Source organism: Hyperolius riggenbachi, chromosome 3 (assembly GCF_040937935.1).
Source record: "Hyperolius riggenbachi isolate aHypRig1 chromosome 3, aHypRig1.pri, whole genome shotgun sequence".
NCBI lineage: Eukaryota > Metazoa > Chordata > Amphibia > Anura > Hyperoliidae > Hyperolius > Hyperolius riggenbachi.
This window is the reverse complement of record NC_090648.1, coordinates 432,288,054-432,418,559: the sequence shown is the minus strand read 5'-3', so window position 1 is coordinate 432,418,559 and position 130,506 is coordinate 432,288,054. Positions and strand designations below refer to the sequence as shown.

At 44.7% G+C, this 130,506-nt stretch overlaps 3 protein-coding genes across 5 annotated transcripts; all 3 read left to right on the top strand.

Annotated features, from left to right (window-relative positions):
- Positions 1–1,675: 1,675 nt before the first annotated feature.
- LOC137561641 (mediator of RNA polymerase II transcription subunit 21-like) lies at positions 1,676–7,866 on the top strand. The gene is made up of 4 exons (XM_068272952.1): positions 1,676–1,781; positions 5,085–5,199; positions 6,666–6,766; positions 7,452–7,866. Exons 1-4 carry the CDS (start codon positions 1,740–1,742, stop codon positions 7,626–7,628), a joined length of 435 nt encoding a protein of 144 aa, XP_068129053.1. The 5' UTR covers positions 1,676–1,739; the 3' UTR covers positions 7,629–7,866.
- A 9,440-nt stretch (positions 7,867–17,306) lies between these two features.
- LOC137564170 (importin-8-like) lies at positions 17,307–85,742 on the top strand. 2 transcript variants are annotated; one of them, XM_068277648.1, is made up of 25 exons: positions 17,307–17,508; positions 23,623–23,704; positions 26,376–26,532; positions 27,611–27,769; positions 28,144–28,300; positions 29,869–29,958; positions 30,511–30,605; positions 31,860–31,944; positions 33,712–33,846; positions 34,311–34,410; positions 36,199–36,275; positions 45,844–45,960; positions 46,048–46,137; positions 47,358–47,523; positions 54,956–55,116; positions 55,889–56,014; positions 56,098–56,155; positions 60,018–60,143; positions 60,882–60,979; positions 63,607–63,702; positions 63,849–64,069; positions 65,912–66,117; positions 69,522–69,719; positions 77,578–77,694; positions 83,997–85,742. In XM_068277648.1, exons 1-25 carry the CDS (start codon positions 17,425–17,427, stop codon positions 84,059–84,061), a joined length of 3,066 nt encoding a protein of 1,021 aa, XP_068133749.1. In that variant the 5' UTR covers positions 17,307–17,424; the 3' UTR covers positions 84,062–85,742. The 2 variants fall into 2 exon arrangements, with proteins under 2 accessions (XP_068133749.1, XP_068133748.1); XM_068277647.1 differs by having other exon boundaries at positions 56,089–56,155.
- Positions 85,743–99,401: 13,659 nt separating this feature from the next.
- Positions 99,402–107,938, top strand: LOC137561639 (RAD9, HUS1, RAD1-interacting nuclear orphan protein 1-like). Of its 2 annotated transcripts, none has more exons than XM_068272950.1 (3): positions 99,402–99,483; positions 103,952–104,254; positions 107,276–107,938. In XM_068272950.1, the coding sequence occupies exons 2-3, from the start codon at positions 104,087–104,089 to the stop codon at positions 107,846–107,848; spliced, it is 741 nt and encodes a 246-aa protein (XP_068129051.1). In that variant the 5' UTR covers positions 99,402–99,483; positions 103,952–104,086; the 3' UTR covers positions 107,849–107,938. The 2 variants fall into 2 exon arrangements, with proteins under 2 accessions (XP_068129051.1, XP_068129052.1); XM_068272951.1 differs by lacking the exon at positions 99,402–99,483 and adding an exon at positions 99,501–99,542.
- The last annotated feature ends 22,568 nt before the right edge of the window (positions 107,939–130,506 follow it).

Sequence of the window (130,506 nt, the reverse complement as noted above, 5' to 3'; positions counted from 1 at the left end):
TATTAGTGACAGGACTATAAAGCAAAAGGGTAATCCAGAAGTCAATTCACACGGGGAGAGTCACGCCAAGGCTAGAGATCCATTAAGCCTCATCTACAAGATAACATTTTCCATCAGATAGACAGATCTATTAGATAGATCTAATAAGAAATTGCATAGTGTGTAGACATTCAAAATTGTTTCAGATCAATTTTTCAATAGATTGTGCTTTGGTAAGTACCCAGAATCAATTGCAAAATCTACCGCAATCCGATTGGACAGGTTGGAAATTATCTAATAGATCCGATCTGACCGTGTAGATGAGGCTTAAAACCTCTAGAACAATGTGCAGCTTGCAACAAATCCAATCCTAACTAAACCTTTCAAGTGGGAAAATTATTCAATTATGTTATATTTATTTTGTGGCAATACGCCATACTGGTCAACACGGTGCTGACTAGTATGCTATATGCAAGCTATGATTAAGGAGCCGTGAGCTCCGATACGCGTGAGCTTTTTTAATGCTGTGCATTCACTGATGTTCTAATAAATGGAGACTTTTTTCACCGAACCATAGGTGTAGCGGAATCCTTTTCTTTCCTAGTATGCTATATCACTGCAAAATAAATAAAAGATAAAGATTGAAGAAGAATTTTTCCCACTTCACTGGATTTGTTGCAACATGTTGTAACATGACTATACACACTATGTATAGCACAGCTGAAGATGTCAAAGCTACATAAATACATCATACAGATAACATACAGCTCAGTAAAGTGAATGATGTAGTATTATAGTAATAATTGGAGGTCTCATGCTGAGCCCAGGACCCCAATGCAGGCAGCGACAGAGAAAATAAAAGGGAATGTGCAGCTTAAATAAAATACAATTACTGATATAGTATTATAGGAATGGGAGAATTCAAAACTCCAGTGCAGACACAGCGTTAGAGAAGGAATAGGGTGCCTGAAGATTACATACAGTATAAGGAATGGTGGGGTATTATTGGAAAGAAAAGTGATCTCACTCACCTTGTGCCCATGACTCCAGTGCATGCCCCAGCAGCAATATAAACAGAGCAAACCCGTGGACCACCTTCATCCTCTTCCCTCTCCAGTAAGCTCACACTACCAACATATCTACCCAGCACAAAAGCAACCCTAGCCCAGCCCAGCCCAGCAACACGCCACTTCCTGTACTGCCCTAGGCAAGTCTAGCTCTTGGAACGCATTGGCCTGACACGCACAATCCTCAACCGCTGTAATTGCCCAATAGTAATCTCAAAGATTATCGGCATTTGGAATTCATCTTGTACTGTATTATATTTTATTCTGTATTGATAAAGCTGAAGTGATTCAAAGGAAAGGAGAAAAAAAACAGTCACACCCTCCTTTGAACAGAGGCAAATCACATGGCAGGTCGGCGGGGCTGAAGGGAAAGAGGCGTGGTCTGAGGCCTCTGCTACATAGAAAGAAAAACAAAAGTTTGCTTTCCTAAAACAGAAAGAATTTGCGATAATTCAGGTTGGAGTGAGCTCGAGATGTCTCCCAGGCACCACTGCTGAATATATGCAAATTAACCATTGTACCCTTAGAAGGCAGTGACTGCGGCAGCCTATAGGTTAACAGCGGCTTGTGGGGGAAGGGGGTGTGTCGCGATGGTTGCGGCCAGCCTATAGGTTGTGAGGAAGGGGGTGTGTCCCGATGCTTGCTGCCAGCTTGAGCCTATAGGACGCTGCTCTGCTTGTGCCAGAGTGAAAGATGGCGGACCGGCTTACTCAGCTGCAGGACGCTCTGAATTCTGTGAGTTTTTCTTCCCGGTAACCGGCGGAAGAGAGCAGGAGGAGGGAGAGAACGCTGTTTATACTGGGGGTTATGTGATCTGACCTGTCTGGAGTGTTAGTTTAGCTCCTCTAAAGGCAAGGCGGGTATTTGCCCCAGGCGAGGCCTATGAAGAGACCTGCTAGTGATGGCTGATTCTGTACAAGGGCTCCTGCTCGCCATCTTCTGCCCCAGGAAGACTGGAGACCCTTCTTATGTCAACCTGCCATTCTGCCAAATATGACCGGATCCAGGGATGTAAGGTTGACAGGCGTCCTCTTGGCCTCATCTTCTATAGGTTATTTCAGCTTTCTGAACAGTTGTGGTACCAGCCAACTAAGAGGGGGTGTCGTGGGGTAACAGATGCATAACCTTTCACACAAACCTAGGCATCACCATTACATGGGAACAACTTGCACACAAACTAATCAGTGTAGCTGTGGTTCTAGCCTTTTATCTTTGTGAGCAGTATCTGTGTCTTCCACTACAGTATTTTGTTCCTGACACGGGCCCTTATTCTATATACTTTCCCCTCTGAGCTAATAATCTGAGCTAATCCGAGGAGATAATTCTTGCTGTGATTATTCTGTTTTCAATTTTTATTAGAAATGCATAAACAAAAATAAAATAGTGAGTAATTAGACAAAGGATGCATGGTGCTGAAGATAGCTCAACAAAAGCATTAGAAAAGACCACCTTGCCTAAAGTCAGCTCTGTAAAGGTTATCAGGGAAAAAACAAAATAAAAAAAAAGCTTTACTCATCTGGGGCTTTCTCCAGCCCTTTGCAGCCAACTGTCCCACGCTGTCACCTCTGCTCCCTGCCGCTGTCCCGCTCTCGCCTCGGTATTCAGGTCGCCCACCGGGTTGGCCTTGCTGCAGCTGCGCAAAGCGCCACTGTCAATCATGGACATGTGGGCCTCTGCGCAGGCGCAGAAAAAACATTTGTTACAGCTGATACAAATCCTACATTTGCAGTGTGTCTTTCTGATTCATGGAAGCAGGCATATTGTTAAAGAGGAACTATTAGCAATAACATGCCCCTCAAAGAAAACACATATATAAGTAGATAAATACTTCCTCTACTTACATAACAGATGTATTGCACTGTCCTCGGTTTCCTTCCATATCATTTTATATTATAAATAAAGGGTCATTCTCTTCATGGCAGGGGCCATCTTGCTTCCTCCGGTATATTCTTCCTCTCCTCCCCGCACTTATTCTCAGCACAACGGGGAGGAAAAATGCAGCTGGCAAAGACTCACCTAATAATAGATCCAAGCGCTGCAGTTCCCCCCCTATACTCTCTGCACTACCACCGGCGGCAGTGCAGAGAGTATAGGGGGGAACTGCAGCGCCTGGAAACATTATTCCTGGAGTCTGTGCGCCGCCTTTATCCTTCCCCCAAAGTTCTGTGCGTGGAAGAAGGAGAATACGGCAGAAGGGCAGGAGGGGGGGGCGCGGACATGACACTGGAGGAGGGGGTCAGAGGACAGTGACAGGAGATAGCCTCTGGCCCTCCTCCGTGCACTCTTACAGCGGCTACAACCACCGCAGACAAGGGGAGAGCAGGCGACCAATCGTAGCGCAGAGAGGTGAGTGACAGAGGCGTTAGCCAATCAGCCTGCCTGTCATTTCTGTTCTGCGTCCTGCAAGCATGGGGAGAGAAAAACCTCTTAGGAAAAAAAGTAAGGCCTGGTGCACACCAGAGGAGTTTTTCTGAGCGTTTTGAGTTTTTAAATCTGCTGCTAATGTTATCCTATGTGTCTGCACACTGGAGCAATGAGGTTTTGTAAAAAAAAACCATAGCATTACATTGGGAAGAGCTTTTAGAGGTTTCAAAAGCTCTTCCCAATGTAATGCTATGTTTTTGTTTTGTTTTTTTTTACAAAACCTCATTGCTCCAGTGTCCACAGACACATAGGATAACATTAGCAGCAGATTTAAAAACTCAAAACGCTCAGAAAAACTCCTCTGGTGTGCACCAGGCCTAAGAATGATTTTAACTATTTGCATTGCCTTATTAGCATCCTCTTTGTCTATGTAATAGCCTAAAATAGAAAATTGATTTCACATATAATGCCTAACAGTTACTCTTTAACAGCCTGTGCTTTCAAATGAGCTTATCTGCCATCTCTGCTGTGGTAGTCATGTGACACAGGAGAGAGACTAGATTACAATTTGTGATTAGACACAAATGAGGGGGAATTAAACTGGCTAAACTCTCTAAATACATACAGGGTGCATTTCTCTGTTTTCCTTCTGTCCTGTGAAAGAGTTCAGTTCCACTTTAAGTTAACAGTTGAATAAGCTGCCAACTTGTGTGTGATTCAGGGCTCGTTTCCACTATAGCGAATCTGCATGCGGGCACCGCTTGCGGATTCACATAGGCAATACAAGTGGATGGGATTGTTTCCACTTGTGCAGGGGAAATCTGCACGGCAGAGCCGTCAGATTTCGCGGGCGAATCCCCCGCAATGCTTTTAATAGGGAAATCGCATGCGGCTTTGTCATGCGGTTTTCCCTGCGATTTTGCGTGCGATTTCGCATGTAATGTTATGGAAATTTACACAGGCAGTGACATGGTTAAATTCGCCTGCTTCTTAGCCATGCGAAAACGCATGCGAAATCGTGGGGAAAACCGCATGCAGAAACGCATCCGCATGCGATTTCGTCCGTGGTGGAATCCAGGCTTTTCCGCACCGCAACAGTGGAAACGAGCCCTCAGAGTGACAAGAGACTTGTGTGCTGCAAATCTTTCATCTCCTGTAACTGAATTGAGCCTAACGTGTTTTCTCATATTACCTCCTCCTGACTTTTTTTTTTTTAATCCGAAGATTTTCATTACATGTCCATGGCTGGATTTATACTTTTTCCACCCTTCGGCCAACAATCTTTTGGCTCCCATTCCCATGTCTAGCAGCCCCCCTCCCCATTCATTGTGCAGCCCTCTTTTCCATGTGTAACATGGAAAGCAGCCCTTCTTTCATGTAGAGCTCCCTTGCTCCTCTTCGTGTAGCTTCCTTTTTCCATCTGCAGCATCCGCCCTTCCAGCCGCTCCCTTGGGCAGCAACCAACCTTGGCCTGGACCTGTGTGGCCTTTCTAGAAATGTGGCCCTGTATGTGTTTGGAATGAGCCATCCCAGTAGCCATGCTGATAAAACCTAGCGTCCAGAACTGCCGCCTCCTGTCCATCTATTAATTGTTCCTCCATCTAAAGAACCCTCTGAATAACAATGGAACAAATACTCATCGATGCTCTGTTTTCTTCTTTTCTGCGTGTGAAGTTGGCGGATCAGTTCTGTAATGCCATTGGAGTGCTGCAGCAATGTGCCCCTCCAGCCTCTTTCAACAACATCCAGACCACCGGGAACAAGGATCATCCCCCCAACCCCACAGAAGGTAAACTGCTGCCTTTTAGCTGTCACGTCAGTAAGCCAGTAAATATGGAATTGTACACAAACTGAGCAGCCTATTAGGAACACCTGTACTACTGGTTATTCATGCGTTTGTCTGACTTGACAATCATGCGCCAGCAGTACAGTGCATAAAATCATGCAGATGATACTCTGGAGCTTCAGTTATTGTTCACATTTAATAGCAGAAGGGTGAAACTCCTCACCCTATACAAATCTAAACCCTGTTAGGATGTTTAGAGAGGATACAAGTGTTTTTCTGTGGGCACGGCTCTGATCCTTCTCACCTCCTTTATTCTACTGCTGAGAGGTTAAAGTACCTCTGAAGCATTTTAACAATAAAAAGTTTCTTACCTGGTAGAGGGAAGCCTCTAGATCAGAGGTGCCCACACTTTTTCAGCTTGTGAGCTACTTTTAAGATTAGCAAGTCAAAATGATCTACCCATGTACAATTTTAGGAGCACATTTGTATATACAGAATGGAAACTGAAGTTGGGTCAGGATCTACCTTGAAGTCATTTGCGATCTACCGGTAGATCGCGATCTACCTAATGGGCACCCCTGCTCTAGATAGTCCAGAGGCTTCCTGTATCTTTTTACATCCAACTGTTCCAGCGAAAGTTCTCTCTAAACTAGCCATGGGCAAACTACGGCCTTGCGGCCACTTTAAAGACAATCCATCGATGGAGGCCCGGCTTCAGCCTCTCTCCCCTTCTCTCTCCCACTGTCTTTAGGCGGACGGGGAGCTGCAGTAGCAATGAATGCGGCCCGACCCTAAAAGTTTTCCCACCCCTGCTCTAAACTCATTTAACTGGAGTCAAATACGTTTCTTCTGGCCTCACTTCCAGCCTTACACGAGTACATCCTAACTGGGCATGTGCAAGTAAGGTCTCCACATGCTCAGTAGAACAGAGCACTTGTGCATGGAGGGAAAAAGCCATGCATGAAGGGCTTTGTCCTGTGGAGCATGCGTGCACCTTGAGCATGCCCAGCTTGGATGCACTTGTCCAAAGCTGGCAGCATGTCCAGAAGATAAGACCGAGCCCTGGAATGGTGGTGTATAAAAAGATATGGCAAGCCTCAGGACTATCTACATTTAAAGCTTCCCACTATGGTCTTCTGCCCAACCCCTCCTCCTTCCCCCCCCCCCCCCCCCACACGCGCCGGTGCATTCCCTCCATTACTGTACATGTCTCTTCTTTAATTAAAAGAAGAGAGAGACTGTATGTCACAGTTTGATTCAATCCAATAAAAAAAAAAACACGACGTACATGTTTTGACTTTTATATAATTGTTTACAATTGAGGTCCATGGAATGCTCCCTTTTCTCAGGGGCATGGCTGCACTTTTGTCCTGACTTTGTTGCTGATCTATCTAAGATAGAAAGAAACATCTGATCAAGTGAGTGCTGTAGGTGTATTTTTGTAGACTGAGTATCTCTCTACATTGCAGAGTATGCCCAGCTGTTTGCCACTCTCATTGCTCGGACGGCGAAGGATATTGATGTTCTCATAGAGTCATTACCCAGTGAGGAATCAACAGCTGCATTACAGGTGAGATGGGCAGCTGACATTTTGAAAGAGGCTCTTTCCAAATGTGTTCTTTAAGGTGTTTGCAATAGTGACAGTTGAGAATGCCATTCAGCAGTGAGAAAGGCGCTATTGGGTTGTTCCACACTTTATACATATGGAGATTGCTAAACAAACTGGCGGATTTTCCAATGGAATTAGCAATCCTGCTGGAAAGATCATCCCTTTTATGAATTTGGACATGAGAAGTTATTGTTGTTTCTGTACAAAATACCATTCTGGCACTTTTTTCTGATTGTTCTTTCAGAATTAAACTTTCTCGTACATACTAACAATCTGGACCTTAATCGGTAATATGCTTGGCATAATTTAACTCCACCCCCTATTGTAGGGTTCAGTCAGGTCATCCCAGTCTGTACAGTTTGAGCTTTTACATCATATACTAGCTGCAGTGTTTGCTGATTCAAGCTTGAATAATTCACTTTGAAACTGCTCAACAGTATCCTTATTATTGACATGCTGATCATTTCTACAGGTAGAGTGGGGCTGGTGGTTGCTCAATTTTGTAATGTTACAAGTGGCACTGATAAGCTTACACTTTAGAATAGAAGCATAGAAGAACATTTTTACATATTCAAAAGTATAAGAACATTAGCACTTTACCATAGTTATGCATAAGATGTAATGCTCACTGTTTGGCTCTTTGCAGGCTGCCAGCCTGTACAAGCTGGAAGAGGAGAACCATGCTGCAGCGGCCTGCCTGGAAGAGGTGGTGTGTAAGGGAGACCTGCTGCTAGAGAAGATCCAGACTGCCCTCGCTGACATTGCCCAGTCCCAGCTGAAGACCAGAAGCCACATCTTCACTCAGCCACTTCCAGAGAGCTAGCTCTAGGGGGCAGCATTCCTCCTTCCACTACTTTTTGTACATACAGAATTTGTCAAATTGTTATGTTGCTTGTAAGCGGCCCTGGACTGCAGCCCCGGACTCTGTATAGGAACTTGCTATTCTCCAGCCAAACACTTTGGAGAGGATTAACTCTTCTAGTAAAAGACTCGCCACACTTGTGTATCTTATGTGAGTGTTGCACTCAGTAAAACATTAATATATTTGATTTTGCAACAAAGTTTCCTCAAAACTTTATTCCTTTGAACAATGGCACCACCTTTTTCTGCTCTTTGCCTGCCTGGTATTTCTATGCAGATTCAGTAAAACACTGTTAAAAACAGGCAATGATACAAATATGTGTGCGGATGGGAGATTTGTGATGATTTGCTTATCCCTAATATTCTTGAAGTATAATGCTGCAAATACCTTAGAAGCACTAAGTGCAACCCACTAGCAGCCTTTCTTAAGCGCTAGTGATTTTAAAATCTCTTGCTCTAATGCAATGCTATTGAGGTTTTTATAAAATCAAATCCTTCGAGTGTGATTACACCAATAGCATTACATTAGCAAGAGCTTTTCAAATCACAAGCGCTTAGAAATGGTGTAGTAAACGTAGTGCTAATGGGTTCCAGACATTGGTAAGAATGAGTACGATCCCCTGATACTGCGCTTCCAGGAAAAACTACAGATGGCCTATACGGTTCAGTACTCAGGCCAATTTCCACTGACTTGAAACTGATTCAATCAAACCCAGTAGTTGATCGGGAATTGAACAGCAGCTACTGGGTTCGACTGACTCATTTCTAAGGCAATGGAAATTTGTTTGTTCATGAATTTAAAGCATACCTGAAATGATATGAGATAAACCAACATGGGTACATATAGTACTAGTCCTATTAAGTTATTGTCTGATGTCCCTTTCTGTCTCCTGCACGTGTTAGAAAATAGTTTTATATGCGGATTGGCTTGTTCAATACATCTTATGCCCTGAAAAGTACCATATATTCCGGTGTATAAGACTGGGCGTGTAAGACGACCCCCCCCAACTTTTCCAGTTAAAATATAGAGTTTGGGATATACTAGCCGTATCAGACTACCCCTCTTCCAATGCACACCAAATAAATATTAAAAACATCATATACTGGTGCTATGCATGAACAGATACTGGTACTGTACCAGTATATAACAGTATATACAGTAAGTGATTGATTGGTTGGATCGGTCAACTCTTCCTAAGTGGATTGGTCAGCTCTCCTTGTCTGTGTTTATCAGAGCAATATGGAAGAGTAGATTGCGCTGTGCCCATAAAAAAACACCTCAGTTTCACCTGTCTGGCCCACCCTTGTATCCTATTTACCTCCTTTTCTGCCTCTCAGATCTCACACATGTGCGCCTGCGCTGCTTCGCTACAGTTCTCAGCAGCGAGATCTGAGAGTCGGTAACAAGATAGGGCGTATCACCCGGCATCAATGACAGCTGGCGTAATAAGACGACCCCCTGACTTATCAGATAATTTTCATGGGTTAAAAAGTAGTCTTATATGCCAGAATATACTGTAAGTAAAAGCCAAAGCACTTTTATCTGCATTCCAGTCTGTGCTGGTAGTCGCAGTGCGTTCCCAGTCTGTGCTAATAATTACAGTGTGTTCCCAGGAGCAAAGCATGATATTAATGTTCTGTGTCTTTTCTGTTTCGAATAATTGTGCATTCTCAGATTTTGCATACCCTGAACAGAATGTGTAGGTTAGCTGTCGTATGAGAGCTTACCTACAGAATCTATTCATAGTATTCAGTCTTGGTCCACATACTACATGAAGGTAGTAAAATTGGTCAGTGATTGGCCAATAAAAATTGGATGTGTATGTACCTTTAAAAGCTTGGTGACTTAGAGGGGCTCCGTAACTTTGAAGTCATTGAATTGACTTTTAAACAGGAATAATATTCATCATTTGGGGCTTGGCGCCAGTTAGAGATGTGTAGAGCCATGTGACACACAAAGCACAATAAGACAAGGGGAACATAGATACAACCAAAAAATGTACAGCAGAGTCTCAAGCTGCACAAATATTGCGACAAAAACAGTAAACATTAGGAGGAGGAGGACCCTGCCCTTGCGAGCTTACAATCTAAAGGGTGGTGGGGGACACACTAGGTGAGGGGGTGGAGGATGGATGAGGCAGTGACCCTTTGCCTCTGATCACATTGTGAACAGATAAGTAAATAGGGGCTATAAAATGTTATAAGCTTGTCTGAAAAGGTGTGTTTTAAGAGTGCGTTTGAAGATGCCCAGGTTTGGAGCATGATGTACAGGCTGTGGAAGAGAGTTCCAAATGAGGGATGATGCTCGTGTAAAGTCCTGGATGCGAGCATGAGAGGAGGTGATCAGCTTAGAGGCCAGGAGAATTTCTTGGGAGGTTGCGGGAGGGACAATATCTAGAGATTAGCGAGGAGATGTATGGAGGGGACAACTCGTAAAGGGCTTTGTATGTTAAGAGTCAGGAGTTTAAACTGGATCCTCTGGGTAATGGGTAGCCAGTGGAGAAAACGGCACAGTGGGGCGGCATCGTAAGAGCGTGTGGAAAGGTGAATGAGGTTTTAGAAGGGCTTGGAGAGGTGCTAGCCTGTTTTTTGGTAGACCACAGAGCAGCGTGTTGCAGTAGTCTAGGCGGGAGATGATTAAGGCATGAACATGCATTTTGGTGGCCCCTTGTGTGAGGATACGGAATATATTTTTGAGCTGGAAATGACAGGTGGTGGTTAATGAGGCAATGTGAGGTTTAAAGGAGAGCTCTGAGTCAAGTATAACCCCCAAGCAGCGGACCTTAGAGGTCGAGGTTATTGGGGTGTTGTCTACAGTTATGGTTGCAATTGGTGGGGGTGTAGATAGTGATGGTGGAAAAATCACAATTTCCGTTTTACTCATGTTGAGTTTGAGGAAGCGGGAGGACATGAATGCAGAAAAGGCACGTAGACAGTCAGGGACTCTGGATAGTGGTAGTGAGGACAGGTCAGGAGCTGAGATAAATTTGGGTATCATCTGCATAGAGGTGATACTGGAAACCAAAAGTGTTGATTAATTGTCCCAGGCCACGAGTGTAGATTGAGAAAAGAAGTACCCCAGGAACCGAGCCTTGAGGTACACCAGCAGATAGTCGGTGTGGGGAGGAATTGGTGTTAGAGAAGGAGACAGTGTAAGAGTGTCTAGAGAGATGAGGAGATACAGGAATGTGCCTGGCCCTTGATTCCTAAAGATGACAGCATCTGGAGAAGCAGAGCATGATCAACCGTGTCAAAGGCAGTGGAAAGGTCAAGGAGTATTAGAATGGAGAACTGGCCTTTGGATCTAGCTACCAGTAGGTCATTAGCAACTTTCGTAAGGACAGTTTCAGTGGAATGGTGTGCACGGAATCCAGATTGAAAGGGTTCAAGTAAGGAGTTGGTAGAGAAAAAGGCATCCAATTCTGAATGGATGTGACGTTCCAGCAGTTTAGAAGCAAAGGCGAGGAGCGAGACAGGACTGTAAGGAAATAAGCAAGGAGAAATAACTGCTTAGCAGAGGTGAGGGCATCCCTGAGCTCCTGCATAGTTTCTTTATAGTGATGAAAGTCCTCTACAGCAGTGCTCTTTCTCCAGCACCTTTCTGCCACCCTGGAAAGCCTTTTTAGCTGTTTGATTGGTTCAGTGAGCCAGGGCTGCCGGTTAGTTTGGTGCGGGCGGTGGTGAGTGGAGCAGCTGAATTCATGGCAGAGGAAACTACACTAAATGCTGAAAACAACTGACTTTACTGAGCACTTAGCAAAATGTCAATTCATAAAAGATGTTACCGCATGAAAAGCTGAAATTCCTGAGCAGTGTGGTAAATTACTAACGTGTGCTGTAAACACCTCCAACACATGTCAGTAAATGTCAATTCATAAAGATTAGAGCAGGTGGTAATGGCACAAAGAATACCGCCTGCTTTGAAGAGGTGATAAGAAAGCGATAAGAGAAAAGTTAACGGAGACAGATCTCTCAGGCAGCAGTGGCGAGAGCGGAACAAACAAGGCTTCCCCTGAATACCCTAGGCTGTGTTTTTAACCTCTTGGGTACCTGTTTTCAGATGTGTATTTCACATCAGAAAACCTGCATGTGTAAAATTTCTTAAAGTTCTAAGCTGTGGCAATAAAATAGATTGTTTTAGAAAGACTAAAGAAAGATTCAGGGCAAGCAGAGGCAGTATAACAAAAAATGCACATCTAAAGGGAAGTTGGGGATGCCTCTTTTATTGTAATGCTGTTTCTGCACTGAGAAAAGCAAATGTATCAACTCAGCCAGCTACTCTTCTCATGTTACCGACACTTTAGTTAGGTAAATCCCTGCTTTTCTATCGCACCTGTGAAGATTTTTATGAATTAGCACACAGAAGTCTAAAATACCGAATGTGGTATTTTCCTGACAAGATTTTTTTTTTTACTGCAAAGCCTTTTATAATTTGTCCCCAATGTTGGTCTAGGTTTTAAGAATATTGTTAACACCCTGAAACATAGCTGGAGCAGGGCGAGCAAGACCATACAGCGGTCAGGACAGGTTCCACTCAGAACGGCCTCGTCATGGTCAGCGAAAGAAGTTTAGTCAATGTGCTCAGCATAGTATCCAGAGGTTGTCTTTTTCCAGTAAGCATATATGAGTGCTGGCAGTATTGCTGCAGAGGTTGAAGGGGCGAAGGATAGGCCTGTTAGTGCTCAGACCATATGCCACACAACTGGGCCACAGGCAGTATTCCAACATGATAATGAACCCAAATACACCTCCAACATGACACCACCACCTTGGTAAAGGAACTGAGGAGGCTGGTGCATGTCTGCAGATCTAAACCATATTGAGCATCTGGGGGCATCCTCAAACAAGGTGGAGGAGTGCAAGTCTCCACCAACTTTTATTATTTATTATCATGCACAACAGTCTTTAGTTTACTCTAAATTGTGTTAAAGGTAACCCAGCATCACTTTTTGCCCTGGTTTCTAATAGCATTAGGAGCTGCCATATCCCCCTCCCCTTCTAGCTGTCCATTATATATCGAGGAGAAGGTGTGAAGATATCATCTGTGACTTCTGTAAACCTTTCTTAGCATAGTGTTTTATCTGGAAGAAACAAAAAAGCTTGGTCTATCCAGATCCCTAAACAATATCCCATCAATCACCTGCACAGCTGAGCTGATCTCCACAGGAGTTCCTTTATCCTTATGCCTGCCAGGAATGCCCATGCATTGCTTTCCCAAGTTTCTGATCCTTCCTACCATCCCCAGAGCTCCAAATCCCTTCCCTCAGCCTTGGACCCCTTATTACATCACTACTGGCCTTTCTGACATGTGGCAGTTGTCCTACCAGTCCACCAACAGTCTTGTGGGACAATGCAATTTTCAACCATTAACATGCGCTCACCATAGTCAGCGTGAGTCATCATACAGCTTTATACATATTCAGTCCAATAAGGGTATGGGCATTATACAGTAAGTCCAATATGGGTATGGGCTTGTCTTGAAATAGGAAACTATCTTTCAATCAGGGCCGGATTTCTGGGAAGGCCACAAAGGCCATGGCCTAGGGTGATAAATTCAGATAAGATAAGAAGGGTGTCAGGACTTGGAGAGGGAAGAAGAGGTCATATGTCAAAGTAAATCATCCCTTCTGGTCCACAGCACAGCGCCCTGTTCTGCATAGATGTCTAAATTCCAGCGTTCCCCAATCCCTGTATATCTGATGATGATCCTGTCCTCAGTATGATAGACATACATGCTGCTGTGTGAGAAGTGCCTGTTTACAGTAAAGCAGAGAGAACTGCATTCAGTTTTAATGCACACATTCACAGAGGAATTTCAAGAAGTTCTAAATCTGGATAATACACCGTACAATACTCTGCTGCTACAGAGGAATTTCAGCTCTGCTAGATACTTCTCCCTCTCTCCGAAGCTGTCAGAATGACTTTCTTATCTAACCGTAAATGTATGACTTTTTTTTCTTGCTAGCCAGGAATGTTTATGGCAGCAGTGATCTAGGCTTCAGTTAACTCTTTCCTGACTCATTTTAGGATCTGTTTTTCTGTTTTAAAGAGACTCCGTAACAAAAATTGCATCCTGTTTTTTATCATCCTACAAGTTCCAAAAGCTATTCTAATGTGTTCTGGCTTACTGCAGCACTTTCCACTATCACAGTCTCTGTAATGAATCAATGTATCTTTCCCCTGTCAGACTTGTCGGCCTGTGTCTGGAAGGCTGCCAAGTTCTTCAGTGTTGTGGTTCTTCTGCTATGAACTCCCCCTTCCTGGCCCCTATATGCACACTGCCTGTGTGATATTTAGATTAGTGCAGCTTCTCTCTGCTCTCTTATCTTTTACAAGCTGGATAAATCGTCCTCTGAGCTGGCTGGGCTTTCACATACTGAAGAATTACAGACAAGGGCAAAGCTGTTTGCAGGAAGAAAAGAGCAGCCTGAAACCTCAGTGCATGAGAGATGCAGGGGGAAAGAAACACACAAATGATCTCTTGAGATTCAAAAGGAAGGGTGTATACAGCCTGCTTGTTTATGGATGTATTTTCTATGTGTGGACATACTGTACATCAACCTACTTCCTGTTTTGGTGGCCATTTTGTTTGTTTACAAACAAACTTTTTAAAACTGTTTTTAACCACTTTTAATGCGGCGAGGAGCGGCGAAATTGTGACAGAGGGTAATAGGAGATGTCCCCTAACGCACTGGTATGTTTACTTTTGTGCGATTTTAACAATACAGATTCTCTTTAAATACTAAATTGTCAGTTTAAAGAATACCTACATCTATGCCATTGTATGTAGTTTAGGATTATTCTAATTACCTGTAGAGATGGCCCGAATGGTTCGCATGCGAACGGTTCCAGGCGAACTTTCAGTGGCTCGATTCGCCCCCATAGTGCGCCATTAGGGTCAACTTTGACCCTCTACATCACAGTCAGCAGGCACATTGTAGCCAATTAGGCTACACTCTCTCCTGGAGCCACTCCCCCCTCCCCTTATAAAAGGCAGGCAGCCCCGGGCTTTACACTCACTCGTGTGCCTGCATTACTTAGTGAAGGGACAGCTGTTGGCAGACTCTTATAGGGAAAGATTAGTTAGGCTCTTGTAGGCTTGTTAGCTTGCTCCTGGCTGATTGTTATTGCTAAAATAGCACCCCTCAACCGCTCTTTTGAGAGCTAATGTTCTCCTGATGTGTTTTTTTTGTGTGTTGCCCACTGACACTGACATTATACAGCCCTATCTGTTGCAGCTGGACCTTGGTAATTGTTATTACTGTGCCAGCCAGGCCCTGCCTAACTATCTATACTGGGACACCTACCTATGCCTACCTAACTACTGGGGCACTTACTTACCTATACGGGGACACCTACCTATGCCTACCTACCTATACTAGGGCACCTACCTATGCCTACCTACCTATACTGTGTCTCCTACCTATGCTTAGCTAACTACTGGGGCACCTACCTACCTATACTAGGGCGCCTACCTACCTATACTGGGACTCCTAACTATGCCTAGCTAACTACTGGGACACCTACCTATGCCTGCCTACCTATACTTGGACTCCTACCTATGCCTAGCTAACTACTGGGGCACCTACCTATGCCTATCTACCTATACTGGGACTCCTACCTATGCCTACCTACCTATACTGGGACTTCTACCTATGCCTATCTACCTATACTGGGACACCTACCTATGCCTACCTACCTATACTGGGGCACCTACCTATGCCTACCTACATACAAGAAGATAATAAGGTCGTTGCTTCATTGTGGACAGACCAAATTTGATCAGCTGGACAGTCACTGTTGTTCTATCATTGAGCTACCACAGCCCATCGACCATATGGGCTTGAAAACCGCTATCGCCACGGTGCGCACCAGTCCAGCACGGCCGTCACTACGCAAACAGCTGTTTGCGGTGCGTTACACAGTAGGTTTGGTGTGTCAGTGTGAAGCAGTACTCTATTTACACTCCCTGATTGATGTATACACATGCAAGATGTTTTAAAGCACTTTAGTCCTGCAATTTAGCATTCAATGTTATTTCTGCCCTTAAAACGCTGCTTTGCGCCAAATCCAGATTTTTCCCCAGGACTTTTGGCGTGTATCCCACTCATCCATGCCCCCCTCCAGGTCTTAGACCCCTTGAAACATCTTTTCCATCACTTTTGTGGCCAGTATAAATGTTTCTAGTTTTCAAAGTTTGCATCCCCATTGAAGTCTTTTGCGGTTCGCGAAAGTTTGTGCGAACCGAACCTTTTGCGGAAGTTTGCGAACCTAAAATCGGAGGTTCGGGCCATCTCTAATTACCTGTAGCAATAGAGTATTGTAATTTGTAACGTGTTAGTCATCAGTGAAGGCCGAACGTTTTTTTTATTTATATTTATTGGCTAACTTAAAAGAAAAAGCTTTCTGCTACTAAGCCTTCTTCCTATATATTGACAAGACGTTCCTGTTTGCTACTTACCTGTTCTCTGTTTTGGATGGGCTTCTCGCCATTGCGCTGCCCTGTCACCTTTTTGTGGCTCTGACTGCAGCTGGTGGCACAGAGGACAAAGAAGCAGCGCATACTCTGTCCATTCGTGCTCCTTATATTTTGCTGCTCCTGTCTGGAAGTGTTATGAGTATGTGTACTTGACAAGTACTGCTCATACACAAGCGTCATTTCTGAAATTTACATACCCAGAACAGTATTGGCTGCTGTGCACATTTGGGCAAAAGCACTATACATTGCATCCACAACCAAGACACAATATTCAGAGTGCCCACTAATGGTACAATTTTCAGCAAAGAATTGCCCAAGTGATCAGATAAACATGATTAGATTAGCAGAAAATAAACCTTGTTGATGTCCCATATCGACTGTGAAAGATTCTAATGGTGATTATTCAACATGAATTAAGTCGATCGGAACAATTTTCACAAAGTTGTGATGAATAGGAAGTGCAGGTTTATTGATGTATTGTGACATTTTATTTCCAGTCGCATTTAACTCATAGCTTGAGAGATTCTTCACTGAAAATTGTACCATTAGTGGTCAGGGCACCTACATTTTTAATTTTAAACAGCTTATCCTTTTGAAAACATGAAGCCTAGAGCCTTGTGTGTTGAACGCATGTTCTCCCATCTTTTATACCATACAGAGATTTGCTTTTGTCTATTATTCCATACAAGGACTCCTCCCATCTATTATTTCATAAAGAGGCTTCTCCCATGTGCGTTATCATCATACTGAGGATGCTATCATGCTCCTATTATTCCATATAGAAGCTCCCCCCATCAACCCTATTTATTCCAAACAAAGACTCCTCCCTTCATTGATTTCACACAGACGATATATACAAATTATTTCCGTATCTCTCCAATTACTCCATACCAAGACTCTTTCCATTCGTCCATTATTTAATCTCCTTTTATTCATTACTTCCTCCCACATCTATTATCTGAGGCATCTCCATCTCTTGTATTATTCTATATAGGCTCCTCCCATTATTCCATTCACAGATTCCTTCCACCTCCCCTCTATTCAGGCAGCGGCTCCTTTTGCTACTACCCTGTCATTCCCTCAAGTCATGTGGATAAAACCATGCAAGCTGTCCCGCACTGCTCCCCGTACTGACTCCTGCGCCGCACTGCGCATGCTCCATCATACAATATGGTCGCCTGCTATATCTGACGGCTTGTGCAGAAAGCGCAGGTGTTGCGGCAGCCTTGTGAGCCGCCCGGCCGCGCAGTGACAGCTGTCTACAGTGACCGCACCAAACATGGATCCCAACCGGATCATTCAGGCCCTGCGGGGGACCATAGACCCCAAGATGAGGCTGGCGGCCGAGAATGAGCTCAATCAGGTAGGGGAGGGGCAGATACTGCACAGATTGCTCCATGCCCCCTCCCGGTAGGGGCAGTGTCAGTGAGGGGGTGCGCTAGTCTGTAATAGTGTCAGTGGTGTGCATTAGTGTGCCTCAAGGGGTAATAGTGTCAGTGAGAGAGTGCATAAGTCATCGTCTTCTGTAGGTAAATAGTGTCAGTGAGGGGGTGTATTAGTCTGGGTACAATAGTATGCACCCATGGGTGATAGTGTTAGTGATAAGCTGTATTAGTCTGTGCCCATGGGTAATAGTGTCAGTGAGGAGATGCATTAGTCTGCTCCCATGGGTAATGGTGTCAGTGAGCAGATGCATTAGTCTGCTCCCATGGGTAATACTGTCAGTGAGGAGATGCATTAGTCTGCTCCCATGGGTAATAGTGTCAGTGAGGAGGTGCATTAGTCTGTGCCCATGAGTAATAGTGTCAGTGAGCGGATGCATTAGTCTGCGCCCATGGGTAATAGTGTCAGTGAGCGGATGCATTAGTCTGTGCCCATGGGTAATAGTGTCAGTGAATAGGTGCATTAGTCTGCGTCCATGGGTAATGGTGTCAGTGAGCGGATGCATTAGTCTGTGCCCATGGGTAATAGTGTCAGTAAGCGGATGCATTAGTCTGTGCCCATGGGTAATAGTGTCAGTGAGCGGATGCATTAGTCTGTGCCCATGGGTAATAGTGTCAGTGAGCGGATGCATTAGTCTGTGCCCATTGGTAATAGTGTCAGTAAGGGGGTGCATTAGTCTTTGCCCATGGGTAATAGTGTCAGTGAGCGGATGCATTAGTCTGTGCCCATGGGTAATAGTGTCAGTAAGGGGGTGCATTAGTCTGTGCCCATTGGTAATAGTGTCAGTAAGGGGGTGCATTAGTCTGTGCCCATGGGTAATAGTGTCAGTAAGGGGGTGCATTAGTCTGCGCCCAGGGTAATAGTGTCAGTGAGGAGGTGCATTAGTCTGCGCCCAGGGTAATAGTGTCAGTGAGTGGATGAATTAGCCTGCGCCCATGGGTAATAGTGTCAGTGAGCGGATGTATTAGTCTGTGCCCATGGGTAATAGTGTCAGTGAAGAGGTGCATTAGTCTGTGCCCATGGGTAATAGTGTCAGTGAGGAGGTGCATTAGTCTGTGCCCATGGGTAATAGTGTCAGTGAGTGGATGAATTAGCCTGCGCCCATGGGTAATAGTGTCAGTGAGCGGATGCATTAGTCTGTGCCCATGGGTAATAGTGTCAGTGAAGAGGTGCATTAGTCGGCGTCCATGGGTAATAGTGTCAGTGAGGAGGTGCATTAGTCTGTGCCCATGGGTAATAGTGTCAGTGAGCGGATGCATTAGTCTGTGCCCATGGGTAATAGTGTCAGTGAAGAGGTGCATTAGTCGGTGTCCATGGGTAATAGTGTCAGTGAGGAGGTGCATTAGTCGGCGTCCATGGGTAATAGTGTCAGTGAGTGGATGAATTAGCCTGCGCCCATGGGTAATAGTGTCAGTGAGCGGATGCATTAGTCTGTGCCCATGGGTAATAGTGTCAGTGAAGAGGTGCATTAGTCGGCGTCCATGGGTAATAGTGTCAGTGAGGAGGTGCATTAGTCTGTGCCCATGGGTAATAGTGTCAGTGAGCGGATGCATTAGTCTGTGCCCATGGGTAATAGTGTCAGTGAAGAGGTGCATTAGTCGGTGTCCATGGGTAATAGTGTCAGTGAGGAGGTGCATTAGTCGGCGTCCATGGGTAATAGTGTCAGTGAGGAGGTGCATTAGTCTGTGCCCATGGGTAATAGTGTCAGTGAGCGGATGCATTAGTCTGTGCCCATGGGTAATAGTGTCAGTGAAGAGGTGCATTAGTCGGTGTCCATGGGTAATAGTGTCAGTGAGGAGGTGCATTAGTCGGCGTCCATGGGTAATAGTGTCAGTGAAGAGGTGCATTAGTCCGCGTCCATGGGTAATAGTGTCAGTGAAGAGGTGCATTAGTCTGTGCCCATGGGTAATAGTGTCAGTGAGGAGGTGCATTAATCTGCGCACATGGGTAATAGTGTCAGTGAGCGGATGCATTAGTCTGCGCCCATAAGTAATAGTGTCAGTGAGGAGGTGCATTAGTCTGCGCCCATGGGTAATAGTGTCAGTGAGCGGATGCATTAGTCTGCGCCCATGGATAATAGTGTCATTGAGGGGGTGCATTAGTCTGCTTCATAAGTATTTGAGGGAGTGCAGTAGCCTGTGCCCATGGGTAATAGTGTCAGTGAGGGAGTGCAGTAGCCTGTGCCCATGGGTAATAGTGTCAGTGAGGAGGTGCATTAGTCTGCGCCCATGGGTAATAGTGTCAGTGAGCGGATGGATTAGTCTGTGCCCATGAGTAATAGTGTCAGTAAGGGGTGCATCAGTCTGCACCCATGGGTAATAGTTTTAGTAAGGGGGTACATTAGTCTGTGCCCATGGGTAATGTTTCTAGTGAGGGGTTGCATTAGTCTGTACCCATGGGTAATGTCATTCAGAGGGTGCATTAGTCTGCCCCCATAGGTATTAGTGTCAGTAAGGGGTGCATTAGTCTGCGCCCATGGGTAATAGTTTTAGTAAAGGGGTACATTAGACTGTGCCCATGGGTAATAGTGTCAGTAAGGGGGTGCATTAACATGTGCCTATGGATAATAGTGTCATTGAGGGGATGCATTAGTCTGCACCAATAAGTAATAGTGTCATTGAGGGGGTGCAGTAGCCTGTGCCCATGGGTAATAGTGTCAGTGAGGAGATGCATTAATCCGCCTTGTGGGTGATCGTGTCCGTGAGGAGGTGCAGTAGTCTGCTCTCATGGATAATGGTGTCCGTGAGGAGGTGCAGTAGTCTGCTCCCATGGGTAATGGTGTCAGTGAGGAGGTGTATTAGTCTGCCTCTGTGGGTAATAGTGTCAGTGAGAAGGTGCATTACTCTGCACCTGTGGATAAAAGTGTCAGTGAGGAGGTGCATTAGTTTTCCCTGTGGGTAATGGTATAAGAAGTGAGGAGGAACATACTATGCCACCAGGGGTATTGGTATCATTGAGGGGTTTATTAGTCTTTCTCCAGAGAGGTATTATTAGTATGAATTCCAGTGTGGTAAAGGAATAGGATGCCACCTGTGCAATAAGTCTATTTGTGAACTTTCCTCGCTGCTTAATATTTTACAGGCAACTGCCAGTAGTGTTAAAGCAAATAGGAATAACTGCCACAAAGGAATCACAAAGCGGAGTCAGCGCATGCTTAGATGCAAAATGTGCAAAGGTCACCCACTTTGTGCAGAGTCAATAGCTACAGATGGAAACGGGAAATTTGGGCACCCGTATTCGGTGGAAGTTTGGCTGCCTATAACAGCTATGGGGGAGAAATGTGGGCGCCCGTATTATATAGCTATACAAATTTTGCATTGTGGGCTGTCTCAACACCCAAATTTTGTCCCACAGCCGTTATTTTAATGGGTACCTATGGCGGTGCCAGAAAACTTGTGAGGGGGGATGTGGGTAAGGTTATCCTTGGGGGGGGGGGGGGGGTTTAAAGGTTAGCTGTAGGGGGGAATGATTGAGGTTATCCTTGGTGGTGGGGGGGTTAAAGGTTGGCTGTGGGGGGAAATGATTGTTAGCCATGGGGGGGGGGGGGGGGGGGGGGGAAGGTTAAGGTCAAAGGACAGCTGAAGTGAGTGGGATATGGAGGCTGCCATATTTATTTTTGTTTAAACAATGCCAGTGGCCTGGCAGCTCTGCTGATCCATTTGGCTGCAGTAGTGTCTGAATCATGCCAGAAACAAGCATGCAGCTAATCTTGGCAGATCTGACAATAATGTCAAACACCTGATCTGCTGCATGCTTGTTCAGGGTCTGTGGCTAAAAGTATTAGGGGCAGAGGATAAACAGTACAACCAGGCAACTGGTATAGCTTAAAAATAAATAAGTATGGCAGCCTCCATATCCCTCTCATTACAGTTGTCCTTTAAAGCGGATCCGAGATGAAAAACTAACTATAACAAGTAACTTGTCTATATATCTTATCTAAAGTTTAGATAGTTTACACAGCAAATCTAGCTGCAAACAGCTTTAATAGAAAATGATTATTTCTTCCTGTGATACAATGACAGCAGCCATGTTGTTTGTAAACATTACACAGAGGCAGGCTTATCTGCATCTTGAGCACTAATTCCCCCTCCTCCATCCTCCCCTCTGCCTCTGAAATCAATGGCTAGTAACACCTCCTCCTGCCCAGAATGAGCTCCCATGAGCCCTTGCTACTGCCAAGGCTCTCTGAAAACCTGCGGGCATGGTTTATTTAGTTTATAGGGAATTAGAGTATTAAAACAAAAACAAAAAAGTATTTGGCTTGAGGAATGCCCTATAAACAATAGGAAAGGAACACAATTATGCAATGAGTAAAAGTTCACCTCATATCCACTTTAGGTATCGGTGGGGGGAGGCTTCAGTGTTAGGTTAGGGTTATGTTTAGCTGTGGTAAGACATCGGTATCCCCAATATTTTACTCTTCATTTGCACTGTAACAGTAGAATATCAGTAAACTTACTGATATTCTACTATTGGTCTTTCTTTTTACATATATGCCTACAGATCTTCAAACGTTGTATGGCCTTCAGGTTAGCTCAAGAACAGTGCACAGAGAGAGCATCATGGAATGGGTTTCCATCACTAAGTGCAATGAAAAGTGTTGAATACAGTAGTGTAAAGCATGCTGCCAGAGATGATGTTCTTTCTGCAGTGACGAATCGCGCTTCTCTGTCTGGTAGTCTGATGGATGCCAGGAGAGAGGTACTTGTCTGACTGCATTGTGCCAAGTGAAAAATTTGGTGGAGGTTGGATTATCATGTGGGGTTCTTATTCAGGGATTGGGGAAAGGAACTCTCAATGCATCAGGATACCAAGACATTTTGGACAAGTTTATGCTCACAACTTTGTAGGAACAAATGGGATTACCCCTTCCTACTCCCAACATAACTGCACATCAGTGTAAGGTCCATGCACTGTGAAAACATGCATAAGCAAGTTTGGTGTGGGGAACTTGACTAGCCTGCAGAGAGCCTTGACCTCAACACCGGAGCTATGGTTTAGGTGACCCAGCAACATCTACAACTTGAAGCATTCCAATTGGTCAAATAGCGTGTTATTATTATTATTATTATTACAACCTATCTAAATGAAACCTAGAATTTCGAGATAGTGCTGTACAAACAATCACGTTAGTGGTACTTCCCTATGGACGTTCTTGCTGAGTCACCTAAACCATACTAGCTCCAGAACACCTGTGGGAAGAATTTGACCTGATACTGTTGGGCAGTCCTTCTTGTCCAAGATCAGTGCCTGACCTCATGGTCAAAAAGTCTCATGAATGCACTCCTAACCCTTGTGGAAACCCTTCCCAGAGGAGTTAAAGCTGTCAAGGAGTTCACTTCCTGAGTGTCATCAGGAAGAAACAACAAAAGAGCTTACCAAAACGTAAATCGCTTTGAAATCGAAGGGAAAATCGATTTCAAAAGCGATTGCGCTAGCGATTTATAATGTGAACTAGGCCTGAAGGTCTTATTCAAGGACAACCGATGCGAAAATAAGCTAATGAAATAAACATTTGTATCCATCTTCCTTCTCCTAAAAATGACTTTTTAAGACATTCCACAGTTTTATTTTGTTTAAATCTACTTTTTAAGTTTTAACTGTTTTATTGTTTTTGCTCAATGACACATTAGTATGCCAGAGCTAAAATATATGAACTACTGACCCTTTTTATCTCTTTCCTGCTCTCAGAAGCCATTTTCTGCTAGGACAGTGTTTTTATAGTTGGAATTTCTTATCAGTGAGGGTCACCCTGAGGTCAGTTCCTGTCTGAGTCAGGACTGAGTCAGCCACTTTACATACCTGATATTTAACTCGTTTAGGCAGAGAAAGGAAAAAAAAAGGAACACAGCATAGTTATTTGTGTGCTATGCTTTGTACATACCCATGTCTATCTCATCATGTCACATGTCACCTTGGCATCTACCCCTTAGCGTAATATAGTCAGTGAAGGGAACAGCATTCTGCTATTTGGGGTAATAATAGCATTAGCCAAGTAATATTATTTCACACATATATTTGGTTCTTTCTGCAGTCATACAAGATTATCAGCTTTGCTCCAACATTGCTGCAGATCATTGTCTCTGATCAGGTGGAGTTCCCCGTGCGACAGGCAGGTGAGTTGGTCATTGTCATTTACCATTTTGGCTCCTCTCTCACAGTTTAATGAATCCCAAGGATCGTTGAATATAAATGTATTATACATTTGCATGAATAGCAAAGATACTTAGGGAAGTTGCTGAATGGTTTGGTCACAACTGCATTTGTTTACTTCAGCCTTTAAAAAAATCTGCAAGAAAGGAAATGTACCAATATACCCCTGGAGGTGGGTACTAGACAAAGGTGTCCCCTCAGCCCCACTTATTTAGGGAAGGTGCTTCCATTAAAGCAAGGGGGACAGCCCCCTAGCACTACCTAGCCTCCGATTTGCCCCGATTTGTTACGCATAACATGCGCCGGTCACAAGAGGCAGACAGCAGGAAGAAGACAAGAGCAGCGCACCGGCCGCTGGGACAGTTAAGTTACTATGCTGGTATTGTAGCACATAAGATGGGAGATTGGGGGGAGAAGGTGTTGGGTTAGCCAGTTTTGGGTGCCCTGGGAGCTGAGTTTACTTGGGGGGCCCAAGGTTACCTTTGCCCCGGGGCCGCATTGAACCGTGAACTGGCCCTGCCCCGATAATTATGGAATATGGAGGCTATGTTTATTAAATACTATTTGCCTGGCTGTCCTACTGATCCTCTGCCTCTAATACTTCCAGCTATAGACACTGAACAAGCATATGCAGATCAGATGTTTCTGACAAAAATTCAACAAAATTAGCTGGATCCAATACAATTTGACCGCGCTCAGTTATCAATGAAAAATACAGTCCAAAAATGTCACCGTCCAATAACCACTTCAACATCTCATCCACTATGGTAGGGGACAGGGGGCTGCTAACACTCCTAGGATCAGGAACGGATTCTTCACTTTAGACCAACAAGTCGAACATGAAAAGAGGGGGTACATAGCGTAACCAATTTCACTCAGTAACACTTCATCTCTCCAGTGCAAACAAACCACCTCCACCGCAATATCGTCCGTGCAGAGACACGCCCCCTGCACTCACCCTAGAGGCCTCCACTAAGTCCAGAGGTAGGATTAAAGCATATAAGTGGCAGACAAAGAGTTACTGGAACCCACTGGCACTAACACTAAAAGAACCACAAATACTGTAAAACCATTTATTAAAAAAAAAAAATCTAAAATTCCAGTTGCACTCACAAGGAACAGAGAGAGCGCTTTGTACAAGTGTCTGGACGGATCCCAGGTAGCCACTCTCACACATGCTGCGTCCTGTGCTTCACATCCAGTTGCCGGTCACATGGCTCCGCCCTACGCGTTTCATCAGATTCGTAATCTTCACACTGCAGTCCTTTGGAAAAGCATCTAAATGACATACAAACCCATTAGTCACTATTAACAAAACAAAAAAATAAAGCGGAGTTGCTTATGTCTCTGAAAGCTATTCTTCTATTCTGCAGTACTCTCCTTCTGCAGTATACACTGATTCATCAAAACATTAAAGTAATCTTGAAGTGAAAGAAAAATATAACAAAAGTTTAATACTTCAGAAGAGGGAAGCCTCTAGGCTATCCCTGGTCATCTTACAGCCCACCATAACAGCACTGGGACCCTCTATACCTGTTCAACCGAGTGAGTTAAATAGGTTTCTTTTGGCCTCAGGTGTGGCCATGCATGAGTGCATCTGCATTGGGCATGCAGAAGTGCGGATCCACACATGCTCAGTAGAGGGAAGCACTGAGCAAACATGAACATGCCCATTTCAAATTCACTCCTCTACAACCATGGTCCATCTACAACAGGGGTCTCAAACTCGCGGCCCTCGATACAATATTTTGTGGCCCTCGCCTGCAAAAGCTTCCTTATAGTTCGCTTCAGTGCTCCCAAGTAATCCGCCACATCCCCGCCGCTAATCGAGGGCTGCAGAGCCCCCAAATAGCCCGGCAGGCAATCCGCTGCCATTTCCTGGAAGGGGCAGAGCTTTCAGCTTCTGCTCTGCCTCTCCTGACGTCTCCGCCTCTCCCCGCCCCTCTCTGTGAAGGAAGAGTGAGAGGGGGGCGGGCAGAGGCGGCGATGCGCCGCCATTGACGTCAGGAGAGGCAGAGCTGAAGCTGAAAGCTCTGCCCCCTCCAGGAAATGCCGGCGGATTGCCCCTTGGGCGATTTTGGGGCTCTGCAACCCTTATTTTGCGGTAGGGACACGGCGGATTACTTGTAATGGGAGCACTGAAGCGAACTATAAGGTAAAATAGGCAAAATAGTTTGCTTCAGTGTGAATTTGATTTTGAAATAAAAATCAATGCAAGGGACGGGGGGGGGGGGGGGGGGGGGGGGATGGTGCTGGGCCGGTGGTGTTGCTGCTGATTGTGAAATCCCTTATGCGGCCCAGCCTCATCCTGACTTTGCCTCCTGCGGCCCCTAAGTAAATTGAGTTTGAGACCCCTGATCTACAACCATGGTCGCGGACAGAAGATGAAGAGTGACCCAGTGCTGGAACTTTGTGCTGTAGAGGAATTTTAGAAGCTTCTGGAGTATCCAGAAGCTTCTAAAAATATTAGTGATGGTCAATGAGATGCATATAATTCAGAGTTGATGCAAGATTATGCCAATGTATGCAGCTTGAAAATGAACCAATTTAATTCCATCTTGACATCTCTCCAGTGTATATTGAGGCTTGTTATGCTGAAACGTCTCTACTGATTTTTTTTATTTTTTTTTATAGCTGCCATTTATCTGAAGAACATGGTGACTCAGTACTGGCCAGACAGAGAGCCCATGGCAGGGGAAGCAGTCTTCCCATTCAACATACATGAGAATGACCGGCAGCAGATTCGGGAGAACATTGTGGAGGGGATCATCCGATCACCTGATCTTGTGAGGTACGGAGTGACTTGTCCTCGAGGCTTTATATACCAGAGCTGAGGAAGTGTCCATGGACCTTTGTTGCTCCTTGATGGTCTCTAGTTTTCTTATGTGTAAGCAAGGAAATTATGGTCACCAGATTCAGAAGGAACTTCTTACGCTCTCAGCTTGACATTTGAAATTGTTCCCTCACTCTCCTGCACTGTCAGCTTTGCCTAGCCATGCTACATACACCAACTAAGCACTTTGTTAGGAACAATAAACATGGTAGGGTCTCTTTTTGTCCTCAATATGGCCTCGGCTGTTTGTTGCAGGGATTCACCAACATGTTGGAAACATTCTTTTGAGATTCTGACTTGAGTGTTATGCAATTTTTGCACGTTTGTGAGCTGCATATTATGCTATGAATCGCCTACTTTACCACATCCCAAATCTCCACCAGCCTGGACTAGGGATGGCCACTAGGATGCCAGTAGTTCCAAGCTGATACATAGCTATGATTTCTTATGCAAATGATCTATCTATCTCTTCTTGTGATAAGCAGGTCCTTCATAACCCCTTCTCTGTGCTGCTTCTCAGGATCTAATGAGCAGATCCATCATAACCCCTGCTCCGTGCTGCTTCTCAGGATCTAGTGAGCAGATCCATCATAACCCCTTCTCCATGCTTCTTAGGATCTAATGAGCAGATCCATCATCCATCCCTATTCTGTGCTTCTTGAATCTGCTCATTAGATCCTCTCATAACCTCTGCTCCGTGCTGCTTTTCAGTATCTAATCAACAGATCCCTCATAACCCCTGCTCCATATTTTATCTCAGGATCTAAAGAGCAGATCAATAATGTGTCATTCTCTGTATTATATGCTCTCTGTATTTGTCTGCAGTGACAAGGACTGTTGTACCATTATTTTCCGATTGGTATTGCATGCTGGCATGTAGGCTCCTTCCTACCTCCTATAAACCTGGTAGACTGTAAACTATAAGTGCTGTCTCTTATTCACTTCACTATACTTTCTTGAAAATCATGTTTGTATGGGGTATGTTGAGTAACAAAAGTATGCATGTCAGCGGACCTAATGTCTGATCTTTTTCCAGGGCACAGCTGACGCTTTGCTTACGTGTCATCATTAAGCACGATTTCCCAGGGAGATGGACCGGCGTGGTGGACAAGATTGGCTTCTACCTGCAGTCCCCGAACACCGGTGGCTGGCTGGGTAGCTTGCTCTGCCTTTACCAGCTGGTGAAAACCTATGAGTGAGTGTCAACCGGGGACTCAGCCCACATGGATGGGGTATTCCTTTGCAGAGGAGAGTGATTATAGTGGCAGGGTATAGAGAACATAAAAGTGGGTGATTATTGATACAGGGTACAGAGCACATAAAAGAGGTGTTATATTGTTGCAGGGTACAGAGCAATCAGGACTCAATCCCTTGGGCAATAGTTCAGGGCTGAATGCTGTACAGACGCATCAAATTATCATACACGACATAACTCTTTCATGGCTGCTAATGGGTTAGATACTAAAATCTAGTATTTATTTTGTCTCCCTGCATCTCTTAAGAATAGCTGTATTTTATGTCTACCATTACTTAGGTTTGCTAAAAGCATGCTGTTTTTTTTCCCCCCAGGTACAAGAAAGCAGATGAACGAGGGCCTCTGATTGCTGCCATGCAGATCTTTCTGCCCCGCCTCCAGCAGCAGACCATTCAGCTGCTTCCAGACCCCACCCACTACTCGGTGCTGATGCAGAAGCAAATTCTCAAGATCTTCTACGCCCTCATCCAGGTTAGGCGGGTGATGTCTAGGAAGACAGGACATGTGCTTGTCCAGTGGTACAGAGACACAGCAAGGCAGGACCATTAAGATGGGATTTTGATTTTGGTCACATTACAAATATTTTCAGTAGGATTTGGAATTATTTACATAAATAGGCTACCTGTAATCTGGTCCACTGAACAAGTTTGGGAATGTAAATAGTTAATTGGCTTCCATCAATTTTACAGAACAGCTGTTATTAGCAGAGCCAATTTTGTCAGCAGAGGCCAGTTAGCATCTCTCTGGAAAGCAGTGTGAAGTGTACATAGAATACTACCTTTATTACCAAGAGGTAACCGTTTTGAATCTCCAGGAAAAGAATAGATTATTTTAGGTACTTCAGCCTTGATTGATCTTGGCTTTGTGTGTTCATCTTGTTTTGACAAATATCATCTTCATAGCTGCTAGAGTAAATGTTTCTCCCAGTATCACTCAAGAAGTATTTTCTTTTTACAGTAAGGGTGCCCAGATATTGCTAGATTTTGCAGGCTGTTCGACTTTTTGATCCAATAATTTTATTGTGTCAGAAGAGAATTGGTACCGAAACATGGACACCCAATTTCTTTCAATCGACTTCCTGACAAACCCCCGGCCGGTGTCTCCCCCCAAGTGTATGTGTCCCTGCCTGTGTGCAGTGTTCAAGGCTCACCCCAATCGCCTTTACTAGGTGACCCCAACACATGTAGCGATGCCACTACCTGCGCTGGTGTCGTGGTACAAGCGCTTGCGGTGGTGCCGGAGTAGATCAGCATTCGCACTGGCATGTGACAAGTGGACCTGCACTGAAGGGGGCAACATCAAGACAATTTCCAATAGATTCATGCTAAAATCTATTGGATCAGATTCGATTAGAGAGGGGTCTATCTGTTGGTCGATCTGGTGCCTTCTCGATAAAAACACTAACGGAAAAATAGACACCTTTATTTCCAAATAAAATCTTATTGCCATGCATTGTACTAGGGACACAATTTAAATGTCGTAATAACCAGGACAAATGGGCAAATAAAATGTGTCTGTTTGATAATCAATAGCACATTTTATTTAAACTCCAATGGCTGAAAGCTGAGAAATGGTGAATTTTTTTCATTGTTTTCCTACTTCTTCCCTGCAAAATGCATATAAATAAAATAATTCTTAGCAAAAAGTACTGCCCAAAGAAAGCCTAGTTTGTCCTTCAAAAAATAATAAATAGATCATTTCAGTGTGATAAGTAGCAATAAAGTTATTGGCGAATGAATGGGAGAAGCGTGATGTGAAAATTGCTCTGGTCCTGAAAGGGGAAAAAAAACCTGTGGTCCTGAAGTGGTTAAGCCACCAGAAAGCAAGGAAATACTCCAAAATATTTTTGATAGTACTTTTTCACCTATTTTTGGTACTTTTTCAGTTGAAAAGAGCTGGAAAGTTATGCAAAATAGTAGATGAAAAATGATCTCCTAGGAGAAGACTCGGGAGAAAAAGTTAATTGCAAATGTGCCCCTGTGTGAAAACTCATGTGAAAATATTTCCATAGTGGTTTATCTTGATTTTTCTCTCTGCAGTACACACTGCCACTTCAGCTCCTGAACAACCAGACCATGACACAGTGGATGGGGATATTCAGCAGTATTGCTGATCGGGATGTGCCACCTGTAAGTATGAAGAGCATAAAAACAATTTTTAAATCATAGTCCCGTTTCAGTATTTTTTTGTTTTGTACATCATCAATAAAATACCCTCCTTTTCTTAAGGGGATGGGGTAGTGTTCTCTTACATCAGGCTGTCTTGGCTGCTGCTTAGAATGTAGTCTTAAAAATGATGCTCTATAACTGAGAATAAAAGTATGAGACTGTTCTGTGTTACTAGTGTTCTGTTTGCCAATAGTGCTAAACATGCGATTATCCCAAAAATGTATTTTCAGCTCGAGTTTTCTGTAAAGTGTAAATTAGGAGAAATAGAAAATGGTGTGATTGGTGCACCTATTTATTTTTTCTAGTATTTGTTGATCTGGTGAGGAGGTTCTCTTTTATAAATTTGATATTCGTATTTCCAGTCATACTGTAAAAGCCTATTGCATTCTTTACAGATTTAGGAAAATATTTTGTAATGAAAAAGCAGTAGCTTTTTTGCACACTTAGGTGGCATACAGCGCCTTAGAGGATAGTGGGAACCATTATTAATCTCATGTGCTGTTCCTATGACAGGAGACTCTTCAGGTGGATGAAGATGACCGTCCAGAGCTGGTCTGGTGGAAGTGTAAGAAGTGGGCCCTGCACATCATCACTCGGCTATTTGAACGGTAAACCTATGTAATTTTTCATATAACTATGGACTTATATTGCACTATGTAGTAGCTGACCTGATTGTAAACAGTCTCCATGTAGTGTGCCTATGAATGGGGACATTAGCGGAAGCTCTCACCAGTAAGTCTTCCAGTCTGATTAATAAGCTTCATTGGAGAATGTAGCGCGAAAGAGCAGCCTGATTCTGCTCTATCCCTAATGGAATGTTTTCATCTTTCTCTACATAACTTTCTCCATCACTATGTGTGTATATATATATATATATATATATATATATATATATATATATAATATCTCCATCTCTCTCCATCTCCATCTCTCTCCATCTCCATCTCTCTCCATCTCCATCTCTCTCCATCTCCATCTCTCTCCATCTCCATCTCTCTCCATCTCCATCTCTCTCCATCTCCATCTCTCTCCATCTCCATATCTCCATCTCTCCCAATCTCCATCTCCATCTCTCCCAATCTCTCCCAATCTCCATCTCTCTCCATCTCCATCTCTCTCCATCTCCATATCTCCATCTCTCCCAATCTCCATCTCCATCTCTCCCAATCTCTCCCAATCTCCATCTCTCTCCATCTCCATCTCTCTCCATCTCCATATCTCCATCTCTCCCAATCTCCATCTCCATCTCTCCCAATCTCCATCTCTCCCAATCTCCATCTCTCCCAATCTCCATCTCTCCCAATCTCCATCTCTCCCAATCTCCCTTTTTTTATACACTTTTCTTTATATATTATGAGAACCTGGGCTGAAACACGAAACAATTCATGCATACCTGGAGCTTCCTCCTGTGGCCTGATTGCTCCCCCGCTGCCATCCTCTTCAGCCTCCTGGATCCTCCGTTATGGCTTTCGGTAACTTCGGGAGTCAGGGCTTACTCTGCGGACCGGCTGCGCGTGCGCCCTGCTACGGTCCCGTCGCCGGGAAGCGGAAGAGGAGGGCACAGGAGTGATCGGGCTGGAGGAAGCCCCAGGCATGTATGATTTTTAATTTTTTTTTTTGTTACATCTCAGGCACAGTTTAAATGAACAGTACAGTGTGGCTTTTGTTGTTGGAAATTTTTTTGAGATGTATTTTTATTCAAGGTCATAAATGCCATTTCAGACACGTTTTTGTGCCAGAATGACCAAATAGGAGTCATCATTTTGTTGCTTTTTGCATTACTATTCTAAAATCACTATAATTGTGTTATCATCCTATTTATCATTGATGCTATTACTACTAATAATATTAATTATATAAAGGTATGGAAGTCCCGGCAGTGTCACCAAGGAGTACATTGAGTTCTCGGAGTTCTTCCTGAAGACATACGCTGTGGGAGTTCTGCAGGTCAGACATTTTTCCATATTTATAACTGGAGGCTGATAATTGCTACCCTGTTTATTTAAACTGAAGCTTCCTCAAACTGGAGGTTTAACACTCCATTCCTCCAATGGCTTAAAGGAAAACTTAAGTGAACTATAAAAAATGAGATTTACTCACCTGGGGCTTCCCTCAGCCCCTAGCAGCCGATCGGTGCCCTCGCAGCCCCGCTCTGACGCTCCAGGACCCGCCGGCGAACACTTCCGGTTTGGCCGTCACCGGCCGACAGACATGGGAACGCGAATGATTCTTCGCGTTCCCACCCTGTATATCGCCCCCTATGCTGCAACCAGCTGGTTGCAATAGCAGCATAGGGGGCGATATACAGGCTGGGTACGCGAAGAATCACTCGCGTTCCCATGCGTGTCGGCCGGTGACGGCCAAACCGGAAGTGTTTGCCGGCGGGTCCTGGAGCGTCAGAGCGGGGCTGCGGGGGCACCGATCAGCTGCTGGGGGCTGAGGGAAGCCCCAGGTGAGTAAATCTCATTTTTTTATAGTTCACTTAAGTTTTCCTTTAAGGAAAGGGTCCCTTCTGGACTTTACTTGAGATCCTTGGCGATCACCACCTGGCTGAACAACAATGCCTCTGCTATAGACCACTTCCACAAGCATATTTGTTGTGTTTTATTACGTTTGTATCATTATTAAAAATGTCTTGTAGAGGGCTGCAGGACTGCTACCCTGTTTCCCTGAAAATAAGCCCTAGCTGAAAATTTGAACATGCTTGAAATCTAAGCCCTACCCCGAAAATAAGCCCTAGCGGTAGTTAAAGAGGAGGAAGAGGCGGACAGTAAGCGGGGACACAGCGGTGCAGTGCCAATCGGGCAGCAGTACTTTCATTCCAGCACACAGCAAAGTTATCGGCTGTGTGCAGGGATGGCAGTGCAGGGGCCTGATCAGTACAGTAGCATACTTTAAAATCCAGGAACAGCGCATTACAAAGGAACAGGAAATGTTCTGCTGAGGGACACTTCCTGATATAATTATGACATCCCTTGAATATAAGAACATATGCCCTAGCCTAGCACATCTTTTGGAGCAAAAATTAATATGACACTCCTCTTTTTAGGGGAAACACGGTAAGTGGTGTCAGTGTTGATTGTTGCCCAAATTCTCAGCTACTCTCCTCCAGCTTCGGACGTTTCTTGTTTGGCATAAACCTGAATGATCTATGTTTAATTGTAGATATCACATTTGTGCTCTGGCTTATTGTGTGTTTGAGCTGAGGTCCTTTTACATTTTGCTTTGTAAATAAAAGCACACTATACAGGTAGATGTATGGAGAGAGGAGGGGCAGTGTGTTTTCTCACACACCTATTTGAGTAGCATTTCAAATATGTAAATTGGTATCAGAAAGCATAGCATAGGTGATGTCTGTGGCATTTTTCAGACAATTGCAGGACATACGGTAATAAAAACACCTGGTCACCTGGTATTAGGCTATTGGATTTAAGCTTCTCTATAGTGAGAGCTGGATAGTCGCATTTCTGTCATTTGGATATGCTTTATTGAATCCACACAATTATGCTTTATTGCAACAAAAGTACTTAGTTCTTATGTCACACAACTGCAGATTATGACCTCTCAGGAGCCCTCACTATATTGTGCAGTATGAATCAAGTGAGGCTAGCAAACGTGGTGCATGTTAGAAGAGTTTTCATCGATTCCAGCCCAGGTTTTCTGTATCCCTCATGTTTAGTGTTCTTTTCAGGTCTCACTGTGTTTTGTGTTCAGGTGCTGATGAAGGTCTTGGAGCTGCATAAACAGAAGCAGTATGTGGCCCCCAGGGTCCTGCAGCAAACCCTCAACTACCTGACCCTTGGTGTGTCCCACGCACCCACCTGGAGGACCATGAAGCCAAGCATGCAGGTAAGAACAGGCTCACCAGGAGTTATCAGCAGCTGTGATACTGTCACTGTGATCACTATCTGTGTTGAAAAGGCTGGAGTGCTCAAATATATATTCAGAGCTGAACACTTTCCCAAGAGGTAAAGTGAAAAACAAGTTTTTTGTTGTTTGCACTCTCACCTGGGTAGATTTCTGTTCTCTTCTCTCTCTGAATTGGAGCTCCAAGTCTTTCTGCATGTTAGAAGTTGGGATTAAACTCCCCATGGGACAGCTGTTCCAGTGGCAACTGTGAAAGGGGGTGATTACTCTAGCTTCCTTTTGTCTTTTATGACATGTGAAGGCACATATTCCTATCAGGAACACAAATGGCAATAAAAGCAGGACAGAAGTTCAAAACATTACCACACTTTATCCAAAACGTAGGCTTCAAAAAAATAACCCTTAAAATGACAGGCTTTGGAGTAACTGCTTCCCTCGTCTTTTAGGGTATTTCTGAAGAGATCATTTTCCCCTTAATGTGCTATAAAGATGAAGATGAGGATCTGTGGCAGGATGACCCATACGAATACATCCGCATGAAGTTCGGTCAGTGCGAGTTTCTTTTTTTCTTTCATATAAAAACTGTTTTTGTGTACAGGCCAGATTTTGTCTTTGACTGGCCTTGTTGTCTTCTGACCAAGTTCCTCCATACCAGCTATAATTTTATCTTTGGCACAGGGCGGCCATTTTGTTGTCAGACTGTATTGAGAGGCCTAGATATGTGACATCACAGAAGCCTTGTCAGACAAAATGGCAGCCATGGTGGAAAGCTGCCGTATTTTGACATAGGCAGGTCACTTGATAGCAGCTAATATTGTCTCTGGCATAGAACTGTCGCATATCTGGTCCTTACCACACTGACTATCATTTGGTCATTGATACAGGACTGCCATGTTGTGATTGTATTTAGCGCCTGGGGTGGCACTGCCTAGGAAAAATTGCAGAGAAGCATGTAATCATATTGATCAGCTGATAGATTTCAAGGCTCTGATTTGCTGGTCATGATCATGTGTTAAACTAGGAAGTTGTCACAATAAATCAGAACCTTACAAATCTGTCAGCTGATCAAACTAATCACATGCTTCTCCGTGAGCTCTCCTAGGCAGGCCCATCCCTACTTAGCGCTCTCCAAGTGCTGCATAATATACTGGGCTTTAACCCATGTTCCAGATCTTTTTTTTTTTTATTAAGCTTTTCCTCCTTACCCTTTTCTAAAGTACAAGTATGCCCTCGCCCCCAAAAGTTTATACTTTTATGGGACTCCTCAACTTGGGGATGGTGGTGGTGGGGGTAGTGTCACTTGTCGACATCCTTTGAGCAGACTGCCTCCATACTCAGCTTTGTCCCTGGCCATAACTACCACTTTCACGAGGAAGGATGGAGAGTGAGTTAAGTGGTAGACCAGCTACACCCTCTCACATGCCCCTGAACAATCCCATAATGCTCTCTTCATTGTGCCACTGCTATTCACATGTACAGTCTCTTGTCCTCAAGATTGCTGGTAAAAGTGGTAGGGGAAGGTAAGTGGCTGCAGCCACACCCCCAAGTAGGTGGAGAAGGAAAGAGTGAGTGGTGTATGTATTTTGGCTCCTAACAGAAGTGACTGGTTGAGTCGCTGCAACTGCAATGGCACAATTGCTCTTCTGATGCAAGTCCGAATGTGTTGTCATTGCTGGATCTTTTGAAAGGATTTTGTGTCAATGGGGTTAGGTCATTCCTTAGTGTTAAGCTAGCCATACAAGCCTCGATTGTTAGCCGATGTGCCTACTCAATAAATGACTATGATCAGAATCCACATGAATTGTAATTGATTCCTTTTGCACACAGTACGTCAATTGTCCATGGAATCCAGCAATAAATCTATTGAAAACTAATTGAAGTGCAGTGTTCCACTGTCCGATGCAGTGCAACAACGCTATGGCCTATCAAGCAGCTGCTGCTCCTGCTCCGCCCCCAATCATTGAAACGCAAGTTTTCCATCATGTGCAAGCAATGCTTTTAGATTTGTTCCAGCACCAATGTAGTACTGCTTGTTGCTCCAAAGTGGATCCCTGCACGTCTATTTACTACATTGGTGCTGGAACAAATCTGACAGCAAGCAATGCTTTTAATCAATTTTAAATCAAAATGGATTGAAATGCAATTGATTGGACACAGTGCAGATGATTTACAGCAGATACGATTAGAGTGATCAAATTTGCCCTGAATTGAACAGGAAAATCATTGTGTGTATGGGTAGCTTTGGAGTGATAGGAGAGAGAGTTTATGCAAGTAGCTTTTTAAAAGAAACAATGCAGACTGGGACTCTCTCATGTGGTATTTATGTTTTTGTAGACGTGTTTGAAGATTATGTATCTCCCGCTACTGCTGCTCAGAATCTCCTCTATACAGCCTCAAAGAAGAGGAAAGAGGTGAGTTGGGACCAGTGGCCAAGCTTTTGGTGACACTGAGGGGCTTGTTCACAAAATACGGGATTAAAGTAAAGACCATGTTCCGTGTTGTTCCCACAACTTTGCCTACTTTTTATAAAGCTACGTACACTTAGTAAATGTACCTGTTTAAATTGATTCTAAATGAATTGTGAATGAAATTAAATTTGTAATAGCTGTTAATTTATGTCCTTTGAGGTTGACTATCATGCAAGTCAAATTGTTATCAGTTCTTCAGATGTAATTTGTCATCTGTTGACTGGTGAACTGCCAAAAAAATGAATGTGAATGTCTTAAAGGACACATCCCAGAATTAAAACAAATGAGATCTACTTACCTGGGGCTTCCTCCAGCCCCTTTCTGCTGATCTGTCCCTCGCTGCAGCTCCAGTGTCCCGGGATCCCCTCCGGTCAAGATTCTGACCTTGCCAGGTCTGCTTCTACTGCGCGCGGCTGCGCTACTTGAGATTGCTGTGCAGGTACAGTACTTCTGCACCTGCACATAACGGTCCAGGCCACATGGGCGCGATTGTGAGCAGCGCGCAGGCGCAGAGGATGCCAACCTGGCGAGGTCAGCATCTGCAACGGAGGGGACCCCAGGCCACCAGAGCTGAGGCAAGGGACAGATTGGCTAGTCCCAAGTAAGTAGATCCTGTTTTTTTTTTTTTTTAGTTTTTTTTTTATTTATTTATAATTTTTTTTTTGTATTCCTCGACTTGTCCTTTTAAACAGTGCTATCGATTCCTGTGCTCAGCAAAATCTGTTCTGCAGTTTTAACACATTTAGTTGAAGTTCAGGTTGTACTTCAAATGGACTTCCACTATAAATTCCAAAGTGAAAAAAAGCCAGAATTACTTTTTTCTACTCCCACACCACTGTAGTGAGAGGTATGTGCAGGCTGACATATATATTTCCTTTTAAACAATACCAGTTGCCTTGCTATCCTGCTAATCTTCTGCCTCTAATACATTTAGCCATAGACTCTGAACAAGCATGCAGAAGAGAAGGTTTCTGACATTGTTAGATCTGATTAGATTAGCCACATGCTTGATTCTGGTGTTGTTCAAACACTACTGCAGCCAAATAGATCAGCAGGGCTACCAGGCAACTGGTATTGTTTAAAAGGAAATAAATATGGCAGCCTCCATATTCTTGTGACTAACCAACAAAATCTGGATTTTATGGCACAAGTGGTCAGTTTTTAGACCTTTTTTTCCAGCTACTCTGGAACTTCTGCCTGTGCCGTGTGGGGTTTTTATTTACCAAGCAAAAAATGAGGGTACGGGATATCACCTCAAATTGGCTCGTCTCACCCATGTATTAAGTATCAACAAAAAGAAGGATATAGGGAGCACAGAGCTGGTGTAGTAATAAAGTATGAAAATTTATTGCAACTTCTTATGGCCTATAGACAAACAAAAACAGACAAACATGTACCCTCCCTTAAAAACAATCCCTGGAGCAACTGTGGGGCTATAGCGACTGCGTGAGACCGGAGTGCACTCCTATATAGTCCTTTAGCATGCATATATATACTTTATTTCTTTCTTCAGGCCCAACATTGACTTTAAATCCAGGTACAAACCAGGTACCGTCACCGGCAATAACACTTCCAATCAGCCCGTATTACCATTCATATTATTGTACACCTCTGCAACAGGGTTGCATACGTATCTCATTACTGACACTGCAAACGTGTCAAACCTCCGCACCCCGCAGATGGACCGCAACTTATTGCCCGATCAGTTCCCAAGATTAACAGCAGCCATTCATTAAAACCTGCCGTGGATATATCTCACCACTCCGGTATGTCGGTCGTCTTCGGGGCAGCCTACGGCGCTGTGAGGGTTCTTAGTGGTGTCAAACGTAGTGCGGGGGGAGGAAGAGATGCGGAGGTACGGGTGATCCAAGCCGGGACGCACTTCCGGATAGCGCTGTGTGTCACGTGACGCGTTTCGTCACGACCCACGTGACTTCTTCAGACGTGACGTAGGTAGGGGTGTGCTTCCTTTTATGGCTTCAAAGTCCTGTTCTTTGGCTTGAGCCAATCATATGTGAGTTAAAACAGTCCGTTTACTGCCATCTACTGGCCATATCAGCTACATGCACCTAAGGAATGATGACAGGGCTGTTTTTCCGCGTTTATAAGGCATTTATGTCCGCCTACTTGCGTTTTTTTACAAAAAAGATTTTATGTTCAAGTCCCTATTGAGGCCTTTTGGATATAGACTCTCACACTTATAGATCCACATCGATTCTTTTCTCAGGAGTTGAGTGTCATAGTCCCCGCGACGTGGGCTAATATTTAGTTTGTATATGCCCATAAAACGTAGACCAGATACATCAGCATTATGAGTGGTTTTAAAGTGTAGAGCCAGGGGATTCAGTTTCTTTTTATCCACATTGGTACTTTTAATATTAGAGATATGTTCACCAATCCTAGTATTTAGATTCCTGTGCTCAGCAAAATCTGTTCTGCAGTTTTAACACATTTAGTTGAAGTTCAGGTTGTACTTCAAATGGACTTCCACTATAAATTCCAAAGTGAAAAAAAGCCAGAATTACTTTTTTCTACTCCCACACCACTGTAGTGAGAGGTATGTGCAGGCTGACATATATATTTCCTTTTAAACAATACCGGTTGCCTTGCTATCCTGCTAATCTTCTGCCTCTAATACATTTAGCCATAGACTCTGAACAAGCATGCAGAAGAGAAGGTTTCTGACATTGTTAGATCTGATTAGATTAGCCACATGCTTGATTCTGGTGTTGTTCAAACACTACTGCAGCCAAATAGATCAGCAGGGCTACCAGGCAACTGGTATTGTTTAAAAGGAAATAAATATGGCAGCCTCCATATTCTTGTGACTAACCAACAAAATCTGGATTTTATGGCACAAGTGGTCAGTTTTTAGACCTTTTTTTCCAGCTACTCTGGAACTTCTGCCTGTGCCGTGTGGGGTTTTTATTTACCAAGCAAAAAATGAGGGTACGGGATATCACCTCAAATTGGCTCGTCTCACCCATGTATTAAGTATCAACAAAAAGAAGGATATAGGGAGCACAGAGCTGGTGTAGTAATAAAGTATGAAAATTTATTGCAACTTCTTATGGCCTATAGACAAACAAAAACAGACAAACATGTACCCTCCCTTAAAAACAATCCCTGGAGCAACTGTGGGGCTATAGCGACTGCGTGAGACCGGAGTGCACTCCTATATAGTCCTTTAGCATGCATATATATACTTTATTTCTTTCTTCAGGCCCAACATTGACTTTAAATCCAGGTACAAACCAGGTACCGTCACCGGCAATAACACTTCCAATCAGCCCGTATTACCATTCATATTATTGTACACCTCTGCAACAGGGTTGCATACGTATCTCATTACTGACACTGCAAACGTGTCAAACCTCCGCACCCCGCAGATGGACCGCAACTTATTGCCCGATCAGTTCCCAAGATTAACAGCAGCCATTCATTAAAACCTGCCGTGGATATATCTCACCACTCCGGTATGTCGGTCGTCTTCGGGGCAGCCTACGGCGCTGTGAGGGTTCTTAGTGGTGTCAAACGTAGTGCGGGGGGAGGAAGAGATGCGGAGGTACGGGTGATCCAAGCCGGGACGCACTTCCGGATAGCGCTGTGTGTCACGTGACGCGTTTCGTCACGACCCACGTGACTTCTTCAGACGTGATGTAGGTAGGGGTGTGCTTCCTTTTATGGCTTCAAAGTCCTGTTCTTTGGCTTGAGCCAATCATATGTGAGTTAAAACAGTCCGTTTACTGCCATCTACTGGCCATATCAGCTACATGCACCTAAGGAATGATGACAGGGCTGTTTTTCCGCGTTTATAAGGCATTTATGTCCGCCTACTTGCGTTTTTTTACAAAAAAGATTTTATGTTCAAGTCCCTATTGAGGCCTTTTGGATATAGACTCTCACACTTATAGATCCACATCGATTCTTTTCTCAGGAGTTGAGTGTCATAGTCCCCGCGACGTGGGCTAATATTTAGTTTGTATATGCCCATAAAACGTAGACCAGATACATCAGCATTATGAGTGGTTTTAAAGTGTAGAGCCAGGGGATTCAGTTTCTTTTTATCCACATTGGTACTTTTAATATTAGAGATATGTTCACCAATCCTAGTATTTAGAGGTCTATATGTTTTCCCAATATAAATTAAGTTACATGGACACTTAATCTGATAAATAACCCGAGGGGTATTGCATGAAATATAGTCATTAACGTAGAAGGATTTTGATCCATCAAAATTGGGGAACTGACTACTCTTATGGACATATCGGCACATATCGCAGTCCAGACATTTATGCATACCTTTTTTAGACGTTTTACATTTAGGGGGTCCACCCCATCCAAATTCACTTCTAACTAGAAGGTCATTTAGATTATTGCTCCTCTTAGCGGCCATATGTGGATAGTCACCAACTATTTTTGCCGTGATTGGATCCCTTTTTAGGAGATGCCAGTGTCTCTGTAAAATATCTTTTATCTCCATGTAATGAGCACTGTATGGGGTCACGACTCGTGACACACATTTAGTTGAACTTCCGATTCTGGGATGAGATGGGGGTATCCCCGACTGTTCCTCTGTTCTTTTTAAGAGATCCCCCCTATTTCTGGCGAGGGCTCTTTTGTATGCAGTAATAATAATCCTGTTTGGATATCCCCTTGACAGCAGCCTAGCCCTCAATTCACCCACCTCTCTTTCAAAATTACTTATGTTACTACAGTTTCTGCGCAGTCGCAGAAACTGCCCAGTGGGCACAGCCCATTTTTGGGCGGGTAAATGGGAGCTACACGCCGACAAGAGGGTATTACCCGCAGTGGGTTTTCTATGCGTGCAGGTCTCTAGGGAGGTCCCTACTTTTTTAATCATCAGGTCAAGGAAGGAGATTTCTCCAGCATCATATGTATAGGTAAGGAAGATGTTTCTATCGTTCAAGTTGAGTTCTGCCACAAATTCTTTTAGTTCAAGATCGTTTCCTTTCCAGAGGAGGAGGATGTCGTCCACATAGCGTATCCAGAGGGCGACGTGCTCCGCGTACCGACGCGTGCACCTCACCACCTCCTGCTCCCAATATCCTAGGTGAAGGCACGCGTAGGCCGGGGAGCACGCCGCCCCCATTGTAACACCCCTCTTTTGTCTGTATATTGATCCCCCAAACTCAAAATAGTTGTTTTCCAGAATTAGCTTCATAGAGTCCAAGACGAACTCGGCATGGGACTCGTAACCAAGATAATAATTCGTTAGGTAAAATTCAAGAGCCTCCAAACCCCTAGAATTGGGGATGGAGGTAAATAGGGACTCTACATCTAGTCCCACGAGTAGCCAGCTCTCTTCGACGCACACACCCTCGATGCCTGCCAGCACATCCCTGGTATCCATTACAAAAGAGGGTAGGGCTGTCACAATATCTTTAATTTTTAAGTCAACGTAACTAGCTAATTTTTCTAGGGGACCATTGTTGCCCGAGACAATCGGGCGGCCCGGAGGGTTAAGTAGATTTTTATGGGTTTTTGGTAAAAAATAAAAAGTAGGGATAGTATATTCAGTTAGAGTTAAGAATTTCAATTCTTTCTCAGTTAATACACCCTCAAGAAAACCCCATTGTACTTTAAGGTTGATTTTTTCCATCAATCCCTTAAAGGGGCTGGCATTAATCCTCTCATAAGTTGATCTATCATTAAGTAATCTTCTAGATTCCAGTTCATAATTACTGGCTGTCATTAAAACAACGTTTCCTCCCTTATCACTTCTTTTTATAATGATCCCAGGGTTGGTTTGGAGCATTTTTAAGGCCTCTCTTTCTGTCCGTGATAGGTTGTCCCGACCTTTTTTGTCCCAATCAATGCTTTTTAGATCTTCGGCCACAAGGTCCATAAACATGGACACATGCCTGTTTGAGCTCAGAGGGGGCATATATTTTGATTTTGGGAAGACATTAACATGCAAGGTTCTGGGGCGACTGGCCGTTTCGGCTTCCTCAAATAGATCGTCCAGATCAAAATCATCTATATCTATAGGGGCAGGGGGATTGCCATTATCCAGGGATGTACTGGGGGCATCGGAGAGGTGCATGCGTCTCAGAGGAACCCTACGTAAAAATAATTGGATATCTTTGAAGGTCTCGAATTCACAGCCATTCTGTCTTGGACAGAAGCTAAGTCCTTTACGTAAAAGGGAAATTTGTGTTTCAGATAATTCCTCTTGTGTTAGATTAATTACATCCAGTGATTCCTCGGGGCGTCCCTCACTTAAGTCTAGCGGGACGACCCCCCTTTGTTCTGCCTCTGTCTCAACTGCATCCCTGTCTCTTCTTCTTCTTCCTCGTCTCCCCCTTCTCCTCTTCCCTTTCCTAAAAAACGGGGATCATCACCCTTGGTCTGCTTTTTGTCCTTATTTTTATTACTGTTTCTTTTACGTCTATTATATTTTCCCTTCTTACCCCTGTTTCTGGGTTTGCCGGAGCCAGCACTGTCCTCATGACCTGAGGTATCAGTCCCTGACTCTTCCGTGTTGCTACCCCAGCCGACACGTCTACCTGGTCCACGCCTGCTTCCATATTTTCGACCAGTTAAATTAAATATGTCTCCATTTTTATAATCCTCAATATCACGATTAAATTTCTTTTCTTTAATTTCTTTGATTCTTTCCTGTTCTTTTTCCATATCCTTTTTTAATCTCTCGTTTAGTTCTTGAAAAGAATCTTTATCTTTATATTCATTTAGTTTCTGTGTGCTTATCTCGAGTTCTTTTTCAACATCCTTAAATTGGATTTTATCCTCTTTTACAAATATTTTCATGATTCTAAGACCATGTGCTTTGCACTCCTTTTCCCACTCAGGGAGCATGCGTAGAGTTTGCAGATGTTCGGCCGGGGCTACTCTTTCTCTAATACCTCTTGGGATGATGTTTTTGTCTATGTATCTATCCATGCTTATAATTTCTAGCTTTTTCTTAATGAATTTAATAACAATGCATTTATGTTGGTGAAATAGTCGTACCAATAGCAGTTTATCTTCGCTAGCAACCTCATCCTCTATCCCCTCATAGGGATCTTCAGAGTCCTGTGAGGTGTCAAATTTAGGTACATAAGCCATTATATGAAGTTGAACCAAGTTAAGTTAATTCGTAATTAAGGTATATTTGTTATCCTTATTAGTACACCAGGGATATCTACCGTAGCAAAAAATACCAAGCAAAAAATAAGGGTATGGGATATCACCTCAAATTGGCTCGTCTCACCCATGTATTAAGTATCAACAAAAAGAAGGATATAGGGAGCACAGAGCTGGTGTAGTAATAAAGTATGAAAATTTATTGCAACTTCTTATGGCCTATAGACAAACAAAAACAGACAAACATGTACCCTCCCTTAAAAACAATCCCTGGAGCAACTGTGGGGCTATAGCGACTGCGTGAGACCGGAGTGCACTCCTATATAGTCCTTTAGCATGCATATATATACTTTATTTCTTTCTTCAGGCCCAACATTGACTTTAAATCCAGGTACAAACCAGGTACCGTCACCGGCAATAACACTTCCAATCAGCCCGTATTACCATTCATATTATTGTACACCTCTGCAACAGGGTTGCATACGTATCTCATTACTGACACTGCAAACGTGTCAAACCTCCGCACCCCGCAGATGGACCGCAACTTATTGCCCGATCAGTTCCCAAGATTAACAGCAGCCATTCATTAAAACCTGCCGTGGATATATCTCACCACTCCGGTATGTCGGTCGTCTTCGGGGCAGCCTACGGCGCTGTGAGGGTTCTTAGTGGTGTCAAACGTAGTGCGGGGGGAGGAAGAGATGCGGAGGTACGGGTGATCCAAGCCGGGACGCACTTCCGGATAGCGCTGTGTGTCACGTGACGCGTTTCGTCACGACCCACGTGACTTCTTCAGACGTGACGTAGGTAGGGGTGTGCTTCCTTTTATGGCTTCAAAGTCCTGTTCTTTGGCTTGAGCCAATCATATGTGAGTTAAAACAGTCCGTTTACTGCCATCTACTGGCCATATCAGCTACATGCACCTAAGGAATGATGACAGGGCTGTTTTTCCGCGTTTATAAGGCATTTATGTCCGCCTACTTGCGTTTTTTTACAAAAAAGATTTTATGTTCAAGTCCCTATTGAGGCCTTTTGGATATAGACTCTCACACTTATAGATCCACATCGATTCTTTTCTCAGGAGTTGAGTGTCATAGTCCCCGCGACGTGGGCTAATATTTAGTTTGTATATGCCCATAAAACGTAGACCAGATACATCAGCATTATGAGTGGTTTTAAAGTGTAGAGCCAGGGGATTCAGTTTCTTTTTATCCACATTGGTACTTTTAATATTAGAGATATGTTCACCAATCCTAGTATTTAGATTCCTGTGCTCAGCAAAATCTGTTCTGCAGTTTTAACACATTTAGTTGAAGTTCAGGTTGTACTTCAAATGGACTTCCACTATAAATTCCAAAGTGAAAAAAAGCCAGAATTACTTTTTTCTACTCCCACACCACTGTAGTGAGAGGTATGTGCAGGCTGACATATATATTTCCTTTTAAACAATACCGGTTGCCTTGCTATCCTGCTAATCTTCTGCCTCTAATACATTTAGCCATAGACTCTGAACAAGCATGCAGAAGAGAAGGTTTCTGACATTGTTAGATCTGATTAGATTAGCCACATGCTTGATTCTGGTGTTGTTCAAACACTACTGCAGCCAAATAGATCAGCAGGGCTACCAGGCAACTGGTATTGTTTAAAAGGAAATAAATATGGCAGCCTCCATATTCTTGTGACTAACCAACAAAATCTGGATTTTATGGCACAAGTGGTCAGTTTTTAGACCTTTTTTTTCCAGCTACTCTGGAACTTCTGCCTGTGCCGTGTGGGGTTTTTATTTACACCAGGCCAATTTTAATAAAATTTCTATTCATTCATGTCTTCAAAAGCTTCAGACACTATGAAATGTATAAATATGACAGATTAGTCATCGGACGACGTTTAGTTTCAGTTGAACCATTTATGAAATACGCTTTTTTTTTTTTTTTTTTTTTTTTTTTTTTTGTGTTTTTTTGTTTTTTGTTTTTTTTTACAAAATGTTTAATAGAAAGTTATTTTAAAACATGCATACTTTTTTTTTTAAAGAGAACCTTTTACAGTATTTTCAAAATCTAAATTAAAATATAAGTGCACCACTTTGTAGATCTCTCCTACCCACCAACTTCCAGCTGCCTGCTCAATAGGCAAGCCTAAAGCCACACCCCAAGTAGAGTCTGACTGCTATAATGGTCTCACAGTCACTCAGCTGGAAGGCATGACTTCTAATAGAGCAATCGCACTCCCCTTACCTGCATCTCCATGTGACTAAAAGAGGAGTGTTTGAGATTGACCGGCTCTGAACAGGCAGCTACAAATCGCTGAGAAGATGAGGATCTATGAATAGGTGCAAATTGCATATAAAACTAGTACCTGAGCTGGGGCTTTAAAGCCTAAAAGTCCTTACTCTTGTCTTCTGTAGGTCTTGCCAAAGATGATGAATTTCTGTTACCAGATTCTAACTAGTTCCTCTGTGGACCCACGAAAAATAGATGGAGCACTTCATGTGCTGGGCTCCTTAGCCGAGATTTTGTTAAAGGTAATAGCTTACAATGTTTAGAGCCCTTCAGTGTACTTGTGGACTATTTAAGTTGTATATAAACCTGTAGAGCTTTTGTTCCCCTAGAAATCTGTGTACAAGGACCAGATGGAAGTGTTCATTCAGAATCATGTCTTCCCATTGTTTTTGTCTGAGCTGGGCTATCTCCGGGCCCGGGTAAGTCCTCATACTTGTAAACCTGCAGATATGCCAGCCATCTGGCTGCCTATAAGTTAGAGTTGTCTCACAGTCCACTCTGTCGTTTTTTGGCGCTTGCAAAAATATTGTAATAATTACCAACTAGAGACTAATTCATGATAAGAGGGCCTGTCAAGGGATGTAAATAGAATGCAACCTTACCCTTACAGGACTACTATTGGGAAGTGTATAAAAACTAAAACTAAAAATACTGATACATCAGAGAAAGAGTATAAGGAAGAGTAAGGTTAATTGTAAAAAAAAAATCATGCTGTTACCTCTCCAGGTTGACAGGCACAGCAGAGGAAAGCCTTCAGGCATGGGTCCTTCAGCTTCTATGATGTTTCTGCATCTCTTCAGGAAAGCAGATGACAGTTTTACTACCATGCTTGGGAACTGATTATGTTGTTGGGATGGTCCAACAACTATTACCTAAAGGAGAGGGGAAACTTTTCTTGCATTAAAAGGATGATTAATTGCTCCCCTACGGCATGAAATTAAGTGTCCCAGAAGTCCACTGGTAATAATAATAATCCGAACATTTGTATAGCGCTTTTCTCCTGTCAGACTCAAAGCGCTCAAGAGCTGCAGCCACTGGGACGCGCTCAAGAGGCCACCCTGCAGTGTTAGGGAGTCTTGCCTTGAACTCCTTACTGAATAGGTACTTGACCTAGCCAGTATTCGAACCCTGGTCGCCCATGTTAGACAGAGCCCTTAACCAGTACACTATCCAGCCACTGCCACACACTGGTAACAGCGTCTCATGCAAAATGTCATGTTAATCTAAACAGCAGGAGTGATTTATTTCTTAACTATTAACCCTTACTCTTCCTAGTACTTTTTCTCTTATGTATAAGTAATTTTTAGTTTTATTTTCTATACATTTTACGATCGTGGTCCTTTAATGAGTACTGTTGGTGTTCGAATTCGACACAGCCGCCTCTGATAATACTTTTTTCCCATTTGGAAGGAGGAAGCATCGAAGTCACGTCACAGGCAAGGCAGCGAACTCCTCCTCACTCTGTCCGCTTGTTCAGCGCTGAGCAGCGGCAGTCGGAAGTATTTGAGAGTTCCGAATCGGCTATGCCAAATTTGAACACTACTGTCAAGTTTGACTTATTAACAGTTTGGAATGTAGCTAAATATTACTTTAGTCTTGTGTCCCTCTTCCTTCATCCTCCACTTTGTTTGTCTTGCAGTCGTGTTGGGTTCTCCACTCGTTCAGCACGCTAAAATTTCATAATGAGTTGAACCTCAGAAATGCTGTTGAACTGGCCAAGAAAAGTTTACTGGAAGACAAGGAGCTACCGGTAAAAGTGGAGGCCGCCATTGCACTGCAAACACTGATCAGTAACCAGGGGGCTGGTAAGGAGACCATTGGTTGTAAATGTGGCTTGTGTTTAAGTGTTAGTGGTGTTACACAGAAGCATATCTCCATTGTTCCTAAGAATAAAGAGATCCTTCGCAAATCATACTTATACAGTTCAAGCATTACCTCCCCATAGTGTTTCCTGTTTCTGTTGTACTTAGTAGGCCTGAACAATTTTAGGAAAAGATTGAATTGCATGATTTCTGTCAGAAATTGCGATTTCTATTCGATTCACGGTTTTCTTCAAATCAAGCCTTAGCACTAAATTCACAATGAATAGGAAGGAAATACAAAGGAATAGGAAGGAAAGGAATACCACCTTAGTTTGTACAAATTCAAAGTGCCCCACTGCAGCTTTGCAGGCTGCAGAAAGAAGTCAGTCACACCACAGCAGTCATTATCATGCTGATGGAGGCGGAGGCGATACACAACTTGAAAGACAGGCGTGCAGGCTGAGTCTGTTGACCATGACACAAAGTTTGATTGACATGCATGCGGGCGGAGTCTACCGCCCGCCCAACAAATGATGTGGAAGCGCTGGGAGGAGTGAGTCACGAGTGACAGCCTGCGGGCAGAGTTTGCCGCCCTTAATACAAAATAACCTTGCCTGGAGTGAGCCGCCCCAAGAGTGAGAGCCTGCCGCCCGTGACACAACATGATTGACAGCCTGGCATGCGGGCGGAGTCTGTCGCCCACCCAGCTAGTGATGTAGAAGTGCTGGGAGGTGTGAGCCTGTGGGCGGAGTTTGCTATCCGCTCTGCTGATTGGCTGCACACTAGTAGGTGGAAGTTGGGGGAGAGATTGAGCTGCATCTGTCATGGCAACTGAAAGTCCAGGCGCTGAGCCGCCGCAAACCACTGCTGCACTGATCGGTAGCGGGGAATGCTGGGCTGACTGAAGAGGGGGATGAAAATTGGCGCTACGGCGATCACACAATTATCATTTCCGTGATCGTGATTTTGATCCAAAAACTGTTTATCGTTCAGGCCTAGTACTTAGTCCAATGAACATATGTGTGTCGCTGGATGTCCTGATTGCACAGTGTGTTGAACTGCTCATGTATCTATTCTCCCCATTTTGTACTATGTACAGCGCTACGGAAGATGTTTGTGCCATATAGATAAAAGCTCTAGTGCTCTGCATGGTGCCCTTTGAACCAGAACTATATACACATTTTTTTACATAGGTCTGTGGCAACTAATCAAGAATCCTAACGTCCTGTTTTTATCATAGAAGCATTGCCTCTGCTGGCACTTCCAATCAGTGCAGGGATTGTAGTGAGAGTATATGCCGGTATGCTTCGACCAGTGTGCTCTAGGGCAGTGTTTCTCAACATTTTATAAGTGTGTACCCCTTTTAAAACCCTGTACTCATCGAGTACCCCCTAGCACAGTAAACATGATCACAAGTACCCCTTGACAAATATATATTTAATCGTAGTACATAATTGGTTCTAAACAATGTGCAAGCATTTATTATTGCTTTTAATTAGCTAAAATACTAATTTGATGTTGTTTAAATAAGAATTATGATTTTCTAAATCTCTAAATTTGTTATTCTTGGTTAAGTATATCAAGCCCGAGTACCCCCTGGACCCATCAGAAGTACCCCCTGGGGTACGCGTACCGCATGTTGAGAACCTAGGCTCTAGGGTAGAGGAGATGTGTCTAAAGTATAGGTAGCAACAGATCCCAGAACTGCTGAATGGAGAAGTAATGGTTGTCCTTTTATTGAGACATCCAAAATGTGTGAATGTAATTGTAATCAGTAAAGCGAATGTACCTGCATGAGTGGGTAGTTGGTGAACAGGGGGAAGCCTTTCATTTTGTGCCATTCAGAGCTTCTTCAGAGGCTAAATTTTTTGCTGCCACTGCATGCCGGTACATCGCTTTATTGATTGTAATTGCATTCTCACTTGTTTGATGTCTCAATGAAAGGACAACCATTACTTTACTTTACAGTAGAGCTGGGAACTGCTGCTACCTATACTGTTTTAGTTTGTTGCCCCCTTCTTCTTGTGTAAACAGTGTTCTCTCAGACATGCTTGGAGGCAAACCTTAAAGCGAACCTGAAATCAGAACTTTCACTCTACTGCAAAAGATAAGCAACAGCAGAATAACCTTTAGAGAAAACAAGGAACACCAAGAGCCCCAATAGTGTGATATGTACTGGTAAATGGTTACTAGATAGAGTAAATATTAATGCTCACAAACCAGGGTTATCATTAGGCAACCACTGTAAAGGCAGGTGGGGAGATTTTCCTGACCCCACTCAGGAATAAGAAGTCGCTCTCTGTAGATGAGAAAGGCCGTCCTACTTACCGGTAGTAGTGTTTCGGCGAATCATCCAGGACAGCCACCTGAGATTACCATTGAGCCCCTCCCCTGTGGAAACAATGCACATGCAATTAATTAATTACTCCTCTGGTCCACCCTCTATATAACCAGCCTCCTCCTCTACCTCCCTAGTTCATTACAAGAGTAACAGGCTCACCCTTCTTTTAGTTTATACTATACCATCTACTGTACCGTATCAATCTCTTAGGGCTGGGTACTAAGGCAGCTGTCCTGGAGGATTCGCCGAAACACTACTACCGGTAAGTAGGACGGCCTTTCTCTCATCATCCTCCAGGACAGCCACCTGAGACCAGCGAGAAATTTTTACCTTAGGGTGGGATGACTGCTTGGAGTACTTTACGACCAAACGCTTGATCCTGGCTGGACAACAACTCCACCCTGTAGTGCTTCACGAATGTAGAGTGTCCTCTGCAAATATGTGATAATTGCCTGTCTCACATCTAGATTTGCTAGCTTTCTTTCCTTATCATTCTTGGGGTCTGTAGAAAAGGATGGTAAAACAACCTCCTGCAGTCTATGGAATTGCGTGGCTACCTTTGGCAAATATGTCGGGTCTGGTCGGAAAACTATTCTGTCCGGGTGAATCACCATATAGTGGTCCTTTATTTATAGTGACTGTATATCCCCTACTCTCCTTGCCGTTGTAATCGCCACCAAGAAGGCCACCTTTAGTGTTAATAACCTAATAGGAATGGTCTCTGCTGGTTGGAAAGTGTCCGACATTAGAAAATCTAGGACCAGTGCCAGGTCCCATGGGGGCGCCATCTTTACCGGGACCGGCTGTGATCTGGCCACTGACTTCAAGAAGTTCTTTATATGTAATTCAGTGGACAGTTGTTTATCTAAAAATACAGATAAGGCCGATACCTGGACTCTGAGGGTGCTAACTGCCAATCCCATGTCCACCCCATCCTGTAGGAATTCTAAAATCTTGTCTCATTTGAAGTAATCCTATTCTTGTCCTTCCATGAACAAAATCTGACCGCCATTAATTCCCTGAAGTTCGATGATCTTCGGCTGAGTTGAGGGGACCACTGACCCTGTACCTGCTGATCCAAACAGTGGGCGCCCCAACCCCATGCACTGGCATCCGTGTATAGTTTCACTGGAGCCCTCTGCATCCAGGGACGTCCCCTGGACAGGTGGTCTGCATTCACCCACCATTGGAGGGAGAGCAACACCCGCTGTGGTGGGTTTGCTCGTTGATCTAAGGAGGACCTCCTTCTGTCCCAGACCTGAAGAAACCAGGCCTGTAATTCCCGAGTGTGTGCCTGAGCCCACTCCACTGCCGGGATCACTGAGGTCATTAGGCCCAGTAGGGACATTGTCTGCCGTAGAGAAACTGACGGGGCTGATGTATACTCGGTCACTGCTCTCATCAGCTTGCTGACCTTCGGTCGAGAAAGCAGAATCCTTTCCTGCTCTGAGTCCCAGATTAGCCCCAGGAATAGTGCTGTTTGGGATGGCTGAAAACACGACTTCTCTCTGCTGACTAACCAGCCCAGAATCTCTAAGGTCTGGACGCAGAGGTGTAGGTTTTCCCTTAACGAGTGTTCGGTATTTGACAAAATCAAAAAATCGTCCAGATACGGAAGAACCCTTACATTCTGGAGATGTAACTGCGCGACCGCTTCTGCAACAACTTTCGTGAATATCCTCGGGGCCGAGGATATTCCGAATGGCAGGGCACGGTATTGGTAATGGCATACCGCATCCCCCATGACTACCGCAAACCTCAAAAACCTCTGAAATTGCGGATGGATTGGAAGGTGGAGGTACGCGTCCTCCAAGTCTAGTGTGGCCATAAAAGCTCCTGGCCAAATTAAATTGCGGATTGATGCAACGCTTTCCATTCGAAACTTTTTCTCTAGAATGTAAGGGTTTAGGGGCTTCAGGTTGAGTATCATCCTGTACTTTCCTGACGGCTTCTGTATTACAAAAACTCTTGAATAAAACCCCCTGCCAAACTCCTGGACCGGAACCCTCTGAATCACTCTCTGTTGCAATAATTTTAGCACAGAAGAGCGAATTGCTTCTGCCTTCCCTGGGTCCCTGGGGGTCCCCGTAATCACAAAATTTTTTGGGGGGGGCTCTTGGAATTCTATCCTGTACCCATTCTTTATTAAATCTAAAATAAACTCGTTTCCTGTTATACTCTGCCAGGCCTGAAAAAAATAAAGAAGCCTTCCCCCCACCTGTAAATCTGTGTAATTTGTCGGATTTTGGGGTGGCTGGCTGGGCTTTATTGAACAGGAAGGTAGATCTTCCTCTCCCTGTACTATAAGTCCACCTTTTAGATCCCTGCTGCTGCCGGGACCCCTGACCCCTAACTTCTCTCCTGGGAACATAACGTCTCCCCTGAAAGGGCCTATTTGTTCCTCTTCTCCTCTTGTCTGGGAATTTCTTAGTTCTATCGGAAGATCTCTCTAGAATACCATCTAGATCCTTCCCAAATAACAAGTCCCCCTGAAATTCAATAGCACATAACCTGTGTTTGGATGAAACATCACCCTCCCAAGTGTTTAACCATATTGCCCGCCTAGACGAGTTTATCAGGGCTGCTGTCTTTGCCGCAGATCTTAATGATTCTGTGGCCCCATCTGCTAGGAAAGCTACCGTCTTAGACATGACTGGAAGGGAGTCTAAAATTTTCTCATGTGGGGTACCTGCAATAAGGTGCGCCTTTAACCCTCTCATCCATTTTTCAAGGTTGCTAATAAGACATATGGCTGCAATAGCTGGCTTAAATCCGAAGGATGCTGCCTGCCATGCTCTTTTGAGGAGGATTTCCGCCTTTCGATCCATAGGATCCTTTAGGCTGCCTAAATCTTCAAATGACAAATCTGTGGACTTGGAATATTGAGCTAATGATGCGTTCAACCTTGGGCACTTTGACCATAACTCCTGGTCCTCTTGCTTAAAGGGGAATCTCCTTTTAAATGATCTAGGGATAAATAATCTTTTCTCAGGCTGCTTCCACTGAGAAGATATGACTCCTTTAATCGATTTGTGTACCGGGAAAGTTCTGCTATCAGTCTCTTCTAATCCCCTGCATATATCGTCTTGAACTGACGTAGTCGGGGTGGTCTCCTGAATATGCTCCGATTCATATACAGCTGTAAGGAGCTCCGATGTATCCTCTATACTAAACAGGTATCTAGGCATTCTGGCCGTAGCCCTCACTGGATCGTCCGAATCCCTAGCCTCCCCCTCCTCCAGAGATTCTCCTGAAATATCTTCCCATGAATCATCTGGAGAGTCAGGTTCTACAGGCACAGTTGGTAATATACGCCTGGGTTGGGTCAGATCCTGTCTGAGCCCTGAACCCTGCGGCTGTTTCCCCGGTGGAGGTTGGATGTTCACTGCCACCGCCTGTGTGCTAGTGTCTGTTATCGATGTAGTCGGGGGTGTGGGCTGGGCCTGTCCCTGTACTGGAGGCTGAGTGGGAAAAGCTGCCCTGAAGGCTGCAAAGGTGGTAGTCAGTTCTTTTTTCATAGACTTCATTAAGTCAATCATCATCATATTAGTGTCTGGGATAGTGTCCCCCCTATGTCTGCACTTGTCACATGATGATCGTGTGCAACTTGGTGGCATCACCTCCCCACACTTTGAGCACTTATTAGTCTTTTTCACATGTTTCTGTAAAACAAACAGACAAGAAAATAAGGCTGTTAGTATTCTCTGCAACCCCAAGCCATGTATAGCGAAGCGCTTATTGGGGTGCAGAGTCACTTTCAGCTGTACCTGTGCCGGCTGGCTGTGTCTCTCTGCGGCTGGTACATTGCTGTTGTCCGCTGTGGAGGCCTCTGATTGATCCATGTCCTCCCGGCAGCGTGTCGGCGTTCCACGTGCGCTCTGCAACTCGGAAGTTGCCTCTCCGCTTGTAGCCCCGCCTGCCGCTTTCAGAAGATTTTCCGGCTACTAGCCCATGACGTCCCCGGTGGGCAGAGCGTACGCGCCTGGTTGCGTCCGCCCCCCTGACGTCAGGGCGTCACGTGACTCTCCGGCTCCCCGGAACAACGCCGATGGTACCCGGCGGCGGCCACAAGAAAGGACGCTTCAGGCTTTCTTCCCAGCCCTCCACGCCGGCAGGTAGTGTACGCTGGGCTCCGCTCACCACCTCCTGCCCGTTCGGCCGACACAAGCCTGAACTGCAGTCTCATGGGGAAAGGTCAAACACTCCTAACTATAGGTGCGACACACGCTCCCCTACAGCATAAACCAAAACAACTAGTGCACTGTCCACGGGTGAGTGGAAACCATGAAAGAACTAGGGAGGTAGAGGAGGAGGCTGGTTATATAGAGGGTGAATCAGAGGAGTAATTAATTAATTGCATGTGCATTGTTTCCACAGGGGAGGGCTCAATGGTAATCTCAGGTGGCTGTCCTGGAGGATGATGAGAGAAAAAAGGGTTCAACCCTCCACCCAGGGTGGACTCAATATTATGCAGGAACACAGAGGCGCCAAGAGGATAAAAGGAGGCGAAATGAGATTAAAAACCAAATTCTTGGTAAATAGAGGAGGTAGTGGTGGACTTACTTCCTCCAAGTAGACACACGACTGTAGTAAAGACAGTCAATATATTTTATTTATGAACTCCAAATATGCAACGCGTTTCGCAGGTTTGATCCCGCTTTATCAGACAATAACAACGGAGCAATAGCATATGTGGTCAGTAGAAGAGCCAGGCACCTCTGTTTAGAGAACACAGTTTTTCATTACAACTTACAGAACTTCCATAGAGACGTTGCAGTGTGGTTTCTTGCTGCTTTGCTGGGAGCATAGAGAGGGTTAACCTCCTGCATTTACATATTAGCTCAGAATTCTTCAGTCAGCAGAGAGCTGATTAATTGCAGATAAGGGAGAATTAGACAGTCTGTTCTATATAAAGACACACATGGTGGATTTCTCTGTTTTTTCTCTTGTTTTTTTTTTAGTGGCCAGCTAAGTTAGATGGCAATGTACATTAGTTAAACAATGTTTTTTAGGTATACAGAACATGAGGCAATATCAAGTGAAGGGAAGCTGTCTGTTCAGGTTTGGTTCATCTTCAATGTCTGTGTCCCACAGCTAAGGAGTACATGCAGCCGTACATCCGTCCAGTCATGCAGGAGCTGCTGCACATCATGCGGGAAACAGAAAATGATGACTTGACCAACGTCATCCAGAAGATGATCTGCGAGTACAGCCAGGAAGTGGCCCCCATTGCTGTGGACATGACCAGGCATCTGGTGAGTGGTGGTCAGGAATTCTGATATGTCTGTGCAGGATTGCCATAAAACTTGCTCACCACATTAAGGTGGCCATACACTGGTCGATTTGCCATCAGATTCGACCAACAGATAGATCCCTCTCTGATCGAATCTGATCAGAGAGGGATTGTATGGCCACCTTTACTGCAAATAGATTGTGAACCGATTTCAGCCTGAAACCGTTCACAATCTTTGGTGGTGGTGGTGCTGCCGCCGCCGCTCCCCCCCCCCCCCCCACACACACACATACATTACCTGCTCCGCCGGCGTGAGTCCCGCTGTCACTGCTGTCTTCTCCGCTCTGGTCCGGTCTGGTCTCCGGCATGCTTCACTTCTTCCTGCCCGGCAGGAAGTTTTAACAGTAGAGCGCCCTCTACTGTTTAAACTTCCTGCCGGGAAGGAAGAAGTGGAGCATGCCGGAGACCAGACCGGACCAGAGCGGAGAAGACAGCAGTGACAGTGGGACTCGCGCCGGCGGAGCAGGTAATGTATACCCACTGCATTGCGTCGGTCGTCGGGCATTCGAACGCCGCTATCGACGCACTCCCGACCCGCCGGCAACCGAGAAAAACCTTCCGCACGGATGAATCGACGGATACGATCGATTTCGGACAGAAATCGATCGTTCTGTCAGCGGTGTGCGCGGCGATTTCACAGCCGTTTCGATCACTGTGATCAAAACTGCTGTATATCGGTGGGAAAATCGTTAGGTGTATGGGCCCCCTAACTGCTCTGTATGTTCTCACTGTAGGCGGAGATCTTTATCAAAGTTCTGCAGAGCGATGAGTATGAGGAGGTGGAAGACAAGACAGTCATGGCTATGGGGATCCTCCATACCATTGATATTGTGCTGACTGTTGTGGAAGACCATAAAGAGGTGCGCAACCTTAGTGCCTTCACTGCTGCTCCCCTCTCTTCCTTCCCTTGTTTGATTCTGTATCTATCTTCTAGGTAAAGCAGCAGCTGGAGGACATCTGTCTGCAGATTCTTGGCCTTGTTCTCCAAAAACACATTATAGGTATGAAGACTAAATAAAGGGTACATTCAGATGGGCCAAGTTTTCTGTAATCTTTCCCACCCTCTGCCTTACCCAACTTCCAAAAATAAACACCATACTTACATCTTTTTTAAAGAGGAGCTGTCAACCATACTATCTCAGGAAAAAAAAACCCCACACATATAAGTAGATAAATACTTGCTCTACTTAACATATGTATTGCACTGTCCTCGTTTTGATTTTAGTGATTTTTCTACAGTAAAAACATCCTTCTTAGCTTTTCGCATTCTAAGTGTGGCTATTTTGAAGCCAATCCTGATGTCATTTCCTGCCCTACTCTCCTCTGCCTGATTTGCCCACCCTTCACTATAGAAAGTGCATTGTCTCAGCATGAGACATATTGGCCAATCAGAGAGGAAGAGAGGTGTGGGAGGGGAAAACAGGAGGGAAAGAGGCTTCAGCCAATCAGGCTGCATTAGTTAAAGGAATACTTAAGTCAAAAATAAAAAATGATTTTTACTCACCTGGGGCATCCCTCAGCCCCCTGAAGCTGTATGGTTCCCTCGCTCCGATCCTCCTGTCCCCGCCGGCGGCTACTTCCGGGTTCGGCGACAGTCGCCGACAGGCTGGGAACGCGAGTGATTCTCCGCGTTCCCAGCCGCTATATCACCCTCTATGCTGCTATAGCATATAACATATACGCTATAGCAGCATAGAGGGTGATCTAGTGGCTGGGAACGCGGAGAATGACTTACGTTTCCAGCCTGTCGGCGGCTGTCGCCGAACCCGGAAGTAGCTGCCGGCGGGGACAGGAGGATCGGAGCGAGGCTGCGAGGGAACCATACAGCTTAAGGGGGCTGAGGGATGCCCCAGGTGAGTAAAAATCATTTATTTTTGACTAAAGTATCCCTTTAAGTCTGAGGGGAAATACAGAAGCAAAAAAAGGACAACCCAGCATGCCCAGCAACTTCCTTTTTGTGTACCAAATTATATCAAATAAGCATGATCATTTATCAACAAGAAAAGTAATAGTGATTTTAACTTTTGGATTGCCTGGTTAGCATCCATATTACTTGTTTACCAGATCAAAATAAAGAAGATTTTTGATTTTATGCCCGACATTTACACTTTAAAGTTGCACTATTCTGTCTGCTTTTTCCATCTTGCTGCCCAGGGTATTTTGAAATGGGCTAACACCAGCAGTGCTGTATGCCCAGCCTGCTCTCAGAGGGAGGAAGGCTTCACATTCTGCCACTCCTTATTGCTGTTCTCAGTGGTAGCAATGTACCAAAGTAGCAGTCCCAGTTTAACATAGAATAAAAAAAAACACTGCAAATTGTCTTGTAGAACGTACATCTCAATTCAAACGTTATATCATACTCATGGGGGGAGGGGGTGGCAGGCATTACTCGCTTTCAGAGGGCTGCTCCTTAGTTGTCCCGTGTCTTTATGCACTCCTCCATCTTCTCCAGGGTGACACCACAGCTGCAACAGTTTGAATCACCCATGGCTATGTGGCGCTATCTCGGGCCCGCTGCGATTCATGCTAATAGATGTAGTCATTTGATGTCAGTCACTATAGAGCACATGTGTCACAATTGCTCTAAAAGTGCAGCTGAACTCTGGTCCCCTACCTTTTGTGTCCCTACCTCTCCCTCTAGATTGTAAGCCTTTGGGCAGGGTCCTCCTCCTTTTGTGTCCTACCTCTATTACTGTAAACCCATGCTATGCATTTGAGTGAACCTAACTTGCCTAATCTCCATGCTCCCATCCAGTGACTAAGCATTACCTTATGCTCATGTTGTGCTGCGTGATCTGGTTTTCTTGTATTCCTTTATTGTCATATTGCTGTATGTCACCCCTAAATATTGTCTGTAACCTAAATTAATGTCCAGCGCTGCGTAATATGTTGGTGCTTTATAAATACAATAAATAAATAATAAACGTGTCGAACTCCAGGCTTGGAGGGCCAGATCATGCCAGTGTTTAGGATGGACTGAGAAGGAGAGGAACGTGTTCTACCTGATGGACCACATCTTTCCTGATTCAGACCCATCAATTCATTTGAGCTGTATCAAAAATGTGTGAGGATCTCTGACCTCGTAGGACCGGTTTGACATACCTGCTATGGAGTGTGCAGAGACTATAATCAATTAATAGTTTATACGAATGTGCATATCTAGAGCAAAAGCAACAGAAATAAATCTCAAGAAAAAAATATCTCACATGCACCAGACGTATAAAGTTAATAAATTATTTCAACTTTATATATATATATATATATATATATATATATATATATATATATATATTTATATATTTCCATTACATATAAGACAAAAAACCCACAATGGGGAAACAAACCACAGAAAAGGGAACACAAGTTAAAAATCCCCCAATGATATGTGTGGGGATTGGTGGCTGCACAATAATTACATCTGGAGTAAATTGTAAGGGGGGGGGGGGGGGGAGAGATATTTCATGATATAACAATATATATAATCATATAGAAAGCTCAGGAAATAGGCGTAAAAATACAAGTGTAAATAGCAGTACTAAAGTGCTTGGGTGTACAATCTATAGAGCACGAGTAGAGGAAGCAAGACCATATAAGCATAATATATCCACAATAAGGTACTTGTAAAATGATCAATAATAAAGTGCTACCAGTGCATAAACGTACACAGCGCTGATAAGTCCAGCAATCCTCAATATCCTATCTAACCACAACAGTAAGGCTCCAGTGTAACAGTCTTATAAGCATCCGAGCACTATAATGTGGTACAGTGAGAATAGAAGACCGCCATATTACCTGTTCACTACCTCACTCCACAATGCCGCAGCTGCCATGAGAGTTTGGTCCTACACGTGTGTCGCCGGAATACCCGGCTTCCTCAGAGACCACTGGACAGGAGATGTACTGTACTGACATCAAAGGACTACATGTCCTGGCATGAATTACAGCAGCCAACAGCGTGCGACAGCATTGCAGGCACTTTGGGTCTCCCTGGAGAAGATGCTTTAAAACATGTGTCTAGGGAGCAGCCCTCTGAAGGTTAGTGCCTGCCACAGTTCGCTCTATTTACAAACCTCCCTAAGGAGGAGGTTCTTTTTTTATATTTTATCCCTAAGATGCTTAGTTGCCTTGGAGTAAACAAGAAAGATCTCCCATGATGCGTCACTACTGAATGATCCCTTTGTGCCCCCAAAAGCCAGACACACATCTGGAACCACAGGAGTGAAGTATGCCTATGACCTATTCATTTTACAGAGCCATACTAATCCAACTTGCGTATAGCTGTTGTGGAGTGATTGCTCCTCCTCAGTGCAAGGCATGGATTAATGTGTCTCTGTGAGGTGGGGCTTGGCAGCGAAGTAGTACAGAGTACCCAGACAGTTCATGGTGACCCAGAACCACTAGGATATTGATAGGTGCTCAGGTGGACCAAAAAGTCCTCTTACTAATACGTTGTCTTTTCTGCGTAGTCATTTCGAGTTTATACATGTTTATGCAAATTTTGTATGGAAACGTATGCAGCTTGAAAATGGACCAATTGGATTATACCTTAGCACAGTTCGATTGATACATTTTTGAGGTGCATATATTTGATTACAAGATCTGCATAATCTTGTATGAATTCGGAACGATTTGCACTGACCATCCTGACTGAGATCTGCTCTTTGTTGTTGCCTCTCACCTCTTTCCTTGAGCTAAATATTTCTGTTCAGGAAACTGCAACTAAAATGTCATATGAACAAAATTTCCAAAGGATTTTTAAGATGCTGGGTAATCATGTGTTAAATGCTGACACTATTATGATGTAAGCATTTATATGAATATGTAGTTTAATTGCCTTGACTGAAATTTTGTTTCTTTCTACAGAGTTCTATGAGGAGATCTTGTCACTAGCGTATAGCCTCACCAATCAGACTATCTCCCCGCAAATGTGGCAGCTACTGGAGATCCTGTTTGATGTGTTTCAGAAGGACTGCTATGAATACTTTACAGGTTTATTTTTATTTTATCTTCCCCAAGATGTTGTGATGAACTGATAGCTTTAGGTTGTCCAGTGCAGTCACTACAGAAGTTCTCCTTCCTGTATTTCACATAGCCCTTGCTTGTTGTGGCTGTGCATTTACCCCATCTAGTGGTGATTTTCCAGAATGCATCTGAGCCATGCTCTGTAAGGTAAGTACACATGCTAGAGAAGGCCTTAGCAAACTACGGCCCGCCGATAGGGAGCTGCATTCTCCTCCTCTCCCCTTCTCCCTCCTGCCAATCTTTAAACTATACATGCAGAGCACGCACAAGAAATGTTGCCCAAACACTCTTTTCAGGGTTGATCTCCATGGCCACGGCGGTGTCATGTGACCTGCTGTCATTACGTACCAGCGCGTGCCATCGCCATGGAGATCGCCGCTGGAACAAGTGATTGTGGGTGAGTTACACCCAAGCACTTCTTGGACAGACAAGTCCGGAGGGAGGGAGCGAGAAGGCGCTCATTAAATAGGAATGCGGCCCAATTGCAGAAAATAGTTTTCCCAACACTGTGCTAGAGCCTTCTCTGCTGAGGTTGCCTCATCAAGAACCTAGCGTGTGTACAGCCAGCCCAATGCATCACCTTAGGATGGCTGGATAGTCTCAGTTAAGTGCATTGTTCCCCTCCTTACCTTACCCACCGTAATTCCTTCCATTGTGCAGGTGTTTGTTTTGTCTTTGCCTGATTACTACTTTTTCTGTCCTTAGATATGATGCCACTGCTTCATAACTACATTACTGTGGATACCAACACTCTGCTGTCCAACCCCAAACGCCTAGAGATTATTTACACCATGTGTAAAAAGGTGAGAGACACAGCCATATCTGGTCAACTTCTTTCTACATATACATAATAAATGTCAGTTTTTTTAAAGGAAACCAGAGACTTAAAACAATAATGATATATAGTCCCACACCCTCTGGAAATGAAATGACTATTTGCTATGTAGAATGTGTCAGCAGGCCTTATGACCTGATCTGGCTGCTTTGAGGGGCAATCGTATGGTAAATCTATTAACAGAACAAATAATGTGAGGGAAGCATTTGCCCCGTTTAGGCCTCGTATACACAAACAAGGACTTTAGTCCGGTAGGGATTGGAACTTGATCCCTCAGAGGGCCAAAGCTGTACAGATGCACCATTAGCCTAGTGGCATTTAAGAAGGGACCAAACGTGGCATATAATGAAGCAGCTTCTGGCGGGGTGGGTGAACAGAAGAACACTGCGTTGGGAGGTAGCTCTGGTGTTGGGCGTTGTGAAGGATTTGGCATGCAGGATCTTTAGGTGACATGGGGGGGGGCGCGTAGGCTGGCTTATGGTACACACACTAAATTTATCACCTGGTGGGGGGGCGGATATATACTCGTGCTAAATTATCACCTTAACCAGTCTTTATCACCCGCCCTGGAGAAGTTTAGTCTAGTGTGTGCAATGTAGCTTTAAAAAGTACATGTCAAAGCAGGTACCTCAGGTTAAACAGTGCACAACTCTGGACGCTTTATCACCTGAAGAACTCGGGTATTTTGCAAAAGGTTGTCATGCTTTGTCTCTGTATATTATTTATTTATCAAAGTACCGAGTCAAACTAGGCATTGGCCATCATCTTTCCGAAGGGGTAAGGTGCCCATTGGTGATACAGTCTTGATTGTCCAATCTTACCACTTCTATGTAATATGAGAGACTTCCTAAAATGGCCATTCAAAGTATAATCACTCAGTTTACCCTTCTACTATGTAGATTTGGTAAGATTGTACAATCAAGATTGTAACATTAGTGGGCCCCTTTACTGATAAAAAAAATTCTGAAGCACCTAGGAGTGAGAAGGGTCCGGTTTTCTCCTCAAGTTTTTGAAATGGTCAGCTTGTCAACCACAAACTGATGAGTTGGCAGCTACAGCATAGAATAGAATAAAGCTCTATAAATATTCCCTGCTCCTTGTTTTGTCTTCCTTCCTTTATGTCGTGGTAGAATCTCTTTTGCTTTTCTGGTTACCCCAGGCCTAGGGATGTTTCTGGGCACAATTGAGGAGCCACCACATCCCCTTTCCCACCCATGTGGAGGCACAAAGAAGCAGAATTTGTGTATTTTAGCGATCCTCCAGTGGGTGTCTCCACCCTTTGCTGTCATGTCTGTCCCTGCTCTCTGCGAATGTCATGTCTCGACACTCGGAGATGGGTAAGAGTGTAATACAAAGAGGAAAACAGAGCGAGCAGATAAATATATCAAATTCCATTACCTTCTGCATTGAGGTAGTTTTGCAGCACTTGCTATGCAGGAAACATACATGGTGTCACATGATGGTCAGACCTAATGGAGGCAAATGTTATACAAAGTGTGAGGTGATTTTGTAAGGAAGCTAAGACATTATTGGTTGGGAAGGCTGGGAGGTGGGCTTCATTAGGTTGTATGGGGCAGGGAACCCAACATGTCTTGTTAAAGGGAACCTTAACTGAGAGGTATATGGATGTTTCCTTTTAAACAATACCGTTTGCCTGGCAGTCCTGCTGATCTCTTTAGCTCCAGTAGTGGCTGAATTACAGACCTGAAACAAGCATGCAGCTAATCCATTCTGACTTCAGTCAGAGCACCTGATCTGCATTCTTGTTCAGGGGCTCTGGCTGAAAATATAAGAGACACAGGATCAGCAGGAGAGTCCGGCAATTGGTATTAGTTTTAAAAGGAAAAATCCATATCCTTCTCAGTTTAGGTTCCCTTTAAGAGCACTGAATTATTCACTTATGAGCAGGGGCTTAACAATAGACCTTGCAAGGGATGCAACCACAGGGGGGCCCAGAAGCCGCAGGAGGCCCCGTGGGGGGAGAAGTTTATTTTCCCTTTCCAGAGAGACTGACAACTAAGGTCACAGAAAGGAAAAAAGATTTCTGCTCTGCACAATTGTTCTTATGACTGCATCTGCTCAGCCACTGATAAGGAATCATACAAAGTTTTGCAGACAAAGACTTTTAGACTATCCCTATTCAGTGTTCCGCAGGGAATTGTCCTCAATGCCCAGCCCCAACCTCTCTACCCCTCCCCAAGTGCTGTGTACGGTAATGATGCTGGAGAAGTCTGCAAAGCCAGTTCTGCTGCATCAGAGATCGAGTGAGTGTAATAAGCTTAGGCTGGGAGCACACTCATCTGTCTGTTTTCTGTATGCGTTTTCTGCACACCATGTGGGTCTTTATGTGTTAAAACACATTTTATCACAGAAGCTAATGTAATGATGGAGAAAATGCCTGCAGTGCTTCACTGCTGTCTGTTTTTATCTGCATGGGGAAAATGAGCACTAGCCAATTGAACATTAGTTCTCGGTTTCTCTGCAGAAAGCGAGGTGAAGAGGGGGCCCCATCCAAAGTTTTGTAGAGGGGCCCAGTGATTTCTAGTTAGGCCCCTGCTTATGAGCAACCTATAATAATAAGTTGTGTCTGGACAGGTGCTGATGGGAGATGCTGGGGAGGATGCGGAGTGTCACGCAGCTAAGCTCCTAGAGGTCATCATCCTGCAGTGCAATGGACGAGGGATTGATCAGGTAAGTAAAACTAGGGCTTTGCTTGTCCATATTGGAGCCGTATGTCTGTGATGTGCCCCTCCCCTTCTCATTTACTCCTCTTATCCTCATACAAGGAGATGGGCAGATGTATTAATAACTATAAGTGTTTTCCTGTGTCCCCTCAGTGTATCCCGCTGTTTGTAGAAGCTGTGTTGGAACGGCTGACGCGAGGTGTGAAATCCAGCGAGTTACGCACCATGTGTCTGCAGGTGGCCATTGCAGCTCTGTATTATGACCCAGCTCTCCTCCTCAACACCCTGGAACAGATCCGCTTCCCGCACAGCTCAGAGCCAATCACAGCGCAGTTCATCAACCAGTGGTTGAATGACACAGACTGCTTCCTGGGGCAAGTAATGCAGCATCGCTCCACCACACAGCATAACTCAGCAGCTCATAGAGATCAACATATCTAATGAATCTCAGCTTTTGATTATTGGAATATTTTGTATAGCAGCATGGCGATAAGTTCGATGTGTGATTTGTGCAGCTGATGAATTCAGGCAGTCAGGACACAGAAACTGCCTCTAAAGGGATTTTCATGAATTTGAGCATTGAATAGATGTAACATTTGAAATTTTTTACCTGTCAAAGAAGTTTTGCCCTTCAAAAGTTAACAGCTGCAGGCATTTTCAACACACTCTGTAAAGCATCATATACATGGTAGAGGGCACTCAACCGAGGTTGCTGGTCAGGCTTATTTCAGCAGAGAATCTAGTGTGTGTACAGGTGTCCTCCAAGGGGTACCGAGGTTGCTTAAAGTGGATCCGAGATAAACTTTTACTCATTGCATAATTGTGTTCCTTTCATATAATTTATATGGCATTCCTTAAGCCAAATACTTTTATGTTTTGATTTATTTATTGTATTTATAAAGCGCCAACATAAACTAAACAAGCCTCAACCACAGCTTTTTAGAGTGCCTTGGCACTGTAGCAAGGGTTTATGGGAGCTCAGTCTGGGCAGGAGGAGGTTACTAGCCATTGATTGCAGAGAGGAGGAGGAGAGGGGACTGAATTTACTCACAGGCAAGCTGATAGCATCTCCAGCCCTCAGCCTTTGACAATGTAACAAACAGAACATGGCTGCTCTCGTATCACAGGAAGAAATAATTATAAACTTTTGAAGCTGTTTGCAGCTAGATATGCTGTGTAAACTATCTAAACTTTAGATAAGATATATAGACAAGTTACTTGTTATAGTTAGTTTTTCATCTCGGATCCACTTTTAAAGATATCCGAGGCGATTAAAAAAAATATATCTTTACTTACCTGGTACTTCTTCTAGCCCATTGAAATCATTTGTGCCCCTCCCCGCTGCTCTGGTCTTCTCCCGGGTCCCACTGGCAGCCTCTGAAGTATCACCGACCCCCAGCGGGTTAGCGTACTCTGCGCAGGCGGCAGCGTCGTACTGCACAAGCGCAGTGCGCGTTTGCACGCAGTGCAGAAGATTTTAACCCAGAGGCTGTCAGCGGGACCCGGGAGAAGACTGGAGGTGTGGTGAGGGACACACAGGTCCTCTAGGGGCTGGAAGAAACACAGGTAAGTAAAAGATCGTTTTTTTGTTTTTTAATAGCCTTGGATATCCTTTACTGCTATAACTCTTGGCACACTCACATGCAAAAGCTTTCATGGAGATGAGTCATCCAGGAGCCACTGCTATCCCTACAGCTAAGTTAAAACCTGAGGTCTTCTCTACAAAATAATACATTCTCTTGCGTAGTCTATGCCACACAGAGGCTCCCCAGAATTCATGTGTGTCCTACCTCTGGTGCCATAACATGCCTAGTGCAAGCATTCAGTGCCTCAGCCTGTCAGGGTTCCTGGATTTGCATGAAAGAATTTGCACGTGAGTGTGCAAAGGGTTAACTGATTTTATGGTTTTGATTGGCCTCACCCCCTTTTGGCACCTCCCATATAATATATTTAAATGTCATAACTTGAGGCAATACTGTAAGACTGGATTCTGTGTTGTTGTCCCCCCCCCCCCCCCCCTCCCTGCCCCGTTCAAATTATATCAGGTGGGGACTGCTGTACAGTTTTGTGCCATTGTTCAAAAGCACATAACCAGTACATACAATAAGAAGTGTGAATCCGGATGTTGTTTATTCATAAGGGGTACATTCAGCAGTTACAGCACCATGAAATGATCCCCGTGCGATGGTCATGTGACAGCGTGTGTTCTTCTGTAGGCTGCATGACAGGAAGATGTGCATCATCGGCCTCACTATCCTCATGGAGCTCCCAAACAGGCCAGCTGCCATCAACACTGTGTCCTCCCTCATCGTGCCTTCCATCCTCCTCCTCTTCCTGGGCCTGCGGCAAGTGTATGCAAACCGCGACCACCCCTCCCGGGGGACATCCTCCCGCAATGCCAAGACTGACGCTGAGGAAAATGGTGAGGGCTGCCTATACAAATGAGGCTTGTACTGTCAAACACAGGGAGACTGCCATTGCAGACAGAAGATGAGAAATATTCAATGGCAATCAGTTACATGGCCTCAGTTCACTAAGCTTTATCAAACACTTTATCGAACGTTTGATAATTTACCTCATGGGTAAAATCGAATTTTGAATTCACTAAGGTGTTAAAGATAAAACGTTCAATAAATCCATAACACCTTAGTGAATTCAAAATCAGATTTTACCCATGAGGTAAATTGTCAAACGTTCGATAAAGTGTTTGATAAAGCTTAGTGAATTGAGGCCATGATGTCTTGTTTAGTCATAATCCGTGCTTTATATAGATTTTTTTTACTAAATGAGAATAAACTTCTATTGTGAAAAATAGTGTAATCTTTAGGATTAGCAGTTATCCCCTATCTTCTTCTTTAATGGTAACATAATTTTCATCCCAGTGCCATTGTGTGAGTCTGGAGAGTGAGGCAGCGATCCAGTGCTGCCGAAATAGCTTGTCACGTGCTGAACGGGTTGCACCTCTGTCGGCCTGACCAGAAGTGGGGTGGGGTGATTTTCATCCTGATATTACTTTTCATGGATCGAACAGCTAAAAGCGTATTCAGTGCACCTTTAATCACTGTAATGACCTATAATAGATTGCAGTGAATTATTCAGGATACCCACTTTTAAAGAGAAACTCCAGTGAAAATAATGTAATAAAAAAAAGTGCTTCATTTTTACAATAATTGTGTATAAATGATTTAGTCAGTGTTTGCCCAATGTAAAATCTTTTAAATCCCTTATTTGCATTCTGGCATTTATCACATGGTGACATTTTTACTGCTGGCAGGTGATGTAGCTGCTGCTTGTTTTTTTTTTTTTTTTTTGCAGTTAAAACCGCTGTAAACAGCTATTTCCCACAATGCAACAAGGTTCACAGACAGGAAACTGCCAGGATTACCACGGTCCTCAGAGATTCTTGTGGGAGGGGTTTCACCACAATATCAGCCATACAGAGTCCCCTGATCTGTTTGAGAAAAGGAATAGATTTCTCATGTAAAAGGGGGTATCAGCTACTGATTGGGATGAAGTTCAATTCTTGGTCACGGTTTCTCTTTAAGTAAAATATTCTAGTTTCAGCATCAGAAAAACTTGTTATAGCTATATATTGCTGTATATTGGTATGTAGCTCTGCCCTCCCACAGTGGCTTAACCTAGGCTGTTTACTTTGCAGGATGATTTTGCATTATGTTTTGGGCGATTACATTTTGCGATTCTTATTTTAGTGAACGAGAATCGTGACGCAATTGCTAGGAAAATGCTGCATGCATCGCATTTGCTATTGGCGACAATAGCAAACGCGCTGCAATCAGGCATGGGCTTTCGAGTAGTAATCTACTCGAATTCGAAATTCAAATTAAGTGTAATAACTTCACCTGTGACCATGGGATGGGGGGGTTAACTTATCCAGAGGTCTTCGTGCCGTCTGCGTTTCATTACGCATGGTAGGCGTAAGGAAAGCCGCATTCCACCACTCACTTCTGCGCCTCCGGCTTGAAAGAGGAAGCACGTCAGTGAGTAATGCAACACTGCTTTCATTACACCTATCATGCATAATGTAACGCAGCCGTCCCGAAGACCTCTGGATAAGTGGACTTCCCCCCCCCCCCCCCCCATCCCATGGTCACAGGTTAAGTCATTAGACTTCATTTGAATTTCAAATTCAAGTAGATTACTACTCGAAAGTCCATACCTGGCTGCAATCGATGCAGTGAATCCCATAGGACTGCTTGTGCAGCAGTGCTTTGATGACTGCCAGCACTGCTTGTTTCAGGTGTGTGTTTCAGACACTACCAATGCATGAAAGATCAGCAGGGATGCCAGGCAACTGGTATTGTTATAAAAAGGAATACATATGGCAGCCTCCATGTCCCACTCAGGTCAGTTGGCCTAGGTCAAATGTGTGCAGTCCATGATTGTCTTGAAGGGCGAACCTTTACCATAATATGTGGTGGCAGCTATTGATAACTTTCTCAGTTGATTCTGCTCCACTGATGGCTCCTCTCGGCCTGGGATGCCCATTTGGATTCCTTGAAATTGAACTTGGAAATCCAATTTACCGCACTCTGTAATTTTAGCCCAATCACAGAGCTCCGAAGCATTGGACTAATCTGGTAATGCAGAATCTTTCAGTGAAAATTGGATTACCGTGGTAACTTTAGACCAGTGTTCCCTGACCCTGTCCTCTAGGCCCACCAACAGTGCATGTTTTGTGGAAATCCACAGCGGTACGTAATCGACTCTTTTGCAACACTAATTACCTCACCTGTGAATGTTTGTCTTTTCCTGCAACACATGTAGGCCTGTTTCCACTACGGCGGTTTCGCAGAGTTTCCCCGCACATGATTCGCACGGGAAAACTCTGCCATAGGGGATGACGGGGCCGCGGCGGAATCGCTTGCGGGAGCGATTAACCCCCCGCAGAATTCGCAGCTAAGGCTGCGAATCCCATAGCCGTGCATGGAACGGCTGATGGGATTCGCCTGCGATCCCGCCCACCCGCTCAGTGCTGCCGAGACGCACGCCGCACTAGTGGAAACGAGCCCTCACTGTTGGTAGACCTCGAGGACAGGGTTGGGGAACTCTGCTTTAGACTGCTTTAGACCATTCACAAGTCTTGGATACTACTGAGTATTCCTGAGACTTGTGATTGGCCTAAAATTTCCATGGTATTCCGATTCCTGCGGTAAAATTCTGCATTTTCTGATTGGTCCAATACTTCCAAATCAACTGGGAAGTATTTAGCCAATCAGAGAATGCAGAAAATGACAAGACGCATCCAGGAGTCTGCATTAGCAGAATTGGAAATCAATTTCTGACCATCACTACTTGCAGCCTGCTGGTACTTAGGCCTCTTTTCCACGAACTGTTTACAGGCAGTGAAATGCCTCTCAAACGCTCACAACTGCTCACTGCTGCCTGGTAACTGCTTGTTGCTGCCTGGTAACTGCTTGTTGCTGCCTGGTAACTGCTTGCTGAGCAAACAGTTTGTGGAAAAGTGTTGTCCAGCGAGCTGGGAAATCTCTGGGGCTATCTTAACCTCATTACTCACTCGTGTGTAACACACACACACACACACACACACACACACACACACACACACACACACACACACACACACACACACACACACACACACACACACACACACACACACACACACACACACTTTACAGAATGTTGCCTAGCTTTTGATGCTGCTTGACTATGTAGAACTGATTCAAACTCATTATCGGTTTCCTGCTGTAATCATATGTATACAGGACTTGGAGAAGCTGCATATAAAATATCATATACGTATTAAGCTGGGGTGACAAATGTAAATCTTTCTTTCCTTTGAAGAGGAAATTCCAAGTGATGAAGAGGAGGCAAACAGCCTGGGCCAGGCCATCCAGGCACAGACTGGGGAGGATGACGATGATGACGACGATGATTGGGATGAGGAAGCGTTGGAGGAGACTGCCCTGGAAGGGTTTAGCACCCCAATCGACTGCCCAGGTATCCTGGATGAGTACCGGTATTTTACAGATGCCTTGCTGGGTAAGCTTGTTCTTGCCATCTAAAATAATTAGTAATTTACTGAATAGATCTTGGTTAGTGGTTACCTTACTGACTAGTTTGAAAGAATTCACAATACACAACTCTTCTGAGTGACAATGGCTAGTCTATCCATTTGGGCTAATGAACATGGATCTTGTTTACAGTTTGTCTTCAGGTCAACCTCAGAAAATGAACTCAACGCAAACCTCTACAGTGCTGCCCATAATTATTCATACACCTGGCAAATTTTGACTTAGTTACTTTTATTGTGCCAGCAAGTCATTTTTTTCATGGCAAATGACAAAGGTGTCTCCCAAAAGATAAGACAATTTCAAGAGGCATTATTGTGCATTTGAGCAAAAAGTGTCCAGTCCAAAATTATTCATACCCTTCACAAACTGTCTGTGGGAAAATCTAAAGCTACAGCTGTTTTAATAAACTCAACAGGTGAAAAACAGCAGCTTGTATTTTTTAATACTTTGCACTGTAGCCACTGGAACTTGAAAACATTTAGAAAACGGCCTTGTAGCCCTTTCCCGACTTGTGAGAAGCTACAACGCGTAGCTATAGGACCTCACTGAGCTCCTTTGTCTTAGCCATGACTGTCCACAAACCAACTGCAGAGAGCTGCTGTTTTTCACCTGTTGAGTTGATTAAAATAGCTGTTCCCAATTAATCAGGGTAATTAGGATGCTTTAGAACAGCTTGGACTATTTGGAATGATATAGAACTTGTTTTATAGAAATGTTTTTAAGTTCCAGTGGCTATAGTGCAAAGTATTGTTAAAAAAAAATACAAGCTGCTGTTTTTCACCTGTGGAGATGATTGAAACAGCTGTAGCTTTAGATTTCCCCAAAGACTGTGACAGTTTGTGAAGGGTATGAATGATTTTGGACTGGACACTTTTTGCTCAAATGTAAATAAAACCTGAGAATTTTTTTCCCCCACAATAATGCCTCTTGTACATCGGCTTATTATCTTTTGGGAGACCCCTATGTAATTTCCCATCAAAAAATTACTTGCTGGTTGAATAAAAGTAATGTTAAGTCAAAATTTTCCAGGGGTAGGAATAATTATGGGCAGCACTGTATGTACACTAGCCGTGTCACAGGTGGGGAGTAGTCCCTTTTCATTTCTCTGGCCTCCTGTGCTTGTCATTATTTTGTCTTGTTTTATATAACTGCATTCAGCTAAAACAACTGCTTTGGTGGGTGGATTGACCCCAATGGCAAAACTGCCTCAGCGTTGCCATCTGGCACCCATGAAGATTACAGCACTGGAACAGTGATTTGGATGCCAGAGTTGAAGCCAGAGATGTAAGGCTTCTTTTCCACGGACTGTTGATAGGCAGTGAAATGCCTCTCAAACTCTCACAACTGCTCACTACTGCCTGGCAACTGCTTGCTGAGCACAACAGTCAGTGGCAAAGAGGCCTCAGGTGAGTATCAGGCTGCTAAAACATCCATACAAGAAAGGAGAGCGTCCTGCTTAGGGACCTTAAGGGCCCGTTCACACTTAGAACCGCAGAACGCCGGCGATTACTGCCAGCGTTTTGCGGGAGTGATTTTTCCGCGACTATCGCGGAAAAATCACTGGACACTGCGGCGGTTTTGGAGCGATCGCGATTAGCGTGCTATGCACGCTAATCACGATCGCAAATCGCGGACCGCTCGTCGCCGGCAAACCGCTGCATGCAGCGCGGTTGCGGTTATCGCTAACTGCAACCGCGGCAGTGAGAACACTGCCACTCGCTACATTGTGTAGCGGTTCTTGCAGAACCGCTAGCGGTTTGCCGTAAGCGGGAATCGTGCGATTCCCGCTCAGGTGTGAACGGGCCCTTACAGCCTTGGTCCCTAAGCAGAATGAGCATAGCTCTCCTTTCTTGTGTATATATTAGCAGCCATTGTGGTCACGCTGTAGCTCTCTTGTTCCCAACGCCAGCATAGCCCATTCATTAAAGAGAATCTGTACTGTACGATTTGTACAATAAAAAACATACCAATCGAGTCACTGTGATCTCCTGGATCCCTCTTTGCCGTTTCCGCCGCTCCCCGCCGCGATTCTGGCTTTTAATCGCCAGTTTTAGGCAGTTCACAAACAAAAAACATGGTCGCTAACCAGGAAGTGAGATATATAGATCTATACTTATATATGTGTGCGTGTGTGTGTGTATATAGATAGATAGATAGATAGATAGATAGATAGATAGATAGAGATATTATCATGCATGGCGCACGCGCATATGTATATACAGTGGGATGCGAAAGTTTGAGCAACCTTATTAATTGTCATGATTTTCCTGTATAAATCGTTGGTTGTTACGATAAAAAATGTCAGTTAAATATATCATATAGGAGACACACTCAGTGATATTTGAGAAGTGAAACAAAGTTTATTGGATTTACAGGAAGTGTGCAATAACGGTTTAAACAAAATTAGGCAGGCGCATAAATTTGGGCACCACAAAAAATAAATTAAATCGATATTTAGTAGATCCTCCTTTTGCAGAAATTACAGCCTCTAAACGTTTCCTGTAGGTTCCAATGAGTGTTTGGATTGTGGTTGAAGGTATTTTGGATCATTCTTCTTTACAAAGCATCTCTAGTTCATTCAGGTTTGATGGCTTCCTAGCATGGACAGCTCTCTTTAACTCACACCACAGATTTTCAATTATATTCAGGTTCGGGGACTGAGATGGCCATTCCAGAACTGTGTACTTGTTCCTCTGCATGACTGCCTTAACCACTTGATGACCCAGCCTTTACCCCGCCCCCCTTAAGGACCAGCACTGATTTCGCTGATCTGTGCTGGGTGGGCTCTACAGCCCCCAGCACAGATCAAACACCAGGCAGAGCGACCAGATCGCCCCCCTTTTTTCCCCACTAGGGGGATGATGTGCTGGGGGGGGTCTGATCGCTCCTGCCTGCGTGTGGCTGGCGGGGGGGGGGGCACCTCAAAGCCCCCTCCACCGCAGGATTCCCCCTCTCCCTCTCCTCCCTCCCTTCCCCGGAGATCGGAGGCTGCACGGGAACGGATCTGTCCTGTGCAGCCTCTAACAGGCTCCTGCCTGTCATGTGACAGCGATCCCCGGCCGCTGATTGGCCGGGGATCGCTGATCTAGTACTACTGTTAGCAGCGTTGTAAAAATGTAAACAAAGCGGATTATTTCTGCTTGTGTTTACATTTAGCCTGCGAGCCGCGATCGGCGGCCTGCAGGCTATTCACGGAGCTCCCCGCCGTGAATTGACAGGAAGCAGCCGCTCGCGCGAGCGGCTGTTTCCTAATTCATTAGCCTGCAGCCGGCGACGCAAATCTGCGTCGCTGGTCCTGCAGCTGCCACTTTGCCGACACGCGTTATGAGTGCGCGGTCGGCAAGTGGTTGATGGATTTTGAGCAGTGTTTAGGGTCGTTGTCCTGTTGAAAGATCCAGCCCCGGCGCAGTTTCAGCTTTGTCACTGATTCCTGGATATTGGTCTCTAGAATCAGCTGATACTGAATGGAAATTGGAATCCATGCGTCCCTCAACTTTGACAAGATTCCCAGTCCCTGCACTGGCCGCACAGCCCCACAGCATGACGGAACCACCACCATATTTTACTGTCGGTAGCAGGTGTTTTTCTTGGAATGTTGTGGTGTTTTTTTTTCTCCATGCATAATGCCCCTTGTTATGCCCAAATAACTCAATTTTAATTTCTTCAGTCCACAGCACCTTATTCCAAAATGAAGCTGACTTGTCCAAATGTGCTTTAGCATACCTCAAGCGGCTCTGTTTGTGCTGTGGGCTTCCTCTGCATCACTCTCGCATACAGCATCTCCTTGTGTAAAGTGTGCCGAATGATGTTGTAGGTCTTTGGTGCTGGTCTGTGGTTTGACTCTGATTGTTCTCACCATTCGTCGCTTCTGTCCTATCCGAGATTTTTTTAGGTCTGCCACTTTGAGCCTTAACTTAAACAGAGCATGTGGTCTTCCATTTCCTCAATATGTTCCTAACTGTGGAAACAGCTGAAATCTCTGAGACCGCTTTCTGTATCCTTCCCCTAAACCATGATGGTGAACAATCTGTCTTCAGGTCATTTGAGAGTTGTTTTGAGACCCACATGTTGCTACTCTTCAGAGAAAATTAAGAGTGGGGAAACTTACAATTGATCCCCTTAAATACTCTCTCATAATTGGATTCACCTGTGTATGTAGGTCAGGGGTCACTGAGCTTACCAAACCAATTTGAGTTCCAATGATTAGTTCTAAAGGTTTTGGAAGCCATAAAATGGCAACCGTGCCCAAATTTATGCACCTGCTTAATTTTATTTAAACAATTATTGCGCACGTTCTGTGAATCCAATAAACTTCATTGCACTTCTTAAATATCACTGTGTGTGTCTCCTACATGTTATATTTAACTGACTCTTTTTTTTACCGTAACAACCGATTTAAAGAGACACTGAAGCGAGAATAATTCTCGCTTCAGAGCTCATAGTTAGCAGGGGCACGTGTGCCCCTGCTAAAACGCAGCTATCCCGCAGCTAAACGGGGGTCCCTTCACCCCCAACCCCCCCCCCCCCCCCCCAAAAAAAAATCAACGACCAACAGCCCTATCTCACAGCGCGTCTATCAGCGGCGCATCACCGCCTCTCCCCGCCCCTCTCAGTGAAGGAAGACTGAGAGTGGCGGGGGAGAGGCGGAGATACGCGCTGACAGACGCGAGTGGGGCAGGGCTGCGGCGGTTAGCCCTGCCCCAATGCGGAAGCGCTCCCCCGCTGCACGGAGGGGGATTTGGGGGTGAAGGGACCCTCGTTAAGCCGCGGGATAGCGGCATTTTAGCAGGGGCACACATGCCCCTGCTATCTATGAGGTCTGAAGCAAGATTTATTCTCGCTTCAGACTCTCTTTAAAATCATGATGATTAACAAGGTTATACATACATACATACATACATACATACATACATACATACATACATACATACATATCTGCACTCCAGTCTGGGATTCTCACAGTTTCTCAGCATGTGACAGGCAGCTCCCTCCCCCCCCTTAAGGCTCATACACACATCAGACCATAGTCTTTGGAAACTGAAAGATCACAGACCAATCTTACCACCCTTCATGTAGTATGAGAGCCATACTCTACACAGTCTTTTCTATGGAGCTGAACTCCCCATCAGAAAAAAATCTTTGCAAGATGCTGCACACACAGATGCTGTCCAGACACAAAAGATCAGTACCTGCAAAAGATCTGTTCCTGCCAAAAATCCATTCCTGCAAATTGCAATGATAGTCTATGAGATCTGCAGATCATCATACACACATGATTTAACTGACATTCATCTGCAGATCAGATCCACCAGGATGGATTTTCAGATCTGCGGCTGATTGCTTGATCTGCAGATGAATTTCAGTTAAATCGTGTGTATGATGATCTGCAGATCTCATAGACTATCATTGCAATTTGCAGGAATGGATTTTTGGCAGGAACAGATCTTTTGCAGATACTGATCTTTTGTGTCTGTACAGCATCTGTGTGTGCAGCATCTTGCAAAGATTTTTTTCTGATGGGGAGTTCAGCTCCATAGAAAAGACTGTGAAGGTATGGCTCTCATACTACATGAAGGGTGGTAAGATTGGTCTGTGATCTTTCAGTTTCTAAAGACTATGGTCTGATGTGTGTATGAGCCTTTAGCCTCACAAACTGCATCACAGACAAGCTGAAACTGAGAGCAGTCTGTGAGGAGTAAATAAAGCACTCAGAGCCTGCAGGGGGCATGCAGAACTTGTATTCATTACGACATAGGCAGCCCATTCCTCCCTGGGTCGACAAAGCTTGACAAAGAAAAGATCAGGTATATTAGAGACAGTGCAACTAGAAAAGGCTGCAGTAATCCAGACCACATTAGAACTGGTATAGGAATTTATAGGATAGAAGAAATGAGGCTGAAATTTTTGTTTGTTTAAATGGTGTAAGCAGTACAAAATGATAGAAACCTGACAGTGCCTCAGCATGAATCTCTGGTTTAAGAGCATGAAATGTTTGCTTGCTTGCTGACTGGCATAGGTAGAGTAGGGATTCTTTCTACAGACGAAATCTCAATGCTGGTGAAAGGGTCCAGTACAGAATGTGGTTGCATGCAATGCATTTTGAATTGTTCTCTCTTTCTCTTTTTCTCTCTCTCTCTCTCTCTCTCTCTCTCTCTCTCTCTCTCTCTCTCTCTCTCTCTCTCTCTGCATAACATTTGCAACCCAGTTATTTTTATTGCTACTTCAAGACTTCCAGCTTACAGTGAGTCTTGAGTGCAGAAGGTCAAAGATTGTTTATGTAAATTGACCACTCCTCTCAGCACCTGCTTTCCGCTTTTAAAATCCTGATCTATTATTATTTTTATTTATATAAAGCCAACAGATTCCGCAGCGCTTTACAAAGCACAATAAGACAAGGGGAACATAGATGCACTAACAAAATGTACAACAGAGTTCCAAGCAGCACAAATATTGTGACAAAAACACTAAACATTAGGAGGAGGACCCTGTCCTTGCGAGCTTACAATCTAAAAGCAGGATGAGCATGGCCACCTTTTCTTGTATGTAAATTCCCAGGAATGGTCTATAGAATTGCGTTTGAGTTTAGTATATCAGAATTCATCATGCATTGTATATTCATTAAGGCGCATGGTTGGGACCTGGAAACTGAGTTTACTATATCTGAGTTTACTATAACCAAAGGTTTTCTATAACGAGAATGTACTGTAGTCTTGGTAAAAATAGTTTTTAATTATATCTGGAAATTTGGAATCCTCACATTGCTTTGTTGGTGTCATTTCTCCTCCTCTCTGACACCAGTTGGCTCCTTTGCTCCTTTATGCTGGGAATACACGGTTCATTTCTGGCACTCGATTCTCCTCTCGATCGTTTTTTGCCGCTCGATTCTGCCGTCGTCAATCTCATGCTCCACTCGATTTTCTTATCTTTTTCCATTCACTTCTGTCAGAAATCGAGCGGCGAAAGGATCGAAAGGGAGATCGGACATGTCGGAAATTATCTATCGAACCATCTAATCCCCTCAAAAACGAACAGTGTATTTCCAGCATTAGAGTAGGTCAGGTCAGAGGGATGCCCAGCTTCCTCTGAGTGTTATCTGTGGTCAAAACCGCTTTCACTGCTTCTTATGCAGGGTAGACACGATTCAGTACCGCGTCCTATTGACAGGTAATCTGACAGGAAGTTGCATCATGCGTACATGTCCAAACTGCTCCTGAGCGATAACTGGATCGATGTTTCTGTGGTAACATAGCAAAATCCCGTTATCAAACAGATCAGACATGTCCGAAATAATAGTCTGATTCCTATAAATTGGACAGGAAATTGAATCGTGTGTACCTAGCATTATCTGCTGTTCCAGGGATAAGTGTGCTAAAATTAAGAGTTGTATGTTGGTAGGAGGAGAGATGAGAGGCTACAACACTACCACAATGCAGTTGTAATTTTAGGAAACCAAAATGGAATTAATCTCTCTCTCTCACACTCTCACTCACTCTCACTCACTCTCACTCACACTCACTCACACTCACTCACTCACGCACACTCACTCACATTCACTCACTCACTCACTCACTCACTCACACACACACTCACTCACACTCACTCACTCTCACTCACACTCACTCACTCACACACTCACTCACTCACACACTCACTCACACACTCACTCTCACACTCACTCTCACACTCACTCACTCACTCACACTTATTCACTCACACACACACGCACGCCCACACCACACACACACCTACACCTGGAGGGAAACACATGTAGAAAGGCTGGGAAGATCTCCATACACTAATATGTTCTCCCTTTTTTCCTCTTTCAGAGGTACAAAGCAGGGAGCCAGCCTGGTATCAGTCGCTGACAGCGCAGCTCAGCAACGACCAGAAGAAACAGCTGCAGGAGATCTACACCTTGTCGGAGCAGAGGAAGAGTGCAGCCGGTCAGTGACCAATCCTGTGCCAGCATTCACTTTGTGTCCCAAGTATCTCCCATCACTGTTGGGTGAAAATCTGAAAAACGTACCAAAGTCAGTTCCACAGAACCTGGCTGGATGAATGCCAGGAGCTGCTGTTCATTTGATTGTGTACCTTACCGACTACTAGTTACAGCCCAAGTCCAGGCAATACAAAACATTAAGTGCATCCGGGGCGTAGAAAATAAATAAGATACCAGTATCTAAGAAGAGGGAGGTATCATGCAGAAGTTTTCCATATCCTCCTGGCCCCCACCATTGCCTCATGTGGACCTGCGGAACATCTGACATAGATTATCCGATATATTACCTTGTTGCTATCATCTTCCGGGGCACAAGCACTGCTGTACTGCATCTACGCAAGTATGGCCACAACTGCACGTAGTAAACCGCAGCTGCTCGTCCACATGTGGCTCCATGCTGCAGAGCGTGCGTGGCCGTGCTTGCATGGGTGCAGCATGCTCGTCTATAGTGTCATGAATGCAATAAGTAGTGATCTGTCTTCTTACCCACTCATCTATGTGTTTAAGGCTTTGTTCACATAAAGAACTTTTCCCTGTGATTTGCGCTTTCAAAAGTGCTTTTGCTCAGCGATGATTTTTAACCCTGAACTCTTTAACTCGGAAATGAATAAATACAATGTATTTATTCATAAAAGCGCTCAGGAAATCGCTATACAAAGCACTTTTTCAAGCGCTTTGCGATTTCCCTATACCGGTCATTGAGCCAAAGCACTCAGAAAATGGTACATGTAGCGCGATTGCAATTTCAATGAAATCGAACCGCTTACATGTGAACACTGTCATAGGAAATCATTACACAAGCGCTTGTAGGGCGATTTACAAAATCACCAGCGCTTTAAAAGAAAAAATCAGCAAACAGCTGATAGTGTGAACAAGCCCTTAAAGGGAAGGTTCAAGCAAAATAAAAAATTGAGTTTCACTTACCTGGGGCTTCTACCAGCCCCCTGCAGCCATCCTGTGCTCTCGCAGTCACTCACTGCTGCTCCAGTCCCCCGCTGGCAGCTTGCCGACCTCGGAGGTCGGCGGGACGCATTGCGTAAATTTTTACGCATTCCCGCTAGTGCAGGAACATTAACACATACATTTTTACGCATTACTGGTTCAATGCGTAAAAATGTACGCATTGAACCAGTAACGCGTAAAAATGTATGTGTTAATGTTCCTGCACTAGCGGGAATGCGTAAAAATGTACGCAATGCGTCCCGCCGACCTCCGAGGTCGGCAAGCTGCCAGCGGGGGACTGGAGCAGCAGTGAGTGACTGCAAAGGCACAGGATGGCTGCATGGGGCTGGTAGAAGCCCCAGGTAAGTGAAACTCATTTTTTTATTTTGCTAGGACATTCCCTTTAAAGCATTATTTGTGATTTACCCATTTTTGTCTACACTGAAAGTGACAGAAAATGAGGCAATACTGCATGGTAGAAACATTGAAAACAATGAAAATCCAAAATGAGTGTTGGCTGAAGTTGGTCTTTAACCACTTCCCAACTGAGGGGTTTTACCCCCTGACCACCAGAGCAATTTTCACCTTTCAGCGCTCCTTCCATTCATTCGTCTATAACTTTATCATTACTTATCGCAATGAAATGAACTATATCTTGTTTTTTTGCCACCAATTAGGATTTCTTTAGGTGGGACATTATGCCAAGAATTATTTTATTCTAAATGTGTTTTAATGGGAAAATAGGAAAAAACGTGGGAAAAAAATAGTTTTTCAGTTTTTGGCCTTTATAGTTTTTAAATAATGCATGCTACTGTAATTAAAACCCATGAAATGTATTTGCCCTTTTGTCCCGGTTATAAACCCATTTAAATTATATCCCTATCACAATGTTTGGCGCCAATATTTTAATTGGAAATAAAGGTGCATTTTTTTTCAGTTTTGCGTCCATCCCTAATTACAAGCCCATAGTTTATAAAGTAACAGTGTTATACCCTCTTGACATAAATATTTAAAAAGTTCAGTCCCTAAGGTAACTATTTATGTATTTTTTTTTTATTGTAATTTTTTTTTTTTTTTTAAATTAAAAGAAAAAAAAATTGGGCAGTGTGGGAGGTAAAGGGTTAATTTTGTGTGTTAAACTAATTTATTTTCTATGTGAAATATGCTTTGGATATAGTTTTATTATTTGGCCACAAGATGGCCACAGTAACATTTTGTTTATGCGACCTGCAAGCGTCCGGAAGGACGCTTGCAGGAAGTAGAAAGAGGCTGAGTACTTTTGTTTTTTTGTTTTTTTTCCCCCCACAATGGTCGTGCTGCTCAGCCGAGCGGCAGCGGATCATTGCGGGGCTGAGATCAACGAACGGGAATGGATTTTCCCGTTCATTGATCTCCGGGCGAGCGGGCGGCAGCGTGTTTACTAGCGGCGGGCGGCGTGTTTACGAGCGGGAGCGCGGACAGCGGCGGGAGCGCGGAAAGTACGTATTTCTCCGTCCCTGGGGGTTAAAGGATGGTAAAAGGGACGGAGAAATACGTACGCGCGGGGGTAAAGTGGTTAAAGAGAAACTCCAACCAAGAATTGAACTTTATCCCAATCAGTAGCTGATACCCCCTTTTACCCCCTTTTACATGAGAAATCTATTCCTTTTCACAAACAGACCATCAGGGGGCGCTGTATGGCTGATATTGTGGTGAAACCCCTCCCACAAATAAATTCTGAGTACGTACTCTTGGCAGTTTCCTGTCTGTGAACCTTGCTGCATTGTGGGAAATAGCATTTTACAGCTGTTTCCAACTGCCAAAAAAGCATGCAGCAGCTACATCACCTGCCAACAGTAAAAATGTCAACATGTAATAAATGTCAGAATGTAAATCAGGGATTTAAAAGATTTTACAATGGGCAAGCACTGACTAAATCATTTATACATAATTATTGTTAAAATGAAGCACTTTTTTTATTACATTATTTTCACTGGAGTTCCTCTTTAAATTGTCAGTGCTGCGTAATATGTTGGCGCTTTATAAAGAAATAGTGTGTGGATACTTGTTATTAAAGGAAACCTGAGGTGTGAGGGATGAGGAGGCTGACGTGTTTATTTCCTTTTAAATAATGCACATTGCCTGGCTGTTCTGCTGATCCTTTTCCTCTAAAGGGAGCCATACACTAGGCGACCAACCAACCAATCGACCATCTAATTCGATTAATATAATCGAATTGGATGAAAATTGGTGCTGCCAAGTGCATGCCCGACCGACAAAGTGACCAATTTCGGGACAGAAATTGGCCGCACAGTCGACTGCGCATGTTGGTAAATTTCGGGCCGTGGTTGGTCGGGTGCGCGGCGGTACGGCGGCCGACTTGCGAAGAGACGACGAAACCCCCGCCTCTGCCGCCGAATTGTATAAATGTGTGTAGTGCATTTATACATTACCTGTCCGGTGTCAGCCTCCACGCGGTTTCCGTCCATCTCGCCAAGTTCCGCATATACGCCGGCGGCGCTCTGACGTCACGAAGGCGCATAGCGGCTGTCAGACGCTATGCGCCGCTAGCGTGTATGCGGCTTACCCGTTGAGATGGACGAGTGGACCCAGCGAGCTGCTTCAGGACAGGTAATGTATAAATGCACTACATAATTTACATACATTTATACATTTTGGGGGCAGCGGCGGGGCGGACAGCGGTGGCTCAGGCGATTCCCGGATGATTTCATGCTGAAATCGGAAAGGAATCGGCCTGTAGTGTATGGGCAGATTCGATTAGATACATATTTATCTCTAATCAGATTTGATTAGAGATACATTTGTCTCTTGGTCGAATCTGCCCATATTCGTTCTAGTGTATGGGCACCTTAATACTTTTAGCCATAGACCCTGAAAAAGCATATGCAGATCGGATATCTGACAAGATTAGCTGCATGCTTGTTTCAGGTGTGTGATTTTGATCCAACTGACCAGAAAGATCAGCAGAACGGTTTAATGAGAAATATGGCAGCTTCCATGGGTCTCACACCTCGGGTTCCTTTTTAAAGAAACTAAAAAATGAGCCATGATGCAATAATATTGTATTGGTACATTCACATCGGCGCGTTAGCGGTGTGGTGTGTTGTATCCATAGATATAATGTGAGGCATGCTGTGCTTTACTGGATATCATGTATGCAAATTTACAGTTTCATTGACTGTATGCCTTACTATATGCGCCGTATCGCATCTCATGTGCAAAGCAACTTTTCCCCTCCCTTGCATTGCCTGTTTTTACAGGGAATGTAATGCCCCAGTGTGAACCTAGCCTAATCAGTTCAGACCTACTAGAAGTGATCAGGCATCTGGAAGTCACTGAGGAGAGATGAGGATCCATCAATTGGTGCAATCTGTATTTTTCTTTTGCAAAGACTGGCTTTTTACTAAAGAAAGATGGCGTGCATATTTAAGTTAACTACTTGCCGACTGCTCCACGCCAATTGGCGTGAGCAGTGCGGCAGCCCCAGGACCGCTCCACGGCTATTTGCGTGAACGGCCGTCTATGGGGCTAGCAGATCGCGCGCACCTCCTGCTCGGGGGGCGGAGCTCCGCCTCACCTTCAGTCTCCGAGCGGCGATCGCCGCTCGGGAGACTTAGACGGCGAAACCGCCGTCTAATTATTTTGTACAGCGCTGCGATGCGCAGCAGCGCTGTACTGGGGACAGCCGTGTGAGACGGCTGTCCCCCTGGGACACTGGGAAGCGATCCGCTGTGATAGGCTGAAGGAAATGAGGAAAAAAGACCATTTTAAAAAAACATAAATAAATATTAATAAAACAACACACTGGGGGGAGGGGCGATCAGACCCCACCAACAGAGAGCTGTGTTGGTGGGGAGAAAAGGAGGGGGGAATCACTCGTGTGCTGTGTTGAACGGCCCTGCAGCTTGGCCTTAAAGCTGCAGTGGCCTATTTAACTAAAAATGGCCTGGTCACTAGGGGGGGTTAACACTGCGGTCCTCAAGTGGTTAAATAATGTATTAAAAGCATATAAAATTGTGTATTTAAAGAGGAACTCCAGTGAAAATAATGTAATGAACAAAAGTGCTAAAAAGTGCTTAATTTTTACAATAATTATATTATATTTTCTCACCCTGATTTACATTCTGACATTTATCATATGGTGACAGTTTTACTGCTGGCAGGTGATGTTAGTTGAAGTAGCTGCTGCTTGCTTTTTTTTGGCAGTTGGAAACGGCTGTTATTTCCCACAATGCAACAAGGCTCCCACAGTGTGATGTCAGCACCATGGTCCTGACATCACACTGTGGGAGGGGTTTCAACACAATATTAGCCATACAGAGTCCCCTGATGATCCGTTTGAGAATAGGAAAAGATTTTTCATGGGAAAGGGGGTATCCGCTACTGATTGGGATGAAGTTCAATCCTTGGTCACGGTTTCTCTTTAAGCCTGTATATATGAACACTGGTAGAAAAGCACATCAGCATTATATGAACGCATTGTTGCTGTGTTTGTACCATAGCTGTAAATCATTTGCAGTTTTCCAGACACAGTAAGATGCAACAGTCTGCATTTAAAAACACCACATCCTAGCACAACAACAATTCAGCCTGAGATACACTGGCAGATTACCACCGACTTGCCCAAAAGATAGATCTCTTTCTGACCGACATCTGATCAGCAAGGGATCTACTACTGCCACACGCTGCAGATACATTTTTAATAGAGTTCCGCATGGAATGAAAAATGTATAGGACTGCTGCTACTGCTGCTCCCCCACAGCTGGTGACGGGACCACTAGGTCTCCCTGGCACTAATACTGCTCCTGCAGGGCCCCTACAGAGTATTTGCTCTCCCAGTGCCTGTACTTGGTGACCCAGCAGAATGTACATAAGTAATACCAGCAGGTTACAGAGTAAGGGCATCGGGAGATGACGAGAGGACACAGGAGAGTGCGCCAGCCGGACAGGTAAGTAATGAGTCTGCTCCGCTGCCGCTTATGCTCTGTAGTGGACCTGGGGGAGCAGTATTGGCTGGGGAGACACCTGGGTTTCCCACCATGGAGCTCTGGGCCCCTGGCATAGATACCATCGTGCCGCCATCACCCTCTTTCCAGCACAAATTCACCATCCTATCTGATCAGTCATTTTGATCGATTTCAGTCTGAAACTGAAAAAAATACAATTTGGTGACAATGATGGATAATTGATGTTTGGCTGATTTGGTCACAGTGATTGAATCCACAAGGGAAATGGAATAATGTATGGGCACCTTTTAGTTATACTGACGTTTGAAGCTCATACTTCTCCTCTTTCTCCCCGCAGCTACTCGACGCTTGGAGATAGAGCAATGTTTCGCGGCACATATGGTTGGTGGTTCCCAACAATGAACTGAGTAGTGGATAAGAGCTCTGGAACATTTGCACTACCCCGTTTTGTAAATGTTACTGATGTCCCGCAGAGACACAAATCATGATGCAGATCTGCTGACCGCTGCCGCAGATGTAGCAGCCATTGCCCACATTCATTGCTGGAGGGCTGTGGATTACTTGGGGCACACAGTTGACTGATGACAGAATGTGGCGGACCCAATTATGAATTGACTGAAGGACTGTGTAAATTATCGCTTCAAGGGCTTTGAGCTAGAACTCTAGTTCAGCTGGCCGGTGCATTTGTACTCATTCCCTTCCTGCGCTACTTGGATGTAGCAGACTCTGGAACCTGCAGAGGAGGCGTGGTGTGTGCAGCCGACCCCACCCCCTAGGAGCAGAATCCTAATTAACAATGAAATACAACTTTATAAACCTTGTTCTAAACAATCAGTGTGACACTCAAGGCCAGCCTTATACATACTTGTCTTTCAATAAAGAATCATGTCTGTTTAAAGCACATCTACAAACCATCAGCTGCAAACCTGTTTGTGTCTGTATTTTGCACAGGTCAGATGTATTCAGCATGCTGGGCCCGATAGTCCCCTGCATAGTTAAAGTAAAATTACACTTTTGTTGAGAAACATGCAGTTCATTCATTTAAAGGAACCCTGTAGTGATAGTGATGTATGAAGACTGACATATTTATTTCCCTTTTTAAAGGGAACCCAAGGTGAGAGGGATATGAAGGCTACCTTATTTCCTTTTTAACAATACTAATTGCCTGGCAGTCCTAATCCTGTGTCTCAGATACCTTTAGCCATAGACCCCGAACAAGCATGCAGCAGATCAGGTACTCTGAATCAGGTTTTACCGGATTAGCCATATGCTTGTTCCAGGGTTTTGACTCAGGCACTACTTACGCCAGAAGAATAGGGCTGCCAGGCGACTGGCATTGTTTACAAGGAAATAAATATGGCAGCCCCCATATCCCTCTCACCTTGTGTTCCCTTTAAACAGTGCTGCTAATTGCTGTCCTGCTAATCCTGTGTCTCCAATATTTTCAGCCATTGACCCAGAACAAGTATGAACATCAGGTGATGTGATTAAAGTCTGGCCATATTAGCTGCAGATAAAGAGACCAGCATGCCTGCCAGACAACTAGTATTATTTAAAAGGAAATAAATGTGGCAGCCTCCTCTCATTACAGGGTGCCTTCAAACAATATAAACTACAATGATCCATGGCAAACCTTATTTCATCATATTTACATTTTAAGTACATATAAAACACCACCACTACAAAAGATTAGAATGTCAAAGCTGTCTGGCAGTCAATAAATGATTCCAAGTGACGGTGGTACTTGATTGGTTAATCATGCAGTAAAGTGGGAGTTTCCTGATAGTCTGTATTCCAGAGTACTGTTGTCACGGTTACACAGAATTATAGTTGGAGCTTCCTCTTCGGAAATTCTTAGCTAGCTCCTGAAATGAAATTTCGGTTATCTATTATATTAAGTTATGAAGACTTAAGCAGCATGGATCTGTTTCACAATTTTATATGAAAGTGGAATTTTCCTTAAGTCCTAGTTCATTCTCCTGTTTTTAATGCATATACTGTAATAGAAGATTGCATTAATTAGCAATGCACGGAGTTCTGTGTATTGCACATCTGTACTTTTGCAATAAATATATTTAAAATACCTGGCTGCTGTTTCCTCCCTTGTTTCTGAAGTTTCCTACTGCCTGCAGAGTGGTACCGTATATTCCGGAGTATAAGACTGGGCGTATAAGACGACCCCCCAACTTTTACAGTTAAAATATAGAGTTTGGGATATACTCGCCATATAAGACTACACCTCTTCCAACGCACACCACATTAAAATAAAAAAAATTCATATACTGGTGCTATATATGGACATATTCTGGTGCTGTACTGTATGTTACCCAGTATATAACAGTATAAAGTCAATTGACTGGTTGGATTGGTCAACTCTCCATAAGTGGATTGGTCAGCTCTCCTTGTCTACTGGTTTATCAGAGCGGTATGGAAGAATAGATTGCGCTGTGCCCATAAAATACGCCTCTTTCACCCTTCTGGCCCACCCTTGTATCCTATTTACCTCCTTCTCTGCCTCTTAGATCTCGCATATATGTACCTGCGCAGCTCCAGTACAGTCCTCAGCAGTGAGATCTGAGAGGCGGTAACAGAATAGGGCATCTCACCCAGTATCAATGACACCCGGCGTATAAGACGAGCCCCAACTTTTCAGAAGATTTTCAAGTGTTAAAAAGTAGTCTTATACGCAGGATATACAGTAGTTCCTTGCCCTGCATAGAGCAGATTATCAGGCCCAGCCCTCCATCTCCCTACTCTTCAACTATAGTTCCTCCTCATTCAGTGTGTAATTTATCCCCTCCCAGTGTGTTTATAGAAGCCATGTGTTCCTCTCAGCACATCGCCCTGCCTGCAGTAGGAAATCATCGATCACTTGCTGTTTTACTGAAGGGCCTGTTTCCACTTGTGCCCCTCGCATCTCCAAGGCATATGCCGGCACTTCTGATGCAAGACCGCATCCGATTCCCGAGCCTGGAAAACACGTGGGTAATGTGAAAATATGCTGCCGCTCTTCTGTCTGTCTGTTTCAACCACCAATCTCCCCCCCCCCCCCCCCCATCCCAATTGAGAAGCATTTTATTGGTTTTAAAGAGAATCTGTATTGTTAAAATCGCTCAAAAGTAAACATACCAGTGCGTTAGGGGACATCTCCTATCACCCTCTGTCACAATTTCACCGCTCCCCGCCGCATTAAAAGTGGTTAAAAACAGTTTTAAAAAGTTTGTTTGTAAACAAACAAAATGGCCACCAAAACAGGAAGTAGGTTGATGTACAGTATGTCCACACATAGAAAATACATCCATACATAAGCAGGCTGTATACAGCATTCCTTTTGAATCTCAAGAGATCATTTGTGTGTTTCTTTCCCCCATGCACTGAAGTTTCAGGCTGCTCTTTTCTTCCTGCAAACAGCTTTGCCCTTGTTTGTAATTCCTCAGTATGTGAAAGCCCAGCCAGCTCAGAGGACGATTTATCCAGCTGATTAGAGCAGCTTCTCTCTTATCTAAATAACACACAGGCAGTGTGCATAGAGGGGCCAGAAAGGGTGAGTTCATAGCAGAACCACAACACTGAAGAACTTGGCAGCCTTCCAGACACAGGCCGACAAGTCTGACAGGGGAAAGATACATTGAATTATTACAGAGACTGTCATAGTAGAAAGTGCTGCAGTTAGCCAGAACACATTAGAATAGCTTTTGGAACATGTAGGATGATAAAAAACAGGATGCAATTTTTGTTACGGAGTCTCTTTAATACACATCCAAATTTGCATGCGGGGAATCGCAGAAGAATCGTACAAGTGGAAACAGGCCCTTACTGTTGGGAGGATAAGAGTAAATGCTTTATTAAACATATAGCCGGGAAAAACGACAGGAAGACTCTGCAGAATGTTAGTTGTGGTGTTTACTACAAATAGTGACTTTCAGCCAACACAGAGGAGGTGGGTGGGGTCAGCTCTGTGTTCACAGGAAGACTGACTCCTCCCATTTTCCCAGCGTCACTAGTAGGCCCCAAGCCTAATGTAAAGCTCTTTTCAAGCTCTACTACAATCAGTGGTTGTCAAGGGCAGTAACTCACCTCATTCATTTAGTCGACTCTTCATGACCATATCTACTTCTTCACACCAGGTGATGGTCATTCACAACAAATTTCAGATGTTGCATAGGCATGTTCATAGCTTCACATACTCTGTCTATCCATCTTTACCTCTGCCGTCCTCTTCTTTCGTTCTTCATTTTTTCAAGCATCAAGGATTAACTCAAGTTAAGGATCAAGTAACTCACCTGATTGCCCATAAATCAGTATTTTTGGTGGAAACTACGAATCCCTCCCATTTTTGTCCAAAGTGTTTTGGAAACTGCCACCACTTAGGTCGCAGCTGCCGAGCTGGGGGCGGGCAATGGTGACAAAGGTGGGTGTGGCCAGAGTTTTGGCAACACAGGAAAAAAAAGGCACATCGGTTTTGCCACTAGTGGGGGAAGTGTTTCATTAATGATTTACGGGTGAGTGGGTGAGTAACTGCCCCTGACACTTAACCCCCCAGATAACTGTAAGGACAGTATGGTGCAGAGTTTTAAGACTATGGTTTTAAATGATATTGAGAAAATAACGGTAAGAAAGAATACCATTGAAATAAAACAAATAAAGGAACTTAGCGAAAACAAAGCAGTCCATGTACGTCCAGCGGACAAGGGGGGTGGGATTGTGATAATGCACATTGATCAATAAAAAAAAAAAAGGCGATACAGAATATACTCGGTGACCAACAGACATACAAAAAACTTAGAAGTGACCCGACACAAGTGCACTTGTAAAACGTGTAATGAGAAAAACCTCCCCTGGGTGGGTACTCACCTCGGGTGGGGGAAGCCTCCAGATCCTATCGAGGCTTCCCCGTCGTCCTCGGTCCCACGGCGGCAGCAAAAATCCTCTCGGAATGGTGGGGATTTAAATAAACTCCTGGGCTCCAGAGCAGGCGCAGTATAGGCTCTCCGCCTGGGAGATAGGCAGAAAAAGCTGATCGCTGTTGGGCCGCTCTACTGCGCAGGCACAAGTCTCCTGCGCAGTAGAGTGTGCCCGACGGAGGTCGGCTATTTTTGCTTATCTCCGTGCGAAGAGCCGCAACAGTGCCCCCGCTGAAGCCAGGAAAGGTAAATTAAATCAGCGCTTGTCAGCCTTGTCGAGGGAGGATTCTGGGACACTCCGGGGGGAGCCAGCGCTGGACTGCCTGCAACTACAGGGGAGGGGGAAGCCTCATTGGGACCGTGAGGCTTCCCTCTACCGAGGTGAGTACCCCCCAGGGGACGTTTTTTTTGTTACAGGGTCTCTTTAAGGAGAAAATGCATACCATCCTGAGAGGGGGATTGGAAAAAGGAATTAACGATGCAGAATTTAAGTACTTGATGATAGATGCCCCAAGAATACTGGTCATGTACATGAATCCAAAAATTCACAAGAATTTGCAGCAGCCGCCAGGTAGACCTATTATTAGCGGGATTGTGTCAATAAACCAGAGAATTGGTGAATACATTGACCAATTCCTGCCACCAGTGGTAAGATCTCTACCTTATCTGCTGAGAGATACAAAACAATCCTACAAAATATGAATGGGATGAAAATCAGAGTAGGAAGCCGACTTGTCACAGCAGATGTGACAGCGCCGTATACTATTATTCCCCATGTTGAGGCCCTCAGATCAGTTGAACATGGGGTATTGAAGAAGGTACAAATACATTTTCTTTTATTGGATTTTTCACTGTCCCATAACTACTTTTGGTATGGGGGGGAATTTTTCTTACAATTATTGGGCTGTGCAATGGAGGCCAAATATGCCCCCAGCATGGCCAATATCTTTATGGATCAGTGGGAGAAGAAAGTGTTACAATTAAAGGATACCTGAACTGACGTGACATGATAAGATAGACATGTGTATGTACAGTGCCTAGCACACAACTATGCTGTGTTCCTTTTTTTTCTTTCTCTACCTGAAAGAGTTAAATATCAGGTATGCAAGTGGCTGACTCAGGCCTGGCCCAGACAGGAAGTGACTACAGCGTGACCCTCACTGATAAGAAATTCCAACTATAAAACGCTTTCCTAGCAGAAAATTGCTTCTGAGAGCAAGAAAGAGATACAAAGGGGAATTTCTTATCAGTGAGGGTCACACACACTGTAGTCACTTCCTATCAAGACTGAGTCAGCCACTTACAAACCTGATATTTAATTATTTCAGACAGAGAAAGAAAAAAAGAAACACAGCATAGTTATTTGTGTGCTAGGCACTGTACATACCCATGTCTAGCTCATCATGTTGCATGTCACTTCGGGTATCCTTTTAAGACCAAGCTCAGCAGTCAGAAAATGGCAAAGATTCATTGATGACTTGTTCTGGATATGGGAGGGTACGGAAGCAGAATTAGGAGAGTATATAGAGTGGTTAAATGGGAACAATTTGGGGATAAAACTCACTGCAAAAAAACAGTAGAGATGAAATAGAATTTCTGAACGTTGTCATTATGAATAAAGAAGGGGAAGTAAGTACAAAAACATTCTTCAAAAAACAGACAGGAATTCGTATATCCCCATAAGGAGCTGCCATCATCCCAAATGGCTGCAGAATATCCCCAAAGGGCAGTTCAGTAGAATACGGAGGAACTGCTCTAATGACATTGATTATATCATGCAAGTAGATATTCAAATAAATAGATTTGTCAAAAAACGCTATCAACGTGAGGAATTGGCCAAAACAGCAGAGGAAGTATTGAATAAAGGCAGAAACTTGCTTTTACAAAACAGAAATGATCCTCTAACTGCTACTAATGCCTATAATTATGCAGTTTTGCTCGATTTCAACTCCCAATACAAAGAGGTTGAAAGCATCATTAAAAAGCACTGGGGGCTGCTGCAAAATGACCCTATTTTGGGTAAGACATTACCAGACAGAACAAGAAGGCAAACAACCTGCAATGTCAGCTTGTGAAAACATATGTGGAGGGTCCAAAAAATAGCAACTAAACCGATATGTGGGGGCAAGTGTTTTTTTTTTTTTTTTCCATTTAAAGGGAAGGTTCAGGGACTATCTGAAAAAAATAAAAATCCCCATCCACTTACCTGGGGCTTCCTCCAGCCCGTGGCAGGCAGGAGGTGCCCTCGGCGCCGCTCCGCAGGCTCCCGGTGGTCTCCGGTGGCGCGCCCGACCTGGCCAGGCCGGCGGCCAGGTCGGGCTCTTCTGCGCTCCAAGGTCCGGCACTTCTGCGTCCCACGCCGGCGCTCTGACGTCATCGGACGTCCTCCGGGCTGTACTGCGCAGGCGCAGTAGTTCTCGGCGTGGGACGCAGAAGTGCCGGGCCTTGGAGCGCAGAAGAGCCCGACCTGGCCGCCGGCCTGGCCAGGTCGGGCGCGCCACCGGAGACCACCGGGAGCCTGCGGAGCGGCGCCGAGGGCACCTCCTGCCTGCCACGGGCTGGAGGAAGCCCCAGGTAAGTGGATGGGGATTTTTATTTTTTTCAGATAGTCCCTGAACCTTCCCTTTAAGAAATGTCGTGCATCAGATGCATGTGAACATTCTCAGAGCGTAAAGGTGCATACACACATCAGACTATAGTCTTTGAAAAATGAAAGATCACAGACCAATCTTGCCACCCTTCATGTAGTATGAGACCCCTGCTCTACACAGTCTTTTCTATGGAGCTGAACTCCACATCAGAAAAAAATCTTTGCAAGATGCTGCACACACAGATGCTGTACAGACACAAAAGATCAGTATCTGCAAAAGATCTGTTCCTGCCAAAAATCCATTCCTGCAAATTGCAATGATAGTCTATGAGATCTGCAGATCATCATACACACATGATTTAACTGACATTCATCTGCAGATCAGATCCACCAGGATGGATTTTCAGATCTGCGGATGATTGCTTGATCTGCAGATGCCAATAGCCACGCCCCTGATGAGTCATACCGACGAAACTAGTCGGGTGGAGTTTGGCAGGACGGGAGACGCTACACATGTTGCTGCAACTGGCTTTTAAATGTGCATATCTTCTTACAATTGTAAGTGCACTACTTTAAAAAAAATTGTTTAATAAACAGTATTATACTATGGGAGCTTTTTCTCGAGTTTAAGGCTGAATCCTTTTGGAGAAAACTGTCAGACTGGACCCAAGAGTGAGCTGGGCTGGTCAGATTGGGATCAGCAACAGAACCCGGTGAGAGGCTCTAGTTTTATGTGGAGTGGGTTCACAAGGCTGGTGTTCAGAATCAATACTGTATCAAAGCATTGCACATCTGTTTCCATGGGATGAGAACGTGAGGGTGACTGCTAACAAGGAGGAGTTTGCTGGCTGGGCCAAAAGCGCTGTTGCTAATAGACTTAAATTGGCCACGAAATCTGATGAGGGTACTGCATGTGATGTATGTGCATGTGGGGTGATTGCACTGGACATACTACACCATAGATGTGTTCCTTTTTTTCTTCAAGCTGTTGAAGACACGGCAGGAGCAGGGCCGGCCTTAGGTTTCACAGTGCCCTGAGCGAAACCTGATTTTTGTGCCCCCTCATCCTCTTCGCACGTGCACACACACGCACGCACACAGAATTCACCTTTTCTCCTGAGTTACCTCCTAGGACAGCAGTTCCCAACCTTTTTGACATCATGACACATCACCTCAAATGCTCAGATCTCCGTGACACTTCACTAGTAAGATTGCATTATCCTCAATATACTTAAAAATGAAGGCTAGAACCTTTCAGGAATATCAATAAAAACTATCAGTGGGACAGTTAGGCCCCTCCATTTGGAATGATAGCACAGCACCAACAATTTCCACCACGCATAATAGCCACAGCGCAACCCCCCCCCCCCCCCCCCCCCCCCCCCAGGTATAGGTGCCTCCAGTGTAGGATCTCCTGTGTAGGTGCCCTCAATATAGGAAGCCAAGCATAGGTGCCCCAGTATAGGAAGTCAGTTGAAGGTCTCCCTCTCATAGGTACCCAGGCGTAGGTTCCTCCAGTGTAGGTGGCTAGGTATTGGTGCCCTCAGTAAAGGTAGCCAGCTATAGAAGCAACCAGTATAGTAAGTCAGCTTTAGGTGCCCTCAGTATAGGTAGCTAGGTGTAGGTGCCCCCTTGGAAGCCGGCGCCCTGAGCGACTGCTCCGGTCGCTCAGGTCAAAGGCTGGCTATGGGCAGGAGACCACTGTATACTAGCTTGGCCACAAAACCCTTGAGCTGATCTGTAATTGGTTGGCAATACTGTCCGGTGAGCGCATTGTATGTGTGTGTGCACATAAGGTGGTGGTGGATGAACATACTGCACCATAATTGTTCCTTGTGAGTGCAATCTGAGAGTATTATACACAGAAGGGGCCATATGCAATTCTCTTTTTCACCTGAGTTTTCACCTAGGAGATAATTATTAATCTTCGATTTTAAATAACTTCTCAGTACTTTTCAACTAAAAAAAGGACCAAAAAGTAGGTGAAAAAGTAATAACAAAATTATTTTGAGTATTTTCTTGCTTTCTGGCGGCTTAAAAAGCATTTTATTTAAAGTTTAAAAATATCACCTAGGAGAAAACACAGGAGAAAGTTAACTGCATTGCATATGGGCCAAGGACTGTTTGCTTCGAACTGAATATTATTGAACTGTATCTATTGAGAGAAAAAATACATTACTCCTAGGACTTGTTGAGCGCTAGACCATTTATAAATAATTTTCCCCCGACACTCGCTGATTTTATTAGTCATATGAGATAATACAACATTAAAGCTTTCCGCTCTTGTGTCGGACTATTTATGGCTTCAATTCATCAAGCCTTACCACATTCAGTAATGCAGAAAACAGCTGATTTTACCAAACATCTTGCTAAACATCAATTCACTAAGGCTGATATCACATTAAAAAGTTAAATTACTGACTAGTGAGGTAAATTACCGACTTGCGCGGTAAAAACCTTGATAAATGTCACTTCACGAAGATTAGAGCTTATGGTAAAGTAAGTAAAACATTTGGTATTTTAAGACCAGCCAGGACCTGTGGTAACTAGTAGCAACCAGGCTTTTCCCGTCTGCATAAACGCCACGCTCAATCTAGTTGTTTCATCTCGACTATGTTTGGTGCTTCCGTGTCTCGCTAGCGAGCGCTGTGATTACAGTGCAGGAGACTTGGGCACAGCCGGCGCCACCATAGACCGTAATAGGAATTCCGGCTATAGCGGCGCGCAGTCAGTAACTTCCTCACCGTCAGAAAACTGAGCTGAAGTTGCTTCTAAAACACTGTAATTCGCCTTCCAGTAAACAGCTGAAAGGTGAATTACATTATTCCCCACTATCCACGGGGATCTAGAGGGGGAATAGTATTTAACGCCACCGGGAACTTGTGCAGCAGCAGGATAAGCCATACCGGCTGTATCCTGCGCCCAAGTCTCCCAGCGGTCAGTTACTATGTATGCCCCACTAGGGGGCTCAAACACAAAGTGACTACCGAACAATGGAAACAGACGCCAAATGCTGCTCTGTTCATTTGCAGAGAAGCGTTTAGCATCATCTAAGTGACATGTCCCTGAGCGTCCATCTGAACTAGCCCTAACCCTGTTGTTTAGCCATCACAATGTAGCCTTTATAAAAGTCTGTCAGATCCTTATGAGTGTCCATTTTTCCTGCTTCCAATGTAAGCTTTAGGAGGTGTTTACTTGTTGCCTGATATATATCACTTCATATGCTTCACTATACGCGATGTGACACGTGCATAACATGCTGTGCGACTTTTCTGTTGAGTTCCTGCTTTTACAGGGAATACAATGCTTCTTGTTAAAGTGGCACCTTTCAGTGATATATATCAGGCAACAAGTGAACACTTCCTAAAGGCTACGATGGAAGCAGGAAAAATGGGCACTCATAAGGATCTGGCCTTGTTTACATTTACAAACGCAGATGGCCATGTGATCGGAACTACAGTGAATGGGTCAGTGTTGCATTTTGACGATAATGCATGCAGCATCGCATTGCTCTGCTGCACAGCGCATGAACTGTGACTGTCAGACAGTGTAGTCTATGAACTTCTCATGTTCTTGCTTGCTGCACACCAAAAACGTTGCCGAAATATGCATGGCAATGAGTATAGTGTGAACAAGGTCTCACTGTTCACGAACGCCTTATGCAGTAAGGCCCTGTTCATATTATGTGCGTGTGGAAAACGTGCAGAACGCATGTAGTAAACGCACTGGAAAAACGCATGCGTTTGTACGCGTTTGTACGCGTTTTTGTAATGCGTTTGTATGCGTTTTTTCCTTATGCGTTTTTGATCATACCTGGAAGAGTCCTACACTTCCGACGAGAAACGCACCTCCGAATACGCATACAAAAACGCATGCCATGCGTTTTTAGTGCGCGCCCATTGACTTTCATTATAATGCGTTTCTGTGCGCGACGCACAGAAATGCATCCAACTATGCGTTTCTGCCACGCATACGTTTGCCACGCGTATATGTGAACGAGGGCCATACCTTTGCATTGATTTTTCTGGCCCTCGCAAAACGCACACAAAACGCGTACCTTAAAAACGGACACAAACGCGTGCAGTGTGAACGGGGCCTAACGCACTGTATGCAGTTTGCTGTGGTGCTGATCACACTGTCTGCACTGTGAATGTCACATAGGTTTTGCATTCTGGCGTGACTTTGTGTTTTAATGCGGCCGTTACAGCTGCACCGCAATGCACTACTGTGAACATAACGTTAATCCTAAGTTTGCAATACAATTGTGTGAATAAGCTGAATGCGTGAAAGCTATATTTAAATTCACTTTCATTACAATGTTATGTTCTAGTTATGCTGCAGATCACAATGCATAGTGTCAACAGCCACATTCAAATGGGTGTGTTACCATGTGTTAATTAATACTGAATAAACAATTAATAATTAGGGATATATTATGTATATTAATATAACAAAATCTTATAACAATAAATATCGTTGTCAAACTTGGTTTATGATAAATACAGTTTTGAAAACAGACAGGGAATAATAAAAAGATATTAACGTTAAAAATCGTTACATAATTCAACAATACAGCTTAACCCAACCCTACTCTCACACAGAACCCTCCCCTGGTGGTGCCTAACCCTAACCTCCCCCCCCCCACCGGTGCCTAACCCTAACCACCCCCCTGGTGGTGCCTAAAACTGAACGCCGCCCGGGTGGTGCCTAACCCTAACCACTCGCTCTGCAGAAACACCCTTTTACACATAGAAACGATAATATCTTTAATAACGTAAAATCTGTACATACAAACAAAATAATATGACAAAAACTATAATGTTGCAAGCTTCTGAAACAATAACATACTTAAATATCGTTAACATCATTAGAACATTGCAGTTTTTTATTGGGTGGCCTTTTTTCTGCTTTTTTCACCTTATTAAGGATAATTGCATTAGAGTCCATGGCGGCACCCTTTTCTCCACCCTCAGCTGGCGCCCTTTTTCCTGCTAGAGATCAGACTGGGAGCCTCTCTGAGGGACAGATAGTGACAAGGCTATATATACTCTGTAAAGCGCTGCAGAAGATGTTGTCGCTATATAAATACTCGGCCGGTTCTAGAGTTTTTGGAGGCAAACTAGAGAGGATGTGGCCCCCTGCCGACCCCCCCCAATTTAGAATGATCGCACAACACTCGACTCTGCTTCAGTTAATGTTCTCACATGACATGCTGCAGCTCAACACAATAGCACACTGGCTGGCTGTGAGTCTGTGACAAACAAACTTCTAACCCTCAGCCACTTCATTCCTCCTCAGTCAGGAGAGCAGTGCCACCTCCTCCCTTCTGATGTGCAAGTCAAATGAAACACTGCTGCTCTCCTGCCTCCCCCCTCCTTACTCACTGTCAGACTCCTCACACACTGTCAGACTCCTCACACAGCATAACAAGCTGCTTTTCCCGAATGATGGCATCTTCACCTCGCTCTCCTTTCACTTCTCCTCCTACTCTGATTGCATGCTGTTAGTGCAGGGGTGCCCACACTTTTTCGGCTCGCGAGCTACTTTTAAATTCGCTGAGGCCAGGAGATCTACCGACGTTTCAAAGGCAACCGCCCCCCCCCCCCCCCTCCCTGGAACTCCCCTGCAAAGGTACTTAGGTATAGGTCCCTTCAGTGTAGGTTAGCTAGGTGTCTGTGCCTTCAGTGTAGGTTAGCTAGGTGTCTGTGCCTTCAGTGTAGGTTAGCTAGGTGTCTGTGCCTCCAGTGTAGGTTAGCTAGGTGTCTGTGCCTCCAGTGTAGGTTAGCTAGGTGTCTGTGCCTCCAGTGTAGGTTAGCTGGGTGCCTCCAGTGTAGGTTAGCTGGGTGCCTCCAGTGTAGGTTAGCTGGGTGCCTCCAGTGTAGGTTAGCTGGGTGCCTCCAGTGTAGGTTAGCTGGGTGCCTCCAGTGTAGGTTAGCTGGGTGTCTCCTGTGTAGGTTAGCTGGGTGCCCTTAGTGTAGGTTAGCTGGGTGCCCTTAGTGTAGGTTAGCTGGGTGCCCTTAGTGTAGGTTAGCTGGGTGCCCTTAGTGTAGGTTAGCTGGGTGCCCTTAGTGTAGGTTAGCTGGGTGCCCTTAGTGTAGATAAGCTGGGTGCCCTTAGTGTAGGTTAGCTGGGTGCACTTAGTGTAGGTAAGCTGGGTGCCCTAAGTGTAGGTAAGCTGGGTGCCCTTAGTGTAGGTTAGCTGGGTATAGGAGCCCGGGTGCACGGAACCTCCCTCCAGCTCCAGCGGTGGCGTCCTGGCTTCACTCCCTCAGCCGCGGCTGCCTGGAGGGCAGATATGCAGTTCGGCGGCTGAGGGAAGCGCCGGCGGTGTTGTCCGGATCATGAACGATTCGGATCTTTGATCCGAATCTATTTTGTGAGTCGAATCATCCGAATCATCAAAATGAGTGATTCGGATCGCAAAAGGGGCGGGGCCAGGAGCGACACGCCCCCTCTCAGCGGGCAGCAGGGTCCTGGAAGCAGAGCACAGATGGATTGCTCAGTTGGAGGGGAGCCAGGGACAGGTAGATGAGAGAGAGGGGACATGGGTGCCACTGCCAGATATGTGTAGAGCCTACATACTGGCTATAACGTGCTGCTGATTATAGGCTGTCTGTTCCTTAGTTGTGCACAGTGAACACATTGGAAGCTTTTGGCTCAGCTCAGCACAGCTCAGTAACTTTGCAGGCACTGTGATTGTGAGCGCAATATGATCCTCCTGCACTCGGCACTAAACAGCTGCACTTCACTTCTGGGAATGCTTTGGGGAAGGCTTTCTTTCACTGTGCGACGTTTGCATTCAAAGTACATAGATGTGCATATAGGTGAAATAGATGTAAAGCATATGATTGCAGCATGTGGGTATTGTGTGCAAACAAACATTTCTGCTCTCTGCTCATCCCTCCTCCCTTCTCTGTCCACTCCCTGCCCTCTGTCCATCTTCTCCCCTTCTCTGTGTGTCCACCCCCCCTCCCCTTCTCCTGTCCTGCTAATCATTTCACCCCCGAATGCTTCGGTAGTAAAATGATCCGAGATTCGGATCAAAGATCCGGATCTTTTCAATGATCCGATTCGAATCATCCGGATCATTGAAAAGATCCGAACTTCCCATCTCTAGCAGCGTGAATGGAGGCGGAAGTATTGTCTCCAGCGCCGCCCATCTGCCATGACACTGCGTCACCGCCCCTCAGCCATGACACTGCGTCGCCGCCCCTGGCCTATCTGCCGCGCCCCTCTCCTCCCCGCAAGATAATAGCGGCCAGCAGCATAGTCTGACAGGACGCGTAAGCTGCTGGCTGCAAAATTCAATGGGACGCGGCAGGGAGGCCGCGATCTACCAATCAGGCGGTCGCGATCTACTGGTAGATCGCGATCGACCTATTGGGCAGCCCTGTGGCCACACACCATACAATTTTTTAAATATCTGTTCAATTTAAGTATTGCAAGAAATTTTTCTGACTGATTGTAACATTTCAAAAATATGACCAATGTACCACACACGTATGTTAAATTTTTCCCCAATTATGATAAAAATGTTTGGAAACTCTGACAAAATTGCTAGGGTGTGTATATTAATAAATTGACAATCCAACACACACCATACAATCTTCAGAAAGATTGAAGAAAAATATCTGGCATTCCGGATCGATTAAAATCGAAGAAAACGGGAAATCCGATCGGATTTTTCAGTCGAATGAAAAAAAAGCTTTCGATTTTTTCGGGAGATCCGATCGTTTTTATCGAATTAACGTAAAATCGGATCATTTTATTGTATCGTGTGTGGCCACCTTTAGTGTAATCACACAGTACAAACATCCGACCCCTGTAATATCTGCACCTGATGCAAATGTTTCACCTTGCTTCATAAGAGAATAGCCCGGCCCTGTAAATACTAAATAATTATATATTGGAGGATATTTGTCACAGGCAACAAATCTCTGCAATTTTTTAATTTAATAGTCTCATCTATGATAGGGAGTAAAAGCTGCCGATCTCCTTTATAATGTTACCAGCTATACATTTATTATTTATGTAGTACATTTCCTTTATTATAATGGTTGATATTTCCTATCTACCGTATGCTCTAAATTACCTCTATAATCAGTGGCATTTATTTATACTATTATCTATCTCCTCCTCTAGTGTCCGCCAGAGCTCCGCCTGCACAGTGAAATTCTGCGTTCCAAGCCTCGCTCTGCGGTAGTCTGCACTCTACTTCCTCCGAGACAAACTTTTGTCAGATTTGGTTGGCGGGGGGCTGGGATAAAGCGTCATGCGTGTGCGTCCGAATAAAGCCCCGCCCTAGTAATGGCCATAGCCGTGCTGTAACGGTAGGTTGCATGTAAGGGGTGCTAGGGGGCGCTTTAGAGGCGGAGAAATGACAGGATGGGTGAGGGCTGGACGGGACGGGGGTACCTGTAGGCTATAACCTTTTTCTAAAGCCTGTGTAGATGAGAGGGGCGAATGAAAGGCTGGGAACCTGTAGGCTATAACCTTTTTCTAAAGCCTGTGTAGATGAGAGGGGCGAATGAAAGGCTGGGAAGTTGTGGGCTTACAGTTTTCTATAGGCAACGGATATGGTTTAATTTAGGAATGAAAAGTGGAAAATTTAAAAATAATAAACTTCGAGATTTTAAGCGAGTGAGTGGCTAGGGAGCAGTGCCTGGACATTGTACTACATCAAGTATTACATCCAGAGCTATCTGTTGCAGTAGTCTGCTGTCAGATTCTGCTGAAACCTAATCAAGATTGATTGGACTAGTTGGTATATTGATCATGGTGCTAGTCTAGTTAAGGGGACCCAGTAGGGAACCTCATAGACGAACAACCTCTCCCCACTCACAGGGATGGTGATGAAATAAGGGACCAGCAGGAAAAACCATCCACGCCACCAACTGAATGGGTTTTAAAGTTGTGTGAAAGCCCAGTAGCTGAAAGGTATGGACGAGGGTCCTGGTGTGCAAATCTAGAGTTAGTGGGTCTCCTTCCCTTTATGAATCAGTGGTCACAACCAAATTGCTGCAAGCAGGGAGCGGTCTTTGAGGTTTCCCGCTGGGCGCCCTCAACTAGACTAGCACTTTGATCACTATTATTCAGTTGTTTTTTAATCAAGTAATTGTTGATCTCTGGCAGTTACAATCCTGTGCCCAGGTAGTATTGAGGTAGACCAGAGGTGCCCAAACTTTTTCAGCAAACGAGCTACTTCAAAAATTGCGATTTAACAATGATCTACCTGGTAGAATTACATACAGATGCAAGCCACAACTGCAGAACATGCACATCACTCAAGCAGGAAGCGTGATCTCGCCAGAGGTCCTTTGTAATCTACCGGTAGATCAAGATCTACACAATGGGCACTCCTGTGGTAGACCTTTGCTGTACGGAGGTGTGGTAACCTAGGTTGAAAGATTGCATAGAGTTTTGCCAGCTGAGTTGATGGTTTTCTGTGACTAGCATGAGTGTTTCAGTATGTCAATAGCCCCCACTTCAGCAATTCATAGAGCTGGATAAAAGTCCTTTAGGCACCATCACAGGTTTGTACAGTCTTGTTGTTCCCAAACTGTCACCCGACATGATTTTGACTTGTCATTTTGGACAACCAATATCTAGCATCCGTACACAGCATTCTCGCGTGGCACCCAACTTGACTTCACCACTTTAATTAGCAGTGCACCATGCAATATTTTTAATTGATTATACTTTCAATTTAAATTTAAGAAATATTACATCGAATGAAAGCCGATCAGAAATTATCATCTTGGTGTTTTTGTTTTTTTTTAATATTGATCAAAACTTGAGCAGGGGCAGTGAAGGATCTGTCTACTTTAGGGGACCCAGCAGGAAACCTCATAGGGAACAGTTCTCCAATCACAGCACCCTCTACATTGGACTGGCCAATTAGTGTGGTCATGGTTTACTACACGGAGCAGTGCTTTTCAGCGCTGCTAGATTTGGGCGCAGCCGGCGCCTCCATAGACTTCAATAGGAATCATTCCTATTGAAGCGCTCAGTGAGTAACGTCGGCTCCGTCAGAAGACAGAGCCGAAGTTGCTTAAAAACATAATAATTCGGCCTCCAGCAATCGCTGGAAGCCGAATTATTTCATTCCCCCACTATCCATGGCGGCCTGGAGGGGGAATAGTAATTAAATCGGCCCGGACTTGTGCAGAAGCAGGATCAGCCATATACCGCTGTATCCTGCGCCCAAGTCTACCGGCGCCGATTTCAAATGTACGCTTTACTACAACCTATCTGAAACCTAAAAGTTCAAGAGTGCATCATCCACCCAATCAGGTTAGCAACATTTCCTTATGAAGTTTGCTGCTGGGTCCCCTAAAGTAGATTAGCGCCCAAATCTCTCCTTATAGCAGTTTTCCTCAGGCCTAAAAGGTTGAACTTGATGGACATATGTTATTTCAACTTGGATAACTATGTATGTTACTATGTAAAATCTAGTCAGGACTTCCTTTTTCTTCTGCCTTTGTCTCTTTTTATTACTGATGTACACATCTGTGTAAATATGTATGTATTGAGACTTGGTTTACATTCTGTCAGTGGTACAGCATCTGCAATGTATGAATGTGTTGTACTGAAGCAGATGGTGCCATTCATCAGATGAATAATAAAGCAGTTCAGTCCGAAAGATTCATACCGGTTGGGTTTCTACATGCCTGTTTCTCCAATGTGGTAAAATGCAGGGCATCAGAACTAGTGTTAGGCCTAATTGTGTTTTTATATGACTGAACAATAATCCGACTTGATCGATTTATATTTTTAGTTGAGTTGTGTAGCACAAGCTGTGTGGGCATTACTAGAGTCCCAGGCTCATATTTTAGCTTAGCAGGTCAAGTGGAAATGCATTCAGTTATGTTTGCTTATACATAACTGTCTAGCAGTTATCACACAATCTCTTTGTTAAAGAGACTTTACAAACCCAGGCAGCCAGTTGATAAAACATTATTAAAAGACAACTGAAGTGGGAGACATATGAAGGCTGGCAGGCTGTCATATTGTTCATTTTAAACAATACCAGTTGCCTGGCTGTCCTTATGATCTATTTGGCTGCAGTAGTGTAACACCAGAAACAAGCATGCAGCTAATCTTGTCAGATCTGACAATAATGTCAGAAACCCCTGATCTGCTGCATGCTTGTTCAGGGTCTAGGGCTAAAAGTAGTAGAGGCAGAGGATCAGCAGGATAGCCAGGCAACTGGTATTGCTTAAAAGGAAATAAATATGGCAGCCTCCTTTATACCTCTCACTTGTCCTTTAGGCGACTTGCACACCAGGACGTTGCGTTTAGGGGACGTTATAGGGCACATAACGTGCCCCTAATGCAACGCCTGGTGGTGTTGGAGCAGGACGCTACCAAGAGCCGCGTTACCAGCAGCTCTTGGTGCGCCTGCTCTGTCGGAGGCGCTGCGGAGACCACGTGAGCGGAGCTCACCTCATCACGTGGTCCCGCCAGCCAATCAGCGGCCGCTCCTAAGAGTAAACACTGCAAGTGCAGTGAATGCCAAGTAGCCATGTGCCTGGCTACGTAGCGGCCTCTCCTCTCCGCCCCTAAAATAAAAAAAACACACTGAGCATGTGCAAACAGTCTAACGCGGCTTGGCCGCGTATACAGTACTGCATGCAGTACGTTGTCTTGACATGAAGCGTTACTGTGTAACGCAACGTGGGCACTGTGAACAGCCCATTGATTTTTCATTGCTGTGCGTTACAGGCTGCTCTAACGTGCGCCTGTAATGTCCCACTGTGAAAGCAGCCTTAAGGTAAAAAAAAAAATGTTGCAAATGTTGCTTCTTTTTAATCAATTAGTTTATTGCAGATTATATTTCCCATGCATAAAATAAAACGCGTAATGGAATTAAAGTTTTAAAGGGCACCTTTAGTAGAGGAATATGGAGGCAGCCATGTTTATTCCCTAATAAAAATGGCAGTTACCTGGCTGCCATACTGATCCACGTTTCAGTCACACCAGAAACAGAACCAGCAGGGTCAGACCTCAGGTAGGACACCTGATCTAGATAGTTGTTGTGGATCTAAAACCCCCCATACGCAGCTCAGTAGCAGCCCATTCAGGGATTCAATCAATCACTCCCAGACTGGAGGTCTACCAAGATGTAGCTACCGATCTACCATCTCGCCCCACTAGATCTCAATCGGATTTCAGCAGAAGGTTTTGTGACACTTGATACCATAAAAAGCTATATGTTACCTTCTTTGCCCACCTAATTGAAATTTACTGCTGGGCCATAGTACATTGTCCGGAATGAAATGGAAGTCTATTGATCAGGTTTGTGTAAGAAGGTAAGTATTATATTTAGCGTTGCTTTTTAGTAAGAGTTTTTTTTTTTCCGGTCTTTTAGCCCCTTCTACTATCCTAGTGGATCTGGCTCACCATTAGCTATCTAGGTTCTCAACTGGCAGCCAGATACAATGTAATTGATTTGATCCTGCATATCAAGACTGTGGAGTCAGTACAAAAAAACATTTGTCTCCTCAGTTTATAAAACCATGGACTCAGGTACGCAAATATTGCTCCACAGCCCTGCTGCGTAATGGTCACTTTAGCTTATAAAGTATTGGAAATAGATGATCAGTATGAAAGCTAAGCCAGCAGCAGCATTTTTTTTTTTTTTTTTCCAAAAAAGAAATATGGCAGTCTCTGTATTCCATGTATTCCAGGTTTTCTTTAAACAGCTTTTTAGCTATAATTGGTGGCATTTGAGGTAAATGCATCATGTTAAACCAATTGTTATTTAGTTGTATGTTCATTTTATACTGTATTTTGCAGATCTGAGAGTGCTGTCTTACTGTTGGCGGCATTCCTGCAGCCAGTGAGTGATAGATTCTTACTTCGTTCTGTGCATGGCCTGTATTTGACACCCTTTCATCATGTGGTTCCCATCTTCCTGGCCTGAGAGTGCTGATGCCTGCCAAGAAACGGACTGCCTGTAACCCCCGCAAGTCTCGCTTGGCCTTCCTGGAGAGTCCAGAGCATGGTCCTATTCACGAGTATGGCGCAGCTCTAGCATCAGCGGAGAATCCCATAAATGTCCCTACCAAGCCCCTGGATCATGACGTCTCCACATCTTGGGTAAATGTGTGCACATTGGTCCCAACATGACTAAAGGGGCCCATACACCTAACGATTTTCCCGCCAATATACAGCAGATTCGATCACTGTGATTGAATCTGCTGTGCAATCGTCGCGCAAATGCTGACAGAACGATCAATTTCCATCCGAAATCAATCATTCCCGTCGATCCGTCCATGCGGAAGATTTTTCTCGATCGCCGGCGGGTCGGGAGTGCGTCGATAGCGGCGTTTAACTGCCCAGACGACCGTTGCAATGCAGCAGCTATACATTACCTGTTCCAGCCGGTGCAACTCCACCGGGCTCCGCTGTCTTCTTCTCTGCTGGGCTCCAGGACTGCAGCTTCACTGAACTTCCTGTCCCAGCAGGAAGTTTAAACAGTACAGCGCACTCTACTGTTTAAACTTCCCCTGGACAGGAAGTTCCATGAAGCCAGCCGGTCCGGAACCCAGCGCGGAGAAGACTGTGGAGACCGGGAGAGTCATGCCGGCCGGATCAGGTAATGTATAGCTGGTGGGCAGCGGCAGCTCCACAGATTGTGATTGGTTTCAGGCTGAAATCGATTCACAATCTGTTTGCAGTAAAGGCAGCCATACGATCCCTCTCTGATCAGATTCGATCAGAGAGGGATCTATCTGTTGGTCGATCTGATGGCAAATCGACCAGTGTATGGCCACCTTAAGATTGTGTTGGCAATGGTGGCTATATGTAACTTGATGTGTGGTCAGACTGAATGTTATACCTAGTACACACCATACAATTTTCTGTTAGATTTTCTGCATTAGATTATTTTCTGTAGAGAATGGTCATTATCTCTGGTGCATTGTCTTCTGTTTATCTCCTGCTGAGTAGAACAATGCCTAATTGCTCGGCAGATAGATGGTAAGATAGATAAAATTTCCAACATGTTGAACTTTATCTGGCAGGTAAATCTAACAGAAAATTGTATGGTGTATTCCCAACATAACGCTAGGTACACACCATACAATTTTCTGTTAGATTTTCTGTAAGATTTACCTGCCAGATAGGTAATTCATTACCAGTCTCTACAGAAAATAATCTTCTTATGCATTCTAACAGAGGAATCTAACAGAAAATTGTATGGTGTATTCCCAGCATTATGCTGGGCATACACGGCAAAGTTATCAATCGAGCCGCTGATGGCTTGATTGATAATATCCGACCGGTCCGATGACCTGCCGGATAGATTCCCCACCGGCGGACAATAGCGGGGAATCGAGCGGCTGAAAAGGAGCGCAGGCGGGGACGCGGCGGGAGTCGATCCGGCGGCTAGTCGGCCACCGGATCGACCCGTGTATGCCCAGCATAAGATAGATTCCTCTCTGATCTAATCTGATCAGAGAGGGATCTATTGCATGGTGATTCCCAATAGGTTTCAGCATGAAATCTATTGAAAATTGGTCCTAGTACCACCGCTCCCCGCTTTAAATCGTCTTCCCTCCACTAGAAATTATGACATGATGAAAAATTTCTCCGAAGGTTTTTAAATTCTGCATAATGAATTCAGAACACCTGAGTTCTGCCAAATGCCACACTTAAAGGAAACCTGAACTGAGAGGGCTGTGGAGGCTGCCATATTCCTTTTCTTTTAAGCTACACCAGTTGCCTGGTATCCTACTGATCCTCTGCTTCTAATACTGTTAGCCATAGACCCTGAACAAGCATGCAGATCAGCTACTCTGACTGAAGTCTTACTGGATTAACTACGTGCTTGTTTCAGGTGTGTGATTCAGACACTACTGCAGCCAACAGATCAGCAGGATGCCAGGTGACCGTTATTATTTAAAGTGATTGTCCAGGCTAGGAAAAAAAAATCCACTTACCTGGAGCTTCCTCCAGCCCGTGGCAGCCGCCCTGTGCCCTCGCCGCAGCTCTGATAGCTCCCGGTCTTCTCCGCTGGTGCAGCCGACCTCGCCAGGTCGGGTTCCGGGTCGGCTTCTTCGGAACTCCACTGCGCGGGTCACGTGGTCCCTCCGACGTCAGGACGGTACTGCACAGGCAATAGAGCCTTGGAGGGCAGGAAGGAGAATGGCTGCCAGTGTCTGGATCCCGGGGTAGGTGAGTTAAAATGCCTGCTGCGCCCTATAGTCTGCACAAGCCTCCTGGTGGCTACCCCGAGCCAGGCTCGATGTTACCGCTCTTGGCTTTTTTTTTTTTTTTTTCCACCCCGATCCTTACGCTGGGCTACCGGTGGGGAGGTTAAAGGAAAAAAAGAAAGTAGGCTACCTGATCCGGGGGGCTGAGTGGATCAGGTAGCCGGAAAAAAAATGCCGCTTCTGTGGGCCGCACTGGCCCACTTTCACTTTTGTGACTATAGGTCATGACGCTGCAAGGAGAGACTGTTTCTCTTGCAACGTGCAGGGCGGTGGGGGCGTGGCCAGGGAGATGGAGGTGCCCATTGGCAGCTCTCTCTGGAAACCCTGCAGGAACGTTTTGAAGAGGGAATCCCTCTCCCTGTATTTATCTCTGAGATCGCGACAAATATTGTCGCTAATCTTGGGGGGCCTATAGCGCAGCAGGGGGGGCAGAAAGTGGCGGTGTGGGAACACAGAGGCATGTCATGAGGTACAGAACATGCCTCTGTGTCCCAGTTGCCCACCTCTGGTTCTCTTTAAGTACCATTTCAGTACTGAAGAAGTTGACAGAGTAAAGGGGAGTTCACCATTTGCACTTCACAGCCCGCTTCATGTGACTGATACTTCCTCCTTCCGGCTTTGTAAGGTGGATGTATCAGAGTCACGTGATGTGCAGGTAGTGGACTCTCCTTGACGCTGTACACTTGTTCGGTACTGAAGTGTGGTCAGGTTATCCAGAGGTATTCAGGTGTTATGAATTCGTTATGCCAAATTCAAACATGGACACTAATAATTTGTTTGGATGCCAAATGATCAGAGAATCAGTATCTGACAGTATTCCCCCCCCCCTCCTTTTTCACCCCCCTTTTTCTCACCCCCCTTTTTTCTCTTCCTCCTCTCTCCCCCTCCACTTACTGTTTTCCAGGTATCTCCACAGTTTGATCAGAATATAGCACTTAATTTCCCAGCACGCCGCCGCCTCCGGCACACCTCTGCCAACAGCACAGTGCAGACCCGTCTCGGCAACACAAGTCGCAATGGCAACAGACCTCCAGGCAAAAAAAACAGTGTTTGCAAGTTTCCTTCATTATCATTTTCCAACCAGACTACAACCACCATAATACAAACTCAGTCATTCTGTGCCAGGAAGAGGCCAAGGCCTAAGGTGACTTTACACCCCCCAGTGCTGGAGTCTCCTTCCTTGCGGGAACCCCAGGATGAGTGTTTGAGCCCCCCGGACATAAAGACTCCTGACGCAAGTCCACAACAGAACAGATTGCTAGCACCAGTGACAGAAGACATGCCAACACCAGTCTCCAGGAGACAGGGAGCACCTGACAGTCCAGAGGGGACTGAAGCAGAGCAGGTACTGGCAGAGGACACACCGGAGCACGAGTATGGAGTCCGGGTAACCTGGAGGAGGCGACAGGGTCTTATGAAATACTTGAAATCCAGAGGCAGGCTAAAAAGTAGCCAGATCCTGGTGAAGCTGTCATAGACTTTGGCTTCTGTACTGTATAGTGCGCTTCCTTTACTACAAAACAATGTCAATGACTGATGAAAATAATAAATTGGTGAATGCACTTGAGTTTTCTATGGTTTTCTACTGTTTGTTATTGGCTTTTGGTTTCCAGTGGCTCATTGGTTTTAAAAGTGGTATTATACTCCCAAAACTAAAATTCCATGAACTACTCTACTCTAAACTACATAAAAGAACATTTGAAAGCATTCCGTGTGTAAAAACATATACTTTTACTGTAGAGAGCAGTACAAGATGGATTAATTCTGCCCATTGGCAAAAGCAGAATACACTCTCTGCCTTTGTTTTGATTCTGCTCCCTCTCTCTGCTGAACAGACATATGGCCGTGGCAACAGCTGAGTGACTTCAGCAGAAAAGGAGGGAGGCAGAGTGAAGACACATGCCTCAGATAGCTCAAGAGCACACGAACCAAAGCTCTGGTTCATAAAGATACAACTCTAAACAGAGGGAAGCCTTAGGATCCTATTGAGGGTTCCCTCGGCATTGTCTACTCTCCCATTACTGAGCATGGTCCCCCTCTATGTCGGTGCCATGCTTCTGTTTTTGACATGCTCATTTGGCTACTACATAGCCACGCTGATGCCAGAAGAGGAGTGTGGCCCTGATACGATTAGTGACTGTACATTGTCGGCAATCCTTCAGCGGCAGGGGGGACGACGACAACGACTGCAGAATGCCGGGGGTTAGCATCAGTATCCTGAAGCTTCCCCCACTTTGGCTAAGTATCTCTGAAACCAAGCTTGTACTGCTCCCTGCAGTAAACCTATATGTTTTTACACACAGGGAATGTGTGGGAATGCTTTCAAATGTCCTTTTATGAAACGAAGAGTAGTTACTGAAATTTTAGTTTTGGGATTATAATCCTACTTTAAAGTGGAATTGAATGTGGATTGATTATAGTACATGCTCAGTTTCAGGCTTGGCACCGACAGATGGGGATGGAATATTTAATGGGGGATGCGCAGTAGCATGGACCCGATTAGACTTGGATTTTTTCTGCCTGAGCAGTGCAGCTACACTTTATGGAGGACGGGGAAGCTTCTAGAGCATGGGTGTCAAATTCAATCACATGAGGGGCCAAAATCTAAAACACAGTGTAAGTTGTGAACCAAATTGTTAAGATATACATTTATTGTCTCATACTAAGCGGTGTAGCTATAGCGACGGAGGAGGGCCTGCTCCTCCCCCTTCTTAAGAGTAGCGCAGTGGAGAAGTTTAATATTGACCTGCTCTAGTACTGTTTTGGGACTTCCTGGCAGCCATACACTCTATGCTGCATACCTTTTGGCTTCCAATGCATATTATGTGATCGAAAGCTGGAGACATGGAAGCACACAGCGTGCAGCTGGTGGGAAGAACAGAATAGACTCGACATCGCTGGGTCAGGTAAATATTGTAATGTGGGGAGAGGTGTGTAGGTGTGCTTTACCAGCTGCACAAGGGAGTTTGGATCCCAGGAGTGGCCCCATGCTAATAAAGCTAGTGGGTTGTTGTCGAAATGAAGAAAAACAGCGCCGTAGATTTCAGCACCGCCATAAGCCGTAATAGGAATTAAGGCTAAGGTGCCGCTTAGACAGTAATTTGGGCACCGTCAAGATAGAGCCCAAATTACTTTAAAAATAGCATAATTTGGCTGCCAGCAATAGCTGGCAAACAAATTACATCTTACTGAGTCCATGAAAGCCTGGAGGGGGAATAGTAATTAACCACTTGCCGACCACCCGCTACCTACGGGAGGCGGCAAGGTGGCTCCCCCAGGACCGCGTAACGCCGAGCGGCGGCACCTGGGGGACTAATTAGCCGGGGATTGCGTGCATCCGCCGGCATTAGGCTCCGCCCACACGCGACGTCAACCCACCGGCCAATTAGCAGCGCCGGCCAGATGTAAATAACCCAATCTCGCCGTTACTAATTGTATAATACACTTTGTTAAGCTAACAGTGTATTATACTGGCTGCCTCCTCCCCTGGTGGTCCCAGTGATCGAGCGACCACCAGGGGAGGAGGCAGCTGTGTATGTAAACGCACACACTGATCCTGTTCCCTGCCCCCCTGATTGCCCACAGCACCCCTCAGACCACTGTTTGCACCCAATCACCCCCCCCCCCCCCCTATCACCCATCAATCACTCCCTGTCACTAACTGTCAACGCTATATTTTAGATTGGGCTCCTGATCAACCTCCCCCCCCGCCCCCCCCCTTGTGTACTGTATACATCTATTCTCCCCTGTAATCACCCACTGATCAGCTGTCAATCACCCCCTGTCACCACCCATCAGATCAGACCCTAACCTGCCCCTTGCGGGCACCCAATCACCCGCCCACACCCTCAGATTGCCCACAGACCCGCCCTCAGATCACTTCCCAAGTGCATTGTTTACATCTGTTCTCCCCTCTAATCACCCACTGATTACCCATCAATCACGCCCTGTCACTGCTGCCCATCAGATCAGACCCTAATCTGCCCCTTGCGGGCACCCAATCACCCGCCCACACCCTCAGACCCCCTCTGATCAACTCGCCAGTGCATTGCTTGCATACATTCTCCCCTGTAATCACCTACTGATCATCTATCAATCACCCCGTCACCACCTGTCACTGCTATCTGTCAGATTAGACCCTAATCTGCCCCTTGCGGGCACCCAAACACCCGCCCACACCCTCAGACCCCCCCCCCCCGATCCTCCCCAGTGCATTGATTGCATGTATCCTCCCCTCTGAGACACCCATCAATCACCCCCTAGCACTCCTACCCATCAGATCAGGCCCTAATCTGCCCCCCTGCGGGCTTCTGATCACCCGCCCACACCCTCAGAACCCCCACCTGTCACTATCCTAGTGATCTAAAAACGGTGATCAGTGAAAACTGTCACTTTTTTTGTATCACTAGTGTTAACAGTTAGGCCAGTTTTTTAGCTAGGGCCCTTCGTTGGGTAGTTAGCGTCAGTTAGCACCCAGCCCACCACACCGCAGTCACTAATTAGTTGCTGATTAGCATCATCACTGTCGCTAATCAGCATTGCTACTATATAGTATCTGTAAGTGATCTTTACTGATCGCAGTCAGATCTATATTAGGGTCACTAGGATACACTAAAAACGCAGTGTTTGACCGATCAGGCCTGATCGTTCGCCTGCACTTGCGCTCAGCCCGCCCCACGGCAGTGACAGAATTTTTTTCTGATCCCTGCAAAAAACACTGTACAATAGTTGTGGCGCTGTAAAGATCAGTTTTGATTTTTTTTTTTTTTTTTTTTTTTTTCTTTCTCCCAGAGGTGCTGGCAAATCCCATTTGGCAATCCCCTGGTTCTGCTGCACCCGTACTGCCCCCTTTCACCGCCCAGTCTGGAGTCCAGGTGGAGACAGATAATCTAGGATCGGCCCTAGACTTTTTTAATCTGTTCTGCACCGTGGATCTCTACTACTTAATTGTGGCTGAGACCAACCGCCACACAATACGCAACCGCCAATCCGAGAAGCTACCATGCCCAACCTTTTTTCGGTGGAAACCACTCCAAGTTTCCAAACTTAACATTTTTTGGGCCTTCTCCTTAACATGGGTCTAGTCAATCTTCTATGAACTCACCATACACTTAACGGAATACATTGGGGTGTCTTTCTAAAATGGGGTCATTTGTGGGGTTCCTAAACTGCCCTGGCATTTTAGGGGCCCTAAACCGTGAGGAGTAGTCTGGAAACCAAATGCCTCCAAAATGACCTGTGAAATCCTAAAAGTACTCATAGGACTTTGGGCCCCTTAGCGCACCTAGGTACTCAGAAGTAGTATAATGTGTTTTGGGGTGTATTTTTACACATACCCATGCTGGGTGGGAGAAATATCTCTGTAAATGGACAACTTTGTGTAAAAAAAAAAAAAAAAAAATTTGTCATTTACAGAGAGATTTCTCCCACTCAGCATGGGTATGTGCAAAAATACACCCCAAAACACATTATACTACTTTTCCTGAGAACGGCGATACCACGTGTGACACTTTTTTGCAGCCCAGGTGCACTAAGGGGCTCAGTCCTATGAGCACTTTTAGGCTTTACAGGGGTGCTTACAATTTAGCACCCCCCAAAATGCCAGGACAGTAATCACATGCCACAAATGACCCCATTTTGGAAAGTAGACACCTCAAAGTATTCAGAGAGGGGCATGGTGAGTCCGTGGCAGATTTCTTTTTTTTTTTTGTCACAAGTTAGCATAAATGGAAACTTTTATTTTTTTGTCAGTGTCATTTTCCGCTAACTTGTGACAAAAAATAAAATCTATGAACTCACCATGCCTCTTAGTGAATACTTTGGGATGTCTTCTTTTCAAAATGGGGTCATTTTGGGGGGTATTTATACGATCCTGGAATTCTAGCACCTTTCTGAAACATGACAGGTGCTCAGAAAAGTCAGAGATGCTTCAAACTGGGGAAATTCACTTTTTGCACCATAGTTTGTAAACTCTATGACTTCTACCCTAACAAAAAAAAATCTGAGTGTCTATTTATTGATCAAAGACCTGTAGCTCAATAAATGTAGACAACAATTTATATAGAAATTTTACTTTATTTGAAAAATGTCAGCACAAAGTTAAAAAAAACTTTTTTGACAAAATTCATGTTTTTTTTTTTTTGATGAATATAATAAAAACTAAAAATCACAGCTGCAATCAAATAGCACCAAAAGAAAGCCATATTAGTGACAAGAAAAGGAGGTAAAAATCATCTAGATAGTAGGTTGTATGACCGAGCAATAAACTGTTAAAGCTGCAGTGGTCTGAATGGGAAAAAAAAAAAGTCTGGTCCTTAAAGAGACTCTGTAACAAAATTTTCAGCCTTATTTCTTCTATCCTATAAGTTCCTATACATGTTCTAATGTGCTCTGTCTTATTGCAGCCTTTTCTAGTTGCACAGTGGCTGTATTGTCTCTGTTATATAATCTAATCTTCTTTCCTCTGACAACTTTGTCGGGCTCAGGCTGGAATGTGCTACTCTGTTTGTGATAGGATAGAAGCTATACACACCCTCTCCAGGCCCCCTGCAGGCTCTGTATGAGTCACAGACTGAGCTCTCAGCCTATCACATGCCATGTCTTTTGTTTGTAAACACTGCCTAAAACTAGCAATTACAAGCCAGGATTGCAGCAGGGAGTGGCAGAAACAGCACAGAGGGGCCCAGGAGAACATAATGAATAGAATGGTATGCTTTTTATTGTAAGAATTTAAGAGTACAGATTCCCTTTAAGGGGTTTTAAGGCTGCAGTCCTTAAGTGGTTAACGCCGCCGGAACTTTTGCAAGAGCAGGATGAGCAGTTTTTTTGGCTTTACACTGCGCCTAATTTCCCAGCAGCTTAATTATATGTATGCTGTTGATGCATCCCAGCTCAAACTGCCAATGTTTAAACCAGAAACCCATGTCACCGGTGTTCTCCTCTGGATGCAAAGTGTAAGGTCGTTATTTTACGGCTTACAATAATTCACATTTGAATTTGTCAAGGGACGTATAAAATGGCAAGGAGGGCCGCGGTCGGGATCATATGCATAGGCCCGCCCCCATTTAGTGACATACTCCCCTGCTTCAAACATCTGATCTGCATGCTTGTTCAGGGTTTATGGCTAAAAGCATTAGAGGCAGAATATCTGCAGGACAGCCAGGCAACTTGCATTGTTTAAAAGGAAATATGGCAACCTCCCCTCAGCTTTCCTTTAACCTCCTGAGCGGTATGGACGAGCTCAGCTCGTCCATCACCGCCGGAGGCTGCCGCTCAGGCCCTGCTGGGCCGATTTTTATCAAATAAAAAGCAGCACACGCAGCCGGCACTTTGCCAGCCGCGTGTGCTGCCTGATCGCCGCCGCTCTGCGGCGATCTACCACGAGCAGCGGCGAAAGAGGGTCCCCCCAGCCGCCCGAGCCCTGCGCAGCCGGACCAATCAGTTCCACCCAGCACTAAGGGCTGGATCGGAGGCGGCTGACGTCACTTCTTGTTACTTCTGGTCGCCGGAGGCAGATGCGCTCAGATGAGACTTCATAGAGGGGCCACCTTCTAATGTCCATGCTGAGCACTACCAAGTCCCTGCGGGGGAGCAGCTGACAGGAGGTGAATTCACCACCATCAGCCTACAATGGAAAAAGCGCCCAATGCCCAATTTTGTATTCCTCCATTACCTCTTATGCCTGTAGGGCCTGGAACCCACTAAGAATCGCTGCAGCGCTGTGTCCAACAATTCCTAGTGCTAATCTGATTGTGATTCACCGACACTTAAGAGCGCTGTGTCGGGGAATCTACACAGCGCTTCTGGTTTGGGATTCACTATTTTTTTTTTATTTCAATAAACATTATTATACTTACTGGGTGTTGGATGTCCACCTTGGATCCCTAGCCCCGCCCCCTAAAGGAAGAGGTCATAGGTGCTTCTCTAGGACCAATCAGAGAAGCACCTGTGACCTCTTCCTTAACCACTTGCCGACCGCCCACAGCCGATGGGCGGCGGCAAAGTGGATCCCTAAAGGACCGCAATACGCCCAAGGGCGTTGCGTCCTTTTCGCATGCCGGGGGAACGATCGCGTCATTGATGACGCGCGCTTCCCCCGGCAACTGGCTCCGCCCACCCGCCGCAACATCCCACCGGCCATACGGAAGCGCCGGCGGGATGTTAACCCCGCGATCGCCGCTACAAAGTGTATAATACACTTTGTAATGTATACAAAGTGTATTATACAAGCTGCCTCCTGCCCTAGTCGTCCCAGTGTCCGAGGGACCACCAGGGCAGGCTGCAGCCACCCTAGTCTGCACCCAAACACACTGATCTTCCCCCCCCCCGCCCCCTGATCGCCCACAGCACCCCTCAGACCATCCCCTGCCCAGCCCCCAGACCACTGTTTGCACCCAATCACCCCCCTAATAACCCATCAATCACTCCCTGTCACTATCTGTCAACGCTATTTTTTTTATCCCCCCCTGCCCCCTCCTGATCACCCCCCACCCCTCAGATTCTCCCCAGACCCCCCCCGTGTACTATATGCATCTATCCCCCCTGATCACCTGTCAATCACCCATCAATCACCCCCTGTCACTGCCACCCAACAATCCGCCCCTAACCTGCCCCTTGCGGGCAATCTGATCACCCACCCACATCAATAGAGCGCCTGCAGATCCGACATCAGATCACCTCCCAAATCCATTGTTTACATCTATTCTCTCCTCTAAACACCCACTAATTACCCATCAATCACCCCCTATCACCACTTGTCACTCTTACCTATCAGATCAGACCCTAATCTGCCCCTTGCGGGCACCCAATCACCCGCCCACACGCTCAGATTGCCATCTGACCCCGCCTTATCAATTTACCAGTGCATTAATTACATCTTTTAATAACCCACTGATCACCTGTCAATCACCTGCCAATCACCTATCACCCATCAATCACCCCCTGTCACTGCCACCCATCAATCAGCCCCTAACCTGCCCCTTGCGGGCAATCTGATCACCCACCCACACCATTAGATCGCCCGCAAACCCACCGTCAGATTACCTCCCAAATGTATTGTTTACATCTGTTATCTTCTCTAAACACCCACTAATTACCCATCAATCACCCATCTATCACCACCTGTCACTGTTACCTATCAGATCAGACCCTAATCTGCCCCTTGCGGGCACCCAATCACCCGCCCACACGCTCAGATTGCCCTCTGACCCCCCCTTATCAATTCACCAGTGCATTAATTACATCTGTTCTTCCCTGTAATAACCCACTGATCACCTGTCAATCACCTGCCAATCACCTATCACCCATCAATCAGCCCCTGTCACTGCCACCCATCAATCAGTCCCTAACCTGCCCCTTGCGGGCAATCTGATCACCCACCCACACCATCCGATCGCCTGCAGACCCGCAGTCAGATCACCTCCCAAGTGCATTACATCTGTTCTCTCCTCTAAACACCCACTAATTACCCATCAATCACCCCCTGTCACTGCTACCCATCAGATTAGACCCCTATCTGCCCCTAGGGCACCCAATCACCCGCCCACACCCTCAGACCCCAGCCCTGATCACCTCGCCAGTGCATTACTTGCATCTATTCCCCCCACTAATCACACCTTGAGACACCCATCAATCACCTCTTGTCACCACCTGTCACCCCCTAGCACACCTACCCATCAGATCAGGCCCTAATTTGCCCCGTGTGGGCTCCTGATCACTCGGCCAAACCCTCAGATCCCCCTCAGACCCCCTTCCGATCACCTCCCCAGTGCATTGAGAGCATCTATTTTCCCCTCTAATCACCCCCTGAGACACCCATCAATCACCTCCTGTCACCCCATCCATCAGATCAGGCCCAATACAACCTGTCATCTAAAAGGCCACCCTGCTTATGACCGGTTCCACAAAATTCGGCCCCTCATAGACCACCTGTCATCAAAATTTGCAGATGCTTATACCCCTGAACAGTCATTTTGAGACATTTGGTTTCCAGACTACTCACGGTTTTGGGCCCGTAAAATGCCAGGGCGGTATAGGAACCCCACAAGTGACCCCATTTTAGAAAAAAGACACCCCAAGGTATTCTGTTAGGTGTATGACGAGTTCATAGAAGATTTTATTTTTTGTCAAAAGTTAGCGGAAATTGATTTTTTTTTTCACAAAGTGTCATTTTTCACTAACTTGTGACAAAAAATAAAATCTTCTATGAACGCGCCATACACCTAACGGAATACCTTGGGGTGTCTTCTTTCTAAAATGGGGTCACTTGTGGGGTTCCTATACTGCCCTGGCATTTTAGTGGCCCTAAACCGTGAGGAGTAGTCTAGAAAACAAATGCCTCAAAATGACCTGTGAATAGGACGTTGGGCCCCTTAGCGCACCTAGGCTGCAAAAAAAGTCACACATGTGGTATCGCCGTACTCAGGAGAAGTAGTATAATGTGTTTTGGGGTGTATTTTTACACATACCCATGCTGGGTGGGAGAAATCTCTCTGTAAATGGACAATTGTGTGTAAAAAAAATCAAACAATTGTCATGTACAGAGATATTTCTACCACCCAGCATGGGTATGTGTAAAAATACACCACAAAACACATTATACTACTTCTCCTGAGTACGGCGGTACCACATGTGTGGCACTTTTTTACACCCTAAGTGCCCAAAGTCCAATGAGTACCTTTAGGATTTCACAGGTCATTTTGCGACATTTGGTTTCAAGACTACTCCTCACGGTTTAGGGCCCCTAAAATGCCAGGGCAGTATAGGAACCCCACAAATGACCCCATTCTAGAGAGAAGACACCCCAAGGTATTCCGTTAGGAGTATGGTGAGTTCATAGAAGATTTTATTTTTTGTCACAAGTTAGCGGAATATGACACTTTGTGAAGAAAAACAATTCAAATCAATTTCCGCTAACTTGTGGCAAAAAATAAAATCTTCTATGAACTCACCATACTCCTAATGGAATACCTTGGGGTGTCTTCTTTCTAAAATGGGGTCATTTGTGGGGTTCCTATACTGCCCTGGCATTTTAGGGGCCCTAAACTGTGAGGAGTAGTCTTGAAACCAAATGTCGCAAAATGACCTGTGAAATCCTAAAGGTACTCATTGGACTTTGGGCCCCTTAGCGCACTTAGGGTGTAAAAAAGTGCCACACATGTGGTATCGCCATACTCAGGAGAAGTAGTATAATGTGTTTTGTGGTGTATTTTTACACATACCCATGCTGAGTGGGAGAAATATCTCTGTAAATGGACAATTGTGTGTAAAAACAATCAAAAAATTGTCATTTACAGAGATTTTTCTCCCACCCAGCATGGGTATGTGTAAAAATACACCCCAAAACACATTACACTACTTCTCCTGAGTACGGCAATACCACATGTGTGGCACTTTTTTGCAGCCTAACTGCGCTAAGGGACCCAAAGTCCAATGAGCACCTTAAGGCTGCTTACACACTAAGACGTTACGTGCGCCTGTAACGCTCCCCCAACGCACAGCAATGTAACACAAGTGGGCTGTTCACACAGCCCACGTTGCGTTACATGTAACGCTGCACGTTCTCCGGAAAGTGCAGCATGCTACGGCGTTAGAGCGGCTATAGCCGCGTTAGACTGTTTGCACATGCGCAGTGGGGGGCGGAGAGGAGGCGGGGAGAGCCAGCTACAGTAGCCGCGCACATGGCTACTTAATATTTACTGCACTGGCGGCCGCTGATTGGCCGGCGGGACCACGTGATGCGGAGTGTCTCGCTCCGCATCACGTGGTCCCGCTGGCCAATCAGCGCCACTCTGGGAGACATTATAGGAATCGAGCCGCCTAACGCGGCTCACACTACCGTCCTCACTTGCAGCATCATACGTTGTGTTAGGTGCACGTTATGCGACCTTAACGTAGCACCTAACGCAACATCTTGGTGTGCAAGTAGCCTTAGGCTTTACAGGGGTGCTTACAATTTAGCACCCCCCAAAATGCCAGGACAGTAAACACACCCCACAAATGACCCCATTTTGGAAAGTAGACCCTTCAAGGTATTCAGAGAGGAGCATAGTGAGTCCGTGGCAGATTTCATTTTTTTTTTGTCGCAAGTTAGAAGAAATGGAAACTTTTTTTTTTTTTTTTTTTTTGTCACAAAGTGTCATTTTCCACTAACTTGCGACAAAAAATAAAATCTTCTATGAACTCACCATGCCTCTCAGTGAATACTTTGGGATGTCTTCTTTCCAAAATGGGGTCATTTGGGGGGTATTTATACTATCCTGGAAATTTAGCACCTCATGAAACATGACAGGTGGGCAGAAAAGTCAGAGATGCTTGAAAATGGGAAAATTCACTTTTGGCACCAGAGTTTGTAAACGCTATAACTTTTACCCAATCCAATAAATATACACTGAATGTTTTTTTTTTTTTTATCAAAGACATGTAGCAGAATAACTTTCGCGCTCAAATGTATAGGAAATTTTACTTTATTTGAAAAATGTCAGCACAGAAAGTTAAAAAAGTCATTTTTTTGACAAAATTCATGTCTTTTTTGATGAATATAATAAAAAGTAAAACTCGCAGCAACAATCAAATAGCACTAAAAGAAAGCTGTATTAGTGAGAAGAAAAGGAGGTAAAATTCATTTAGGTGGTAGGTTGTATGACCGAGCAATAAACCGTGAAAGCTGCAGTGGTCTGAATGGAGAAAAAGGCTCTGGTCCTTAAGGGGTAGAAAGACTGTGGTCCTCAAGTGGTTAAGGTGGCGGGGCAATGGACGGAAGCGGAAAAATCTGGACACCTGGCAAGTATTAAAGTTTATTTAAAGCGCAGTCACTTAGCCCCCCAAAGCGCTGCAAAATAAATTTGAAAAGCTATTTTGAAGCCGCTTATATACTTAGCATTCTCAAAATGCTACATCTCTTGCAATTGTTAATACCCCTAATTGCAATCACGTTAGTGGGTTCCCCACCACACACACTTTCATTGGCAAAGCGTTTTTGGGAATAATCGGTGATCCCAAAATGCTGCCAAAAATGCACTATTGGGTCCCAGCCCTGAATAGACTACATAGCAACGATCAGTGAGGTGGAAAGATTCTGTAGCACTGGGAAAGACTGAGAAGATAGAAATATTTATCAATCTATGAGCGCTAGGCTATTGGCATAATTTATAATAGACTAAAGACGGTGGCCCCCATATTACTTTTATTAGAGGTTTACTCTATTAAAATACAAACAAACAACTCTTTGGAACATTTTATCCAAGTATACATACCTGTCCTGAGAGTAAGGCCTCTTTCAGAGGGGAGACTGAACTGTGCACTTGCCGAGCAGTTCAGCCTCCTGGCTGCTGCCCATGAGCACCATTCAGGTGTAATGTAAATGCAGCCATATTGCCAGCAGTAATAACGCCATGCGTGTCAAGTGCAGACATGTGGTGGTGTTACCCGACAGCACAGGACTGCAACATGTGTCTCGGCACGGCTGCACTCAAATGTGACTACATGGGGGGGGGAGCTGCCTTTCCAGTGCAGGGATTGAGTGTTAGCAAGTGTCTGGCCAGTGCAGCAGAGCGGCTGACAGGTTGTGAATTCACCACCTGTCAGCTGCCCATCTGAAAGAGGCCTAAAAAAAGATCTGGAGCAGATTGATAAGTTTCAACAAGGGAGTGCATCAAAAAAGTTTCTGTACTATGTTCGCCAAACGTCTTTTTTTACCTTATAAGACACATGAAAAACTTCCCCTTTTCTAAGCATTTTCGTGTTGCAATCGCGTGAACGCATATGCAAATTTTCTTTGCAATCAATCTCCCTCCCACCTCTTTGGGGGACAAGCTTTCTGGGATCTAGTCCTCCTCAGGCATATTTCCAAATGTTTACTTCAGCTAACATCTGGAAATATTGCATCGGGTAGAAGAAAGTAGTAGGTGAGTGGCACTCCCTGGGTGTATGAGCGTGCTGTGAGTAAAATAAAGCAAAACGTCTCACCATCCAACCGCAATCTCCTGCTGTCCTCCGCTTGGATGTGTACACATCGGATCAGCTATTTGAAGAAAGGAGTAGTACTGTTGTCATCAGGAAGGAAAAGAAAATGAATGTAAGGGACAGAATTACAGGCATCATACCAAAAGTGCGTCCATCTAGTGGTCTGAGCGGTGGCGGTGCTATGGAGGTGCCAGGCACCGAGTGGGGCTTGTGACGGACGTTTCGCGTCTCTCTAGACGCTTGCACGCAGCGAAACGGCCGTCGCAAGCCCCACTCGGTGCCTGGCACCCCCACCTTCATCACACCGCCACCGCCCAAACCACTAGATGGACGCGAAACGGCCGTCGCAAGCCCCACTCGGTGCCTGGCACCCCCACCTCCATCACACCTCCACCACCCAGACCACTAGATGGACGCACTTTTGGTATGATGCCAGTAATTATGTCCCGTACATTCATGCAATAAATAACAGGCCGGAAGTTGCCCGGAGTCCATTTTCTTTTCCTTCCTGATGACAACATCTGGAAATATGCCTGAAGAAGGAGACTAGGTCCTAGAAAGCTTGCATAAGTTAACTTTATCAGTTGGCCGTTAAAAGGTATTACCTTTGTTAAACTTTTTTTTCTACCTACATAATAAGGAAGTGGAGATGTGACATTAAGTGAGGAATATGTGGCGCTATTTCTGCTTTAAAGGGAAATTGCACTTTTGTTATATAAATGCCATTTATGCATGCTGAGCAGTGTTGCCAACTCATTCCTTTAATTACTGACATATGAATTAAACAGGTTTCGTGGCTAGGTAGATGCAGTTAAGGCACTGATTATGTGTAAGTAGGCCCAGAACCTGTATAACTTAAATGTGTCAGTAATTAAAGGGATGTGTTGGCAAAACTGATGCTGAGTATGATGCAGTAGATTAGTAGAAGTCTCAAAACCAGCTTCCTGTTCTAAAACGAAAATCTCAAATTTGCTTCTTTGCCACCATGGCAGCAGGAAGTACTCGAGTCCAGATTGCCCGGAAACTCCCATCTTGCTGCAGGACCAATTCGCTGCGCAGAACAGAACCATTGTTGATTATTTCATTTCTGACACCTCCACGAATATATTGGTTAGCAGAAAACTGACAGTTTTTGTTATGAACACTGGAATGATTGAGTTTTGAATGCACATAAAACCAATGTAAAGAAACCTGAATTATTGTTCGCTAATCTGTACAATTTACAGAGCTAAACCGAAGGGACCATGATTTTGTCAATTTAAAAAAAAAAAAGTATTTCCCTTTAACAACACCATTTGCTCAGCTGTTGTACATGGAGACAAAATATTTGTATTTCTCTCGGGTTTCTGGTGTGAGTGACTCTGAGCCAAGCCTGCGCAGGCTCCTCCAGTGTGCTGGCAATGAAGTCCACAGCTGTTGCTGCCTGGAGAACTCTATTTGAAGTCCTACTATGATGGAGAAAGGAGTATACCTGGATACAATTCCATCTACGGGGATTTATTGCGACCATTCAGGTGCAGTCATTTGCCTTTTGACAGTTAATGCAGCGGTTTGTGGGGTTTTTTCAGCTGACAGTCTGTGGACAGGGAGTGGCAGCAATACACGTTCCTTACAGCCAAGCTGAATGTGCTGTTCTGTGGAAATGGGCGTGTGGGAACTGGGGATGAGCATGCAAAATGGCCAAACTGGAAGAGAATCAGGCCAAATCTCGCTTGGCGAGATTCTTGGAAACCCGACAGTTAAAGGGATACTGTAGGGGGGTCAGGGGAAAATGAGCTGAACTTACCCGGGGCTTCTAATGGTCCCCCGCAGACATCCTGTGTTGGCGCAGTCACTCACCGATGCTCCGACCCCGCCTCCAGTTCACTTCTGGAATTTCTGACTTTAAAGTCAGAAAACCACTGCACCTGCACGCCCGTGTCCTCGCTCCTGCTGATGTCACCAGGAGTGTACTGCGCAGACACAGACCATACTGGAGAAGACCAGTTTGAGCGGATCGCTCAAACTCACTCTTATCAAGCGAACGATAGTCTGTACACACGCCCGATTTAGCGGGCGAACAACGGAACGATGGGACGTTCAAACGACCCGTCGTTCGCGGAAATCCGACGTGTGTATGGGCCTTAAGCCCGACAAACAGGACAGAGGAAAGGAGATAAGATTTATTACAGAGACAGTGCAATTAGGAAAGGCTGCAGTAAGCCGAGCACATTAGAACAGGCACATGAACTTATAGGATAGAAGAACTAAGGCTGAAAAATTTGTTACAGAGTCTCTTTAATAAAAAAAAAATCTACTTACCCGGGGCTTCCTCCAGCACAGTACACTCCGGACGTGGACTTGATTGACAGCGGCACTTGCACAGGCGCAGTAGAGGACGACCTCGCGAGGTCATCCTTTGCACTGGCGGGGACTCCAGGCTGGAGGCTAAGAGCGGAGCTGCAGTGTAGGACATGGCTGCCAGGGGCTGGAGGAAGTAAAAAGTAGATCTTTTTTTAAGGAGCCTGGACATTCCCTTTAAGGACCAGAGACTGCCGATACCAAATCCTGGGGGGGGGGTCACCGACGTCACACTGCATGGAATCGCCGCTCACCCATTCCCACAGGCCCCTCGCTATGTCATCGCTATAACGGCAAAGCTCTGTGAGCCAGTCAGGAGCTGATTTGATTGACTCCTGAGATCAATGTGAGCCAATAAGATTGGCTTATAGTGATCACGGGGTCAGGAGTGAATGAAATCGGCTCCTGACCGGCTCAAGGAGCTCTGCTGCAGCGAGGGAGAGAGCGCGTGTCAGCAGTGAGTGAAATCTACACCCTGGACAGGATAACATTTTCCAAACAGGGCGTAGATTTCAATTAGTGTAATCCAAAAGCGGTTAAAGGGCATTTTATTTGCAAATTGTGAAAATATCACCCCGGTAGAAAAAGTTAATTGCATATGGGCCAATGTGCATTAGGAAACTGGTGAACAAATGACATTTTCAACTCAATTCATGTTGGTAAAGCCCAAGTAAACCCAAACTTGACCAGCCATAAGCAATCAAGTTGATAAGTAAATATAAATGCTGTGTTGGAGCAAAGTGCTGGTTAGAATACCTGTTTCATGGGCAACAGCTACTTTGAAACAAGTCTGTTGTGCCAACAAATCCATCCAGTCCTGTCACCTTTGTAATACACTAACAGGCAAATTCCCTTCTCCAATAAGACCTGTCATATGACAGGAAAGTCCTCTAGATATAGTCCTCACTTGCCTCAGGTAAAGGTCCTGAGAGAAACCCTTGATAGATTTACTGCTTCCACCGCCATTTAGGTCCACTGCTATATACAGTAGATCAGAGCTCAGGCAGAAGCATTATGGGGCTTCCCATTGGATTGCAACAGATCAATGGGAATATTCCTTATCCAGGGAGGATTCTCATTGGTCCATCACTCAGTGAACCAATGGGAATCCTCCCCAGATGGAGAATTTCCATTGGTTTGTTTGCAATCTAATGGAGAGCCCCATAATGTTTCTGCCTGGGCTCCGGTTTGTATAGCAGTGCTTGTCCTCAGCAGTGGATGCGAATGGTGGCAGCGAGGGTGGACCCTAAGACTGAAGATGACTGAACGGGTGAGAGAAGGAATATATGCAGCGAACAGACTGGTGGGAGAGAGAACTCTATCCAATTTCATATGCTTCCATTAATTCCAGCAACATCTGCTGCATCAATGATACGCCTCCGTAATTATCAGTCAGCGTACAGCCTTCAGTTCCACTCATTGGAACTGAACTGATGGATCATTTCCAAACACACTTGTATGTGAACTGATCCTATTGCCTTGCATAGGATCCATTCGTATATCCGTTGATCCGCACAGTTGTGCTCCAATAAATGGAACGATTTCATGCCAGTGTATACCCAGTCATTGTAGTAAAGGTTTGTGTATGAAACTACCAAGATAGCCTTCCTATCTCCCACACTTTTCTTCTGTGATTTTTTATTCTTCTGGATTACTGCTAGTTCTTGTTGTTTACTTTCCATCCAATATCTGAGTTTACATAACTGAAGGCCAGGAGAGGGTGGAAGGGATTTTTAGTTTAACAATTTTGAGTATTTTTTGAGTAAGTTATAAGAGGAAGAACACTGGTTGTCTGCTGCAAACCTATCAGTGAAAAACAATATAGTAGAAAACAAACATTAATTTATAAAGTTTATAAGAATAAGATATCTTAAACAAATCTGAGTTGATATACGCGTTTGTGTGCTTCCAACAACACCAGAAGTGCTGATAAGCTTCTTGTGCCAAGACCCCCCCCCCCCCCCCCCCCTCCCCAACAAAGGCAGCGGCGTGCAAAAAAGTAGGCAAGGCCATGACTTGATGTGGGCGGAACCAACTGCTTGATGCTATTATGTCAATATGGACCAAAAATATCTGAAGAATGCCATAAGGAATTATGGCAGTTCTGATGGCAAAATACTCAATACTATCAAGACATACATAATAAAATGACTAGCAAAATACAAGTAGTCCCCAGTTAGCGAACAAGATAGGGACTGTAGGCCCGTACTTAACCTGAAACCATTCTTAAATTGGAACACTGTCACCTCTCTGCCTCTTTTGTCCCCCTCTGTGTCACCTCTGATCCACATGTCACCTCTTGTCCCCACTGTGTCACCTCACCCCCCCCTCCCTGAATGGTTAGATTAGGTGCTGGATCAGGGCCATGTGACATCTTGCTGCTCTCCCGCTGGCCACTTAGCTCCGGTTACCATGACTACTTCCGGCCAGCGCATCTAATGCTGGGTACACACTATGAGATTTTCTGGCAGATTTACTGTGAGATCGATTATTTCCAACATGTCTGATCTGATTTACGATTAATTTCCGAGCATTTTATGATTGATTTCTGACCGTTTTCCATTCACTTCAATAGGAAATCGATCGGAAAATGCTCGGAAATGTTGGAAATAATTGATCACATAGTAAATTTGCCAGAAAATCTCATAGTGTGTACCTAGCATTACGGCAGAGTGGGCAGGCTGGAATTAACCATGGTGAAGGCAAAGCCAGCCGCAGGAGAGTGTTGAGATTTGCCGCTGGATCGGGGCATGTGAGTTATTGCAAAAGGGGCAGGGGGTCGCGAAGCACAGGGCAGCCCACCAGGGACAGCGAATCCCCCTCTAAAGTGAGACACCTAGCAGGGGCTTGCCTTGCATGTACCCTGGTGGCGGCTCTGAACAACAAAATATACTTGCACATATTTAGTTTTTACATTAAAGCTTGTAACACCTGTTGTTTACATTAGGAAATTGCCCAAATTTATGCACCTGCCTAATTTAGCTTAAACAATTATTGCACACTTTCTGTAAATCCAATAAACATCATTTCACTTCTCAAATATCACTGTGTGTGTCTCCTATATGATATATTTAACTGACATTTTTTATCGTAACAACCAACGATTTATACAGGAAAATCATGACGATTAACAAGGTTGCCGAAACACGTGTGTGTGTGTGTGTGTGTGTGCGTGCGTGCGTACATATATACACACTGTATATTGGTAGAGGGCAGGAGAATCCCTGGAGGAAAGGCTGAAAGCAGGTAGGTGAGACCTTTGATGAGGGGTTTAGACTTATACATTTATGGAAGGGGCTAGAATGGTCCCTGGAACAGGGGCTGTGATAGACCAAGAGAAGAGGTTGAAAAGGCCAGTAGACTCTCTGGAAAAGAGGCTTCCTTGGAAAACCAGCTGTAAGAAGTCAGGTGAATCTCTTAAAGGGGAACTTCAGCCTAAACAAACATACTGTCATTAAGTTACATTAGTTATGATAATTAGAATACAGAGTTAATATATTTTTTTACCCAGCCTGTTTTAAAAGAACAGGCAAATGTTTGTGATTCATGGGGGCTGCCATCTTTGTCATGGGGGCAGCCATCTTTTTGGTTGAAAGGAGGTGACAGGGAGCATAAGACACAGTTCCAACGGTCCTGTGTCCTGATAACCCCTCCCAGCTGCATGCGCTAGGCTTCAAATGTCAAATTCAAAATGTAACAAAAAAAATTGCACCAAAACAGCAGAACGAGAACAACAACATCAGAAGTGGGTAGTGGGTGTCAGGACACCTTCTGAAAAAGGACACATGGAACAAAAACGGGGAGCCCAATGGTGCAGTACGTCAATACAATCGGGTAATTGTAGTAAGTGAAAATCTACTCACAAAGGTAGGTTGCAGAGGGGCAACCGACCGCAGGAAGCAGGTGGAGACAATAAACCCGACTCCACTCGGGGAGGTCACCGAGGACCTGGATGCGGTCACACTCCTTGGGAAAAAAGGGGGACAGGTGTCCACCGTGGTGTACACCACGCGTGGCCTGTCTCCACCCCTCAAACGGGACACGTATGGGGGTACAAAATGCACTAGACAATTGTAAAGAGGCGCCCTAATCGTAGATAAAAGCATCTTAAAACAGTTTAAAATTGACAAAAAACGTGAGGTAGCTTACCTCAATGACGACAAATCTTTGTAATAAACAAAAGATTTATTATAGCACAGGCAACGCGTTTCGCGGGTCCAAGCCCGCTTCCTCAGGCCAATACAAGTGCCTACATCAGCAAAAACAAGACTCCTCAATATACCAGTACTAGTAGGGTACATACATTTATAACATCAGTGTCACACATGCATTTAGATCATTATATTGTTTAACATTTGGGATACCATAGCTCCTGGCACTTAGAAGCGCCAAGAGCCATAGTAGCTGTATTTTAGGTGGATACGTTGCATTATGTATATCAGGAGATTATAAACCTTAGCGTATATTATAGAGCTACCAGTGGTTGTCTGCCATAAGAAATATATGCATATATAAAATATAATAGCGCAAGATAAATAAATAGATATTACCAATTCATAAGAAATATATGCATATATATAAAAAATACATGCATATAATAGTATATAATAAATAAATATTAATAAAAAAAAAAAAGATTCTGGAAAGGCTTGGACAAGTCTTTCCAGAATCTTTTTATGTGTGTTTATTTAATAACATATTATGTATATATATTTTTATGCAGTTCTATTCTCTTAAAGAATTTTTTTTAACAATAATACTTGCAGAAATGTGTGTGCATATGTATGGTTTTGCGTCCTAGGTAATGACTGATGAATTATTAATATTTATTTACAACATCAGAAATCCCATCATGCTTTGCACAGCATCATGCTTTGCACATCAGGGGAAAAATGCCCGGGCAGTTTTCTTCTGTGCAGCTAAAAATGAGGCTTGTATAAGAGAAACAAAGTTCTGATGCTGTGAAACTGTTAAAGAAACACCAAGCCTTTTCAGTGCTGTTGAGTCGATTTTTAGTCAGGAGGTTCACTTTAAGGCGGATCCGAGATAAAAAAAACTTACTATAACAAGTAACTTGTCTATATATCTTTTTTTTTTTTTAAACATACTAAGTTTATTAAAAGTTCAGCAGCAAGAAGTACAAAATACAGGTGACACCCTATAAAGAGTGTTTAGAGATATCATTCATACATCATTTAGCCAGAGGCATTCATCACATCAGGATAAAATACAGACACTCCTTACAGGGAAAGCTGAAAACTTATAAAGTAACTTTATAACAACAAACTTGGCATGTTAACAGTAGAGTAGCATTTTTCGGATAATCAATTATTTCAACGAAGAACATTAAAACTTTTCAGTGCAACATAGCGCCATTTACCAAGGGACAAGCAAAAAAGAACCTGTCCAGGTAGGAAAATAGCGGAAGACATTTTGCTTGGCGGTACCCGATCTCAGAAAAATAAGTGTAAATAATTTATAAATTTAGAAAGTGATTGGGCATGCTCAGGTTTTGGTGTATCTGGAATTAATCCACTCAAACCATATATTTTCAAATTTGGCAGAGGCGTTTCTATGCTGATATATGGCCCTACGGTATGGTAGCATCATATTGACAGATTTAATCCAATCTGTGCAAATGGGAACCGTGGGTGTTATCCAGTTTTTAGTAAGCTGTTTACGAGCCAGGTGTAGGACTTCTAATGCAAATTGTGGTATTTACTAGGTAGGGTGACTGAAAAGATATTTAAAAGACATGTTTTAGCATCACAAACAAGAGGGCATCCCATGTGATCGTTCAAAAATGTGATTATCTGCTTCCAGAAAGTGTTTACTCGTGGGCATGACCATATCATGTGTATAAAAATACCTTTGCCATTTCGACATTCAGACATTCAGAGATCATCAGGGCCTGGTTTGAATTTAGATAGTCGTACGGGAGTAAGGAAGGCTCTATAGAGTATGTATAGATATAGTAAACGATCAGGTAGGTGTGGAGAGACCTTAACAACACTGGAAAGGGTATCATCCATATCATCTTCGAAAACATCACCTATTTCCCTATTCCAGAAAGTGCGTTTCTGATAAATACGATGAGTAGCATCAGGCGTGATAAGTTCACTGTATAGAAGAGTAATCGGTTGTTTGGCGGAAGCTCCTTTGATAATGTCTAGAAGGGGAGAGTTTACAAATTCTTTGGTAAAGTTGTGAAACTGAGCATTAAGGGCATGTCGTAGGCCCAGATATCTAAGGTAGGCTGATTGTGGGAGGTCAAATTCTGCTGTTAGCTGATCAAAAGTTTTAATTATGCCCCCCAAAAAGAGTTGATGCAGAAATCTAACACCTTTATTGAACCACCAGTCAGCATCCGAGAGCCCGATAAGTTCTTTTAAGTTTTGATTCTCCCAGAGAGGGGTGAGTCGGAAAGACACTTCAGTACGCAATATATGATGGGAGCAGTCCCAAACTTTAAGTATTTCCTTCAGAGTAGGAGGGAGGGATTGCAGTCCAGCCACTCCCTTAAATCCTTTAAGTGTATTATAGTAAGGGTCCTTATTTCGATAAGGGAGCACAGAGAATATATTATTTGTAGAGTTGATTTTCCTTCCCTAAACCCGTCATAAAGATGTGATAGTTGAGATGCTAGATAATACAGGTAGCAGTTAGGGACCGCAATACCACCTAGGTCTTTTGGCTGTTGTAAAACAGGAAGAGAAAGACGATAACGTTGCTTGGCCCATATAAAACAGGCTAACTGGGAATGTACTTTCGAGAAAACCGATGAATGGAGAAAAACTGGGAACTGCCAAGATACATATAAAATTTTGGGTAGGATAATCATTTTAAATAAATTGGCACGTCCGGTAGCATTTAAAGGAAGTTTTTCCCATGCTTTAAGTTTGGCACTGGTTTCAATTAATAATGGGTCTAAATTTAAGGAAATAAAATCTCCAGGTGACCTCGAAACCACTATACCCAAGTATCTAAAAGAGCTCACCCACTGCAGAGGGGTAGAAAGGTGTTGTTGGGCTGGTGGGAAGGAGTCAACTGGCATGAGAGATGATTTGGCCCAATTAATTCGGAGACCTGAATAGGAGCCATACTGGTTAATTACCTGCAGCGTTTGTGTGAGTGAGTCACTCAGGTCAGACAGGTAGATCAGCATATCGTCAGCGTAAAGGCTGATTTTATCGACCATATCACCTTTAATCCAACCCCGAATTTTATTATCTGCCTGAATCATAGCTGCTAAAGGTTCGACAGCAAGGTCAAAAAGGAGTGGAGAGAGGGGGCATCCCTGCCGGGTACCTCGATGAAGGGTAAATGAAGTGGAGAGCCATCCGTTAACTTTTACTCGTGCCACCGGGTTAGTATATAGGAGTTTTACCCAGCTACTAAAAGAGGGACCAAATCCGAGTCTGTGCAGGACCGCAAACAGGAAGTCCCATTCCACAGTGTCAAAAGCCTTTTCGGCGTCGAGGGATAATACCACTCTGGTGCCAACCTCATCATATTGAGTCTGTAAGTTAAGAAAAAGGTGACGGAGGTTGAGTGCTGTAGAGCGGTCCAGCACAAACCCAGACTGGTCCCTGTGTATTAACCACCCTGGCGTTCTATTAAGATCGCCAGGGCGGCTGCGGGAGGGTTTTTTTTTAATAAAAAAAAAACTATTTCATGCAGCCAACTAAAAGTTGGCTGCATGAAAGCCCACTAGAGGGCGCTCCAGAGGCGTTCTTCTGATCGCCTCCGGCGGCCAGAAGTAACACGGAAGGCCGCAATGAGCGGCCTTCCATGTTTCGCTTACCTCGTCGCCATGGCGACGAGCGGAGTGAC

What these genes read in the sequence shown, in the direction of transcription:
- LOC137561639 (XM_068272950.1), top strand. Translation starts at nt 104,087, where the DNA reads ATGCCTGCCAAGAAACGGACTGCCTGTAACCCCCGCAAGTCTCGCTTG. An exon ending in ATGACGTCTCCACATCTTGG is followed by an intron (nt 104,255 to 107,275) that starts GTAAATGTGTGC and finishes ACTGTTTTCCAG; the next exon opens with GTATCTCCACAGTTTGATCA.
- LOC137561641 (XM_068272952.1), top strand. Translation starts at nt 1,740, where the DNA reads ATGGCGGACCGGCTTACTCAGCTGCAGGACGCTCTGAATTCT. An exon ending in TGCAGGACGCTCTGAATTCT is followed by an intron (nt 1,782 to 5,084) that starts GTGAGTTTTTCT and finishes CTGCGTGTGAAG; the next exon opens with TTGGCGGATCAGTTCTGTAA. An exon ending in AATCAACAGCTGCATTACAG is followed by an intron (nt 6,767 to 7,451) that starts GTGAGATGGGCA and finishes GGCTCTTTGCAG; the next exon opens with GCTGCCAGCCTGTACAAGCT.
- LOC137564170 (XM_068277647.1), top strand. Translation starts at nt 17,425, where the DNA reads ATGGATCCCAACCGGATCATTCAGGCCCTGCGGGGGACCATAGACCCC. An exon ending in CCATGAAGCCAAGCATGCAG is followed by an intron (nt 33,847 to 34,310) that starts GTAAGAACAGGC and finishes CTCGTCTTTTAG; the next exon opens with GGTATTTCTGAAGAGATCAT. An exon ending in ATACATCCGCATGAAGTTCG is followed by an intron (nt 34,411 to 36,198) that starts GTCAGTGCGAGT and finishes ATGTTTTTGTAG; the next exon opens with ACGTGTTTGAAGATTATGTA.